Genomic DNA, 138795 nt, shown 5'->3' on the forward strand with positions numbered 1-138795 from the left:
AAGTACACTCTATGATGTTCTCACGACAAAATTGCCTAAGAACACATTTCTTTGAATATGTCCCTGTTGTTATGCAACACGACTCTATTTACAATGCAACACAAGGCCAGTGCTTTAGAAATGTTTTGTCTGTACCTTGAGAAATGAATTTGTTCTACATTTGTAGCACACTGCCTGTGAGATAATAGTGGTGATTGTGTAATTCAAAAATGACTACCCGTAGATGGTACAAAGGAATGAGTTGGATAGACGAGTTAGAATCTAAACCTCTCTGAGAACATCTTGTTTTGTAAATTTGACTTTGTAACAATATGAATATTTTTATGATTATACACCAAAATAAAAAAGTAATTTCCAAAGTTTATTGAAAAAAACAAAATAAAACAAATGAACTTCGCTGTGTATTGACTTTGTAGTATGGTAACATATGGTTTCACAGTATTTCAAGTGACTTTAAAACATGGTACCTTGCCTACCCTCAGTAGGATAAACCCTAAAAACAAAAAGAATGGCAAAAAAAAAAATACTTTAAACTCCTTTCAGGGATCTTGTCTGTGGTGGTAGAGTTGATGTGGTCATTCCTAGACAATTATATCTGTAATGTGAAATGAAGCAAGTGAGTAATTACATTGAGAACCAGAATGTTCAGTGTTGCTGAGAGGAGATGCGAATGTAAGATCTATGAGGTTAAATAAACACTCTGTTGCTCCGAACTTGATTTGGCAATATCAAGCTACACTCATGATGTAATTTCTTTCTGTCTTAAAAACATTTCCTTATTTTTGTCTAGGCTACAGGACTAGAGACAATGAATAATCCTTCAGCAATGAAGACTCTCACTGTCCATATTGTGCTAAAAAAAAAAAAAAAACCCACAAACAAAACACACAATCTAGAGATCCTTGAAAAAATGGCTGATTTCAGAATTGAGGTAGAAATTGTAGAAGATAAGCTTGAAATATGTTATCCTACCAGAAAGCAGGCAAGCCAGCAAGCACTATGGGATCATGTCACAAAGACTCAGGAGCCTGTAGTCTATATAACAAGCCTGTAGTCTCATTACAATTAGTTGTAATAAGAATAATTAGACTAGGTGTGGTGGCTCATGCCTGTAATCCCAACAATTTGGGAGCCCAAGGCAGGAGGATCACTTGAGTCTGGGGGTTCAAGACCAGCCTAGGCAATGTAGTGAGACCCCAATTCTACAAAAATAAAAAAAAAATTAGCCCAGGATGGTGGCATGCAGCTGTGGTCCCAGCTACTTGAAAGGCTGAGGCAGGAAGCTCACTTGAGCCTGACAGGTCAAGGCTGCAGTGAGCCATGATTGGGCCACGGTACTCTATGCTGGGCAGCAGAGTAAGACCCTGTCTCAAAAACAAACAAACAAACAAACAAACAAACATCACTGCATTGGAATCCCATTAGTTGTCTAATGATACTAAAACACACACACACATCAGTCATATTTAGAAAATATCAGGGGACCAATTCACTATTTTTGGAAGTATAAACAAAGAGAAAGGGTATAACATGTATCCTGATTTTTCTGTATAAAATATACTGCATATCAGGGGTTGGAGAACCAGAGCTTGAGAGTCAAATTGGGCCTGCTGCTCTGTTTTTGTGAATAAAGTTTTATTGGAACACAGTGGGTTTGTCTGTGGCCTCTCTCACACTATGGCAGTAGAGCTAAGTAGTTGCCAAAAAGACCATATGGCCCAGAAAGCCAAACATATTTATCATTGGGCCCTAATGTAGGTTGAACCCTGCCTTAGGGTATCTATATATTTGACGAGGGGAGCTATCCTTTTTTAAAAAATAATTTTTATTTTTAATTTTTGTGGGCACATAGTAGGCATATATATTTATCGGGTACATGAGATATTTTGATATAAAGGGAGCTATCTTTTAATAGCTGTATTGAAGATAATAAATAAAAAAGGAGTGATAGAATATCACCAGCTTGCAACTATTAATACAAATAGGGGAACAAATTAATAATTATAAATGGTTGCTAATATTATTGAAGAGAGACAACCAGATACTAAAGGCTTTCTGATAGAATTGCATGATACCACCTGCATTAGTCCGTTTTCATGCTGCTGATAAAGACATACCTGAAACTGGCAATTTATAAAAGAAAGAGGTTTAATTGAGCTTACAGTTCCACATCGCTGGGGAAGCCTCACAATCATGGTGGAAGGCAAGGAGGAGCAAATCATGTCTTACATGGATGGCAGTAGGCAAAGAGAAGCCTTGTGCAGGGAAACTCCCCCTTATAAAACCATCAAATCTCATGAGACTTATTCACTATCATGAGAACAGCATGGGAAAGACCTGCCCCCATGATTCAATGACCTACCACCAGATCCTTCCCACAGCACATGGGAATTCAAGAAGAGATTTGGGTGGGGACACAGCCAAACCATATCACCACTTATGAAATATTCTTGCAAAAACAAAAACAAAAAAAAATCAAATCTAAATCAGGTCAGACTTTTATATCTAACTACCAATCTACAGGAAATCCAGGGGACAGAAGAATCTCTTGACTAGCAACACAGGCAATCAGCAAAGTCTCGGATGGTGGGAAACTATGGGACAAACAACCGGGTTTCTTCCACAAATATATTGTAAGGAAAAGAGAATGCAGTGGTGGGATGGGGAGGAGCTTATGGATTAAGACAGAAAGAAAGCAACATTGTGGGCAATTGCAATTTATGGCTGTTTCTTATTTTCTGATTACAACACAAATACTCTGATAAAACATTTGTAAGTGGGGAAATTAAACACATTCTAGATATTTGATAACATCACAGAATTATTGTTAAATTTTAGATGTGATAGTTGTATTATGGCTGTGTTTAAAAGAGTTCTTGTCTTTTACAGATGCATACTGGAATATTTATGAACAATAAAATATCTGGTATTTGCTTCCAAATAATTTGACATAATTGGAAGGAAGTGGGTGGGTATGTCAATGAAGCAGATAAGTTGATAATATTGAAGTTGGCTAATAGTTACATGTAGGGTTGTCATACTATTTTCTCCACTTTTATATATGTATTAGTTTTCTGTGGGTGTTGTAAGAAATAACCACAAACTTGGTGACTTAAAACAAGGTTAAATTTATCTTACAGTTCTGTAGATCAGAAGTCCAACATGAGTCTCATGGTGCTAAAATCATGGTGTCAGTAGGTGTCTTCGTCTGTTCTGTGCTGCTGTAACAATACCTGAGGCTGGGTAATGTATAATGAACAGAAACTTATTTCCAATAGTTTTAGAGATGGTAAAGTCCGAGATCAAGGGGCTGGCATCTGGTGAGGGTCTTCTTGCTGTGTCATCCCATAGCAGAAGTTAGAAGAGCAAGGAAGGGTAAGAGAGAGCAAGAGATCAAACTCAAAGACTCAAGCCCTTTTATAATCAACATTAATCCATTCATGAGGGTGAAGCCCTCATTACCTAAATGCTTAAGGCCTACGTCTTAACACTGTTGCACTGGGGATTAAGTTTCCAACACATGCCTTTTGGGGACATAGTCTAGCGATAGCGGTGGGCAGGGCTGCATTCCTTTCTGGAAGCTCTGGGGAGAATGTTTCCCTGCCTTTTCCAGCTTTTAGAGGCTGCATATTCCTAAACTTGTGACCCTTTCTTTCACCTTCAAAGCCTCAAGGGCAGGTTGAGTCCTTCTTATGCTGCCATCTCTTTGGGTTCTCACCAGCCATGAAATATCCTCTGCTTTAAAAACCTCCTGTGGTTACACTGGGCTCACTGGTTAGTCCAGGATAATCTCCCCATCTCAAGGTCAGATGATTAGCAACCTTAATTTCCCTTTGCCATGTAATCTAACATATTCACAAAGTCTAGGAATTAGGGTGTAGATATCTGTGGCGGATGGAATTATTCTGCCTGCTACATTATATGTTAGGCATTTTCCACAATAGAATGTAGAAAACAATATACAAAAGTTACCTGAGGAAAAGCACACCCTTCATTTTTTTCTTTAGACTGTGTTTATTAATTGTCTGCACAACCAATTAAGTTTAGAGCAAAAGTTGAACATGGTCCATGGTAATAAGGATATTAACTTTGCCCTATTTATGACACCAAGAGGAAAATGCAGATGTTGTAATCTCATCACTATGTAGATTGCATCTAAAGCATTGAATAGAAAGAGGAACCATTATAGGATGATGCTACAGATAAAATTTAGTTTGCCTAATTTATTATCTTGTTTTCAAAGCAAAACTGTAACGTGGTGGTGAATTATATAAAAAGAAGCTAATTGGTAGGAAAAAGTCAATTAAAAATAGCACTTTACCATTATAAAACATTTGTACTCATTCTCATTCAGCTTCACAACAACCCTTCTGTTGGGCAGGATATGTGTACTTTTTTCCTTTTGTAGGTGAAGAAGTTAATTGAGACTCTGGAAGTAAGGATTTGTTTTAACTTTTCTCCGTTAACTGGCAAGATGAGGAGCGGGACCCAGCTCTTTTGATTCCACTGCACCAAATTGCCTTGGTAACCACCAGAGAAACGCTGGGATGTGTTCCGAATACTCTGTTTATTAAGAAAAAGATGGGTGTAACTCCATATTAAATTTTCCATAAACACTAGATACACCAGGTATAAAATTTAAGGTATCCGTTTAATGGTCACTGACATTGGGAATTCTCCCCAGCAGCCCTTCCTGCTCAGCTCTCACATCAACCTATGAACTCTGACTGTGAACTCCCAGTGCAGCTTTTTTATTTCCCAATTAATAGAAATAGCATCACTAAATCCCATAAGTTTCCTTTTCCGTGTACAATAGAAGATGGCGTTTCCCAGCGATGCCTGCAATTAAGCTGAGGCCATGTGACTGGTTCTAACCAATAGGTTGCAAGGAGAGAGTCAGGCGTGGCTTCTGGATTGAAACATGGAAGAGCAAGTGTGAATTCTCCTTACTTTTTTTTTTCCGCCCTTAGTGGTGATTTCTGAGGTCACTTGTTGACATGGTAGAGCCCCAGGTTGGAAGTGGCTTAGGTCTTAGTGAACCACTGAGGTACTATTTAACGCCAGTATCAGAGATGTTAACACCATAATTAAGAGTTAACCAATTATGAAACAGCGTGTGTTTCCGCTACAAAATCTGAGACTCTCGTAGCGGGCAGGGGTGTGTATTCAAGTTAATATTTCTTTGTTCTACAGTCTGACATCAATATATCTTATTTTCTTATTAAGGATTCTTATTGCCATTAAAGAAAAAAATTGCTTGGCAAAGATGAAAATAAATAGAGACTAAGCAATATTTGTAGCTTGTGAGAATTATAAAGACAGGACAAAATAATAATATAACTGGATGAGAAAGATAAGAGTGCGTGTTAGAGATTTGCGCTGTCATGGGCAGTTATGCCTCTTTAGGCGAGCAAATTGTGCTTGTTGCAGTGAGATTGGTGAGATGTAGGCCCGTTCTGACTGTGGATGGCAGCATGGCTTTCCACCCCAGCCAGACACAAAGGGCACAAGGTGGGGCAGGTGACCTACAGCCCTTGGACTGTGTCACTCTAGGGAACCTCTGCTCAGTCAGCCGTTCAGTTTACAAACCTTAGATTAAGACCTTTGAAAACAAGTTGAATGGTAAGGAAGTTTTCTCCCAGCAACAATGCAATAAACTGAAATTAAAATAGATAATCTAACATCTTATGTTTGTGTACTGTTAATGATTTACAAAGCATTTTTTCTTTTTGTGCCTCAGGATTACTCTGAGAGGTGGTGGGCAGAGCGATTAAACCCCCATTTCCTGGGAGGGTGCGTAGGATTCGCCTTCATGTCCCTTCCTGGCTTTACTTAGCACTCCACACTCTTTTCCTTGTTTGTTCATTTACACATAACGCTTTGGCAAATTGTTCTCCACGCAGAGTGTGTTAAGCTCAGTTCGTAACTCATGAACTCCTGTAGATTCCCCAGCTGCCCTTGCAATTAGTTTGGGACCAACTCCTACTGGCCGTTGACTTAAGATAGAAGGCAATTAAAAGCCACTGTGCCCTGTCCAACCTTTTCCCCGCTGAGCTGACCTTGGAGGCTGTGTATTCCAGTTGACAGTGTAGCCCACGGCCTCCATCGGCCTTAGGAATCAGAAATTAGCCTTTCCTGTGTGAAGACACTGACATTTCAGGGTTTATTCTGTGGTTTCATCATAACACATCCTATCCTGATTAATAAAATTACTTACTCTCCACACCTTCTAAGTGTATCATTAAGAGATGTTTCTAAGAATCCTTAGAAATTGGGGCTCTGAAATTGGAATGCGGAAACACTCCAGAACACAATCAGTATCATTTCCACTTTTAACTTTACATGAATTTTCCCATAGGCAGAATTTTATTTATTTTTTTATCAAAATCATACATTTACATAGTGTAAAATGTTACTAGTGCTATCAGGCTTATGAGTACTGACAGCAGCAGCTCTCTGCCCCAGCCCTTCTCTCCCAGGTCTGATTCCTTTCTGCGGTTTCCCCCGGCATTTATGTCTATATTTGTAAATAATACACTTATCCTGCTGTGTCATGTTCTATTGTTTCAGATGTTTTCTATTGACTTTCCACTACTGCAGATGAGGATTCAGCCACCTTTTCCCCCTCACCACCACTGCGCCTCCCCCATCTTCTCATTATATCACAATTTTTGGCTAAATCTGAATTTACTATTTATTATTTATAACCATGTAAATATTGCTGACTGCTAGGACAAGTAGTGTGCTTTGATTACATATATTTTTTTTTCTGTGAAAGTTCCTCTTTATTTTTTATTTGCTTAGCTTGTGTATCAGTAATGCTTCCCCCTTCATTCAAGCACCGTCAGTTCTAGTTTCCACATGGCTGAAGGTCATGGATCATTTTCTGATTGGAGCCTGTGCTCATGGCACTTGCTCTTCCTCCCACAGTTGGATCTGGCTGGGTTGCTCCCCAGCTGCCATCCCAGATCTCATTTCCTGGAGTCCATGTCTACCTTCTTTTGGTTTATACTCTTTTGTGAATGGAGCACACCCTTTTGGAGTTTCCAGAGAAAAGGTGCATGACAGGTGAAACTTTTGATATCTTGCTAATGTGAAAATGTTTGCTGATATTGCTGTGAATAGCTTGACAGTTTGGATTTGGAAATGGAGTAGAAAATAATTTCCTTCCCAGTCCATCTCTGGAAGCACACACTGGGAGTGGTTGCCCTTGAGGAGGAAAACAGCTTAGGGATGGAGCGAGACTTACTTCACTATATAACTTTTTGTACTATTCAACTTTTAGAAACCATTTGTAGACACTGCTTTACGAAACTTAAATAGACATTAGTAAACAGAAATCATGAGCAATATGGAGAATATACTGCCCCCAGTTTACCATGTGCTGCATTGTATTTAATATTTAGTCCTATGAGCAATGCATTTATTGCCATGCAAGAATTTTAGCATTGAAAGGGTTTTCTATAGACCAGAAATGGTGCAAGCCCAAACATGATCATAATTGCATGTTATAATGGAAATTCATAACCTTGTTATCTCAGAGCTTTTAGAAAATTTGTGAAGATTTGGACATTTTAGGGAAAAGGAGCACATGTAAACCAAATTTTGGGCATCAAAGATGGAAGTAGATTGGTCTCCAACAGTTGTCCTGTATCCTGAAATTCTTACTGCCATTACCATTATCATTACCATTACCATTACCATTACCATTACTCTTCCTAACAATGCCACCCCAAACCATTTCCACAGAAACCAGGTTGCTTTAAGTGGGCTTTCTTGGACTTTCCCATTTGACTAAATAGCAACTCTGCAGAAAGGTAGGCATCTCCATGGGCAATGCAAAACAAGAAAGCTGACATTTGGCTAAGGGCTTACCTGCAACAGTTACATCATGTTACACAAAATTCAGAGTTAAATGAGCATATGAGAGGGACATGGTTCAACCTGTATCTTCTGTGAAATGCTCTTCTTGCTGTTACATAATATTTTACATGTTTATGGGGTACCTGTGATATTGTGCTGCATGCACAGACTGTGTAATGATCAAGTCAGGGTATTTGGCATATCTGTCACCTTAAGCATTTATCATTTCTATGCGTTGGAAACATTTCAAGGCCTCTCTTCCAGCTACTTTGAAATATACAGTACACTGTTGCTAATTATAGCCTTCCTACTCTCCTGTTGAACATTAGAACTTATTCCTTCTATGTAACTGTATGTTTTTATCTGCTAACCAACCTCTCTTCATCCCCCTCCCACCCATACAACCTTTCCTAGCCTCTGGTGTCTATCATTCCACTGTCTACCTCCATGAGATCAACTTTCTTATCTCCCACATATGATTGAGAACAGCTAATATTTGTCTTTCTGTGCCTGGCTTATTTCACTTAACATGATGACTTTTGGTTCCCTCCATGTTACTGCAAATGACAGTTTCATTCTCTTTTATGGCCACACAGTATTTCACTGTATATATATATATATATATATATATATATATATATACACACACACTATGTTTTTAATGTGATATGTTTCTTATTATAAAAAGCTCTCAGGCTTGTCCTTAGGCATTAGAACATTTAGAAACATCTATCTATCTATCTTATCTATCATCTATCTACCTTATCTATCTATCTATCTATCTATCTATCTATCTATCTATCTATCTTCCATCTCTATCTGTCATCTATCTGCCTATCCATCTATCTATCTATCTATCTATCTATCTATCTATCTATCTATCTATCCATTTACCTTATCTATCTATCTATCTATCTATCTATCTATCTATCATCTATCCGTCTACCTAATATATCATCTATCTATGTATCTATCTATCTAATCTATCATCTATATATCTATCTATTATCTATCTATCTATCTATCTATCTATCTATCTATCTATCTATCTATCATCTATCTATCTGTCTATCCTACTCCCTGCCATGGTTGGCCCAAGAGCATTTTAAATTATATAGATAATCTTTGCTAATCCTTCCTGCTTTTCCCGATAATTGTAGGGGAAAATGGCCAAGGAGGGGCCTTCAGTGGATACATACATAAAATAATTTAAAATGTTGACAAAAGGTAAATTCCCATGATCTAGAGACAGAGTGGTTCTTAATCTAGAGAGTGGTTCTCAACTCAGGCTGAACACTGTAATGACCCAAGGACCTTGAAAAATACCGATGCTTGGGTCTTTCCTGAGAGATTTTGATTTAATTGGTCTGGTTACATCCTGAGCATCAGGAGTTTTAAAAGCTCTCCAGGTGATTCTAATGCGGCCAGGCCTGAGAAGCACTGCTCTAGGGAGGATACTGACCTCTAGAGATGGAAGTGAAAGAGGTCATTGTTTATCTCTGACGGATCATAGACACTCTTGTCTTCGTATGTTTATTTATTCAGCAATACAGATTTTCCATCAGTTTTTTTTCCATTTAATAGACTTTATTTTTTAAAGCAGTTTTAGTTCACAGCAAAAGTGAGAAGGTACAGAGATTTCCCATATACCCCTCTCCCTATCCATGTATAGCCTCCCCTACTATCGATGGTCCCCAATAGAGTGGTGGTGCATTTGTTACAATCAGTGAACCTACACTGACACGTCGCTATCACCCAGAGTCCATAGTTTACATTAGGGTTCACTCTTGGTGCTTTGTAAATTCTGTGGGTTTGGACAAATGTATAATGATATGCATACACCTTATCACATCATGCAGAATAGTTTCACTGCCTTAAAAATCTTCTGTGCTCTGCCCATTTATCCTTCTCTCTCTTCTGGCCCCTGGTAACAACTGATTTTTTTAATAGTCTCCATAGTTTGCCTTTTCCAGAATGTCATATGGTTGAAATCATACTGTATGCAGCCTCTTCAGATTGGCTTTTTTCACTTAGAAATGTGCATTTAAGTTTCCTTCCCATATTTTTGTAGCTTGTTATCTCATTTCTTGTCTTTTCAGTGCTGAATAATATTTTCTTGTTTTGAGGTATCACAGTTTATCCATTCACCTATTGCTTCTAAGTCTTGACAATTACGAATAAAGCTGCTATAAACATCTATGTGCAGCTGTTGTGCGGATCTAACTTTTCAGTTCCTTTGGAAAGACACCAAGGAGTGTGATTGCTGGATCATACGGTAAAAGTGTGTTTAGTTTTGTGCAAAACTGCCAAACTGTCTTCCAAAGTAGCTGCACCATTTTGCATTCCCACCAGCAGTGAGTAAAAGTTCCCGTTGCTCCACTTTCCCACCAGCATTTGGTGTTGTCAGTGTTCTGGATTTTGACCTTTCTAATAAGTGTGTAGTATTATTAACTATTTATTTATTATTTGTTGGATTTTTTAAACTTTTATTTTATTCAGGGGTACATGTGCAGGTTTGTTATAGAGGTGAATTGCTTGTTGTAAGGAGTTGCTGTAAAGATTATTTTGGCTGGGCGTGGTGGCTCACGCCTGTAATCCCAGCATGTTGGGAGGCTGAGGCGGGTGGATCACGAGGTCAGGGGTTCGAGACCAGCCTGACCAACATGGTGAAACCCCATCTCTACTAAAAATACAAAAAAAAAAAAAAATAGCTGGGCGTGGTGGCGGGCGCCTGTAATCCCAGCTACTCAGGAGGCTGTGGCAGGAGAATTGCCAGTGAGCCGAGATCACGCCACTGCACTCCAGCCTGGGCGACAGAGCGAGACTCCATCTCAATAAAAAAAAAAAAAAAAAAGATTATTTCACCGCCTAGGTAATAAGCATGGTACCTGATAGGTAGTTTTTTGATTGTTACCCTCCTCCCACCCTCCACCCTCAAGTAAGGCCCATTGTCTGTTGTTCCCTCCTTTGTGTCCGTGTGTACTCAGTGTTCAGCTCACACTTGTAAGTGAGAACATGTGGTATTTGGTTTTCTGTTCCTGTGTTAGTTTGCTGAGAATAATGACCTCCAGCTCCATCCACGTCACTGCAAAGGACATGATCCCCTTCTTCTTAAGGCTGCAAAGTATTCCATGGTGTATATTATATGTACCACATTTTATTTATTCAGTCTACCATTCATGGGCATTTACACTGATTTGATTCCATGTCTTTGCTATTGTGAATAGTGCTTCAATGATCGTATGTGTGCATGTGTCTTTATGGTAGAATGATTTACATTCCTTTGGGTAGATAGCCAGTAATGGCATTGCTGGGCCAAATGGTAATTCTGTTTTAAGTTCTTTCGGGGGTCACCACATTGCTTTCCACAATGGCTGAGCTAATTTACATTCCCACCAGCAGTGTTTAATCATTGTTGGATTTAATTCCTACTTAAAAAGAATACATGCTAAATGCTCTCCAGACTTAAGTAGTGTTGTGTTTTTGGTATTATTTGTCTTTCGTCTACGTTTTCACATTAAAAAATGAAGTATACATGAAGCTTGAAACAACCGCACAGTTTAATGAATCACTGTAAGGCGAATGCAGGAAACCATAACCTGGTCAACCAGCACTTAGAAGCTCCTTTCATGCCTCGCCTGAAAAATAACTCCTGATTCTTTTGATAATCCATTTCTTGCCTTTAGAGTTCTGCCTATGCATGTATTCCTAAACAATCCAGTTGTTTCCTTGTATTTAAAAATTGTTTAGCTTTGTAGCTATAGTTTACTCATTACTGTAGGATGTTCCATTGCGTGAATATAACATAATTGACCCTCTCTATTGTTGATGGACATTTTTGTTGTTTGCATCTATTGGCTATTACGAATGATGTGTTTTGAACAGTCTCAGTGATGTCCCCTGTGCCCAAATGCACTAATTTCCTTGGAGCATATGTTCCTAGTGTGGCATTGCTGGATGATGCATATTTTCGACTTTAATACAAAATATAAATGGATTTCCAGATTGATTATACTAACTTAGCCCCACAAACAGTATATGAGAGGTCTCGTTGCTTTAAATATTCCATAGCACTGGTATTCCCAGTTCCGTAGTGTTTACCAGTATGGTGCGTGGGTAACAGTGTTTCCTTGAAGTTTTAATTTGAGTTTCCTCAATTAATAAAGAGACTCAGAATATGCAGCAAATGCTTCTGTTGCACTGTGTTACATCGCCTTGGCTCACCATCTGTTTCTTGGGTTTTATTTGCTGTTCCTTTTCTTACTCCTTGAGGTGTGTTCTCGGCCCATTCATTTCAGCCCTTCTTCCTTTCTATCTGTGTATTCAGGGCTGTGTGTTTCTTCCTACACACAGCTTTAACTGCAGCCTACAAGTTTTGACATGTAGCATTTCCATACACTTTCAGTTAGGTAATGTTTATTATCTAACTGATGATAATTTCTCAGGCACGTGCATTAGATCACATTTGTTTATTCATGATATTCATTTTTGCTGTCTTTTGGTCTGCCTGTTCTATCAATTACTGACAGAAAAATGTTAAAATTGTCCCATAAGTATTGTGGATTTTGCTTCATATAGTTTGAAGCCAAGTTATTGGATATATAGTAATTAAAAAGAGTTATATCACCTTGGTCATCCGAGCGTTGCATCATTGTGAGTGACCCATTTTAACTCAAGTAATGTTTTGTGCCTTCCACTCTTGTTGATTTTAATATATCAGCTTTATCTTTCTTGCTTGTTGCATGCTGTCTTTTTCCCATCCTTCAATGTTCAACCTTAGTATATCCCTATATTTTACATGTATCTTTTGTAAATAGCTTACAGCGAGATTTTTGTCTAATCCAACAGTTTTTATGCCTTTTAGCTGGAGTATTTAATTTATTTACATTTAATATAATTATTGACATATTTGGATTTTCCATTATTTTGAGCTTTGTATTTGTATTACCTGTTCTGTTTCCTTTTTTTCTCCCATCTTGATTTATTTTGGGTTTAATTATTTTTTTCCCTCTAATAGTTTGGAAATTGTGAACTCTGATTCTATTGCTTTAGTGGTCACTCTGAAACCACACAGCCATACTTCTTTGATAAGAATCTAGAATTAATCAATGCCTTTATCCTCTTCTTGGATAATACAAAGAGTTTAAACATGTTAATTATAATTATTCTCCTCCTGACACGAGTTAATATTGTCATATATTATAACTCTCTCATTTTAACACCATTAATTGTTATTATTATTCTTTTATAGGTAATGTTTACTTATCTTTGCCCATCTCAGACCTTCCATCTGGAATTGTTTTCCTTCTGCGGAAAGTACCTCCTTGAAAATTAATATAGAATTGGGAGTTAGCAGTTGTTTTCTTTTAGGACATTGAAGATTTCATTCCAACCACCCTTTGGCTTCCATTGTTGCTGCTGAGAAACCAGCTACTGGTCTAACTATCATTTCTTTGCTTTAAGATTTTTTTTCCTTGTCTGGTATTCTGCATTTTCACTATAGATATGGATTTATTTTTATTTACTCTTTGTGGGAATCATTGGACTTCTTGAATTGCTGATACTTCCAAGGCTGTCTTTTATAATTTGAACTTAGGGAGCGTGGGCGTCTTGGAATCTGTATCTGAAGTCTTGCGAGTCTGTTTTGTCATTTGTTATTCTTCTCCACAGTGCCTTGTGACCTTGTGTGGTTGACTTCCTTTGACTGGGCGCTGATCATTGCTCTTAAAATTATTTGTGGGATTCCCTGAGGCCTAGGATGAAAGTGCCTGCCTTCAGCTCTGAGGTCCACTCCCTAGACATGTAGGTGCACTACCTTTTGGTACGCTTCAGCTTCACAGCTTGAGGTTTCTTGGAATGCTCCAGTGTGGTGGATCTGGGCTTCAAATCTGCCAAGCACCTGCCCACTTTTGGACATATTTTCTCCTTTCTTGTTTTTTTATATTGCACTAAGCACCAAAGGCAGCATTCTTCACAGCTGTTTGTGGGTGAGAGGAAAGAAGCAGGCTCACCCCAGCCCTTATTGTGGAGCTGTGTATGGTTGCAATGAATGTGCTAGGAGCCTAAAAGACTCACAAACTTTGGTGGGTCCTGAGTTTTAATTTCTGTCCCTCCCAACTCTGTGAATCTATCAAAACACAGCTTAATCTTGCAATCTGGACTGGCTGAAGGTAAAGGGGATCAAGCATTTCATTGACTTCTCTGGGGTCTTGCTTTCCTTTAGGTCTAGGCTTGGTCATTCATCACTATGTTGTCAACTCTTCATGCGTATAAGAAAATGTAAAAAACATTTAGACAGCATTTTAAATTATTTCCAGAAGATTATTGATCTCAACAATTTAGCCCAGTATTGTTCAAGAGTATGTTCTGTGGGGATGGAAATGTTCTGTATTTGAGCTTTCCAATATGGTAGCCACTGCCTTCTGTGGCTATTGAGCACCAAAAATGTAGATAGCACACCTGATGAATTAAATTTTTTATTTTACTTGATTTAAAATTTACATAGCCACATGTGATTGTGGCTACCATATTGGACAGTGCAGCTCTAGTCCATAAACAGTTACCAGAAACAAGAATGCTTTTATTCTTTAGATTTCCTTTGGTTGAGCAGATAACTGTCTGCAATGCATCTAGCCCAGCTCCCAGAATCTTGGTGAAACATAGAGGTATTTTTGGGTTTACTTAAATTTCCTATTCATATAGTAAGGCTGTATACTTTATATAAAACATAAAATTTTTGTTTTATTAAAAAATTATTAATTAGTTAATTTATTTAGAGACATGGTCTTGCTCTGTCATCCAGGCTGGAGTGCAGTGGCATGGTCATAGCTCACTGTACCCTTGAACTTCTGGGATCAAATGATCCTCCCACCTCAGCCTCCCAAAGCACTGGGGGAAAAACGTCGTTTTAAGTATCACCATAATGAGTAGGTAGAATGCCGTTTCTTAAGATGAGTCACTTAAGCATAGGAGAGATACATACTTTATGGATCTTTTTGGTCACAAACTTTAATACAATAAACTACAGTTTGCTTGTCATTCCAAGGCCAACCTCAACAACGTAAGCCCTGTACTTAGTCTTAGAGAAATATTTATCTAGATGAATAAAAAAAGCAAAGCAACAAAAACATGAATGGAGTAATTTTCCACCTGGCTGGCTGCTTCCACACCTCTCACCCGCTGCAGGCAGCAGTAGGTGTGTGGAGGAGGGCGACGACATGTCCCGCAGCAAGAGTGTCTACCCCTAATAGTCTCACAAAACTCTGTTGCTTCTTGCTGGGAGATGAAAACAGCTTGAGGACAGGGTTTTTGTCTCATGTGTTTGTTCCACTCTGCAGAACCAAGCTTCGAACTGTACTTCATGCACTACGATGGCACAGAAAAGATTTTCTGGGTGAAACCATTTTGGTGCCATTGTCTTGTAATTATTAGGAAATCAAAAACAGCACAGAATTATTATTTCCTCCAGTATTCTGGAGGATCCTACACTTTGCATCACAGCAGCTGGCTTTGTCTTGGCTACAGCCTCCTCCCTTCTTGTTTCTCTGGTAACAAATGCTCACCTCTGTTGACAGGGTGATCCAGGGCTGGCCAATCAGAGTGCCTCACTCCCGGCTCCCTGACCCTGGAATTGTTCATGGATGGCAGCAAGCCCAGATCAGAGTCCTTCTTTGAGGCTGTTCTTACCAGAATCTCAGGAGGCCCTACATGCGTCTCTCGGGGAGCCACAAGAGTGGGGGCCAGCTGCTTTACCCTGTAGTCCTTGCCATTTGGAGAAGGCCTCTCAGTAGGAGAAGAGAAGGACACCAAGCAGGGAGGCGAGAGGTGTGGGTGATGGCAGAGGGGGTCCCACTGGTGTCTGGTCCCCAGTTCCCGTCGCTGAGGCCCCCGGAACTGGCCAGGTTCTCTAGTTCTTCCAGCTCTTTGAACTCTGCTAGTATCCTTTCAACAAGTTAATTTTCTGTTATAAATGATCCTTAATTGGGTTTCTGCCACTTGCAACAAATATCTTTTATCCTAAATTGTTAAAATGAAAAGTGTGTGTGTTGGGGGCACATTTTCAGGGGAAAGAAAATTCCCACCAGCTTTGGAATCAGCTGAGGTGGGTAAGTATATTCTTCCCCATGTTCTTCCAGCACTATTCTTTTGTCCCTCTGTTTCTTCAATAGTTTTTAGTGGACATTATCCTACAATTCAAATACCAAATGCATTTCTCATCCAAGATGAGCTGTGTCACCAATGAACAAGAAGAGCACCAGCATTGTGATTTTTTTTTTAAACAGAACTTTCAGGGTACAGAAAATAACACCACCCTGTCCAAATTTAGGGCCACACTGTCATCGAGGGATAATCAGTGTTTTTGGTTTTTTTTTTTTTTTTTTTTTTGAGACGGTGTCTCGCTCTGTTGCCCAGGCTAGAGTGCAGTGGCACGATCTTGGCTCACTGCAACGCACTCTGCCTCCCAAGTTCAAGCAATTCCCCTGCCTCAGCCTCCTGAGTAGCTGAGACTACAGGCATGGGCCACCACAACTGGCTAATGTTTGTATTTTTAGTAGAGACGGGGTTTCGCCATGTTGGCCAGGCTGGTCTCGAACTCCTGGCTTCGTGATCCACCCACCTCTGCCTCCCAAAGTGCTGCAATTACAGGCATGAGCCACCACACCTGGCCTAGTTGTTGTTTTCATTTGCCCAAGACATACTGTTCTGTTCCTCCCCTCAGTCCCTCTGTCTGCAAGTGAAACATTGTCTTTTTAACCTAAATACAAGAAACATGATTAGAACTCAATATATTGACATGTTCACCAAAAGTTCATGGCAGCACATTTCATACTAGCCCCAAATGGGAAACAATCCAAATGATATAATGGATATATTGTCATTTGTTCAGTGGGATACCACACGGCAAAGAAAAGGAATGAACCAGCATCACATACACCAACGTGGGTGAATCCCACAAACGTGGTTCAGAGTGGAAACCAAACAGAGAGAATAAAATGTGTTTACATAAAGTCCCCAAACAGGCAAAACTAATCAATGGTATTGGAAGTCTTGACTATGGTCATTGTCCCTAACCTGTGAGAGGAAGTGAGTTGGAGGAACTTGCAGGGACGAGGTGGGGAGGAGGGCTTCTGGGCTGCTGACCACGTTCCATGATGTGATCTGGGCAGTTACCCACGTGTGATTGCTTAGTAAGAATATATCAGTTTGTGTGCTTACAACTTGTGAACTTTTCTGCATGTGACTTATGAATAAAAAAGTCTGAAATAAAACCAATACTCTGGAGGGAAAAATACCATAAGGAATGAGGAGTGCCTGGGAAAAGCTCCCTGTGAACTACTCAGACATTCGCTAAGGAGAAAGCAAATGCAAGTTGGATGGGATAGTGGCTAAACGGAACTCATAGGGGAGAAATTATTGGCATTGAGAGGATGAGTTCTTTCTCTGGACTCCCTTGGAGCTTTGATATTGGCCTGTCATTAGAATTTGGGTGGCAAGCCTGCCTTATGATAAAGACTGAAGTTCTTCAAAGGATCTCCATATAACTCAGCCTTTTGCTAAACTTCTAAAAAATGAACAATTAATCAGTTCATCAACTCTCAGAGATCGTAAAAGCCAAAATGATTTAGATAAAGCAGGAAAATCAGAGCAGAGGAGACAGTTATGGCATATGAGAAACCTGTTCACTACTCAAGTTGGCCCTGACATCAGGCCAGGAATACAGAGCAAGGTTCGCCATTGTTCTGCCCACCAAATGCTCTTTTCTAGTCCTAATGCAAACTGATGGTCTCTACTTAGACCTGAGGCACAAAGAAAACATTTCAGGGCTGGGCAGTGGCTCATGCCTGTAATCTAGAACTTTGGGAGGCTGAGATGGGTGGATTGCTTGAGCCCAGGAGTTCGAGACCAGCAATGGGTCACATGGAAAAATCCCATCTCTACAAAAAAATACAAAAATTAGCCAGGCGGGTTGGCACGCATCTGTAGTCTCAGCTGCTTGGAGGGCTGAGGTGGGAGGGTCACTTGAGCCCAGGAGGTCGAGGCTGCAGTGAGCTGTGATTGTGCTACTGTACTCCGGCCTGGGTAACAGAGCAAGACCCAGTCTCAAACAAACAAACAGAATATTTCAGAAGGGTCTTCTACTCCCTATGCAAACTGCTAAGCCAGCAAGTCCCACAGGGGTACAGATGGAAGGGGCCTCTGCTAATCCCTGAGGGAAATGTCAGCTGGGGTTTTTATTACAAAGTTAGCATATACTGGGGAGCTTAGAAACAAGAGAAACGTGTTTCTCACAGTTCTGGAGGATGGAAGTCCGAGATCAGGATGCTGGCATGGTCAGGTTCTGATGAGGGATTTCTTCCAGGTTGCAGACTATCACCTTCTTGCTGTAGCTTCTCATGGTGGAAGGGGCAAGGCAGCTTTCTGGGGGTCCCCTTTATATGGCGCTAATCCCATGCATGAGGGTTTGACCCTCATATCCTAGTTACCTCCCATAGGCCCCACCTCCTAATACCATCAACTTGGGGACTAGGTTTTAGCATCTGAATTACCGGGGAGAGCACACAAACATTCAGACCTCAACAGGAGGCGAGCCTCTTGGCCCCCCTGCTAGCATCCATCTGCAGCTGGGCACCCTGTCTGGTTCTCCAACGTCACTTGTACAAAATAGCGCACTCCTTCCCTCCAGCAGCTGCTCCTCTTCTTCCTCAGACCCCCCGCCTCAAATCAGGGAATCCTCAAGATTCATGGAATTGACCACTGGGTTGCATTGTCAGCTCCTATCTCCCTGTCCTCCACCCAATTAGTCACCAGACTCACCCCTCGCCTCATCTCAGGAATAGTGGTTCTCATCCTCAGCCCATGCTCAAGCCCCTGGAGAGCTTTGGAGTCACAGACACCAGAGACTCTGTTCTGGGGGGTGTAGCATGGGCCTTCATACCTTAGACGTCCTCCAGGTGATTCTGATGTGCAGCCCAGGCTGAGAACCTCCACTCTGCAATCAGCCTCTTTCTCTGCACTGCTGGGCTGATGGTCCTCATTTCCTCCCTCATTCTCTCTCCTCCACACTACAGTTTCCTAACTGATCTGCATATGTCCAGTCTCCCTATTCTTGTTCGCTTGTCCTGACCTGTTGATATCCTAATTTAAACTCTAACCCTGATGTTCAAAACTTTCCAAAGGTCAGTTTCTGCCCACCTTCTCAACCTCCCCTTGCTCTGCCCACCCCATGCACCCACACCTGTAGGTACACAGGTCTGATCCCCTTTCATCAACCTGCTGCACCTTCCTGTTGAAGCTCTCCTCTGTCGACACCCAGTCGGATCTCCACACCTCTGGGAAAGCTTCCTGGATCATTCAATTATGTAACAAATCTCTTCCTTCTCCACTTCCTTACAGCATGTGTTAAAATTTTTTTTTTTTTAGTATTTAAAAAATAGAGGCAGGGTGTCACTATGTTGCCTTGGCTGGTCTCAAACTCCTGGGGTCAAGTGATCCTCCTGCCTCCCAAAGTGCTGGGATTACAAGCATGAGCCATCACACCTGGCCAAACACAGCACATTGCTAATGTCCAGGAAATACAGTCTGCCCTGCGTTCCGTATATTTATGGATTTGGGCCCCATCCACTGCATATGATAAACGACCTTGCCTCCTCTGAATCTAGAATGGCAATGAAATTCCACTCATGGGAGAATTGAGAAGTAGCTGCTCAAATAATTCTTTATTCTGTAGTTCAGATGAAGAACCTTTTTTTTTTTTTTTTTTAATGGAGTCTCCCTCCGTTACCCCGGCTGGAGTGCACCGCCGCCATCTAGGCTCACTGCAACCTCCGCCTCCTGGGTTCAAACAATTCTCCTACTTCAGCCTCCCATGTAGCTGGGATTACAGGTGCATGCCACCACGCAGGGATAATTTTTGTATTTTTAGAAGAGATGGAAGTCTTTCTTTATTGTGGATGTCCTGTGACTTTGAAATAAATGAAATAGTCTATTCTGAACCTGAATTCTAGAGGCAATGGGATTTGAATCAGTGTTGGAACATTCTTTCCATACCCTTTTCCCCTTTTGTTACTCCACTCTAAAGACTACCAGGTAAAAATATTCCATTTCACCAGCTCCTTTGCAGCTAAAGGGCTCTTCACACAATTCTGGCTGATGAGATATAGGCAGAAGTCCCTGGGGGAGGATTCTCCTGTGCTTTTCCTCTTCTGTCTTCCTGAAATGTAGATGTAATAGCTGGAGGAGCAGCAGTCATCTTTTCGCCTTTAGAATCACATGACGATGATGATGATGAAGCTGAAGACAGTAAACACCTTATGAGCAGCTTTGTTGGCTTTGGACTTTTACCCTTAAACTCGATGTTATGTGAGAAAATTAACCTTGTTACTTGTTGAAGCTATCCTTTGTCAAGTTTTCTGTTTTTGCAAAAAAAAAAAGAAAGAAAAAAAAGAAAAGAAAAAAGCCTTATATCTTTATATCTCCATACTCTCTCACACACTTGGGAGAGTGTTCTTAAACTAGTCTGCTTTAAGTTCATGCATTAGAAACAAAGGTGCACTCTTAACAGCAATAAGATAATTAACAAGTCTTTTATTTCCTGCAGCTCATTTTCCTTTTACCTCTTATAAATCTCTTGCACTCATTAAAAGAACCTGCTGAGAACTTATTATCAGCTGAGCTCTGGACATAGCATAGTGAGCTGGCCACACAGCATCACTGGCAGTGGTATGCTGATAAATGCTTGAGGGTAAGGAGACCTGGTTTGAGCATTTGTCAATTTCTGTGATGTAAACACTCCCACCATGGTTGAGCCTCCAACAGAGACCTCGCTGAAGGGAGATTTAGGAAGAGATGTTCTCAATTGGTTCTTGGGAGTCCTGGGAGCCGGCTGCACTACCCTCTGAAGACAGTGCCCCAAGAGAGCAGACCAGGGCCCTTGCTAAAATCATTTTCTTAAGGGTAAGCCTTAGAGTATAGCTTATCTATTGTATGTTGCCTTTGGCTCTTAACCATTCTCCTTGGGATCTTGATTACACTATTAATTTGCTTAGCAAACACTTCCCTCAGAGTATAACAAAATATACTGTGAGATAAAAGTCTTCTGATGGCTACATGCATCTCCAGGGCAAATAGCTAGGAAGGTGAGCAGGTTTGGTCATAGGTCAGTGACTTTTCTTTCCTTTGAATTCCCCAAAAGTCTTGGCAAGAGCTCCATAGCTTTCCCATTTTCTTTTTTTGTGTGTGTGTAATGCAGGTTATGAGACATACCATCCTCACTCTAATTTATATTTTGGGGGGAATTTAATAGATCCATTTTCTTTTTCATAGAGTTATGTTTGATCATCAATCCAGGATCATCAATCCTGGGCTGATCTGGTGTGTTCAGAATTAAGATGAATTATTTCTACCATTAATCAGCTATTAATAATATAACATTTCCTTTTGCTGAAGTTTGTATAAAGAATTCTCTTACCAGGGAGCATCTGAGCCATAAGAAGCCTGCCACTCAGTGTTGCCAAAGGCAGACTTTTAGTGATGCTAACTAGGGTGCCTCCCCTCTGTGGGTCTTCACCTTCCCCAATCCCACCCACCTGCTTGATATCTTAGAACTTGCCTATCCTCATGGGTTGACCTGGTGAGAGCCTGATTATGCTCACATAAAGTCACAACTTCACTAATTAGGCCCCAATAACTAGAGATTTGTTATACCTCAATGTGTTTAGCTCACGCTTTTTGTTATACTCTGAGGGAAGTGTTTGCTAAGCAAATTAATAGTGTAATCAAGATCCCAGGGAGAATGCTTAAGAGCCAAAGGCAACATACAATAGAATATAACATACAATAGAATATAATTGATCATTTAGATAAATAGCATAGGATCTTTCCTGAGAAACATCTTTTTAGGCAAATAATCTCAGATATTTGATAGACCTAGAAATCATAAAGACCTTCTTTGGTTTGAGTTTTGATATAGGTTGGATTTGTGTCCCTGCCCAAATATCATGTCAAATTGTAATCTCCAGTGTCGGAGGGGAGCCTGGTGGGAGGTGATTGGATCATGGGAGCAGAGTTCCCCCTTGCTGTTCTCATTGATAGTGAGTGTGTTCTCACAAAATCTGGCTGTTTAAAAGTATGTAGCACCTCCCCATTTGCTCTCTTCCTCCTGCCATGTAAGATGTGCCTGCTTACCCTTTGACTTCTGCCATGGTTGCAAGTTTCCTGAGGCCTCCTAAGCCATGCTTCCTGTACAGCCTGTGGAACTGTGAGCCAATCAAACCTCTTTTCTTTATAAATTACCCAGTTTCAAGTATTTCTTTATAGTATTGTGAGAACAGACTAATACAAATGTGCTCCCCCAAAGTTTATGTGTTAGAAACTTAACCCCCAACTGCAAAGTGTTGGGAGATGGAGCCTAATAAGAGGTGATTAGGTCCTGAGGGATCTGCCCTCATGAGTGGATTAATGTTGTTATCATGAGAGTGGTTAGTTATTGTGAAAGTGGGTTGTTATAAAAGCAAGTTTGGCCCCCTTCCCCCTCTTGCTCTCTTGCTCTCACCCTCTCTTGCCCTTCTGTGTCCCACCATGGGATGACACAGCACAAAGGCCCATACCAGATGATATTGCCATGTTTTTGGACTTCCCAGCCTCCAGAACCATAAGCCAAATACATTATTTTCCAGGAATTATTATCTTTATTCGACATTTTTTGTTTCAATTTTCTTTTTTTTCTTTTTTATTATACTTTAAGTTCTGAGATACATGTGCAGAACATGCAGGTTTGTTACATAGGTATACATGTGCCATGGTGGTTTGCCGCACCCATCAACCCGTCATCTCCATTAGGTATTTCTCCTAATGCTATCCCTCCCCTTGCCCTCCATCACCCGACAGGCCCCAGTGTGTGATGTTCCCTCCCTGTGCCCGTATGTTCTCATTGTTCAACTCCCACTTATGAGTGAGAACATGTGGTGTTTGGTTTTCTGTTCCTGTGTTAGTTTGCTGAGAATGATGGTTTCCAGCTTCATCCATGTCCCTGCAAAGGACATGAACTCATTCTTTCTTATAGCTGCATAGTATTCCATGGTGAATATGTGACACATTTTCTTTATCCAGTCTATCCTTGCTTGGCATTTGGATTGGTTCTAAGTCTTTGCTATTGTGAGTAGTGCTGCAATAAACATATGTGTGCATGTGTCTTTATAGTAGAATGATTTATAATCCTTTGGGTATATACCCAGTAATGGGATTGCTGGGTCAAATGGTATTTCTGGTTCTAGATCCTTGAGGAATCGCCACACTGTCTTCCACAATGGTTGAACTAATTTACACTCCCACCAACAGTGTAAAATTGTTCCTATTTCTCCACATCCTCTCTAGCATCTTTTGTTCCTGACTTTTTAATTATTGCCATTCTAACTGGGTGCTGAACCTACCACAGCGCAGCAAAGCCACTGTAGCCAGACTGCCTCTCTAGATTCCTCGTCTCTGGGCACGGCATCTCTGAAAGAAAGGCAGCAGTCCCTACCTGGGGAAGGGGCAGCTGTGGGCGTAGCTTCAGCAGATTTAAATGTTCCTGCCTGCTGGCTCTGAAGAGAGCAGCAGATCTCCCAGCACAGAGCTCGAGTTCTGCCAAGGGACAGACTGCCTCCTCAAGTGGGTCTCAGAGCCTTGTGCCTCCTGACACCTCCCAGCAGTCGTCGACAGACACATACAGGACAGCTCTGGCTGGCATCTGGCGAGTGCCCCTCTGGGACAAAGCTTCCAGAGGAAGGAGCAGGCAGCAATCTTTGCTGTTCTGCAACCTCCTCTGGTGATACCCAGGCAAACAGGGTCTGGGGTGGACCTCCAGCAAACTCCAGCAGACCTGCAGAAGAGGGGCCTGACTGTTAGACGGAAACAGAAAGCAATAGGATCAACATCAGCATAAAGGGTGCCCAGGCAAAAACCCCATCAGAAGGTCACCAACATCAAAGACCAAAGGTAGATAAACTTCTGTTCATCAAAAATTACCCTGTCTCAGGTATTCTGTTAGAGCAGCAGAAAATCAATTCTAACAAAGCTAGACTTCTTTTCGGATTATTCTATAATCCGGATTGGTGTGACTTCACCCGAAATTGTGTGAATGAGAACTATGAGTATACTTCAAAGGATTTTTCAGATGCAGAATTATATTTTATAAAGATTTTATTAGTTTTTAAGTCTTAAACAAGATATATAATCTTTTCAGATGATTCCAACTTAAATATGGGTGACTTGCTAATCAATTCACTTCTGTTGTTTAGTTTTCTTAAATTTAAAAATAGCATTTATCTGCCCACATAAAGACTTGACCATATGTGTTCATAGCAGTTTTTATTTACAGTTATCCAAATCGGAAACAATTTAAATGTCCATCCACAGAAAAATAAAGTTTTATTATGTTCACCCAATGAAATGCTGCTTACCAATGCAAAATGAACAAACTAATGATACAAGCAACGTGGATAAATCTCAAAAATATTATGCTAACCAAAAGAAGCCAGATATAAAAGTATCCATGCTATATAATTTCATTAATAAGAATCCTAGAAAAGTTTAATCTTACCCTACAGTGGAGTGGGAAGAGGACAGGGTCCCAAGCAGATGCCCAGGAAGCAAAAAAAAAAAAAAAAAAAAGGCTCTATTAAACTAGACACATTTTGATGTGCAGTTCCAGACCTTGGTGCCTACCCTGATATCACATGAAATGCTGAAATGCTGTGCATGTGCATGGAGGTATGAGCAGTGATATTCTAAAGCATTATTTTTAATGATAAAAACAGGTTTTAAATGTCCATCAGTAGGGGAAGACTAAATACCCCAGATATTGTACATCTGTGTTGTGGAGCCCTCTGCAGTATTTACAAAGAATTAGATGGAATGCCCTTGGGAGAAAAAAAATGTAAGTTGTAATAAAGCTCTATATTTTATAAATTTATCTAAATGTGGAGGGAATGGTCTGAAGAGAATCATACCATGTGATTATTTTAAGTGACCCTGTAAGGAAGGGACAACGATTTGGGGCAGGAGTCGGGGGGTCAAATGTCTTCTTTTGTTAAGACACAGCTATTATGAATACTGCTGTGATGAAAATACAAATGCATGATGTCTTTTTGGTATAACGGTTTATTTTCCCATTGGGTACAGATGGACATAAAGATGGCAACGTTTGATACTGAGGACTGTAACCACCTGATGGGATCTTCCTGCCTGCTGCATAAAGAAATGTTAGCAGCAGTGAATCTGTATGGTTCTGCAGCCACTTCAGTTCTTGACTCCTCAGAAGAAAGAATTTGACTGAGGGGCATAAGGCAGAGGGAGAGACCAAGGCAAGTTTTTTAGAGCAGGAATGAAAGCTCATTAAACAGTTTTAGAGCAGGAATGAAAGGAAGTCAAGTACACTTGGAAGACAGGCAAACAGGTCACTTGAGAGGTCAAGTGCACTGTTTGACTTTTGACTTGGGGTTTTATACCTTGGCATGCTTCCAGGGTGTTGTGTCCCTTCTCCCCTAGTTCTTCACTTGGGGTGTGCTGTCCACATGAGCAGTGGTCTCCCAGCCCTTGGGAGGGGCTGTATTTGCAGTGTGTTTACTGAAGTCGTACACATGTTCACTTGAGGCATTTTTCCCTTTGCCAGTTGAATGTTCGTAGAGGAAGGTCATATAGCAATTAAGCTCTGCCATTTTTCCTCTTATTGTGCATGCTTGAGCCCACTTGCCCAACTCCTGAGATCTTACTGGGGAGCTGCTGATCACCAGTTTCAGGTGTTTCTGTTGGGAGACTGCCTTTCCCTGGTGCCAGTTGTGACTAATTATTATATTATTTTAGAGAGACAGTTTAACAACCACCTAACCATCACCTGATGGTCACCTGACATTCTTGGTTGTGGGGGCCCTCTCCTGCCCTGCTCATGTGTGACTAACTACCTACCATAAAACATCCCCCCCTTAAGAGTCCAAGATCCCAATTCTTTGGGGGAAAGATGGTTAGTCTTCTATAACTGCTTCCTGCTGACAGAGGACTGGTGGTGGTTGTTCTGTAGGTCTTGGCCTCTTGCTAGCTGTCCTCCTGCATGCTGAATCACTTATGTGTGGGGGCCACAGGAGTGGGGTTGGTGGGTCTAGGTGGTGTCATGGGTGTCAGACTTGCAAAAAATCTGAAAAGATATCTCAAAAGGCCAAGCTACAATAGTGATGTTATTTGCAGGAGTAATTGAGGAAGTTGCATAGTTTCTAACCTCTGGAATAATGGCTGGTAATCGTTTCTGTCTGTACCTTAGCAGGTCTCAGGCTCCTTTCCTCCCCACAGCCTAATGGCCTGCTATTAGCTTTACAAAAGTGATTGAGTTCTGGGCAAGGCTTCTTATCATTTAAATGATAGCCTAAATGTCTTTCAAAGTTAGCTCAGCCCAGTAGCCCAGGAATAATTAAGGGAAAGGCAAGATGGGTGGTGGGTTAGCTCAGCTCACTGTTATAATTGCTCTCCTGATATAATTTTTGCAAAGGCAGTTTCAGGACTATTTAGGGGGGATGGAGGGGAGCAAGGGCTCAAAAGCAATCAGCTGCTATGCTCACTACCTGGGTGATAGGATTTGTGCCCCAAATGTCAGCATCACACAATATACCCATATAACAAACCTGCACATGTACCCCCTGCACCTAAAATAAAAGTTGAAATTTTTTTTTTTTGAAAAGGACAGTCTTTGTCATAAACTTCCTGGGGCTCAAATCCAAGCTTTGCCTTCTACTGTGTGACTTCGTGCAAGTTATTTCATTTATTTGGGCCTTAAATTCCTCATCTCTAACATAAGGATAAAATAACATTACCTATGTGTTATAAAACCATTGAGCAAAGTAAAAAAAAAAATAATCAGAAAGTGCTTCTAGGAGGCTTGCATAGACTAAAAACTCCACAAATGTTAGCTATTATATTGTGAGTGGTGAGCAAAAACGACTTCAGTTTTATGTAAAGTGTCTGAATTTTATACCGTGAGACTGTATTTTCAATGTATTATAAGTGTAATTAATAATAATAATTTTAAAAATAAATAGATAAAGTAACAGAAGTAGAAATGCAGATGACTCTGTCAAGAAGTTTAAAGAAAAGAAGGGGAAGAAAGGCAGCTCAGGGAAAAGAAGTGAAACATCTCCATTTAAACATAATGTGCTTCACACGTGTTCACAAGTCTGCACTGTGGGTTTAAGTTCTAAGCTCAATACCAGCTAGTTGAGTAACATCAACCCTTAAAACTCACTGCTTTACTGATAATGCAAATGACCTGGAGAGACATAAAATAGGAGCAGAAGTTTACCTTAAAAATCACAAATTGATGTCCATGTCTTAAGAGAAATTTATCAACATAACTAGAAAGCAGTTGAAGCCAAGAACTAAAGTGCCCTGTGAAAAAAATAAAGCATGATTTGCACAGTTCCCAGGTTCAGAATACATGGGCAAGCTAGATGGCAAGACCAGGGAAAACTCTGGTGGACACTAAATTAATTGCTGGCTGGCCACGCTTCTATGACACCAAGAGATATATCTAAGCCCCTACCACACATCCACCTGCAGTGCCAACAGAGGATGCTGGGTGGCAGGTGGGGTTCGTAGCTAATGCTGAAATTTGCATCACTTTAAGACACCAGTGTCATCATAGCCCAGTGTCATCATAAGTGCACATTTAGAATTGAGGTGTATTCACTCCTGCATTCTAACGTAGAAAAGGTCCACTTCCCATCTGGTGTCTGTGGCCAGATGGAGGTGTAGGGTCTTAGGAAAGCAATATGTCTTGAAATATTCATAATGAAATAATGTCAATTGAAATAAACCACATCAACAAAACCTAGTAGCTGACCCTACTCTTTGGTTTTCAGTCTTTAAAAATTCAGAAGGGAAATGCATCTAAGCAATTCCAATGCACCCAGTTTCCCCATTTACTAGTTGAGTAATGTAAAGGAAACAACTTGACTTTTCTAAGCTTATCTATTAATACAAAACAATGCAATGAGCGTTGCCAGGCCCTAAATATTGGGAGCACTTGCCTTGGGCCAGAAGCTCAGCATGGGGTCATGGCTTACACATGGTGAGTCCTGGCTACTCCACAGGGTGGCTGACTTCCTTCCTTGTCTCTTCCATCTACACAACCTGTGAGGAGGAAGTCACTTGACCAAATGAAAAATCTAAAACTAGGAAGCCTAAAAGTGTGGTTCAAATCTCACAGTTTACTATGTTTATCACGTTTACTCTGGCAGAGCTCATCAGCTTGAAAACCTCGTTTCTTTACCAGGGAATCCACTCTGGGGAAGCAACAGTCCAAGATGTTACTGGAAAGGAGTCCCAATCCAGATCCCAAGAGAAGGTTCTTGGATCTCGTGCAAGAAGGAATTCAGGGCGAGTCCATGCAGTAAAGTGAAAGGGGCTGCTGGTTGCCCATGTTTATGGTTATTTCTTGATGATATGCCAAACAAGGGGTGCATTATTCATGCCTCCCCATTTTAGACCATATAGGATAACTTTTTGACGTTGCCATGACATTTGTAAACTGTCATGGTGCTGATGGGAGTGTAGCAGTGAGGACGACCAGAGGTCTCTTCCGTTGCCATCTTGGTTTTGGTGGGTTTGGCCAGCTTCTTTACTGCAACCTCTTTTATCAGCAAGGTTGTTATGACCTATATCTTCTGCTGACCTCCTATGTCATCCTGTGACTAAGAATGGCTTAACCTCCGGGGAATGCAGCCCAGTAGGTCTCATCCTTATTTTACCCAGCTTCTATTCAAGATGGAGGTGCTCTGCTTCAAACTCCTCTGACAAAACCATCAGAAACCAGAGAGAAGGCAGACGCCTCAAGGTGACGCTGGCCAAGACCCAGACAGGCATCATGTGTCCCAGTGGAGACTGGCTCGTGATGACACCTGAGCCACAGACGATCCCTCTCACACCTAGATGCTATCTAAGGCCGATGGCAACCGGATGCCACCCTGAGCATGAGGTAGGAGGCAATTAACCCCTGGTTGGCTGAATTGACCCAGAGAACGGAGTTGACCTTCAGTTATCAATGTTGAACATTCTTCTAAGAAGACGTGAGGAGAGCTTGAGATAGAAATTAAATTCAGACATACTCAGCATGTAAAAATAAGGGATGTTCCATCTGTTGCCCACCCGAGGATAATGGATTGACACTTCAGGGACTTTAGCAATATGCCAGGCACTGTGCTAAGTAACTGACACTGATTAGACCGTTTAATAATTACAACTGAATGGGTGGTTAATGATTGTTATTTCATTGTTTTAGATGAGAAGCTCAGAAAAGTCAAGTAGCTTCGTTAAGATTGCACAACTAGTAAATGAGGGAATCGGGAGTGCTGGGATTTTTAAGGTGCATTTCCCTTCTGAATGGCTGAAAACTGCAAAGTAGAGTCAGTTAGACATCCAGCTATCAGCTTTATGCATTGGGTCCTATGGTAGAGAGAATGTATCTCAGGTCTGAGCCTGAACTTTCACCCTCATGCTCCTTCATAGCCCCATGTCTCCAGAGTCTGGGCTTCAGACATTGCCCTGGGTCAGGATTCCCAGGAAACAGACTCTGAGATGGAGATGTGCATGCAGGTGGTGACTGGGAATGGCTCTGAGGAACAGCCCCTGTGTGGGAGGGAGGGAGCAGGATGCCGCAGGAGAAATTAAAGTGCAATAGGGATGCAACTGAGGCCTCAGCTGATCTCACGGAGAGCTTTGAAGCTTGGGTGGCATTTCAGAGATGCCTTGAATTAAAGTTTTGGGACTGGGTCTTTGTATCCTAGCATCACTGGATGCAGTCACTGGATGCAGGCTACCCCTGGCGTCTGAGGAATGCGCACCCTGAACTGAGGGCAGGAGTTGGCCAACATACCACAGAACCACTGCAGTCCACCTGCAGCATTCCGCCACGTTCCAGAAGCTCGCTTGATGTGGGCAGAGCTCGTCTGGGACTTGGTTGGTCTCTTCCTGGATAAACCTACAATGGAAAGGTTATTGAGACAAACTGATGTCTCTGTGCTGAAGTGATCTTGGGACAATGACAGATACTCATGACCTCCCGCATCTACTACCCAGTCTTGATTCTCCTCACCCCCAGCTAGCACTGCTAGACTTAGACTTTGATGGTCCAGGGTGGGGGCTGCCCAGACTCTCATCCCTCGGGGTCTCCTTCCTCTGCTCACCATACCTTCCTTGGTTCACGACTGAGGTGCCCTCCATTTGTTATCAATATTCAGTCAGCAAGGACTAATAAACACCTCCGTGGATCATGTGGGTGCTGAAGGTGTTCTTCCTTCCTTCCATGTGCAACGGCAGGCTCTTTTTTTTTTTTTTTTGAGACGGGTCTCACTCTGTCGCCAGGCTGGAGTGCAGTGGTGCGATCTCTCGGCTCACTGGAACTTCCACCTCCCGGATTCAAGCGATTCTCCTGTCTCAGTCTCCCGAGTAGCTGGGACTTTAGGTGCGCCCCACCATGCCCAGCTGATTTTTGTATTTTTAGTAGAGGCAGAGTTTCACCATGTTGGCCAAGATGGTCTCGATCTCTCGACCTTGTGATCTGCCCACCTCAGTCTCCCAAAGTGCTGAGATTACAGGCGTGAGCCACTGCACCCCACCAGAAGCCTCTTTTTTAATGATTAGGGCCAATTAATCCTTTCAGATGGTGACACCTTTTCTTGCTGCTGGTTGTATGGCAAAAGAAGCCTGAAGTGTCAGGGAGGCAGTCCCAGCTTAATGTGTAATGAGACTCTCGCTGTGTCCCTTAGTGGGAAAAGTCCCCCTCTGGGGAGCTGCAACGATGGGAAGCACAGTTCTCTAAGTGAGCCACTGGGAGCAATCATAAGTAGGGCAGCACTCCTTCCAGCCACTGAATCCCATACTCATGGTAGACCTTCTGGGGACACAATACCATGCCTTTGTTATTGATTTCAAGAGAATATTGCATCTTGGAGTGTAGTGCCCCATCCTTGCAGGAGATTATCTCCAAGCTGTATCCTCAAAGGGTAGCTTCTTTGAGCTATCAGGACAGAAGCTCCAGGGCAGTGCGGGATGTGATAGGACTGGTGAACCCATGCTCACTTGCACGCTGTCAAACTTCTTTTGCTGTGAAGCGGGTCCCTGGGTCCAAAGGCAAGTCGTGCAGGATTCACGTGGGTGGACCAGACGTTTTGTAAACCCTCGGATAGTGATGGTGCCTGAAGTTCTGTGGAAAGGAAAGCCAAACTCCCACCAGGATATGAGTTAATTCCTGTCAAGCAGAATCATTCCCTTCCAGACTGGCTGGTTGGTCTCTGAGTGATTGTGCCATACTGGGGGCTCAGGGTTGTTCTCTGTGGCTTGCAGGTTGGGTATTTAGTAGCTAGATCAGCCTTGGTGAGTTGGAGACCATGCTGTTGGGTCCATGCATAGCCTCCTTCCCTGTCACCACAGCTGCTTCGTTCATGGGTTCATTGGGCCACTACTGGAGTGAGCAGTGAGTGAGGAGGGCTGAACCTCGGCTGGCTGAGTCATTCTCCCTCCTTGTTGTTTGATGTCTCTTCCACGGTGAATGCTGTCTTGGGGAAACTAACATAGAACATGACCATCTTTATGTTTAATGCTCATCCTGACAGGACCATTCACAGGCCTCCTTGTCCCAAACTTTGAATTTTTCTTCTTGTAAGTCACTCAACAACCAGCCAAGCCATTCACCACTGCCAGTGAATCTATATGTGTTTTAACCTCGGGCCACTTTTGTTTCCGCTCCAAGTAGATGACATTGGGAAGAAGTCCCTCATTACGTCTTTCAGGGGCACCCTGAATTATCAGGGGCTGTAGTGCAGGAATAGTCCATTTTCAGCTAGTACCATGTAGCAAGTTTACCCATCTGCCATCTGTGAACCAAGCATTTCCCTCCCTGCTCAGCAGGTAAAAAGGGACAAGCCCCTTTCCCTGCCACCGTGTGGTCACAGGAGTTAACTGAAGGGAAAGCACTGGTTAGAAGTGGTGGATGACAGGCAGGGCTGGGTGTGGGAGAGTGTCTCGGACACCTGCCACTGCAACTTACAAGTGCCTTCTGGCCCTACTGGTGCTCCATCATGAGAATTATTTGCAGATTGCTTGTCTGACCTTATGAGTTAGGGGGTCCTGACCTGAACCCAGGTCATGGTGGGCTGGCTGCATGGTCCTTGTTGCCATGGTTAGGTAGCAGGACAAAGCTTTTTTCAAATAGTGCATATTTTTCTGCTGCTAATGATGTGAGCTTGCTCTAGACCTAAGGGTCTGTGCTGTGATTCTCCTGTTGAGACTTGTCTTAACTGCCACCTGGTGTCTTTTCCCACTAGGGCCTGCCGGGCTGTATGGGCCCAACAGCAGGGACACTTGCACCTCAGCCTGGACCTGCTGCCCTGCTCTTCCTTCTCTGGGTCTCATGCAAAACTGGCATCTTTCATGTCGCAGGATAAGTGTGTTTCAGCAATGTTCCCAAGGGTGGGAAATGCTGCCTCCAGAATCCAGAGAAGTCTGCTGGGCCTTGTGCTTCCTTCTTAAAGGTGGGAGGTGTAAGGTGCAATAATTTTATGTTTTACTTTAGAGGGAATGTCCCAGCAAGCCCCAGACCACTGGATCCTTACAAACATACTGATCTATGGGGTTCCTGATCTTCATAGGGTTTCTCTCTTATCTTTCTTCCCACCTCCTGGCAACATACTTGTTGCATTTTGTTCATTCAGCCTTAATGTGTCCACATAGTGGACCAACATGATGCACTGTGGAATGTCCACAAGGTCCCGGTCTTTTCAGCCTGTATCCTGACAGAGAGCTGGAGAATTAACATCGCCCTGGGAAGAGCTGTGAATGAGTACTGCTATCCATCCCACGTGAGCGCGAGCTGCTCCTACTCCTCTCTGCTGATAAAGAGGAGAAACCGCATTCATCGGTTGCTTGGCTGTGTGCCTTGTCTATGGTCACTGGCTCTAGAAAAAGTTCTACATGGGCTCAGCAGCTGTGCTTGGGACTACACTTAGGTGAGTTTGCAGTACTTCACTTTCACCTTCTAAGATGTCTGTGGCTTGGAAGCAGCCTGATTAGTGAATGAAAAAGGGATATGATGGAATCCATTGGCCTTGCTTCCCTTGCATCTACTGTTTCCCTTGGGATACAATATTGTTTTTGATTTACTGTCTTGGCCTGAAGGCAAACATAAGTTTTTGCTTGGCTTACCCCACTGTGATAGCTCTTACTCTGCAGAACAAGGAATCTATACATGGTGTATTTGTTTACTAGGGCTGACATAATAAGTATCACACACTGGGTGGCTTAAACATAAGAAATGTATTGTCTCAGTCCTGGAGGCCAGAAGCCTGAGGGCTGGCTCCTCTGAGGTCACAAGAGGAGATCTACTCCAGGCTCTCCCACAGCTTCTGCTGGTTGCTGCAGCTGCTGGTGAGCTTTGGCTTATAGAAGCATCACTGGGGTCTGTGCCTTCTTCTTCACGTGGTATCCTTCTTGTGTGTGTGTGTCTGTGTGTAAATTTCTGTTTTATAAGGACACCAGGCACATGGGTTAGGGCTCACCCTAGTGACCTTATCTTAACTCATTACATCTGCAATGACCCTTTTTTCAAATAAGTTCACATTCTGAGGTACTGAACATCAGGACTCCGATATATAATTTTGTTTGGGGGAAGACTCAATTCAGCCCATAACTTGTGGGTTCTACCAACTGTCAAGTGTGCCCACCCCAATTACACATGGTGGATGGGGAAGCACCCACTGGGTGAGTCTACGGGCCTGATGGGCCTGGGCCAGGACTCTTCCTTCCTTCCTTCCTTCCTTTTTTCTCCCTTTCCTTTCCTTTTCTTTCTTTCGTTCTTTCTTTCTTTTCTTTCTTTCTCATCTCCCTTCCCTTCTCTTCCTTTCTTTCTTTTCTTTTCTTTCTTTTGATATGAAGTCTCACTCTGTCACCCAGGCTGGAATGCAGTGGCGTCATCTCAGCTAACTGCAAACTCCACCTCCCTGGCTCAGGTGATCCTCCTGCCTCAGCCTTGCAAGTAGCTGGGACTACAGGTGCATGCCACCATGCCCAGCTAATTTTTTGTATTTTTAGTAGAGATGGGGTTTCACCATGTTGCTCAGGCTGGTCTTGGACTCCTGGGCTCAAGTAATCCTCCTGCCTCAAGCTCCCAAAGTGATGGGATTGTGGGTATGAGCCACCATGACCAGCCCAGTTAATAATTTCTTATGCTATAAAGGCCTCTTTCTAAATGTAAATACATGCTTTTGTTTTCATCTGAGCCATAGCATTCCAACTTAGTTTTAGTCCAAGTTATGGAGGTCCACGTATTTATTTTCTTAATAATCATCTCTAGCACTCCTTCATTCCTTCATCCATTTATTTTCCATTGAGTGCTTATCCATGACAGGTAGTGTCCTAGATTCTGAGGATACGTTGTAAACAAATAAGAAAATAGATCCTTGCTCTTGTATAGTACACAGAGTGTTATGGCTAATTTTAGCTTGGATTATGGAAGTATAAATACAATTTCATTTTATGCAAGAAGAAAATATGGCTGGAAGATGATCATTCACGGGCTTTATAATTAGCATAATTTACAGTCTTCTTCCAACTTTAGGGTGAGAATTCACCGGATTACTGAGTTACCCAACCTCACTGAATCAAATGAAATGTGGGTGTGTGTGGGGGGGTGGCTGGGGAGGGAACCAACCCGGGGATGTTATTAAAGTAAAATTTTATAGGAAGTCTTTCTCATTCAGTATATCACCCTGCAGTGCCACCTGGCGGTTACAATGAAGGAAACCATTTCAATCCACACTGATAATTGTAGGAACCTGGAAACTGTGGGGGCTCCCATGCACTCATTTCCCAAGAGGGTGTCAGGAGGGTCGTGCACTAGAGCCCGCAGTGAGTACCTGTCTCAGTGCTTAGTTGCACCACTGCGGAGGAGGCATCATCCAGCCTGAAAGTGCCCTCCCTCATGACTCGTCCCTCCCCTAATACAAACACCGCACAGGTGGGGTCCAACCATAAGTCCCCACCCCTTACCACAGCTTAGACTCATTTGTTTGTGTGATTTATTTTATTTTCATTTTGTTACTAGCCACTCTAAAAACGAGAATTTTTTTTTCTTTTTTTAAAAAAATTTATTTTAGGTTTGGGGGTACATGTGAAGGTTTTTTACGTAGATAAACACGTGTCATGGGGGCTTGTTGTACCTATTTTTACATCACCCAGATATTAAGCCCAGTACCCAATAGTTATCTTTTCTGCTCCTCTCTCTCCTCCCACCCTCTCCGCTCAAGCAGACCCCACTGTCTGCTGTTTCCTTCTTTGTGTTCGTAAGTTCTTATCATTTAGCTCCCGCTTGTAAGTGAGAAAATGCAGTATTTGGTTTTCTGTTCCTGCATTAGTTTGCTAAGGATGATAGCCTCCAGCTCCATCTGTGTTCCAGCGAAACACATGATCTTGTTCTTCTTTATGGTTGCATAATATTCTATGGTGTATATGTACCACATTTTCTTTATCCAGTCTGTCACTGATGGGCATTTAGGTTGATTCTATGTCTTTGCTATGGTGAACAGTGCTGCAATGAACATTTATGTGCATGCGTCTTTATGGCAGAATTATTTATATTCCTCTGGGTATTTACCCATTAATGGGATTGCTTGGTCAAATGCTAGTTCTGCTTTTAGCTTTTTGAGGAATCACCACACTGCTTTTCACAATGGTTGAACTAATTTACACTCCCACTAACAGTGTATAAGAATTCCCTTTTCTCTGCAACCTAGCCATTATCTGTTATTTTTTTGACTTTTTAGTAATAGCCATTCTGACTTGTGTGAGATGGTATCTCACTGTGGTTTTGATTTGTATTTCTCTCATGATCAGTGATATTGAGCTTTTTTTCATATGCTTCTTGGACGCATGTATGTCTTCTGTTGAGAAGTGTCTGTTTATGTCTTATGCCCACTTTTTAATAGGATTGTTTTTCTCTTGTAAATTTAAGTTCCTTACAGATGCTGGATATTAGACCTTTGTCAGATGCATAGTTTGCAAATAGTTTTTCCCATTTTGCAGGCTGTATGTTTACTCTGTTGATAGTTTCTTTTGCTGTGCAGAAGGTCTTAAGTTTAATTAGATACCATTTGTCAATTTTTGCATTTGTTGTGATTGCTTTTGGTGTCTTTGTCATGAAATCTGCCTGTTCCTAGGTCCAAGATGGTATTGCCTAGGTTGTCTTCCAAGGTTCTTATAGTTTTGGGTTTTACATTTAAGTCTTCAATCCATCTTGAGCTGATTTGTGTATATGGTGTAAGGAAGGGGTCCAGCTTCAATCTTCTGCATATGGCTAGCCAGTTGTCCCAGCACCACTTATTGAGTAGGGAGTCTTTTCCGCATTGCTTGCTTTTGTCAACTTTGTCAAAGATCAGATGGTCGTAGATGTGCAGCCTTATTTCTGGGCTCTCTATTCTGTTCCATTGGTCTATATGCCTGTTTTTGTACCAGTACCATGCTATTTTGGACACTGTAGCCTTGTAGTATAGTTTGAAATCAGGTAACATAATTCCTCCAGATTTGTTCTTTTTGCTTAGATTGCCTTGACTATTTGGGCTCTTTTTTGGTTCCATATAAGTTTTAAAATATTTTTTTCTAGTTCTGTGAAGAATGTCATTGGTACTTTTATAGGAATAACATTGAATCTGTAAATTGCTTTGGGTGGTATAGCCATTTTAATGATATTGATTCATCTAATCCATGAGCATGCAGTGTTTTTCCATTTGTTTGTGTCTGTTCTGATTTCTTTGAGCAGTAATTCTTTTATAATTCTCATTGTAGAGATCTTTCACATCCCTGGTTAGCTGTATTCCTGGGTATTTTTTTTTTGTGTGTGTCACAATTGAGAGTGGGATTGCCTTTCTGATTTGGCTCTCAGTTTGGTTGTTCCTGGTGTATAGGAATGCTAGTGATTTTTGTACATTGATTTTATATCTTGCAACTTTGCTGAAGTTGTTTATCAGCTGAAGAAGCTTTGGGGCTGAAACTATAGGGTTTTCTATGTATAAAACCATGTCATCTACAAAAAGAGATAAGTTTGACTTCCTCTCTTCCTATTTGGATACCCTTTCTTTCTTTCTCTTGACTGATTGCTCTGGTTAGGACTTCCAATACTATGCTGAATGGAAGTGGTGAGAGAGGGTATTCTTGTCTTGTGCTGATTTTCAAGGGGAATGCTTCCAGCTTTTGCCCATTCGGTATAATGTTGGCTGTGGGTTTGTCATAGATGGTTCTTATTATTTTGAGGTATATTCCTTCAATACCTCGTTTATTGAGAGTTTTTAACACAAATGGATGTTGAATTTTATCAAAAGCCTTTTCTGCATTTGTTGAGATAATCATATGGTTTTTGTCTTTAGTTCTATTTATGTGATGAATCACATTTATTGATTTTCATATGTTGAACCAGGCTTGCATCCTGGGGATGAAGCCTACTTGTTTGTGGTGGATTAACTTTTTGATGTGCTGCTGGATTCGGTTTGCAAGTACTTTGTTGAAGATTTTTGCATGGATGTTTATCAAGGGTATTGGCCTGAAGTTTTCTTTTTTTGTTGTGTCTGTGCCAGATTTTGGTATCAATATGATGCTGGCCTCATAGAATGAGTTGGGGAGAAATCTTCTTCCTCAATTTTTTGGAATAGTTTCTGTAGGAGTGGTACCAGCTCTTCTTTGTACATCTGGTAGAATTGGGCTCTGAATTCATCACATCCTGGGCTTTTTTTGATTAGCAGGCTATTTATTACTGATTCAGTTTTGCAGCTCCTTATTGGTCTGTTCCCGGAATCCATTTCTTCCTGGCCCAATCTTGGGAGGGTGTATGTGTCCAGGAATTTATCCATCTCTTCTAGGTTTTCTAGTTTGTGTGCATAGAGGTCAAATGAAAATTTCTGTATTTCTTTCTTTCCTTCTTTTTGTGTTGAAAGAAGCTCTTGCTATGTTGCCCAGGCTGGTCTTGCACTCCTGGGCTCAAGCAATCCTCCTGCCTCAGCCTCCCGTGTAGCTGGGGCTACAGGTGTGTGCTTTTTATTGCACTTTTCTTCCACCTGACTGTAAGCTCCATGAGGGCAGAAGCCATGTCTGTTTCACATCCTCAAGGCACCAAAACCAGTATCTGATACATGATATGTGCTCTCTGTGTGTTGAAAGAGTGAATGGGTGTAGGGGGTGCCTGTGTTGTAAATCATGTTCTGGAGGTGACCTCATTTCCTTGGAGGCTTCCTCTGGATCAGGTCAGGCATATGATGAATCCCTAGGCTCTCTTTGCCAGCGTGGTGGCAGGTTCTCTTCCAGGTCTTGTTCAGGCTGATAATTGATCAGCAGTAATTGATATGAGGAGAGACAGAAGAAACAGACAGGAACTAGAATCCATAGATTCCTGTGCATGCAATATACACCAATACGACTTAACACTGCTGCACATCACACCACTCTCACTAAGGGTCACTGGTCCCTAAAATATTTTCCTACAGGTATTACATGTAGACCACATAAAACAATCTATTTGGCTTGGTGTTCATGTGTTCTTCCCGCCATGCCATAGGGCCTGCTCTGTGCTCCAGCCACTGAGGTTAGTGAGGCTGATAGGGAGTCATTTCCACTGGCAACACCCTGGGCCAAGCGTTATTCTCATAGTCACGAAGCAATCCTTGGCAATTCGACATGTGGAAACATCTTCATGATTTAGCTTTTGATTAAACTTTTTTTGTCTTAGACTTTTTAAAAATAACCTTTTTCCTTTAGAATAGTTTTATACATACAGAAACATTGTGAATATAGTATAGATCAGCAGTCCCCAACCTTTTTGACACCAGGAATCATTTTCATGGAAGACAATTTTTCCACAGACCTGAGGTGAGGGAGACGGTTTCAGGATAAAACTGTTCCACCTCAGATCATCAGGCACTAGATTCTTATAAGAAGCACACAACCTAGATGCCTCTCACGCACAGTTCACAATAGGGTTCACACTTCTATGAGAGTCTGATGCCACCACTGATCTGACAGGAGGCTGAGCTCAGGCAGTAATGTGAGCAATGTGGAGTGGCTATAAATACAGATGAAGCTTTGCTTATTCACCAGCCACTCACCTCCTGCTGTGAAGAGCAGTTCCTAACGGGCCACAGACCAGGACCAGTTTATGGCCCAGGGGTTGGGGACCCCTGGAATAGAAGGTTCCCATATACTCCATACCCAATTTCCCCCATAATTAACATCTTACATAAGTATGGTACGTGAAAAACATCAGACAAATCTCAATTGAGAAACATTCAACAGGAAACTTGACCAGTACTGCTCATAACTGTCCTAGTGGCCAGAAACAAAAAGGCCAGAGAAGTTACAGCCAAGTAGAGCATAAGAAGACATGATGACTAGTCTAATGTGGTGTCCTGGATGGAATTCAAGAGAGGAAAAGGGCATTAGGGAAAAACTGAGCGAATAAATCTGAATAAAGTATGGACTTTGGTTAATATTCATGTGTCAATATTGGTTCTCATCAATTGTGACATGTTTACCATACTAAGGTAAGATGTTAATAACAGGGGAACTGTGAGTGGGGGTACATGGGAATTCTCTGTATGATCATATTACTTTTTTTGTGAATCTAAAACTACTCTAAAATAATTTTATTTAACAACAACAAAAAATCAGATACTTCAAAACAAAACAAACAAAACCAACCACAGCCACCCAAAGAGAACACAGCCTTATGTCACGTGGCTGGTGGATTGAACTGCAGGTGGAAGTAACTTAACCTGTAGAACGAGACATTTTAAACCATATCTTTCATTGAAAGAAAAGTTTTCCAAATGGGAGATTAAATTAGTGAAGCATCTTATAAACTTTATCATAAATATTTGAATTAAAAGATGACACAGTAGAGTGAGAAGAATACAGGGAGACTCTGAAGTCAATGTTAAAGACAAAACTCGTGGCCTCCCAATAGCAATAGCATGACTCTTGGCAATATCGTGAGATCTTTATAGCTTCCGTTTAGTCCCGGTAAAGTGAGTATAATAATACCCACCTCTTATCATTGTAAGGCTGATTGAATGAGACTGTAGGTACAGCCCCCTACAAAGTACCTGGCACAGGAAAGCAATCGTTCCACCCAGGCAATTCTGAAATCTGTAAAACAGAAAACCAAGAAGGGGTGCTGGAACTCGGCACCAGTGCAAGTTCAGGCGGAAGTCCTGCTTTTTCTGGGAAGCCTCCTTTCTGCTCTTAAAGCTGTTCAACTGATTGGATCAAGCCCACTCAGACTATCTGGATAATCTCTTTTACTTCAAATCAAATTAATGTTAATCACATCTACAGAATGCCTTCCCAGAAACACCCTTATTAGTGTTTGATTGAATAATTGGGGACTAGAGCCTGGCCATGATGACACCAAACCTGGCCATCTGTCCCTTCCTTCCTTCCTTCCTTCCTTCCTTCCTTCCTTCCTTCCTTCCTTCCTTCCACCCACCCATCCATTCATTTTTCCATTTATCCTTTCTTCTTTCCATCCATCCTTCCATTCCACCCATCCACCCATCCATCCATCTACCTGCCTATTTATCATGAACACTGTTCTCCTGTACTATAACTGAATGAAAGGTCATACCCATTAAAAAAATTCTGAGTTATATGGGTCAAGGTGAGCACACTTACTTTGTAAATTGCCAGGTAGTAAATATTTTCAGCTTTGTGGTCCCTTTGTCTCCGTCACAACTCCTCAGTACAGTTGTTGAGTACAAAAGCAGCCACAGACAATATGTGAGTGAGTAGGCATGACTCTGTCTGATGGAACTTTACACAAAATGGATGCCAGGTGGGACTTTGCCCATGGGCTGTGGCTAGCTGACTTCTGATATAGATCAGTTGTAAAGATATGTTTTTAGAAAGCACTGACTGAGTGGAAAGGGAAGCTAGTGAAAGAAGCTTGCCTATGGTAGGTCTACAAAAAAGAGACAAAGGGAAGAGCACTTTATTAGGGCTCAGAGCAAGGCAGGAGTGTGAGACCATGACAAGTGCTGTACTCAATGCACCCTCAGTCATGCTGTCACCAATCGTCGGGTTTTCCTCCTTCCAGGCACATGACCTTCTCTGCCCCGTTGAAGTAAGCTGTTGCCATGTGATTTGATTTGGACACTGAAATATGAGCAGAAATATTATGGGGGAAACTTTAAGAGCAGCCCATGTTTGTCACATTTCTGTCCCTACAGCAGCAGTTTTAGGATGAAGCTTCTACCAACCTGAGTGTCTGAGTAAGATGAGCAGAATTCCCTCACCCACCAATGCTATGTGAGTAAAAAATAAACTTTGGTTGTATTAAGCCCCCAGTATTTTGGGATTGTTACCAAACAGAAGCTGGCCTATCCTGTCTGATATACCTAACGACACCAACAATATTTAACTAAAATTTCATCCCTTGTATCTTTTGTATGCTACCTTATCTGTATGCTACCTCTGTCTTTTGTATGCTACCTTATTTGTCTTCATAACACTTTCTACCACCTTACATATATTTATCTATTCATTTACTTGTCTGTTTTCTCTGCTAGAATACAAGCTTCCCCAAAGCAGGGACTTCTGATAATTGCTCTTAAAGCTTGGAATGATTTACTATGTGACATAATCAACATCACCAAAAGCATCAACAACACAAATAAGCATATGTGTAGTCCTCACAAAGCTATGTGAGGTAGATAGTATTATTAACCTTGTTTTTCCTTATAGGTGAATTATTCTCATTTTACCTATAAAAATGCATTAGTTATCTATTGCTATGTAACAAATTGCCGCAAAAGCAGCTTAAAACATCACACGTTTATTAGGTGTGAGTCAGGTGTCTGGGCACAACTTGTTGGTCCTTTGTTCAGGGTTTCTTGCGAGACTTCAATCAAGGCACTGGTGAGGGCTAGGGCCTCATCTGAAGGCTCCACTGGGGAAGGATAGGACTTTGAAGCTCACATGGCTATTGGCAAGCCTTTATTTCTTGCAGGCTGTTGGACTGAGGGCTGAAGTTTCTAGCTGGCTGTTCAGGAGAGTCTGCCCTCAGTCTTGATTGCTTGCCATGTGGGTGTCTCCAACATGACTATGTGCACCATCCAAGTGCACCTGCTGAGAAGGGAATAGAGAGATTCTGCTAGCAAGATGGAAGCTGCAATCCCATGGAATCACAGAAGTGACTTTTGCTGCAATCTGTGAGTTAGAGAAGCAAGTCAGAAGTCCCAGCCCCACTCAAAGGGAGGAAATTACACAGAGTATGATTACTGGAGGCAGGGATTACTGAGACCATCTGAGAGTTTGCCTTCAAGAAGGAACTTGGAATTCAGAGAGGTCACAGAGTGGGTCAGTGGTACAGATCGTGTCACCCTGACCTCACTGAGACCTGACAGAACTATAAAGGTTATGGGTCAAAAGGTAGAATGTATTCCCTAAAGCAAGGCACAAGTATTAATTTTGTTCCAATTAGGGCCAGAATCAGGATCTTGAGTACAAAGTTCACACATCTTCTTTGTAAAAAAATATGAAATCAGAAATGAATCTTTAAGAAATTAGCTGTTGATTACATGAAATTATTAAACAAATTGCTTGGATCTAAAAAACCTTTGGGCCTGGCATGGTGGCTCATGCCTGTAATCCCAGGACTTTGAGAGGCTGAGGCAGGTGGATCATTTGAGGTCAGGAGTTCAAGACAAGCCTGGCTAACATGGTGAAGCCACATCTCACTTGAGCCTGGGAGGCAAAGGTTGTGGTGAGACAAGATTGCGCCACTGCACTCCAGTCTGGGCAACAGAGTAAGACCCTGTCTCAAAAAATAAAATAAAATAAAATAAAATAAAATAAAATAAAATAAAATAAAATAAAATAAAATAAAATGCCTTTTGTTTCTTCAAGTAATACAATAAAATTCTTATCTCTGTATTAATAATAGAATTAAGTGGAAATATTTTCACTTATTCCTCTTTATATGAGTACTTTTATTTGGTGCAACAATGTACCCAGCTAAAAGAATACATTTCTCATTTTCCTTTGCAGGAGGTGTAGACATTTGACTAAATTCTAGCTACTGTGTTATGTGGGCTTCTTGGAAGATTCCTTATAGCTCGGTGATATGGTTTGGCTGTGTCCCCACCCAAATCTCATCTTGAATTCCTACGTGTTGTGGGAGGGACCCTGTGGGAGGTAATTGAATCATGGGGGAGGTCTTTCCTGTGCTGTTCTTGTGATAGTGAATAAGTCTCATGAGATCTGATGGTTTTTAAATGAGGAGTTCCCCTGCACAAGCTCTCTGTTTTTGCCTGCTGCCATCCATGTAAGATGTGACTTGCTCTTCCTTGCCTTCCGCCATGACTGTGAGGCTTCCCCAGCCACATGAAAGTGTAAGTCCAACAAATCTCTTTCTTTTGTAAATTGCCCAGTCTTGTGTATGTCTTTTATCAGCAGCATGAACATGGACTAATACACTGGGTGATCAGTTGGTCATCACATTCTTTGTAGATTTCCTTCTTCTTGCTGCAGCCACCAGCTGGGCAGGGAGAGGATATTGAGAACAAATTTCATGCTGAGGATGGCAGAGGAGAAAGATGAAAGGAGTCTAGGCCTGTACATCTCAACTTCTTTGTGCAGGAGAGTAACGCCTTACATGCATTAATCTGTTATTTGAGGTTTCCTTTATATGCGTTTGGATTGTCTGTGGCTGCAACGAATCCTGATACAATACAAAGTATTTACACCCTAGAGAGCTGTGCTAAAGAACCTATTTGCCATCTCATCGTGCTGGCAAATGACACACAACGTTCAGTAAAACTCAAGCGGATGCTATTCTGTTCTCTGCTAAATGTGCCTGATTTATCCATTGTGATGTCCTGCCATTCCAGATAGAGATCAGGATTCCCTTGCCCCATGGCTCTGCTACAGAGTCTGCCTTGCCCATCTGGCATGTAAAACCCTGAAATGTAAAACTCTGCTGTTTGTAGGAGTGCCAAGATGTTTAAACATATTTTAGATATTTTTTGGAAAGTTGTAAAACGTGGCTAATGTAGGAAATGGTAGCAGTTCATAAACACTACTTATTGTTCATCACTTCAGATGTCACTAGGCTTATGTAAATGAAACCGAGATATTTTTCTTTTTTCTGTGTGAAGTCAAGCCCATTTTTTCTTCTAACATTATAGACATCCCAGAGTGGTTATCAGCATTTGAAAGCAGCAGGGCCTCTTTCTTCTTCTTGGATTTGGTTAAAACAAAAGGGCTACGGACAGTCTTGAAATGTGAACCAAAACCCCATGTTTTTAAACACCTCAGCAAATCCGAATGAAGACAAGTTTCCTCCTTCAGGGACAAAGCAGGGTTCAGTCTATAAAACCTGACTTTGAAGCAGATGACAACTTTTCCCACAGGTGGTGCACAAGTACTTCTAGGAAACACAAACACCTAATTTTGATCTTATTTATTAGGATTTTATTTTAATGTGGATCTGGAAAAAAAACTAGCACATCATGCTCATAATTATACGGATCTTACTGCTTAGGAGGAGGCCTAATTAATTGTGTGCAATTAACAGCCGTTAATTGTGTTTTAGAGATCAAGTTAAAGAATAATCCTTGGTAAATCTTGGCTGCGGGTGACTGATGGAAGTTTCAGAGGCTGGACTGGAAGATGAAACTGGGGCAAGATGTTACACAGCATGGCCTCAGGAACCTGAGCTCCAGCAACCTGCGGGTCCCAATGGAGGCGAAGTCAAGGAGCGTCTCAGAGAGTGGTTGATGTGTGAAGTCTCTGTCTGCCCATCTGAATAACAAGAGATGGGGCTTGTGATTTTCCTCCACGGTATGTTGTCTGGTTCCTAATCCCCTCTCATTACTGTCAGTTTTAACTGTGTGTGGGTCTATGTGTGTTCACCTCTCATGGGCAGGGTGGCAGAACTCGCTAGGGTAGGAGGAGAGACCACGAAGTCAGACCTTGATTCCTGTGTGGACTTTGAAAGAGTTTTCTCCATGATTTAGCCTGTGGATTTCAGCATTTTGAAAAATTAACCAGAAATTCAGAAATTAGATGGAGACCTCTAGTGGAGGCCTGGGAGAAGAAAGATTGGAAGATTGGAGTCTACAAAGGCTGGGATAGTGGCATGTGGATGGGCTGCTTGGAGTGCGCAGAAGACACGCAGGCCTCTGTCTCATGTCGGGGTCCACCAGGGCCTCTGGGTGCCGCATCCGGTGGTGTTAGCTGGCCTCTCTCCTCAGTCACCAGTGCTCAGGCAGTGGCTGTGGATGGAGGAGCCAAGATGGCAGGGCAGGGTGGAGGCGGTGCATGCCCCTCACCAAGGCTGATGTAGCTGCTGCCTCCACTGTGTCTGTCCTACGCTTCTAGCCCTGGGGGACCAGCAAACACTTGATAGCAGGTTGATTACATCTGGCCCCTTCAATTGCAGCTGGAGGTGATTTTCCCTTACTGGAATTGACACCTGCTGCTAATACAGATTTGCCTTTTCTGCCTGTTCTCCTGCCAGCACCCCTACCTGAGGGCCTCCAGGAGGAATGACATCTCAAACAGAAACCTGCATAACATCAGCCCAAACCAAGGACCCATTTTATCATCAAAGAGGTGTGCCATGAATGCATGACTGTGGGATCCACTGCTTTGACCACATATGGATGACTTGGAAGCTGCCAGCCTACATGAACAATGGAAAGGCCATTGATGGCTCAGCAAAGTTGCCAGCTGAGGGCCAATGCTCCCCAGGGTTGGCCTCGAGGGTGGCCACAGTGCTGTAACAACAGCCAGTGTGGTGCTGAACCTGCAGCCTACCTATGATGCTTTGACACCAATTGTCAGGACACACGGGTCTGGAAACCAAATCTTGGAAGTAGGATTGGTTGCTTTCCGTGTAACTCCTAGTGACCCACTAGTAGAATTTTGCTTCCTATCCCTGAGAACTTATATTCCACAGGACTAGAGATCCTGGTTCCTGGGATGAAGCAGGGCAGCTTCTGCTGAGGTTCACAGTAAAGGTTCTGTTGAACCCAAATATGACTATCACTGGGTCCCTTTGGGCCCACTAGTGGACGAGCAGGCAAAGAAAGAAGTTACTCCACCATCAGGGGACAGATAATTCCAGCTCTCAATGGGGCTATGGTTGCTACCAGGGGACTGAAACACAGCTGAGACTGAGGAGATTGTCGGTGGCTTCTTCTGGTGCTTCCAAGTCTGGGGATAATGATGACTGGGCAGCCATCAGAGCCTGATAAACACAAGGCAACCAAGAGCTCAGACCCTGAGCGGTGAAAAGGCCAGCCAGTGCTCAGGCAGGTCACCCAGACCATCATAAGCGCTGATAGAAATCTAGGACGTGCGGTGGAGGAGGGAGATGACACGTCCCAACCATGGTCCCTGGTTAGCTGCAGGTGGCGTGTCCACCACGCCTTCTCTTTGGAGTCATTTGGAGATGGTGGCTGGCCACGATCTTGCAGGCTTAGTGACAGAACAATCTGAGAAGAACGAGGGGGGGAGCTGCTGCAGACCCATGTGGTGCTCTGCCTCATGCCCTCTCAGCCTAACCTCTAATTTCAGCAGAGATGGGGTGTGTTTCTGTTCCGTGGTTAAGTCGCTGCATGCTCACAGAGGCTTACTTCAAGCACGGGCTGCAAGGTTTTACTTTCTTCATCAGGATTCCTCTCATGCCACGAATGGGGAAAGTTCACAGTTGTTGGAGCTGATATTCCTAGAGAAAAATGCTGGTAAGTAAAGGCTCATACCTCCTGTTTTTCTTGGGGGGACTGTTCTAGAGCCTTCTGTGCCCTTCTCAGTATGTCTAAGCAGAATGGAGCGCCCATTGTTCACAGCAGTTTCCTTGGCAATATTGTTGCTTTTTCCTCCCCAGTCTCACTGTTACAGGTTGAATTGTGTCCCCAAAAAGATATGTTCACGTCCCAACCCTTGGTATCTGGGAATATGACCTTATTTGCAAATAGGGTCTCTGCAGATGTAATCAACTTAAGCTGAGGTTAGGCTGGATTAGGGTGGGCCCTTAATCCAGTATGACTGGTGTCCTTATAAAAAGACAATGTGAAGATATGTTGGGAAAAGACTGTGTGATGGTCAGACAGAGACAGGGATTGGAGTGATGCAGCTTCAAGCCAAGGAGCGCCAAGGTTGACAACAAATACCTGAGCCAGGAAGAGGCCAGGAAGGATTCCCTCCTACATTTTTCAGAGGGAGCCTGGCCTTCCCACATCTTGATCTTGGACTCCCAACCTCCAGAAATGTGAGAGAACAAGTTTCTGTTGTTTGAGCTGCCCAGTGGTGGTCATGGCAGCCTCAGGAGATGACGCACTCGCTCTTTCTGCTTCCTCTCTCGTGCTCCCGGGGTGACCTCTCCAATAAACTGCCTGGTCACAATCCATTTTTCCAGAGTTTTCTTTATTAGAAACCCAAGCTAGGATAACCTCTACGCTGTGCAAAGAGGGAGACACTGCTGTCTAAATGAGACTTTAGTTTTTGAATGAACTCTTTTTTTGGTGATACAGTTAATCATAATTCCATTTACCATTTTCTGACCGCCTATTATGTGCCTGGCACTTTACAAACATATCAAGTCTAATCTAGTATCATCCCATGTGGTAGCTGCTATTATCCTATTTTATAGAAGGGAAACTGAGTCTGATGGAGGTTGGGAGACTTGCACTATTTGTGACCCCAAATCTACATTCTTTCTAAATACCTAGGACCCAATCTTTGCCCAATAATTTACTTTCTCTGTAGGTTCCAACTTTTCTTTATGTATCCACCTGGATTAGTTGATATCTAGGTTTGGCTGCTGTGACAAAGACCAAAATATGAGTGACTTAAACAAGATGGACGTGTATTTCTCTTTACAGAAAGCTACATATGGGGCAGTCCTGCTCCTCAGGGCCCACAGAAGCTCAGATTCCTCCTGTCTACTTGCTCTGCCAAGTGTTGTTTTTGGTGGCTTAACGCCACTTCCACTCTCCAGCCAGTAGAAAGGTGAGAAAAGCGAAAGAGAAGAACAGAATTCTCTTCACTGCAGGATCTCCTTACATCCCACTGATCAGAATTTCCACCATGACCATGCCTAGATTCAAGGGGTGAGGTGAGGGGAGGAGCTGGGAAATGCAGTCTGCATTCTGTGCCCAGCTAAAATGTAGGGATGCGGTTGCCATAGAATCGGGGAAAGTGGATATGGGGGCATGGCAGCTGGTGCTCACGGGGCACTCTTTGCCTTTGACAGTGGATCAGGCATTATGCAGAGCACGAAGAGGAGCACATTGTAGTCTCTGACTTCAGAAGAAGCAGACAGCAAAGGTGGTTTCCTTCCTGGTGGAGATTGCCGATTGGACTACAGAATGGCGAGAATACTGTGAAAGGAGGAGCATAGAAATCCAAGTGTGATCAGTCAGCAGGTCTTGGCCAGGAGCATACACAGAATAAACAAATAAATAAGTAAAGAGAGGAAGGGGAAGTAATGTTAAGACTGTTCAAGACTTGGAATACAGCTCTCCTAAAAAGCAGTCCTTTGAAGTCTTGGGATACTACAGAAAGATCCCAACAACCACTGAGCCTGGTTTCGATTTTTGGAGGAAACACACCAGGTGAATAAAGCAGTGTGACGTGAGAGAAAAGAGGGCGGCAAAGGTGAATGGGATCCCAGCCTTTCAAGGACTTGGGCAGAGCAACTGGAGGAGGTGTGAGTCCAGCCAACAGTGTGGATCAGTTTCCTAGGCTGCCATAACAAAGCACCATAACCTGGTGGCTTAGAACAATGGAAAGGCATTTGCTCACGGTTCCAGAAGCTGTAGGTTAGAAACTAAGTGTGGCAGGGTCATGGCCCCTCTGAAACCTAGGAGGGAAGGATGCTTCCCTGCTTCTTCCTGCTTCTGCTATCCCCTGATGTTCCTGGGTTAGTGGCAGCATAATTCTGGCCTCTGCCTCTGTCTTAACGTGGTGTTTTTTCCTGTGTCTCTTCATATTGCCTTTTGTCTCTGTGCCTCTACCTCTGAGTCCAAATTGCCCCTTTTTATAAGGACAATCACATTGTCCTTAGTCACATTGGATTGGATTAGGGCCCACTATACAGACCTTGTTTTAACTTGATTCTTCTATCAAGACCCTGAGAATCTCCAAATAAGGCCACATTCTGAGGAACTGTGGGTTTGGACTTCAACATGTCTTTTTTGGGGGCCACAACTCAACCCATACCAGCTTGCTTGATGGATATTCATAGCTGATGTCAAAGTAAATTTAATTCTCATCCTCAGAAGCAAGAAAGATTCCACGACTAAGGCCAACAATAACATCCAGGGAGTTCGTTTCTTGAGCAACGACCAGCTCTTTGCATAGCACGAATTGCCAAAAAAGGCCAGCGTAGTCATTTCTCGGCCATGCACACCTGTGATGTGGCAAGCCATGTTGACGTGCCAAAAATGAGAATTCTCCAGTAAAAATAAAATAGAGTAAATTAGATAATAATGTTCCGAAGGCAATTTATACTTTTCTGTGCTTTGGGATTCATTTTCAAAACATGTTTCATTTGTCTTTGAAAATCGAAGTTCACGTTCAAGGCCCCTTTGAGTTTGCTTTTTGTCCAACTATTCGGGCATGCAATAGTCACTAATGGGAACTCCTGGCTTAGAGCCAAGAAACCAACAAAAGGCCCCAAAATGAATGCTTTAAAAGACTGTGCATGTTTTAAAGGCCTCTCGCCTATCAGCAAGCACCACTGTTTCTCCATGGACAAACCAGAGTGTCCTGACAAGGTCTCCTGTCCCCTGGCAGACAGCTGACACCCGAGGCCCATCAGGCTGGGAGCTTGCTTGTCTGGAATGTCTTTGAATGCATGGGCTATCCTTTCCCACTCCCCCATAGCCTCCCCTATCAGCCAAAGTAATTTGAAGATGTGGTGGTGTTATAAGATAATCTAGGATAATCTCCCAATTCTTGCACACTTCTCTGTTGAGAGGTCGGTTTATCGCTTCTTGCACACTTCTCTGTTGAGAGGTCGGTTTATCGCAGTTTGTTTTTAGGTCTATTAAGAGGTCTAAGTCCCCTCTCCCTGAATCTGAACCCTGTGAGTGCGTGGCTGATAGAGCACCTTGGGTGTGGCTGTGGTATAAGTCCTGAGGATGCATGTCCTTCCATATTCCCTTCTCTTTGAGTGTGGGAGAGTCTGGGAATGCTGCGCTATTACTCTTGTGATTTAGAGCAAAAGGGATATGATTTGAGTGGGCCTAGTCTAATCACATGGACTTTTTAAAAGCAGAGTTTTTCCTCCGGCTAGCAGCAAACAAGGAAGTCTGAGATTTGAAGCAGGAGGAGAATAGGGTGCATTGTTGCTGCCTTTGAAAATGGAGGGGCCACATGCCAACCAGTGCAAGTAGCTTTTAGAAGCTGAGAAGAGCCCCTAAGTGAATTCAGCTCACAAACTGAATGAGCTTGGAAGTGGAATCGTTCTCAGAGCTTCCAGAAAAGGACTCATCTGTCTAACACCTTGATGTTGGCCTTATGAGACCCTACCTAAGAAGAGAACCCAGTCAAACCTTCCCAGGCTTTTATGGAACTGAGAGATAATAAATAGGTATAGTTTTAAGGCATGAAATTTGTAATAGTTTGTTATTTGCCAATGGAAAACTAATAGAGTGACACTGTGCCCAATTCTAGGTTCGGGCTGCAAAAGACTTGTAGCTTTTATTTGTTTCTTGGGGCATTTGCTCCCGGAATCCAGCAGCCATGCTGTGAGGAAGCCCAAGCAGCCCCACAGAGAGGTCCATGTCAAAGAGAGTAAGACCCTCAGCCCAGCCAGAACCAAGCTCCTAGTCAATGGCCAGGACTGACTTTCCAGCTTTGTGAATGAGCCACCCTGAAAGTGAATCCTATAGCCCCAGCTGATCTGTTCCAGCTGACCCATGTGAAGCAGGACAGGACATTACCACTGAGCCCTGCCCAGATTGCAAAATAAATGGTTGTTCTTATTTGAAATCACTAATTTTTGGGGTGGTTTAAATAGAGGGCAAATTTTCTGCTGCTCATCCTCATACCAAAATTGCTAATTATGTCTCTAGTAATATGGTTGATGTCCAGGATAACTTAAATGAGACCATTAAGTGACAATGTGACATTCCTATCCAAGGGGAAAAACAGCTCTTGCAACCGTAAGTACACATTGTTCTAACCTGCTTTCTTCATAGGATTTTGTGAATCAAGGACTGCAATGGACAGAGAATGTTTTGCAAATTCTTAGATATAGGGGGATTTATCAACTTTGTACCCAAATATACCACCCTTATGAAAATGACAATAAGCATTGCTGTTGAAGGTGTGATGAAATAAGCTATCTCTGACACAAAACGTGGGATTGTAAATTGGCATAGTTCTGGAAACTAATTTAACTCTATCAATAATTTTAAAGTGAGAAATGTTTTGACATATAATTCTAATTAAAAGAGTTAAAGAATATAGTTAAGATATAATTCCAAGCCGGGAGTGGTGGCTCATACCTGTAATCCCAGCATTTTGGGAGGCTGAAGCAGGTGGATTGCTTGAGCTCAGGAGTCTAAGACCAGCCTGGGTGACATGGTGAAACCCTGTCTCTACTAAAAATACAAAAATTAGCTGGGTGTGGTGGCACGTGCCTGTAGTCGCAGCTACTTGGGAGGGTGAGGTGGGAGGATCACTTGAGCCTGGGAGGTCAAGGCTGCAGTGAACCATGATCACACCACTGCACTCTAGCCTAGGTGACAGAGTGAGACCCTGTCTCAAAATAATAATAATAAAATTAAAAAAATTAAAAAGTTAAAATGCAGTATTTGAAAAAAGAAAAAAAGATATAGTACCAAAGACAAAATAAAAGAAAACAATAACCCTCTATGCATACATAAATTCATCTCAGTATTATTTGCAATATTGAAAAATGGCAAACGACATAATGCTTAACCACATGGGTATTCTTATGATGTATTTAAAATGATTTTATGTTTTGTATCATAAATGTAGCATATTATTATGAAGCCATTAAAGCAATGTTCATGAATGGTTTTTAATGGATATGTAACAATGTTTATAATGTAGTGTTAAATTAAAAAGGATATAAAATTATATATACAAATTATATTCTACTATATAATACATGAAAGTACACATAGGTGTCCAAGTAAAATGCTTCTAATAGCGAAAGTGGTGCAACTTAGTGTTTAATAATAGTTCTTTAAATAATTGGCAGTACATCCATAAAACATAATATTGTTTAGTGACTTAAAATTATTTCATAATAATACAGAAACTTATGGAAAAACATTTAGGCTACTTGGTTAAGTGGTCATATTAGCCTCCCAGGGCTGCCTGGGAAGAGCTCCACAATTAGAAAGCTTAAAACAACAGAAATGCACTCTGCCACAGTACTGGGGGTCAGAAGTCTTGATTTCAGAAGTCTGATATTGAAGTATTGGCAGAGCCATGTTCCCTTTGACGGCTCTAGGGATGAATCTTCCTTGCCTCTTCCTGGTTTTTGGTGGTGGCTGGCAATTCCTGGCCTTCCCTGGCCATCGTTCTAATCTCTGCCTTTTTTGTTACACAGCCTTCTCCCTATGTGTCTTCACAATGTCTGCCTTCCGTGAGTGCCTCTGTGACCAAATTTCTCTCTTCTTATAAGGATATCAGTCATATCGAATTCGGGCCCACCATCCTCCAGTGTGATCTCACCTTCCTTTAATGAATTACATCTGCAATGACCCTGTTTCCAAATCAAGTCACATGCTGAGGTTCTGGGTAGACAAGAATTTTGGGTGAATACTATTCAACCTAGTGGATGAAGTGAAAAAATAGATTTTCAATATGTAAAATTACTTTTACTACTTCAATACAAAGTTAAAAATGATGGCTGTGTGCAGTGGCTCACGCCTGTAATCCCAGCACTGTGGGATGCCAAGGCAGGTAGATCACGAGGTCAGGAGTTCGAGACCAGCCTGGCCAATATGGTGAAACCCCATCTCTACTGAAAATACAAAAATTAGCTAGGCATTGTGGCACGTACCTGTAGTCCCAGCTGCTCGGCAGGCTGAGGCAGGAGAATCGCTTGAACCCGGGAGGCGGAGGTTGTAGTGAGCCGAGATCATGCCACTGCACTCCAGCCTGGGTGACAGAGCAAGACTCTGTCTCAAAAAAAAAAAAAAAATACACACACACACACACACACACACACACACACACACTCATTACTCATTATAATATCATACAGAATAGTTTTGTTGCCCTAAAAAATCCTCTGCGCTTCACCTATTTATCTCTCTCTCCTCTAGCTCCTGATAACCACTGATTTTTTTAAACTGACTCCATGGTAGCAATTGCATTTTTCAGAACTAATTCTAAGGGATTCATTAGGTGTATCCTTTTTGATTCAGTGATGCTGGTATTCGCCACCAATTGTAATGGTAGAAATTGAAAGCAACTGAATTTCGTCTGTGGGAAGCTACTTGTAAGTGATGTTATCAAATTGATGGGATTACACTTAGTCACTAAACATAATGTATTTACTGATAGGAAGCAAAGGTTTCTCATACATTAAGTCAATAACATCTGGTTGTCAAACAGCAGGTAAAATATAATCTTTTTTTTTTTGAGATATAGTCTTGCTCTGTCACCCAGGCTGGAGTGCAGCGGCATGATCTTAACTCACTGTAACCTCTGCCTTCTGGGTTCAAGCGATTCTCCTGCTTCAGCCTCCCAAGTAGCTGAGATTCCAGGTGTGTGCCACCACACCTGGATAATTTTTGTATTTTTAGTAGAGATGGGGTTTCAGTATGTTGGCCAGGCTGGTCTCGAACTCCTGGCCTCAAGCAGTGATCCACTTACCTTGGCCTCCCAAAGTGCTGAGATTACAGATATGAGCCACTGTACCTGGCCAAAGGATAATCATTTTTAAAAAACAAATATATGCTATGCTGGTAACAGTGCTTGTGTCTGTACGATGGTCTTATGAGTAATCTGTCTTAAAATTTTCCTCCTTTTTGCTTTCTTTTCCTAATTTTTCTATAATGACTGTGTATCACTTTTATAATAAAGAAAATCATAAAAGTTAGTCATTAAAAATTCATAACGCTTAACTATGGGTGCTACTGAAATTACAAATAGTTGTTATTTTCTTCTTTATGTTGAGTCTAATAGAAAACTGCTATTTGTATAGATTACAAAAAGTTAAATATTGGCCCTTTAATTTAACTTACTTTTAAAAATATTTTCTAAATATTCTACAGGAATCATATGCCTAAATTCCTCATATACCTAAATTTTTGAAATTCCTCAAAAGCCTTTTGTTAAAGGATTTTAAAAAAGATAACATCATGGTTCTCATACAAATCTAAATAAATTCCTGCCAAGGATTTAAGTCATGAATGAAGGAATGGGCAAGATGTTACAAGAGATTCAATGGAGAACTCAAAGAACACGCATATATATGCCATCATGGACGCTGAAAAATTTACAAATAGAAGCAAAATTGGTCAATATCTGCAGGGCAAAAATCGATGACTTCTCCCCCAAAGTTCACTTGCATTTCCAGGTATACAAACTATCTGCTTGCTCTCATCTTCCTACAGCTTAGAGTTGTAAATCCCTTAAGAGCAGCTCAGGCCCTATTAAATCAGATCACTCCACAATCTTCGCCCATTTCAACTTCTTTTTACAATTTTCCTGATGTTCCTTTTTACACCTGAAGATAAAAGGCAAACTCTTGACTGTGTGCTTGGGCCTGGCCCCTCTGTGGGCTCGTCTAAGACCACCCCTCACTCTCACTTCCTTGCATTCAGTATGTACCAGCCTCTTTTAACTTCCTAAGGGGTCCCAGGCCCCCTGGCACCCACCCTGCTGCCTCGATACCCATCATTCTCTCTGCCCCAAGAGGTGGTCCTCCCCACGCCCCCTCATCCTACCCACTTAATGCCTAAAATCTGCCCCTCACCTGAGTACAAACCCCCTTTCCTCAGGGATTCCCAGGGCCTCTCTCCCTCCATCAACAGTTCCTTCAGGGCCTTGACTGCAATTTAAATTACAACATGAATATGTTTTATGCAAATCTAAACTTTGTGATTTTAAAATAGCATAGGCTAAAAATGTTAGTAAAGTCTCTCTTTATGCTTAAACTTTGAAATAATGCAAATCTCCCAAATTACCAAACAAAACAAAACAAAACAAAACACACACCTCAAAGCAAAAGTCTCTCCCAGGACTGTACATTTTTAAAGCTGCATTTCAAAACCTGCACGTTGTGAACATGTACCCTAGAACTTAAAGTATAATTTAAAAAAAAAAGCTGCATTTCCAAAGAGTGGTAAATAGGGCTTCCTCTCTTGCCCCAGTGTGGCCTCTCTGTAACTGGTCAATAGAAACAGTCCCGGCCCGGGGTCACCGGGTTGGGGACCCTGTACTTGCTATGGAACTTCCGAGAGTGGCTATTACTAAGGCATATGCATTGTTGTTGTAGCACTCATTGTTATCATAACTTAACATCTTCCAGAAGCTCTAACAATATTCTCCAGTAGTGGTGCTGAGGCTGAGGCTGAGGCCGGGCATCTTGGTGAGGGGAGTCAGATGGGATCAGTGCTTTGCTGGCCAGCCCTCACAACTCCTGGTGCCGACTGACGCATGATGACAGAGGCCAAGAGATTACAAAGCACACAGGGCACAAATGCACTACCCTGACCTCAGATTTCTATTCCTATGGCACATTGTTCTGGAGTTATTTGAATTATGACTTATGCTAGGCCTGCAGAGACATGGCCCATGGATAAGATGCTACAACCCTGTGTATATTTGTGAGATTATTCGGCTAATATGTTGTCTCCCTGATCTGTCTGCTTTGTTCACCATTTTTCTTACCAGCTCCTAGTAGAAGGGAAAAAAATATTTCCTCTTGTTCGTGTGAAAAAAAAAAAAACCCCTCACCACTCAATGTGCTTTTTCCTGTTCTCTCATTCAACACCGTAACAACTAGCACAGACTTCTGGGTGGGGTTGGGGTTCTCCAACACAAATTGGCAGGGGTGGGGTTCTCCCCACCACCGAGCAAGCACTCAGCTCTGCACTGGACAGTGGCTGGGTGTCCTGCAATTCCATTCTGACATTTTCTACTTGGAGACAGCTCAGATCCCACAGGGCGAGGGCTCTGTTACACAAGACAGACCCCCTGTACTTTCCCACCGATCTGCATGTCCAGGCCTCCAGAACTTCTGACCGACCGGCTTCAAGCTGGAGTTCCCACAATCCCTTCTTTTGGTTTAATCCATTTGCTAGAATGACTCTCAGGAAAACACTTGTTTATGTTTACCGGCTTATGATAAAGGATATTGCAACTCACACCATGAAGATGCGCAGGGCGAGGGATGTGGGAAGGGGGGCGGAGCTTCCATGCCTTCCCTGGGTGTGTGGCCCCCCAGGAACCTCCATGTGTTCCGGAGACGTCATTGGATATGTATCGTTGCAGCGTGGACAGGTGTGTTGAAATGAGACTGGGCAAAAAGGGTTTGGTCTAAACCCAGCAGGGCCTGTCTGTTCACATTCTTTTGGCCTCTCTCTGCAGCATTCCTTCCTCCAAGGGATGCGGCAGGACCCTTTCTGGAATGAGGGCCTTATGACCCACAAACAGGCTAGAGTTCGGCTATGGGAAGGTGAAAGGAGAGTGGGAGTAGGTCAGAGAGAGAGATTCTGTTTACTCAAGAGAGTACGCAGAAGGGTGATGGGAGTTATGAGCCAGGAACCATGGGTGGAAACCTATTGTGTGTATATATCTATGTCATCGATATCTATTTCTATCTATATATCACACTTCTACTCTCTTACATTCAGCAGCTGATGCATTAGTCTGTTTTCATGCTGCTGATAAGGACATACCCAAGGCTGGGAAGAAACAGAGGTTTAATGGACTCACAGTTCCAGGGGGCTGGGGAGGCCTCATAATCATGACAGAAGGCAAAGGCACCTCTTTCATGGCAGTAGCAAGAAAGAATGAGAGAAGTGAAAGCGGAAACCCTTTTTAAAACCATCAGATCTTGTGAGACTTATTCACTACCATGAGAACAGTATGGGGGAAACCGCCCAACAGCCGCTTGATTCAATTAGCTCCCTCTGGGTCCTTCCCACAATACGCAGGAATTAACGGAGCTACAGTTCAAGATGAGATTTAGGTGGGGACACAGAGCCAAACCATATCAGCTGGCAACTGTGAATTAAAGTGACAAAACATAGAGTCACAGGAGAAAAGGCATACACATTTTACTTGATAATATTTTAATTTTTATGTGCGTGGAGGCCTTCAAAGAAAGTGGAGACCCAAACAAGTGGTTCGATTTGGGAGCTTAGATACCATTTTAGCAAAGGGCAATACACTGCGGAGAGGTGACAAAGGAAAAGGGGTTTGGGCTTCTAGGGGTGGACACTGGGCGAGTAGACACACAGGTGAAAGTTGTGAAAGATTGGGTCATTTTGCAAGGTTTAATCCATGCAGACTCATCTCGGTGCTGTCTCCTTCTCTGGTGATAGAGGTCGTTCTTATCTCCCTCATAGGAGGGATGAGGGTACATCTTCACAAGGGAAATTTATGCCCTCCTCTCTGGCAGATACGAGGAGGGCAGAAGCTTTTTTTTTGTTTTGAGACAGGATCTCACTCTTCTCACCTAGGCTGGAGTGCAATGGTGCAATGTTGGCTCACTGCAACCTCCATCTCCCGGGTTCAAGCAATTCTCCTGCCTCAGCCTCCTGAGTAGCTGTGATTACAGGAGCCCGCCACCACGCCCAGCTAATTTTTGTATTTTTTGTGGAGACTGCCGCCACGCCTGGCTAATTTTTGTATTTTTGGTAGAGACGGGGTTTTGCCATATTGGTCAGGCTGATCTTGAACTCCTGACCTCAAGTGATCCGCCCACTTCGACCTCCCAAAGTGCTGGGATTACAGTCATGAGCCATTGAGTCCCGCCCTCTTTTTCTTTTTTTCTTCTGCTTTTTTTTTTTTGCAGTTGAAAGATTTAATAGAGTGAAATAGAGTGAAAATAGAGCTCCCATACAAAAGGAGGAGACCCAAAGGGGGTTGCCGTTGCTGGCTCGAATGCCTGGGTTTATATCCCAATCATTGTCCCTCTCACTGTTCTCTCAGGCAACAGATGATTGGTTATTTCTTTATCTCCGTTTTTGCCTAATTAGCATTTTAGTGAGCTCTCCTTACTATCTGGTTGGGTGTGAGCTAAGTTGCAAGCCCCTTGTTTAAAGGTGGAAGTGGTCACCTTCCCAGCTAGGCTTAGGGATTCTTAGTCAGCCTAGGAAATCCAGCTAGTCCTGTCTGTCAGTCCTCTCTCTCAACAGGAAAACCCAAGTGCTGTTGGGGAGGTTGGCGATGACTGCTCTAACTGCTTCCTGCTGGCCTGGGGTGTAGTAGGGGTTGTGCAGTTGAGATTTCCTCAGGAGGGGTGCCTTCGATGTCGTTAACATTGGAGCATGGGCTGTCAGGGTGGTCCAGGGGTCCGCGGTAGATCTTAGTCATGGACTGCATCTGGGGCTCCATTTGAAGAATGATTTGTAGTTTTACAGCTTTAATTCTGGAAGAGACAAACTTAACAAGGAGGTTAAAGATACAGGGATTCAAATGTATGGCCTGGGGATACTTCTTTGGCACACTTTACAGGCCCCAACTATCTGCTTGAGAGTTTTGAAAAGTCCTGGTCCAGTAAATAACAATTTGGCCATCTGATGGGTGCTATCAATGCATAAGTGAAAGTTTTGGTGAGTGGTTTTAAGTAATTTCCATTGGTTAGCTGCAGGCAAAGGTATTTTTCCTTGTTCGGTGGCTTGCCATCCTGAGGGGAGAAAACTATGTCCTCGTGAGATTCCCCATTCTATTTCTTCTTCTGAATACTGGGGCTTGGTTTCCCAGAGGGGATTACCCCATACTAGGGGTCCTTCTATAAGCATTTCTAATGGAGGGTCCTGCCTTGCAGCTCTTTTGGCTTCAATATCTGCTTGGCGGTTCCTTTCTATTTCCCTTTCCTTTCCTTTCTGATGACCCCGGCAGTGTAAGACTGCCACCTCTTTAGGTTTCTGTACGGCCAATAATAATTCCCTAATGGCTTCCTGATGTTTGATAGGTGTTCCCTCAGAAGTTAGGAATTCCCTTTCTCTCCATATTACTGCATGGGCATGGAGGACTAGGTAAGCATACTTAGAGTCTGTATATATATTTACCCTTTTTCCTTCTCCTAATTCTAGTGCCCGAGTGAGTTTTGCCAGCTGAGCACTAGTTCCTGGAGTGAGGGGATTACTTTCAAGTATTCCATTATCACTGACTACTGCATACCCCACTTTTTGAAGTCCTTTTTCTACAAAGGATCTTCCATCAGTATACAAGTTAGGGTTGGGATCAGTCAAGGGAACCTCTAAATGGTCCCCTCGAGTGGCATAGGTTTGAGCAATTACTTGTTGACAGTTATGTTCTATCTTTTCTTCATTGTGTGGAAGAAATGTGTCCAGGTTAAGAGCTGCACAAGTGCACAGTCGCAGCATTGGCCCTTCAAGTAATAGAGCCTGATATTTAAGTAAATGGTTGTCTGACAGCCACAAGTCTCCTTTAGCAGTGAGTATGCCATTCACATCATGAGATGTCCACACAGTAAGATTTCTTCCCTGTATTATTTTAACTGCTTCAGATACTAAGACTGCTACTGCCACCACTACCCGTAAACAATGAGGCTGACCCTTTGCCACTACATCAATTTCCTTACTCAGGTATGCCACGGGTTGCAAACTCGTCCCTCAGACCAGCGCAAGGACTCTTAGAGCTATTCATGTTTTTTTTTTTCTTTGTTTGTTTGTTTTTTGTGACATATGAGGAAAAGTCTTGCCCCGTTAGCAAGCTTAGCACTGGGGCTTGCATTAGGGCCTTCTTTAGGGCATGGAAAGCTGCTTCTGCTTCAGGTGTCCATCTTACTAAATGGGTATTGGCTTTCTGAGTTTCCTTAATTAGCGTATATAACGGTCTGGCTATTTTGCCGTACCTGGGAATCCATATTCGGCAGAAACCTGTTATGCCAAGGAACCCTCTTAGTTGCTTTAGGGTTTTGGGATAAGGATAAGCCAGTATAGGCTGGATACGTTCCTCACTGAGGGCCCTGGTGACTTTGGATAATTTTAGCCCTAAGCATTTAACCTGCTGTGAGCAGAGCTGAGCCTTTGGTTTGGAAACCTTGTAGCCACAGGTAGTGAGGAAATTTAAGAGCGCTTGGGTGGCTTGATGGCACAAGGTTTCTGAACGGGCAGCTAAAAGTAAATCATCCATGCACTGAAGGACAGGAGTGTCCAGGTATGAGAACTGGCTCAAGTCTTGGGCTAATGCCTGGCCAAATAGATGGGGACTATCCCTGAACCCTTGGGGTAAAACAGTCCAGGTGAGTTGAGATGTTGGGTTTGAAGGATCTTCAAATGCAAACAAGAATTGAGAGTCAGGATGTACAGGGATGCAGAAAAAGGCATCCTTAAGATCCAGGACTGTAAACCACTCTGCTTCCTCTGGTATTTGGGAAAGCAGAGTATAAGGGCTAGGTATAGCTGGGTATAGAGGAAAAACAGCCTCATTGATAATCCTGAGATCTTGCACTAACCTCCACTGTCTTTTGGGTTTCTGTACTCCTAAAATTGGAGTATTGCAGGGGCTACTGTATGGTTTTACTAGGCCTTGGGCTTTTAGGTCCTTAACAATCTTTTGGAGTCTTTGTTGGGCCTCGGGTCTGAGGGGGTACTGCCTTTGATAGGGAAAGGAGGTGGAATCCTTTAGTTTAACTTGGACAAAATGGGCATTCTTTGCTTGTCCATATTGTCCTTCTGTTGCCCAGACTTCAGGACTAATTCCTTCCTCAAACAGGAGACGACAAATGGGTGTTCCTTCTCCTATGTTCAGGTGTATAATGGCCCCTGCTTTTACTAGAATCTCTCTCTCTAACAAGGGAGTGAGGCTTTCAGGCATAATTAGGAAAGCATGTGAAAAGGGTAAAGCTCCCCAGTCACAACTTAGTGGCTGGAAGAAGTATCTAGTGACTGGCTGTCCTAGGACCCCTCGGATAGTGACAGATCTGGAGGACAGTTGTCCGGGACAGGAGAGTAAGACTGAGAAGGCCGCACCGGCGTCCAGGAGACAGTTAACCTCTTGGCTCTCAATGGTCAAGCATACCTGGGGCTCTGTGAGGGTGATGGCATGGGCTGGCGCTTGCCCTGGGCACCCTCAGCCCTGCTGCTGGATCATCTGGTTAGTGTCTTCTGACTCAGAGGACCTTCATCCCCTGGGGCAGTGGGCCTTCCAGTGATTCCCTTGACATAAGGGGCATGGACAAGAGGGCGGCTTACTTCTACTTGGACAATCTTTTTTAAAGTGTCCTTGTAGACCGCACTGGAAGTAAGCCCTATTAGGCATTCGATTTGCCCAGCTTTTCCCTTTTACAGAGCCTCCAAAGTCCACTTGCCTGAGGGCCATGACTAAAGTGATGGCCTTTTTTTTATCCTGTTTGTCCTGTTCTGCCTGCTCCTCCTGATCTCTATTATAAAAAAGCGAGGTTGCCAAGTTCAATAGGGTTTCTAAGTTTTGCTCCAGGCCTAAGACAGACTTTTGAAGTTTTTTCCTAATGTCTGCAGCTGACTGAGTGATAAACTTATCCTTTAAGATTAGTTGGCCTTCACTAGAGTCAGGTGACAGGGAGGTATGCTTCCTCAATGCCTCCCTTAGTCTCTCCAGAAAGGCAGTAGGATTTTCTTCCTTTCCCTATGCTATAGTGTACATCATTGAATAATTCACAGCCTTCTTCCTAGTTTTCCTTAGTCCTTCTAGCACACACGTGAGCAAATGTCTGCGGCACCAATCTCCATGTTCTGATTCTGTGTGCCAGTGAGGGTCTACACTGGGGACTGCCTGCTGCCCTGTGGGGAATCATTCTCTTTCTTCTGTTGTCATCCTGTCATTGACCTGACTGAGATACCAGAGATCGCCAAACTCTCAGGCTGCAGTAATGGTGGCACTTTTTCATTTGGGGTTAGTGTCTGATTTAGCAGTAACATTATATCTCTCCATGTCAGATCAAAGGATTGTCCTAACCCTTGTAAAACATCAATATAGCCATCAGGGTTATCTGAGAATTTACCTAGGTCTATTTTAATTTGCTTTAAGTCTGAGAGAGAAAAAGTTACATGCACTCTGGCTGGGCTGAATTCTCCTCCTCCCGCTGCTTGGAGGGGGCATAATCGGGGAATATTGGCACTCTTTGGTTCATTGTTTACCCCTTTGTCTATCTCCTTTTGGACCATTTGGGCTGAAGAGGGGGTTCTTATTAGTTGGGGAAGGAGTCAGGGGGATGTTGGGGTAGGGAGGTAGATTCTGAGGGCTTCCTGTAGGGCATAAGTCATACTTTTTGCATAACTGCGAGTTGTCTCTTAATGAAAAGAAAGTTTGTACATATGGCACTTCACTCCATTTGCCTTCTTTTCTACAAAAGAGGTCTAGCTGTAAGATGGTGTTATAATTTATACTTCCCTCAGGAGGCCAGCTTTCTTCCCCTTGAAGAGAATATCACGGCCAGGCGGTACTGCAGAAGAATATAAGTCATTTCTTTCTTAGCGTCTGAGGGTCAAATTGGTCCTAATTCTCCAGAATACATCTTAGGGGCAATTTTGCCTTGGGGGGAACGTTTCCCATCTGAAAAAGGAACATAGGGATGCCAGCATCCCTAGTCATTTTCTGATGAGCATTAGTCCTAGAGTGTCCTCTGTGGTCCTAATGCTTATTCCTTTCCAGGGTGCGTAACCACCCATGGACCTCTGCTTATCGGATTAGTTACACTCACCGATGTAGCAGTCCTGCACCTGTTTTCCCGCCTTTCTTGACCACAAAGAAAGGGGTCCGGGCTGCTGGATTCTAGTGGTCCTTTACCAGCGTGCCCAACATTGCCTTTGCGCTCAGGAGTGAGTCCTAGAGCTGGGCTGGGTTCCTGAGTATTTCATAACAACCCAGCTGCCCCATCAAGATGCATTCCCATAAACAACAGTTTTTATGCAAATTCGTTTCAGAGAGGGTGTAGCGAACCTTTTGAGTCAGGATTGAGATAGTCTTTTGATTCTGTAAGTACTTTAAGGCTTGGCTGAGTGCAAACAGCTCGCACATTTGAGGAGACCAATTATTAGGCAATTTTTCTAACTCTGCTTCCACAAGAGTCTCCGTATCAATTACTGAATACCCATTGTGTTTTTTACCTCAATCACCTGGGAGGAACCATCTATCATCCTGTCCTGAAGGAAGATCCTCCTAGGTCTGGTCGGACCTTTGTATGGTAATTAAGATGTAAATCCCCTGTTAGAAAATCTGCTGGGTTAAGGGAATTATCAGCGGTTGGAGTTACATTACTTTTTTCTAACATAATGGCCCCATACTTTAAGATTTTTGAGTTAGTAAGCTACCTCTTTGCTTTTTTGACTTAGACTAATTCTGAACTGGTGAGGTGTGCTCACAGCGAAGTTTCCTCTAAAAGTTACTTTTCTACTTTTAGCAAAGCAGTTGCCGCTACCAACTGAATGCATTTGGCTCATCCGTGGGTTACTGGGTTAAGGATTTTAGACAGGAAGGCTATGGGTTGTCAGTGGCCTCAGTGCTTTCGGGCTACGCCCTTATTTACACTGACAACAAAGTGGCATTGGAGTGTTATAGGTTCATAGAGAAGATCTTCAATTATCAATTATGGGTTTCAAATTTACCCTGGCTTTTAAAGGAATAGGGCACACTTTTTTTTTTTTAACTATTTCTTTTTCTTTCTTTTACTCTTTGACTTCCTTGGAATCCGTGAGGCCAAGAACCTGCCTCTCTGTCTCTCTCTCTCTCTTCATCTCTCTCTCTCTCTCTCCATCTCTCTCTCTCCGTGTCTCTCTCTTAGCCATTACAAACTTGGGGCCCTGGCAAGGGTGGTGGGGAATGGGTCCTGCATAACTGCTCATGTCAAGAGCTGTATACCTAAATTAGGAGGGACGCCAGGGATAAGACTCCCTGGGCTATAGCCTAGGTGCCTGAGGACGCAGCGTAGGGCTTCCTTAGATCCCTTTGGAGATACAACCTGCTAGAGGAAATGAAAGTCTGAACCATTAGTACCTAGGAGGCAGGGATCAGAGGAAGTAGATTCAGAGGTAAGGAGAATTTTGGGGCTATACTTTCAAGAAAGTCGTGTTCGGGACCCAGGAGGTATGGGTCAGAAGGAAAGGTAAGGGCGCATGCGTGGGCGACTGTTGAGTAGAGACTTCTGGCTGAGCCATGATCTCAATCAGCTACTGCTGGGAGGTTGGGACGACAGCTTTCTGCCTCTAGTTGGCCCTTGGTTTCCCCAAGAAAATTGAAAGTGGAAGCTGGCTCCAGGCAGACCAATGTCCCCAACAACCCCAGAAGGGTTGGGGGTTGTTAGAAAGCCCTTCCCCAGATAGCCTCACACCTGAGTCTTAAGTCAGGCGGCCACGCTAATCGTTTTTAACTGGCCGACAGGTGTCCGGTATTTTCCTCCACCTCTAAGGAAGGCTAGGACAGTATAGCAAGCGAAAGTGGTCCAATATTACTCACTGCTTTGGATGTCCCTTCGTGGTTGCCAAAATGTTACGGGGGGTGGGGGGTCCTTGCTCCCAGAGCTCCCAAGATGGTGGTGAGCCACTTCCAAGATGGCGGCAAGCCTCGTGTTCTCTGACCTGGGGTTCTTGGCCTCACGAATTCCAAGGAATGGAATCTTGGGCCATGCGGTGAGTGTTATAGCTCTATTAGAAGCTGTGGGTCATGGGAGAGAACCATGGAAGCCAGTGACTAGTGTTTAGCTCGATTAGGATGAACCCAGGCACTTAGCCATGCAGGAACAATGGCGAGCCTTTAGCCTGATTGGAAGTGGCAATGGGCGCCTCACTGGATCAGGAGCACAGCAGATACTCTGCCGGATCTGGAGGAATGGAAGTCAGCGGCGGGTCTGCGATGGTGGCAAACAGCAGTGGTGGACGGTGAGTGAAAGCTCAGCTCGAGCCGTAACAAACACGGACCAGAAGAGTGCAGTTGCAAGATTTAATAGAGTGAAATAGAGTGAAAACAGAGCTCCCATACAAAGGGAGGGGTCCCAAAGGGGGTTGCTCCCATCCCTCTTTTTCTATCTCTACTTTTTCTCAATTATCTTCAGCTCAAAATAATTTATATGCCAAAATGGCTTATTTTGGGGTGGCATATCCTAATCCCTTTCAGCATAGAGGTTTATTTTTTTGAATCAATAACTGAGGAATAATTATTCTTACTAAAACCCAATAATTCAACTCAGAAGGGTCTTCCAAAGAAGGTGGTCTCCCAGCATGCTCTGGGTTCTGTTTGCTTGCTGATGGAACACAGTTAACAGTTAACACAGCTCACGGGACTCCTGATGCTTGCGTGCTGTGAATAATAAGACACTTTCGGAATGGGGGCTCAGCACACTGTCAGGGCTCTCAGAGTTTGCCATTGTTATCATTATTATTATTAGCTATCATTGTTTTTATTGCCTACTATTACAATTTCTAACATGCCTCTATTCGCCCTTCAAGTGAGTAAAACATTCCTCAGGACTTGCCTGGCAAAAGCACCTTGGAGAAATTCAGGCTGCTGGTGAGGGTCTAGGGCTGACCCCAGCATGCCCTAAGGAAGGTCAGCCCAAGGGCAGGCACTTGGCTTGGTTAGTTGCTTTCTCCTGCCTAGGCTAAGTGTTAAGTGCTCTCTGAATAGCCACTGCATAAAATTAGTGGATAACACAACTAACCTGGTGAATTAGTCTGTTTTCACGCTGCTGAAGTCATACCCGAGACCGGGAAGAAAGAGTTTTAATGAACTCACAGCTCCATGTGGCTGGGGAGGCCTCACAATCATGGCCGAAGGTGAAAGGCACTTCTTACATGGCAGCAGCAAGAGCGAATCAGAGAGCCAAGCAAAAGGGATTTCCCCTTATAAAACCATCAGAACTCATGAGACTTATTCACTACCAGAGAACAGTATGGGGAAACTGCCGCCATGATTCAGTTATCTCCCACCAAGTCCCTCCCACAACAGGTGGGAATTATGGGAGGACAATTCAAGATGAGATTTGGGTGGGGTCACAGCCAAACCATATCACCTGGCCACATGGCCTGGGGGGTTCCAGGAACCTGGAAGTGGACTTAACTGTAATACCAAAGAAGAAGCTCCTCTGCCAACACTGACTTAGCAGAACTGTTTAATGAATTAATTACTTAGGAATGACGGGAGTTACCTCCAAGTTAATAAGGATGATGAAAATTCATTATTTACACAAGGAAACCCACAGAACCAGGCAAGAGACCACCTAAAATTTTGTTCACCTAAAATTCTAGAGTTCTTTGAGCAAACCAAATGAGTGGTTGTATCATTTTAAATTAACAGGAATAGATAGGAAGTCTAGGTCATTAACATAATTTGTGCTCTCAGTTCATTTTTCAAGTGGGCTTCCTATTGCATTTTTCTTCTGATTCAGTTGAGCTAGGGTGACAACTCCTAAATGTGTGATATTTTCAGCTAAGTGCTAGTGTCCAAGGACAAGGCAACTCTGGAAAGAAAATGGTTTAAGTGAGCAGTAGCCAGAGAAACAGAGTGCACATGAAAAACTCTGGCAAAAAAAAAAACAACCGATTCCTGTTAAAAATGGCTTTTAACACTGAAGCACTGAAGGATTAAATGTTCATAATTTAGAATTGATGATTATACCAGATTTTCAGATATGGCCATTTTCTGTGGAGGGAGAAACACTACTCTCTGTCAGTTTTGACTGCTACAACAGAATACTAGAAGCAGGGTGGGTTAAATAGCAGACATTCATTTCTCACAGTTCCAGAAGCTAGAAGTCCAAGGTTAAGGTGCCAGCAGAGTCAGCGTCTTGGTGAGGGCTCTCTTCCTGGCTTGCAGGTGGCTTCCTTTTTGCTGTGTCTTCACATGACTTTTCCTTGAAGTGTGCAAGTGAAGAGAAAACAAGATCTTTTTTTTTTTTTTTTTTTTTTTTTTTGAGACAGCGTCTCTCTCTGTCACCCAGGCTGGAGTGCAGTGGCGCAATCTCGGCTCACTGCAACCTCCACCTCCTGGGTTCAAACAATTCTCCTGCCTCAGCCACTGGAGTAGCTGGGACTACAGGCACGTGCCATCACATCCGGCTAATTTTTGTGTTATTAGTAGAGACAGGGTTTCACCATATTGGCCAGGCTGGTCTGGAACTCCTGACCTCATGATCTGCCCACTTTGGCCTCTCAAGAGAACGAGATCTTATAAGGACCTGAGTCCCATCACGAGGGCTCCATTTTGAGGACCTTATGACCTTTCAAAGGCTTCATCTCTAAATACCATGACATTGGGAGTGAGGGCTTCAACATAGCAATTTCGGGGGAACACAATTCCGTTTATAGAAGCTAGAAAATAATGTGCTAGTTGTGGAAAGGAATGATTTTCACACTATAATTTTTTTATTTTAATGGAGTGGTTGTGGTCAACTGAAGTTCCACCAGAAAACAGCCAGTGAGGTTAGAAGTAAGCCTCAGCACTCACTGAATTGTGACGTGCAGCTGAAGTCATCCTGAGAAAGTTGCATTGGATGACAAAAAGGATACAAATGAGACAAGTGTCTGGTTATTGTATAACACACACAAAAATTAACTTTTCTGCTATCTTCTTAGGTTCAGCACCAGGCGCCTGTGGAAGAAACATAAAAGACAAATTAACGGGAGAAAAAAAATGTTTATGCCTTATGCATATGGGAGCCAACAAAGGAAGTAGCTGGCTCATTAATAGAGTTAAAGAGTTAAAAGGCTTATATATCTAACGTTGTAGGGGAGGAGAAGGGGGGAGAAAGGCTTCCTATAGAAAGAACAAATAGGTTTCTTTTGGAAAGACAAATAGGTTTTTTTTTTTTTTTTTGAAACAGAATCTCGCCATGTCACCCAGGCTGGAGTGCAGTGGCACGATCTCCACTCACTGCAACCTCCGCCTCCTGGGCTCAAGTGATTCTCCTGCCTCAGCCTCCCGAGTAGCTGGAATTACAGGTCCACATCACCACGCCCGGCTAATTATTGTATTTTTAGTAGAGACAGAATTTCGCCATGTTGGCCAGGCTGGTCTCGTACTCCTGACCTCAGGTGATCTGCCCGCCTTGGCCTCCCAAAGTGCTGGGATTACAGGCATGAGCCACCGTGCCCAGCCGGTCTCAATCAATTTAGAAAGCTTATTTTGCCAAGGTTAAGGACGCACCTATGACACAGCCTCAGGAGGCCCTGAAAACATGTGCCCAAAGTGGTCAGGGCACAGCCTGGTTTTATACATTTTGTGGAGGCATGAGACATCAATCAATAAGTGTAATGTGTACATTGGTTTGGTCTGGAAAGGTGGGACAATTCCAAGTGGGGGCTTCCAAGTTGTAGGTAGACAAGAGACACAAGGTTGATCAGCCTCTCACTGAATACACAATTTACATGTGAGAGAGGGGTAGAGGAATAGGCAGTTATGCCTTGTCTGACTCAATGAATCTGTATTTTTACTAAGCAATACGGCAGAGAAAGCAATCAGATACACATTTGTCTCAGGTAAGCAGAGAGATGACTTTGAGTTCTGGCCTTTGCTCCGCACCTGTGAAGATCAGCTACAATTTACATTGCCAGGGTGAAATTCAACGGAACTGTTTTTAAGGTAAAGATCTTGAGGCCCACAAGGGAATTTTTCTCATGGGCAAATTGTGAAGGAGGTATGCAGCTTTTTCATCTTTATAGCTATCTTATTTAGGAATAAAATGGGAGGCAGGTCTGCCTGATACAGTTCCCAGCTTGACTTTCTCCCTTTGGCTTAGTGATTTTGGGGTCCCGTGATTTATTTTCCTTTCACACCTTCAACTGGAAGGAAGAGCATTCTTCGCCTCCCCTGGCCCCATTTACTTGCTTCTTGGTCTTTAAATATGTTAGCTATATCTTCCATTGGTGCCTATTACATGCAGAAATCCTTGATTCTGAGTTCCCTGACAAGATTATCAAAAAGGACCATTAAAAAAGCAGACCTTTCACTGGGTGTGGTGGCTCCCACCTGTAATCCCGGCACTTTGGAAGGCTGAGGCTGGAGGACTGCTTGAGCCTAGGAGTTCAAGGTTGCAGTGACCTATGATCGTGCCACTGCACTCCAGCCTGGGTAACAGAGCAAGACACTGTCTCCAGAAAAAAAAAAAAAAAAGCAGTTCAGTATGGTGCTGAACATCAGGTTCTTGGGACACAGTCTTCCAGAACTGTCACAGTGCTCTGCAAAGCCACGTTCCTGTGTTCATCTCCTAGCACTTGAGGGTGGGGGGTTGGAGCTCTGCCCTATCCACCAGTCCTCCAGCAAATGCCATGGAAGCCACACTTACTCCTAATGGCTGTCTCATCCAGAGGACGCACCCTCGGGACTTTTTTCTTTCTTAAGAGGATTTGTTCTTGTGGATGTCAAGGTGCCTGGCTGGGAGAAGGAGCCAGTTCCACCAGCCGCTGGGCCTTTGCTGGAGGCAAGGTCAGTCAGCCAGGCAGCATGTTTTGGGCAGGAAGGATCTGTCAGCCTCCAGCTGGTGGAAGAGGACCAGGGCGGGAGCTGAGCAGTGCCTTGACTCCGAAGGACTTGGAAGAGGAGGGAGAGGGAGTGGAGGCCGGAGTGGAGAGGATAGACTGGCCCTGAGGCCTCTGCGTTCCCAGCCCGGGGCCTGGACTTCCTGTGTTTGGCTGCTGTTTGGAGCTTGGTGATGATTAATGAGGAAATACGCACTCTGAAGAGCTTATACCTCCCTGGACTGTGAGGCCACATCTGCATTTATAACACAGTCTGTGATGTGACAGAGCCATTTCTTGAGGAACTTTGGTTCTGGTGAGGCAGCATCAGGACTCTCTAGAGGCCAGACAAGAGTGTGTTTCTACATTTGTATGGAGAGAGGACAAGAGCCACGAAGAGGCCTTTAGGAAATGAAGCACCCTTGCTGAAGCCCTCCAAAGGGTTTACCTGTCATCTGGGGTAAGACAACTCCAGTTTGTGGCTCCCCTGTGACAGGTGTTTGTCAAGTGAGTTTCTCCATAGGGCCCCTCAAGCCCCGCACAGGCCGTTATCTGGGTTTCCCAGGAAAGTTCTGGACATTTGCACACATGATCTTCGCTTTCCAACTTCCACAGAGTTAAAAACTACAAGCGTGGGCTTCTCTGAGAAGTTCAGAATTTCTGGATGGTTTCTACTCAGTGAGTGTCGCTTTCACAGTGAACTGTTCTTGGGATGGGTTGAAAGCTGAGACTTGGCTGAAATTTGATGGGCTGGGGGGGGTGGGGTCAGGATTCAATTAATAGAAAGTTTTTAAAAAAACTTTTACCGACTTCGAGGGTACAAATGCAGTTTTGTTACATGGAGATATTGTGCAGTGGGGAAGTCTGGGCTTTTGGAAAGGACTGACTCATGACGTCTGCCATTCATTGGACAAGCTTGTAAATGCCTTTTCCACCCTCTAATGAGAAGCCTTAGGGAAAGTAGAATTCTCCCAAAGTCTCTGGAGGTTCTGAGAAGGCCGACCCTGAATGCAAGATGCTCAGAGCTGGAGTCTTCCGAGTGCAGGAGAAATGCCAGCACCTTTTTATTGAGCCGTGGCGGTGTCCAGGTTGCTCCTTAGTCCCTTGCGTGGTTTTTGTTACAGCTATTTCTTTCTTCTTTTTTTCTTTACTTTTAAAAAATTTCAATAGTTTTTGGGGTACTGGTGGTTTTTGGTTACATGAATAAGTTCTTAAATGGTGATTTCTGAGACGTTAGTGCACCTGTCACCCGAGCAGTGTACACTGTGCCTAATATGTAGTCTTTTATCCCTCACCCCGTTCCTCCCTGAGTCCCCAAAGTCCATTGTGTCATTCTTGTGCCTTTGCATCCTCATAGCTTAGCTCCCACTTATAAGTGAGAACATATGATGTTTGGTTTTCCATTCCTGAGTTACTTCACTTAGAATAATGGCCTCCAGCTCCATCCAAGGTGCTGCAAAATATGTTATTTTATTCCTTTTTTTTTATGACTAAGTAGTAGTCCATGGTGTATATATACCGCATTTTCTTTATCTACTCATTGGCTGCTGGGCATTTAGGTTGGTTTCATATTGTTGCAATTGCAATTGTGCTGCTATAAACATGCATGTGCAAGCGTCTTTTTCATGTAACGACTTCTTTTCCTTTGGGTAGATACCCAGTAATGGGATTGCTGGATCAGATGGTAGTTTTACTTTTAGTTCTTTAAGGAACCTCCTACTGTTTTTCATAGTGGTTGTATAATTTACATTCCCAGCAGTGTAAAAGTATTCCCTTTCACCACATCCACACCAACATTTATGGCTTTGTCTTTTATGATAATTCTTGCAGGAGTAAGGCAGCATCTCATTGTGGTTTTAACTTGCACTTCCCTGATTAGTGATGTTGAGTATTTTTCATATGTTTGTTGGCTGTTTGTATATCTTCTTTTGAGAATTGTCTATTCATGTTCTTTGCCCACTTTTTGATAGACTTATTCTTTTTTTTTTCTTGCTGATTTGTTTTAGTTCCTTGTAGATTCTGGATACTAGTCCTTTGTTGGAGGCATAGTTTGCAAATATTTCCCCCCACTCTGTGGGTTGTGTGTTTACTCTGCTGATTACTTCTTTTGCTGTGCAGAAGCTTTTTAGTTTAACTAGGTCCTATTTATTTAGTTTTTGCATTTGCTTTTGAGGTCTTAGTCATTAATTCTTTGCCTAAGCTAATGTCCAGGCATTTTTTCTGATGCCATTTTCTAGAATTCTTAGAGTTTTGGATCATAGATTTAAGTCTTTCATCTATCTTGAGTTAGTTTTTGTATAAGGTGAGAGATGGGGATCCAGTTTCATTCTTCTATGTGTGGCTTGCCAATTACCCCAGGATCATTTATTTAATAGGGTGTCCTCTCCTCAATTTATTTTTTTTGTATGCTCGGTTGAAGATCAGTTGGCTGTAAGTATTTGGCTTTATTTCTGAGTTCTCTATTTTGTTCCATTAGTCTATGTGCCTATTTTTATACCAGTACCAAGCTGTTTTGGTAAGTATAGCCTTGTAGTATAATTTGAAGTCAGGTAATGTGAAGCCTCCAGATTTATACTCTACAGTTGTTGGGAAGAATGTTCTGTAAATATCTGTAAGTTCCATTTGTTCTAGGGTATAGTTTATGTCCATTGTTTCTTTGTTGACTTTCTGCCTTGATGATCTGTCTAGTGTTATCACTGGGGTATTGAAGTCCCCCACTATTATTGTGTTGCTGTCTGTCTAATATTGTAGGTCTAGTAGTAATTGTTTTTAAAATCTGGGTGCTCCATTGTTAGGTGCATATAAATTTAGGATTGTAATATCTTCTTGTTGGATTAATTCTTTTATCACTATATAATGCCCTTCTTTGTCTTTTTTTTTTTAACTGTTGTTGCTTTAAAGTCTGTTTTGTCTGAAATAAGAATAGCTACTTTTGCTTGCTTTTGGTTTCCATTTGTGTGAAATATCTTTCTCCAACCTTTCACCTTGAGTTTATGTGAGTGCTTAGGTGTTAGCTGAATCTCTTGAAGACAGTAGATATTTGGTTGGTGTTTTTTTGTTTTTTTTTAGTCCATTCTGCCATTTTTAATCTTTTAAGTGGAACATTTAGGCCATTTACATTAGGTCAATATTAAGATGTGAGGTACTGTTGTATTCATCATGTTAGTTGTTACCTAGATACTTCTATTTTTAATTGTGTTATTGTTTTATAGACCCTGTGAGATTTATGCTTTAAGCAGGTTCTATTTGGGTGCATATCAAACTTCTGTTTCAAGATTTAGAACTCCTTTTAGCATTTCTTGTAGTGCTGGTTTGGTAGTGGCAAATGCCTTTAGCATTTTTTGTCTGAAAAAGACTTTATCTCTCATTTATGAAGCTTAGTTTTGCTGGGTATAAGATTCTTGACTGACAATCATTTTGTTTAAAGAGGCTAAAGATAGGACTTCAATCCCTTCTGGCTTATAAGGCTTCTGCTGAGGAATCTGTATGGCTATTTCCCACCAACCTTGAGCAGGCACTTGCCCCCTGTTGTTTGTTTTTGAGCTTCTTGCCGTTGCCCCAAACATGACATTTTCTGCCACTTTTGAAGATTCCATTATCAAGCCATTTCCAATAATCCAAAAATAAGGGGCTGAGTGCGATCTCAAAAGCACCAATTTTCTTTCTGAGAGGACTAGCTTGGTGAGTCCTGGCTGATCTTCTGAGTGTGTTTGCCTCTCGTCAGGACAGGGAGGAATTGGTGGGTGGCTAAATCCTGTCTATTTAATACAGTTTAATAAGACTAAAGACTTTAAGAATAAAAGATTTTTCAACTAAGTGTAGGTAATTCAAGTCTGCTATAATGAAATGAAAGACAAGTTAAATCTCAAGTCCTGTTCAGACTACCCCATAGGGATATTCATGAACAATACCCGGCATATGTCTTTAATTAAAGCAGCTTGTCTGATTTCAGTTAAACTTGAAATCAGCTTTATGACAGTGTTCCAACTGCATACACCCTTCAAATGCTATCCCCTCTCAAATCCATATCTGTAGCAGCCTCACTGCTTGGTTCCTGGAGCTCTGAGGGTGTTTTTGCACTGCCTGCCCTGTGATTCTGCTAGACTCCTCTTTCATACAGAGATGAAATGTGGATGACATGTGAGGGTGTTGGCAGAATGGAGTGTTGAGTAAGTTAAGCAATCTATTCTTAGTCTGTTGCCTGACTCTACCTGCTTGTCGGGGACTAGAAGTCTTTCCTAACAGACCTTAATCTATTGCTGTGTCGTTTTCTGTAACACTGGGTTCACACTTGGCAGTGACTGCTTTTGGTAAAATATGTAATTTTTTATAACTGGACGACTCAATTTCTCCTTCATCCTCTGCTAGAGCCTGACATTCCAGATGACTACTTGTGGAGTTGTGTTAATCGAACCTTAAAAATTATTAAATGATGACCTGGTGCGGTGGCTCATGCCTGTAATCCCAGCACTTTGGGAGGCTGAGGCGGGCGGATCACAAGGTCAGGAGATCGAGACCATCCTGGCTAACACGGTGAAACCCTGTCTCTACTGAAAATACAAAAAAATTAGCCGAGCATGGTGGCAGGTGCCTGTAGTCCCAGCTACTCAGGAGGCTGAGGCAGGAGAATGGCATGAACCTGGGAGGTGGAGCTTGCAGTGAGCCAAGATCGCACCATTGCACTCCAGACTGGGTGACAGAGCGAGACTCCATCTCAAAAAAAAAAAAAAAAATTAGTAAATGATTTATTTGACACTTCATAATTCTGGATTTTGGATCAATCTGGGAAGGCTGTGATTTCATTTTGGTTTGTGCACAGCTGTTGTACAACTTGCTACTGAGGCATATGTGTAGGGATTTGCTGAGTCTATTGTAGATTATTGCAAGGGGCTGGGTCCCACAGTGAAATGGTGCTGCAGCACAGGTATTTCAAACCTTATATTAAATTACGGGCTGGGAGTGGTGGCTCATGCCTGTAATCTCAGCACTTTGGGAGGCCAAAGCAGGCGGATCACCTGAGGTCAGGAGTTTGAGACCAGCCTGGCCAACATGGTGAAACTCCATCTCTACTAAAAATACAAAAAAAATTAGCCAGGCGTACTTCCAGCTACTTGGGAGGCTGAGGCAGGAGAGTTGCTTGAACCTGGGAGGCGGAGGTTGCAGTGAGCCGAGATCGTGCCATTGCACTCCAGCCTGGGCAACAGAGCGGGACTCGGTCTCAAACAAACAAACAAACAAACAAACAAACAAACGAAAGAATTACAGACACAAGTAGTTATAGTTTAGTGCACACGTTGAATTTTGCTTTCTAAAGACCTCAGAGAAACAAAGGGGTGGAAACCCCACATTCTTTCTCGAGGCTGTGAATACCCAGTAATGCACTTAAATGCTAAATGCAGGTCATGGGCCTGAGAATCTTTGCTGTCTTTCACGCTGACACTGTGGGTTTCATTCAGTAACTTGGATGAGATGTCCGCAGATCAAGGTGTGGTAGTTGTTTTCCCATCACAGTTTCAATTCTTGTATTTTTGCTTCTGGGTTGGCTGTGGGGTCTGCCTTCTAGGGCCTGTCAGAAAAGAAAGGAGACTGGAGCCCTGGATGTGCGTTGTCAGCACATTATAAAGTCTCTCCTCAAAGTCCCTGATGGGACCTGTCACCTCATATTCTGGAGGGACGGGTGGACGAGACTCGCAGGGCTGTGGAATGTGTGTAGATGCCAAAGCTGAAATGAGAACCGTCCGGGTCACTGGACTCCACTCATTGGTGCTGTGGAGGAATGTTTGCAATAAAGAGACCCTTTCCTGAGGCTAAGGAGTGTTGTTTTGCGGGTGGTTCATGACATGTTCAGCACATAGGTGATCTAACCCTGAATCTTCCAGGAGGATACATCAGTACTGGGGAGTGTCTTGGATAAGCCTCTCCTAGGGGAGAGAAAAAAGCAAAAAGGAAAAAATGCAAGGGTGGAGGGTGACCAAGAGGGCATCAAAGAACAAAGGGGGTTGGAAGGAAGGAACAAGAGGTATACATGGCAGAATCCTTATGTGCTGTCAATGGTCTGGCCAGGCTTTACCCCATCTATCCTGGCCTCCCTGAACTCTGACCTCACTCCTTCCACCCACCCCTGTCTGCCACAGAGCCTTCTCTGCAGTTCATCAAGCACAGCAGGCACAGTCCCCCCGAGAGCCTTAGTACCTGCTCTTTCCTCTGCTGGGAAAGTTCTTCCTGCAGGTGTCCAATGCGGCGGCTGTTGTCTCACCTCATTCGCTGTGCATGGTGCACCTTCCCGGGGGCTTTTCTCTGACTACCCTGTTTGAAGTGGTAGCTGGTCCCCCTCCTTGCCCTGTTTCTCCCCACACCTATTGCCACCTTCTAATAGGCCATATCATCTATTTATTCATTCGGTTGCCTTTCCTTTTGAGAATGTGAGCTCATGAGGGCAGGAGTTTTTTCTCAGTGATTAGTGATTGAAACGAATGTAATAAGCCCATGATCTGCATTTGGTCAGGCATTCAGAGGTGAGGCTACACCATCTGCATCCCTTCATGATGCAGGTGGGCTGGCGGGTGGTGTAAGACGATTTCAACCAGTGATTCTCAAATTTGACCAGGCACCAGAATCACCTGGAGGGCTTCTTTAAATCCAAAATTCTGGGCCCACACCAGGGGTTTCTGTTTCAGGAGGTCTGAGGTGGACTCAGAAATGTGCATTCTTTTTTTTTTTTTTTTTTTAAGAGTCTCGCTCTGTCACCCAGGTTGGAGTGCAATGACGTGATCTCTGCTCACTGCAACCTGCGCCTCCCGGGTTCAAGCGATTCTCCTGCCTCAGCCTCCTGAGTACCTGGGATTACAGGTGCATACCACCACACCTGGCTAATTTTTGTATTTTCCATAGAGATGGGGTTTCGCCATGTTGGCCAGGCTGATCTCGAACTCCTGACCTCAAACGATCCACCTGCCTTGGCCTCCCAAAGTGTTGGAATTACAGGCGTGAGCCACCGCGCCCAGACTGTGCTTTCTAACACTTCCCAGATGAGGCTGCCCCTGTCCACACTGAGATGCGCTGATCCAATGTGTCCACGGGCACACACCAGCTGCGGGGGGTGGAGGTGGCGGTGGGCACAGAAGACTTCTGAACGGTAGATGCTTGTCAGTGATGGGTTGTTGCCTGCTTGCTTTATTTTCCCGGGGCCAGGAAGAACATATGGAGGTGCAGGGCTGAGGGAAAGCTGTCCTGACTGTGCTGGTCGTCCTGGCACGTAGGGATCGCCTGAGCTTGGTGGGCTGTTCACCAACGTCCACTTGGAGTGTAGGGGGAAGACAAGGGCCACAGGAGGCCGCTGGAACACACAACTGCCAGAAGGGTCTTTCTCAGCCTCTTCCCACTGCATCCCTTCCCATGGTGACCTCTTCTGTGGGGCCCATTTCCTCCTGCATTGACTCGACTCCCAGAACGGTCCTTCAGGTGCAGGGGATCTCCCCCATCCTCACCAGGGCCATCACTGTCCTGGGAGTCTGCATTAGGTTCCTTCCCACAAGTTGTTGCACCTGCTGAAATGTCCCTTCCCCTCCCTCGTTTCTCACCTCTTCAATTTCTATCTGGGCTTCGAGGAAGACCTGACTCAGAAATCACCTCCTCCCTGAAGCCTCCTAACCCTTGCCATTTTCAGGGCGAGAATCTCAGTTTCCATTTACTGACAGGGTAAGGGTTCTGTTGTGTGTGACACTTCCTCTTCCTCACCACCCCAGCGCTCTCCAACGGTGTCAGCTGGAGTGAACTCCTGTGTGTGCAAGGCCTGGGTCTCCTGGTCAGACTACTTTCTATGGGAAAGGCATAGTGTATAGTCTATATACTATACATAGGGGTGCTGGGAGGAACTGGGGTTTTCACAGCCAGCTTTGGTTTTCATTAGGTTTGTTTAGTTTCCATTGCTTCAGGGGTGTTAGTTTTGTGTTCCCAACTAGATTATAAACTCCTCTTGCATTCCTGATGGCAGTGACTTGAAGGCATTTATTTGAAGAATAATAGACATACAGAAAGGGGCGCATGTCATAAAGGTACAGCTGGACGACTTTTCACAAAGTGAGCACATTTGTATGATCGATGTTGAGACCAAGAGCATTCAGTGGACAACTCCTTTCCAGTTACTCCACCCCACTCCCAGTGACCATCATTCTGACTTCTAACTGTGTAGACATGTTTTGCTTGTTTTGTACTTTACAAACATATCTACTCTATTTTAGGTGGCTAGACAATGTGTTTTACAATGCTGGCCATGACAGTGTTTGAAAGAATAAAATGGAATCAAATAGAATGGGCAGTATCAGAGTGTGTTGCCTGCCTAAGAAATGTTTTGTGACATTTTGGCTTTGGGTCTATTTACACATTAAATCTAAGAGCACCAGAATGTGGTGTCAAAATGTGTTTGGGGATGAAGATATTCTAAAGTCCTGTAGTAAGCAATGCAAAACGTTCTGGAGGTGTTTATTAAACATTTGTTTGTAGAATGGAGAGGAAGACAAGGTCCCTGCTTGTGTAGAGCTTAGGGACTGACTGTAGGGTTAACAAACCACCCTTAATGTACATCTTAGGCATATGGCACTGTATGGGCCTATTTCAGCCGTGGTTACAAAAAACTCTTCTAAAGGTTTGGTGGGCAGTGGATGAACTCTGGGTCTAGTGTTTCTGAGATACTTTTTCCTGAAAAAGCTGAGGCAGGCTGGGTGTGGTGGCTCACGCCTGTAATCCCAGCACTATGGGAGGCTGAGGCAGGCAGATCATGAGGTCAGGAGATTGAGACCATCCTGGCTAACATGGCGAAACCCTATCTCTACTAAAAAATACAAAAAATTAGCAGGGTGTGGTGGCACGCAACTGTAGTCCCAGCTACTCGGGAGGCTGAGGCAGGAGAATTGCTTGGACCCAGGAGGCAGAGGTTACAGTGAGCCGAGATTGTGACACTGCCCTCCAGCTTGGGTGACAGAGCAAGACTCCGTCTCAAAAAAAAAAAAAAAAAAGCTGAGGCATACGTGCTGTCTTGAGGGTATGGAGGATCTGGGTTGAGGCCTGGAGGTGGCTATTTCAGGAGAGGAGAGTATATATGGGCTAATTCTAGAGCTCCTGAGGGTCCATCCCAAAATTTGTAATGAATGCAAATTTGTAATGAATACCAAAGCGTTCAAATGCTTCATGTTGGAAAGTCTTATGGGTGGAGTCATTTTCATTTGTAGATATGGCTCTGAATATCCATTATCAACCTGTGTGTGCACCCATAAGTCTCTTCCCAGACCTCTCCTTGCCACCATTCCTACTGTATAATGGGTTATATAGAACTCAGCCACCATGTTTATTCACTCAGTACATATTCACTGAGTAGTTGTTATGGATCACTTCTTTGTAGGCACTGGGATGTAAGATTGAGCAAAACCAGGCATTGTTCTTGTTGACATAGAACTTAGAGCCCAGTAGGGAAAACAGGCATTAATTGTGAGCAAAAGTAAATACAAAACAACTACTGTGACAATTGTAACCCCCGAACAATCAGGCCAGGGGTTAGAGACTGCATTGCAGGCCGGTCACTGCACATGTGAGAGCCCTGAGGCCAGAAAGAGTTGATGAGGTTGATAAATTAAAGGAGGTCTGGTGATCGGAGGGTGAAGTTTGGGAAAAATTGTAGCTGGAGAGAGAGTTGATGTGGGACTAAGTCAGGTCTTTTTTTTTTTTAGACGGAGTCTCACTCTGTCGTCAGGCTGGAGTTCAGTGACGTGATCTCGGCTCACTGCAACCTCCGCCTCACATGTTAAAGCGATTCTCCTGCTTCAGCCTCCCGAGTAGCTGGGACTACAAATGCATGCCACCACGCCCAGCTAATTTTTTGTATTTTGAGTAGAGACGGGGTTTCACTATGTTGGCCAGGATGGTCTCGATCTCTTGACCTCATGATCCGCCCACCTCGGCCTACCAAAGTGCTGGGATTACAGGCATGAGCCACCTTACCTGGCTGTCAAGTCTTAAAATATGATAATGTTAAGGATTATCTGTTTTTATCCTAAATGATGGAAATCTTTCAAACAAAGTCTGGGCAATCCTTAGCAAAAAGAGCAAAGCTGGAAGCATCACATTACCCAACTTCAGCCTATACAACAAGGCTACAGTAATCAAAACAGCATGACACTGGTACAAAAACAGACACATAGACCAATGGAACAGAATAGAGAACCCTAAAATAAACCCATACACCTACAACCATCTGACCTTTGACAAAATCAACAAAAGTAAACAATGGGGAAAGAACTGCCTATTCAATAAATGGTGCTGGGATAACCAGCTAGCCAAATGCAGAAGAATAAAACTAGGCCCTTACCTCTCACCATTCAAAAATTAACTCAAGATGGACTAAAGATTTAAATGTAAAACTTCAAACTATGAAAATCCTAGAAGAAAACCTAGGAATTATCCTTCTTGACATTGGCTTTGGCGAAAAATTTATGGCTAAGTCTCCAAAAGCAATTGCAACAAAACCAAAAATTGACAAGTGGTATCCAATTAAGCTAAAGAGCTTCCATGCAGCAAGAGAAATTGCCAACAGAGTAAATGGATAGCCTACAGAATGGGAGAAAATATTCACATATTCACAAACTATGCATCTGACAAAGGTCTAATATCCAGAATCTGCAAGGAACTTAAATCAACAAGCACAAATCAAATAATCCAATTAAAAAATGGGCAAAGGACATGAACAGATACTTCTCAAAAGAAGATGTACAAGATGATGGCATGAATAGGAGAAAGGGAATCTTTCCTTTCCTTTTCTTTTTTTGAGACAGAGTCTTGCTCTGTCGCCCAGGCTGGAGTTTAGTGGTGTAGTCATAGCTTGCGGCAGACTCAACTTCCTGGCCTTAAGCAATCCTCCTGTCTTGGCCTCCCAAATATCTAGGACCACAGGCACATGCTAACACACACGGCTATTTTTAATTTTTTTGTAGAGATGGGATATTGTTATGTTTTCCAGGATGGTCTTGAACTCCTGGCCTCAAGTGATCCTCCTGCCTTGACCTCCCAAAGTGCTAAGATTACAGGTGTGAGCCACTGCATCCAGCTGAAAGGGAATCTTTTCAATGGTGGGTGGCAACCAGTTGTTTACTCGGAGATGCCTGGTAGGACAGGAGAGAAAGCAAGAGGGCAGGGCTCGAGATGTGGATTTGAGAACTGGAGAGAGTTGGCATAAATAAGAATCTTCCAAGTGGATAAACTCCTATAAAGAAATCGTGTAGCCAGCAGAGGCCAGGATGTTGTGTTGGGTGACTGTGGACAAAAAGAGTCAAACTTCGTAAAGTGTTTGAAGAGATTTATCCTGAGTCAAATATGAGTGGCCAATGGTGCGTGACAAAGCCCTCAGGAGATCCTGAGGACAGTGCCCAAGGTGATCAGGATTACAACTTAGTTTTATACATTTTAGGGAGACATGAGACATCAATCAAATACATGTAAGATGTACATCCAGGTCATAGGTAGATTCAAAGATTTTCTAATTGGCAATTGGTTTAAAGAGTTAAATAAACGCCTAAGGACCTGGAAACAATAGTGGGGAATGTCTGGGTTAAGATAAGGGGTTGTGGCGACCAGGGTTCCGATTATGCAGAGGAAGTCTCCAGGTTGCAGGCACAGAGAGAATAGATCATAAATGTTCTTATCAGAGTTGATCCTCTCCTGGATCAGGAAAAAGTAAGGAAAAGGAAGAGGATTCTCTTCAGAAGGTAATTTACCCCATGAGTCAGCTTTGCAGGCCTATTTCAAGATACGGCAAATAAAACATATTGGGGGTTAAATATTTTGATTTCCTTCTTTACCTGTCATGTGATGCTATGCCAGAGTCAGGTTGGAAAGCAGCCCCCACTATATAGTGTTCAATGAAACCCCTCTGATGAGGGTTTGTAGGGTGGACTCCCCAGTCCCTTAGATAAGAATTTGGGCAAGAGAAGAAAAAGATCAGCCATTGGTCCTTAGTGACAACCATAGCTAGTGGCCACAGGGAGGTTCTCGGGCGGGAGGAGACATTGATCTTTCCCAGTGCTCTGCCCCCCATCTGGCTGTTTGCTCTATAAAGCAAAAGGGAGAGCAAAGAGGAAAGGGAGGTTTTAAGTGAGGCAGGTGACTGTGGGATTCAGGGTCTTCTTTACAGTTTTCTCCTATTCTGTACAGGGGAAGGTTACTGCTGATAAGACACAGCTGAGAGAGGGACGAGCTCCCGGGACCTAAAGTGACCAGAAATACAGCTCCTGAGTCTTGAGGCACAGCTGCGGCGTGGTTTACTTAGGGTTTGTTCTAGCAAGGACATTAACTGTCCTCCAGTGTTTATTCTGAAGAAATGTTTGGTTGGCCTTCCTCATCTCACTGCCTGACCTTGCAGTATAGAAAAATACTGATCATCTTGGCTCTTAAACAGGTGGAACTAAATGCCTAGCTCAACACAGGTAACACAGTCAGGGAAAGTTGGTGTTTAGGGTTGGATGCCTCCTGTTTCATCTGAAAGTCAAATCAAGGTCAAGAAGTTTCCATTTGGTGTAGCTCCCTCCTCCCTCCTTTTCATCTCCCAGCTGCAGAATAGGGTTATTTGGCCTGCACAGATTGTATGATTCCGTAGTGACACGTGTGGCCTCCGGGGTACATAAAGACTGGCCTTGGAGTGAAATAATCTCAGCACTTCGCACAAGGCACTGGAAGGAACTGGGGTTTCAGAGGGATGCTTGTTCTGTTGGCATTGTGTGGCCCGGACTTCTCACAGGGTGAGGCTGGGGCTCACCCACCCCATCATCCCCACACTCACCCTGCTGGGCTCTGTCCACTTGACTGCCATTGACCCGAGGTGGGAGTGCAGGAGGAGTGTGGTTATTACATCACGGACCCTCGGGGCGCAGACTCGGCTGTTTTCTCTTCTTCTTAACAAGCAATTCAGAGTTCATGGAAAGGGCATTGCGGCTTCCCTGGGGGAACTGTTTTCAAATTCCATTTCTCACGCTTAAAACAAAAATCAAAGTTCAAAGAGATCTTGGATCAGAGAGATTTGCCTTGAGGTCAGGGAGAATACCTAATCTGAGTTGTGTTTTAGAGTCATACTTTCTTTCTGTTTTTTTTAATGATGTCCAGGGACAAAACAAAGAGTAGTAATCATGTTTATCCAAATGCTGGCTTAGCCTTAGTGAACTCTCACCTTCTTCAGTTCTGCCTCTCCCGGGACCTAAAGCCAGTGGGCCCCTCCTCCACCCTGGCATCCTCGCCTCCTGGTCCTGCTTATGGAGGGGACTGTTCCTGGTGGCGGCTTACTCCTTCCCTTTCACGTGTTGTTCTTGCAGGGGCAGTTTAGCCCCCACAATGTGCCTGGGTACACAGGTGAAGTGCTAATGTGCTACTGTGTGTCCAACGGTGTGATTCCTCCCCAGAAACCTTTAGGGCTATAATGAGATTCTTTTAGAACCTGCCTTGCCATTTTTTTAGACAGAGTCTTGCTCTGTTGCCCAGGCTCTAGTGCGGTGGCGTGATCTCGGCTCACTGCAACCTCTGCCTCCTGGGTTCAAGTGATTCTCTGCCTCAGCCTCTCGAGTAGCTGGGCTTACAGGGATCCACAACCACGCCTGGCTAATTTTTGTATTTTCAGTAGAGATGGGGTTTCACCATGTTAGCCAGGCTGGTCTTGAACTCTTGACTTCAGGTGATCCGCCCTCTTCGGCCTCCCAAAGTGCTGGGATTACAGGTGTGAACCACTGCACCTGGCCTACCTTGCCATTTGACTTTACAAGGCAGAAGGAAAGGGAGGAGCTGCAGTTTTTGGGGCTACCCAGTGTATATGTTGGCAGACCACCTGGTTCACCCACAGGGATCCCACAACACCAGAAGGTAGTAGGACATGTTGCAGTGTCACTGATGGGGTGGGCACAAACTAGGAGAAGCCACGGTATGTGGTCTGCCAGGGTGTCTTCTTGCTATAAACTCTGAATGACATCAGAAGGGAAAAGAGTACGAAATTCAGAGTGAAAGGCCTGAGTTTGGGTCCCAGCCCCACTGCTGTGAATGCAAATCCTGGGATGTTGCCAGCTGGCAGAGTTGGTTTTTTATGGAGGCTCTGAGGGAAGGTCTTCCATGCCTCTTCCTTAGCTTCTGATGTTGCTCCAATCCTTGCCATTCCTTGGCTTGTAGATGCATCACTCCAGTCTCTGCATCCGTCCTCACATGATGTTCTTCTCTGCAGGCCTCTGTGTCTCAAATCTCACTCTGCATTTCTCTTATAGGGACACCTGTGAGTGGATTTAGGGCCCATTCTAAACCCAGGTTGATTTCATCTTGAGATCCTTACCTAATTACATCTGCAAAGACCCTATTTTCAAAGGTTCCATTCTGAGGATCCGGTGGACATGTGTTTTGAGGAATACTATTCAACCCAATACAGCTGTAGAGTTAGGGGGTAGAGTGGAAAGGAGGGCATGGCAGTGGCTTCCACCGGAAGCACCTGATCTGCCAGGGAGAGCTGGTGTTCGGATTCAAAAGACACAGTCTGAGTCACTGGATGGACAACCTGGGGGTTACCACTGGTAAATACAGAAAGGTTACAGCACACAGTTGATTTATGGAGATCCATTCATTTAACAACTTGAAAAATTGGCTACCTTCCAGGTTCTGGGTCTGGTAATGAAGTCATAGAAGGCCCCCAAAATGCAAGAGTCCTGAAGGGCTCCCAGGCTCGCTTCAACTGCACCGTCTCCCAGGGCTGGAAGCTCATCATGTGGGCTCTCAGTGACATGGTGGTGCTAAGCGTCAGGCCCATGGAGCCCATCATCACCAATGACCGCTTCACCTCTCAGAGGTACGACCAGGGCGGGAACTTCACCTCGGAGATGATCATCCACAATGTGGAGCCCAGTGATTCGGGGAACATCAGATGCAGCCTCCAGAACAGTCGCCTGCATGGATCTGCTTACCTTACCGTCCAAGGTGTGTATGCAGGTGGCTTCTGAAGTCCATCAGGTTAAATGTCAGAGGGCAGGAAGGACCTTCTAAAGTTCATGCCGCGTATGATGGCAGACGTGGTCTACCTTCAGTTGGTGTTGACCTACAATTATTCTGAACTGATGAATGTTTTGCGATTTATTTGTCGCCTCCTTCCTCCCTCATGCTCTCCCTACCTCCTCACTTCTTCTTCCCTTCTCCCCCTCTCTTCCTTCCTGTGTGCTCTAGCCTTCAGTTGGCAATAGGCTTAGAATTATTCTGGATGGACTAATGTTTATTGTTTCGTTGATTTATCCCCCTTCTTCCTCACTTCCTCCCATCTTTCCCTTTTTCCTGCTTCATTCTCTTTCTCCTTCCATCTTTGCTTTCCTTTTTTCTGGTTAAGACTGATAGAGACAGATTTTATCACTTCCCCTTTGAATCCATTTTAGTATTTAACAGCCTTTCTGGAAACGTATCCTGGAATTCTTCTAGGGCCAGTTGCAGTCATTTTTCTTTGATTTAGAGACAGTTGTCAATCACTGCCCTTTCTCTAGTTTTTCCATATACATGACTATATTTCTCTGCTTGCATCATTTATCAACTCTGAAGCATGCTTTAACTCTTTCCTCTTTCCAGCAGAATCCCCCCAACTTATTTCTCTACCCTGCCTCCAACTACAGTGGGATAGTCATTATAGTCAAAGTTGTGTGTTCACCAAATATATCAAGTCATTGAGAGAAAAGAAAAGAATAAACAAAATTTATAATAATAGCTTATTTTTCATTTTAGAGGTAATTTGGAGGTGCTGAAGATAATGTTACACAGTAAAAAAGTAAAAGGATGCTTTACAAAGATTTGGAATAGTCTTACCAAAATTTAATCACTTTGCATTCTTTAAAAGTGTATTTATACTCTATTTAAAGATATAGAGTGCCTGATTTCCATGGCAGCATTTCTTATAAGAGAATATATTATATCTTATAAATTATTTCTTATCTCTATATATTTACTTGTCTGGAAGAAATTCCCAAAGATTTTGTTCATATTTATGTTGCTATTAAATCAGATTTGATAGCCTTTGGTGGAGACATGTCTACCTATTTCTATTTGTGTTTTAAAAAATGTTTTTTATTTTAGAAATTTAGCTAAATTGGTGTGTCTTACTTTTGTGTGTTTTTAATTTTGTGTAGTTTAATTAGGGGCACAATTCTATTTTCTAAATAAGTGATTTTATAAGGCTATTTAGGACTGTTGGCCTATGTTGCATAACCAGATTCTTATTATGATAATTTGTGATATAAGAGAAAGAACAGAGGAAAAAAGAATCAAAGATATAAATTCTGGTTTTGGCTTCATCAGTTATCTATCAGAGAGACCCCTGAGATGGCTCAATTTCTTCATCTTTAACCTGGAGATGAATCTTCCCGGCCCACCTCATGGGTTTGTTGTGTGGATCAGGTGAAAAAATGGCTAAAGATGGTTTGATGACTCCAAAGTCCTGTCTGATTCAATTCCCTGCACATTAAGTTGGGAGCCAGAGTGGTCTAGTGGTCAGGAGTGCAGACTTGGGGCTTGGCTGCCTGGGTCCATGTTACTGCTTTATGACAATGTGTGACCTGGGACACAATTACTTAATGACTTTGAGTCCTAGTGTCCTCATCATAGGGCTGCCGTGGTGTCAAATGAGTAGGTCTATGTAAAGCCTTTACCACACCTGGCTCATAGCAATCACTGTATGGCCATTTGCTATTATTTATTGTGCTCCCAATAAAAGCATGCCATTGTGTTGGTTATTTAAGAGTGACTCAAAGAGGAATAGAATAAGACACAGTTTCTTTCTTTAGAACCTCACAAGAAGAGTGGATAATGCAAGTTGCACAAATAATAGGGATGCCAGCCACCCAGATGCTGGCAAGTGAGATGGAAGGGAGGCAAGCTCAGGTTCCAGTCGGGAGGGGAGCTGACAGAGTCAATAAAGCCTTCATGGATGATTTCATGGAGAAGGTGCCATTGGAGATGTGCCTTCCAGGTCTGTAGATGGTAGACAGAATGGGAAAGCAAGAGAGGAGGAGGGCATCCCTGGAGCAGGGAAACACAGGATCACAGGCATGGCTTATTACTGCTGTACTTATGACACATCACATTCAGAAACCATGTGGTTTTGTAGCATCTTTTCCCAAAGTCACAAGTCTACAAATTTGTCTGAATCCCGCTGACTTTTTATATATTGGTAATTATGGTAGTTTTTGGTTTTAATACAGATGAAAGAGCAAGCATCTAGAGAAGGCAAAGACTTCTCCAAGATATTGCGAGAGGAACCCATAGAGCTTGGCCTGAACTTCATCCCTTTATCCTCATCTCATTGCTCTGAATGGCACTTAGTTCCTAGAGGAGCAAATGTTCTCTGAGCAACAGGGTCTCCCTCAAGGGAGAAAGAATCTTGAAAAAAGAGGAAACAACCATGAATTATTCTATGATTTTTTCACCTCCTTATATGTCAACAAAATAGAGATGACATAACTCCAAATTGAGTCATCTGAAATCCATGTGAATATTCTAGTATCACTTTTGTATAAAGGGTTTGTCATGCTACTGGCTAACCTTTGTGAAAGCCAGTGGGGGAAAGTGGAATCCCAAGTGTATACAGAAAAAGGAAATCCTTCAGATCGCTGAGTTGGTCCACTTGCTGCCTTATCCACCAATCAATCACACACCAAACTCTAGACCTCTTATGTTTTGAGGGCTGCAAGGACTTGAGTTCAAGAGCTTCTGTTATTAACTGAGACAATATCATTCCTCCCAGTTCTGTCATCTTAAACCGTCTCTCTGTCAAACAAAACAAACACAAAACCCTTTAGACTCAAGGGACAAACCCTTTCTCCACTCCTTGTTGCATTTACAGTAGCCCTTGAATTAGCAAAAGTGCCTTTCTTATTCCAAGGGAATATTCAGGAAGGAATAATTGGGAAGCTAACATTTCAGAGCAAAAAGATCTTTCAGAGCCGACCCAGTTCACTGTAGTCTAGGGACTCCTTGATGTACCCTGAGATCCTTTCAGGGTGGTCTATGAAGTCATGATTGTTTTCATAATAATATGAAGATTCCTATTATTGTTGCCTTTTTCACCCTTCTTCTCACAAGTGCACAGGAGAGCTTTCCACTATACATTGGGAAGGTCTGCATGCCTCAGAATTTTCCAGATGACTGAAGTGTAACAAAATCATGCAAGGATAAAAGGTCCATTCAAAGTGCCAGATAGTGCAATGGGTTTCAACATAACAGAAAATGAAAGTTCCTTGATAGAGTTTCAGATTCCACTGTGTAACAAACATTTAAGAAACCTCAGCCGGGAATGGTGGCTCATGCCTGTAATCCCAGCATTTTGGGAGGCCCAGGCGGGCAGCTCACTTGAGCCCAGGAGTTTGAGACCAGCCTGGGCAGCATGGTGAAATTCCATCTCTTAAAAAAAGTGCTGGGCGCGGTGGCTTATGCCTGTAATCCCAGCTACTCGGGAGGCTGAGGCAGGAGAATAGCTTGAACTTGGGAGGCGGAGGTTGCCGTGAGCCAACATGGCACCATTGCACTCCAGCCTGGGCAACAAGAGTGAAAGTCTGTCTCAAAAAAAAAAAAAAAAAAAAAAAAGAGAAAAGTAAGTTTTGGTACAGTATTCAAGAATATCCACAATTATCTGAAAAAGCTATTAAATACTCCTCACTGTTCCAACTACATATCTGTATGAAGTCAGGTTTTCTTTACATCCTTCAAACAAAGCAGTATATTGCAACAGACTGAATGAAGAGACAGCTATGAGAATCCAGCCAGACATTACAGAGATTTATATAAGTATAAAACAATGTCACTCATCTTATTAATTTTTTTAGTTTAAAAATGTGATTCGTTTCCATGAAAATATGTTAATCAAAATTAACATGTAATAAATTATTATTTTAAAATATATGTTTAAAATAATTGTTTAACTTTAATTTCAAATATGATAAATATTGGTAGATAAAACCCACACAAATGAAAGGTCTTTGGAGTCCTCAATGCTTTTGAAGAGTGTAAAAGGTACTGAGACCAAAGTGTTTGAGAAGTGCTGATCTGGTCAAACTATCTCATTCAGTAAGTACAACAAAGAGAGCCAAAAAAATTCAGTGACTTGCCCAAAGTGATGACAATTTTCTGGCAGAACCAAGATTGGGAACAAATTTTTTCATTTCTTAGTTCAGTATTCTTTCCATTATGTTGTGTAGTCCAGAGTTTCAGCATGTTTTTCTTGGACATATATGTATACACATTTCACTAAGGCTGTGTCTTTACTGGGGCCAATCCTCAGGTTGTTTTAGTCACACTTGTGAAAACAAGTACTATTTTCATATGGGTTGTTTGCAGTATGAATGCTGACCTATGCGAGAGTGTTCTTAATAAAAAAATAACTTATCTAAGTTATTCTGGCACATGATTTGGGTTAGTTATTTCTGTAAATATTAGATTGGAATTCGATTTAATTTGTAATGAGAAACCTATGTTAAGGCAATACCCTAGGAAGTTATGTTTAAGACCATATGACCCTAGAAATAAATAAAAATGTATCTGATTGACCAAAACTCCAGGGGAGACTTGCGTCTGACCCTGGGCTGTGTCCTCGTCACAGTGAGAAGAAGGTGAAGCTCGTTTCTCTTTTTCCCTTTGCTCCCTCGACAGCCCAAGATAATTCTGTAGCTCACTTCAGGGATTGTATAACCCCCCTATGGCATGCACTTTTCTTTCCCACATAATTATTTCCCCCTGGTTTCTGACTTTTATGAAGCATTTTCTATGTAACTTTGCTTTCTTGTGAGCAACCTCACCTTCTTCAGAGACTCTGGCAGGTGTACAAAAAAGACCCAGATAAAATCTGAGTTAAGATTTCCTAGTAGAGACACAGCCTCTTTGGGCTTGGGAAAATAGGTCTCACAAAATGTAATTTGAAGCAAAACTTAAAAAAAAAAAGAAAAAAAAAAAGAAAACTTAGAAGCGAGAGGCATGGTCATGTCTTCAATGTGTTTCTCTCTTTTCTTCTTTAGTTATGGGAGAGCTGTTCATTCCCAGTGTTAATCTTGTAGTCGCTGAGAATGAACCTTGTGAAGTTACTTGTCTACCCTCACACTGGACCCGGCTCCCGGATATTTCCTGGGAGCTCGGTCTCCTGGTCAGCCATTCAAGCTATTATTTTGTTCCGGAGCCCAGCGACCTTCAAAGTGCAGTGAGCATCCTGGCTCTGACCCCACAGAGCAATGGGACTTTGACTTGCGTGGCTACCTGGAAGAGCCTGAAGGCCCGCAAGTCTGCAACTGTAAATCTCACTGTGATTCGGTGTCCCCAAGGTAAGTGAAGACATTCTGCTTTATATGAAATGAATGATTATTTCATGCTTCAATATTACGTAGAATGCTCCTTCATCCACGATGCCTGGAAAAATCATATGGCGACCTTGATTTTGGGTGGGGATGATAAGGCCAATCACATCTGCTGTCAGCTTAATAATCTTATACCCTCGTCTGCTTTTTAAATTCCATCTTAAAGTTTTTTTTCTCCTATTACATTTGAAAACCATTTAGAATCTTGCCAATTATTTATCATCAAAGAGCATCAAGTTTGGAGACAAATGCTTGAATTAAACATTTGTGTTTCTAGCTTTTACCTACCACTGTTTCAGTTTGATCCCACCCCCTGAGCCAGTATGAAGCAGGTCTTCATACTGGAGGAGGGTGTTCAGGTCTCCCTGGATTTCTTCCAATCTTAGTGGAATTATAATGCTTCATTTTCTTCCCCACCAAATCTACAATGTGTTTGAAAGTGTCAAGTCTATATGTATATAGTTTAACTTGACTAAATGACAGAACTTTAAAGTTTAGATCCCCCTAAAGAATCTCCTGTGGGGTTTTTGGTGTACCAGACACTCTAACCACATTCCTTGAAGGGGCCCATAGCGCCTGTGAGCTTTGAGTCAGCCTGGACAGGGTGGGCCCGGGATGCTGGAGATTGACTTTAACTTAACATTTTACAAAAAAGGAAGTGAGGCCCGGAGAAAGTCTGTGCTTTCATCCGGGTCACACAGCCAAAGTGGCAGAGCTGGGCCTAGAAGCTGAGAAGAGCTTTTCTTTTCGTGTCTAAAGCTTTTCCCACCATGAAAACACCTTTACCTGAGATCTTCCAAAGTTCAGAACAAAGCCATAGCCAAAGCCAAATAATGATGGTAACGATAATAAACAGCACCCTATAGCTCTTACCAAGTTATCAGGCACTATTCTGAGCACTTCTCAGGTATTCACAGAATTAACCGGCCCTACAGCCGTATGAGTGTTGCTGTTATTCCTATTGTAAAGGCAAGGTGACCGGGACAGTGCTGTTGGGATTGTGCACACGTCTGTAGAGTGAGTAAATGACAGGGCAACCTGTACTCACCTGTAGAGTGAGTAAATGACAGGCAGTCTGTCTCCAGAAACTGCTCACCTGGCAACTCTGCCCACCGTGTGAGCAGCCACTTGGAGGGTATAAGAGGTCCCATGGCTGCCGTAACGGAGGACCACAGGCTTGGTGGCTTAAACAACAGAAATGGATTTTCTCACAGTCCTGGAGGTTGGAAGTGTCATCAGGGCTGGTTCCTCCTGAGGGCTGGGAGGGAGCCTCTGTTCCTTACCTCTCCCCTTGTTCCTTGTGGTTGCTGGCCATCTTCCTTAGCTTGTAGAAACATCACCCTCCTCTCTGCCTTCATCTTTACTTGGTGTTGTCCCATTTTTTATGGTCTTTTCTGAGATAAACACTTTTGAACGGTACAGGTTATTTTTGCAAGATGCCTCTCAATTTGGGTCAGTTTGGATCAATTTGGATCAATTTGGATTTGTCTAAAATTTTTCATCATACTTTGACTTAGGTTACATATTTTTGGCAAGATATAGGTAATGTAATGTGGTCACAGGATGACAATTTTCATTGGCGTAAGTTTGACCGTTTGGTGAAGGTGGCATACCCTGAATTTATCCAACATAAAAGTACCTTTTTTGACTTTATAATTAATATGTAGCCAATAGATATTGTGGGAATATCCTGTTTACCCACAACCTTTCACCTAATACAATTTTTTAAAAAAACTTTTATTTTAGGTTCAGGGTTACACATACTGGTTTGTTGTATAGGCAAACTCATGTCACAGGGGATTGTTGTACAAATTATTTTATGACCTATGTACTAAGCCTAGTACCCATTAGTTATTTTTCCTGCTTCTCTCCCTCCTCCCACCCTCCACCCTCAGATAGACCCCAGTGTGTGTTGTTCCCCTCTATGTATCCTTGTGTTCTCATCATTCAGCTCCCACTTATAAGTGAGAACATGCGGTATTTGGTTTTCTGTTCCTACATTAGTTTGCTAAGGATAATGACCTCCAGCTCCATCCACGTCCTTGCAAAGGAGATGATTTTGTTCTTTTTTTACCTACTAACTTTTACATTCATTGATAAATCATTGCCTGAATCAATTACTTCTATGGTGATTGTAAAGAGTGATTTCCTGCTTCCATTATTCTTTCCATATCTCTTAATTGGCTTTCTTTTGTTAAACAAAAGACTTCCCTCCCCTTTCTTCCTTTTCTTTTTTTTTCCTCACAGTTTTAGTAGGGACTCAATTTTGTCCAATACATTCTAATCTATTCCTGTCATTTTTCGTTTTGACACCCAGATTGCTCCAGACTTGGTCAGTTGGTGTCCCTCCAAGCTGGTGCTGGTGTCCTTCCGACATCCCCCTATTAGTTTTTGAGCACCTGGACCAGTAAGGTGTTCCAGTCTCACTTTGCACTTCCCTGTCTCCACCTGGAATCAGTCATTTCTCCAGAGAACCAACCTTAAATATCATAAGTTAGTCTACTTAAATATGATAAAGTATGGTCCAAACTTTGAAAGAGAAGATTTTAAAAAAATCCATTAGCACCAAATGGAATAAAATGGACTGGTTAAAGCATATATCTTAACGAGGTAACGATGCAGCAGGAGCTCTGGCCTGATTGATGGTACCTTAGAGAGATAGATTTTAGAGACTGGCTTGCTTGCAAATGTTTTCTTTTGTAGTGGAAGGGAAAGAGAGCACTTAATTTCCCTTGGTCAGGTTAAATTCACTGAATTCTTCTTAGTCCAGAACTAGTGCCTTAACGATGGTAGCTGGAGGCATGGCTGCTGGAGAGGGAGGCTCAGTGGGTGCTTGCAATGAGTCTAGCTTTATTGGATTCATTTGGAACAGGGTAATTTGTTTCTAAATTATTCATCAAGATCCAGTGCAGCTGGTGGCTGGCTGCATGTTGTGTGTTTTAGGTAAGTTTTATTAGCTGAAGACCTCATTGCAGCCTTGGTTGGCGGAGCTGGTGACCAGACGAGGCTGTAAGGAGAACAGCCAGGTTTCCAGAGAGCCAAGTGTTAATGGGGCTGTGCCCATTCAGGCTTCTTCAGGAATCATATAAACATCCATTTTTCCACCCATTTCCTAAAAGTGCAAAGCATTTGTTTTCATTTCTGAAATGATCCCTGCAAGTCGTTGAAACAGGAATGACGTCAGCTTTGGAAGCTTATCCAGTCAGGGCAAGTCACAGGGTTGTATGAAGTACTTCCTGGTTTATAGTTCAAAAGGTTTCTTTAGAGAAAAACATACTGGGAGGGCTGACATTCATTTCAGATCTGTTTTTTAGAAATTGATTTTCTTAACTACAGAAATGATACAAACCTCGAGCATTGCAGACGTATCCAAAACTGGAGAGTGAGGCCGTCTCACCCTGTCTTGGGAGAAGCACTGTCAGAGCCATCTGCCCCTCGGGGTGGTTTTCTTTGTGCACTTATTTGTGTGTAGGTTGTGAAATGGTTAAAATGAAGTAATGTTTTTAGGACACATGAGCACCTTGTGGAATGTAGTGATTCCTGGTTATAACCTTACTGTTTTGAGAAATGGCAATTTTGGGTGCAGAGAAGAGTAGTAGAAGTGACAGTCCTAGGCCTTTGCCCTGGCACTGATGGTGCAACTTTGGGCAAGTCAGCAAACTTCAGGGCTCAGTTTTCTCACCTGTAAAGTGGGTAGGAGAAGAATAGAGAAGTCCTCTCTCCCGGCTGTGGATCAGAGACAGCAGAGGAGCCTTCTTTATAAATATGCTGAGGCTCAGCCTCCTCCTGGGGGTTTTGTTTCATTGGTTTTTGTGGAGCCTGGGAATTGCAATTGTAAAAAAAGTTCCCAAGTTACTCTAATGGGCAGCCAGGATTGGGGGCTACTGAACTGAAAAAAAAAATCTCTAAGGCCTAGCCTTCCCCTCCAGCCCGATCAAGTGCTATGTCTACACAGACTTGGACATTAGACAGCCTGGGTTCCAATCCCAGCTCACACAATCACTAGCCGTGTGTCTTCTGGGCAAATTACTTACCCTCTCTGAGCCTCAGTTTTAGAACGGTCCTTGCTCCAGAGCACATAGGACTGGAAAGGGAGTGATTGTCATTCACACTATTGATTCGGAGATCTCTTGTGTCGCCTCTAGTGGGCACAGGGATATGCTTTGCACATGATAGTGGTGACATTTGGTATTAATATGTACTTGGCACGTGTTGGTGGTGACATTTTATATTAATCCATTTGGTTTTAAGAAATTCTATACCTTTTTAAAACTCTATGCATTCCTTTGAGAGCATCTGGGAAATGCTATTTTCCTTTTCTTCACAGATGGGAAAAGGACAATCTCCAAGTGGAGGTTAAAGCACATGGTAAAGTCAGTAATGAGGCCCTAACAAGCACACAGTGGTGTGAAGGAGTGCAGGGAGAAAGGCAAGCAGTGTTGACCTTGGAGCTAATCTTCCTTAGTCACTATGTGTGGGTTACTCAGGTATAGTATACTCATCCTCTCCAGCAAACCTGCCATTCACCTGAGCCAGACACACCCACACCCTCCATAGGGTACAAGGCACAGACCAGCACCCCACTGTAGACTTTATGCAAATACATTTATGTCATACCTGGGCCATATTTTCCTCAGAAGGATTATTCTACATTGGAGACAACACATGGCAGGATGGAAAGATATGAGCCAGTGGCCCTGTGGCTTCCTGTTCTGGGCTCCCTGTGCCATTTACTTAGTCACTCTGTCCTGAGCGTCTTGTCTGCATGATGAAAAGATTGGATTATGGATGACATCATTCCAAGAGTCTGTGTTTTCTGTCCACTGTCAGATTTTTGGTTTGTCAATAATATATGGCTATGATCTATTTTTCAGTATACAGTAAATGCACTCTTTTTAAAAAAATTAGCTCCATACTAAACAAAAATATACATGCATGTGTGTATACCTATGTGTATAGATATAAAATATATATTATATATGATAAATTTTAAATGGTTATGAAAATAAGAAAGGTCTATCTTTGTAGCCCCAGCACTAAATCATGCCTCTTGCTGACTCGTACACTACACTTTGAGCTCCAGTGGATTAAAGGGAGACTTCAGCTTAAGTCTCACCCAGGCATAAAACTTGGAACATTTGCCTTCCAATGGAGCATGGTCACAACAAATAGGAAGTGAAAGAATAAGTGATGTGGTTCCTAATACCAGTTCCATTTTTGTCAGAGTTTGGGTCTTTTAACTGAATGCAGGCATCACTTTCTGAACTTTGTGGTTAAATTAAGGGACAAAAGAGTGTTTAAAGTCCCTCTGGCCCTCAGTCTCTCCCTTGACTCAGTCACCATTCCCAGCAAAGTGTCCCTTCCCTTCTGTTAAACATGCATTCTCTGAAAATAAGGCAGGCCCTCTCTGTCCTAGATTAAGGCAGGCTCTCTCTGGGCTAGATTAGAGGAAATGTTATGTCCAGATTCAGGAAGTTTGGCACACTCGTATTTCTGTCTAGTAGGGGAAGGAAAGTACTGATAGAGAGTGTGTGAGTAAGTTAACAAGCATCCTGTCTTATGCCAGTGAGAATTTCAAGCCTGTCTCTTAAATCTTGAGCCAGACCTCATTGGTTAACCCCAGCCAGCTCCCTTATTAAGAAAACTTGTTATATATGCAAACTTCAGTTCGTAAGAGTCCGTTAAACTGGAAATAGGATGACCACTGCCATCTTGAGCCTGTGCACTGTAGCTTACAGCATTCTCAGAACTTTCACACACACCCCTGAACAGCCTGGTGGGACAGGAGTTGTTATTGGTAAGTGAGCCAGAAGCCAAAGTTAATGCAGCAAGAAATGCTGGTCATGAGATTTCACTGGTTCCATCCACAGGAAACCTAAAGTTCTCGCTCAGTCACAAAGCTCCCACACAGTGGTCCAACCTTCAACTCAAGACTGTGAAGATCATGGATCCAACTCTGGACTTCACCATTTTATTATCACATCTGTGGGAGGGGGAGTGTGAGAGCATCCTGTCATGTCGTGGGTAGCTTGGGCAGTGTTTACATTGTGGCTGCGTACAAGGGATTCCCAAAATGTGGGTCACCAACTATCTGCATCAGAATCACTTGGGGTATCATTCGGGATATCCTGACTCTGTGATCCTGGAGGCGGGCTTTGAATCTGCATGTGCAATGATATTCCAGGTGACGCTTGGGATTCTGCTGTCTGTGGAGCAAGGGGATAAATGTGCTCTCTGCATGTGAAGGGTCTGCCTTGTGTTAGTGCTTCAGCTCCGGGGCTGGGAAGGTGTGGAATGGGAAGGGTGTAATCTGTTCCTTCCATCTTCACCATTTTTGGGAGAGCCTTTTACAAGTCTCTATCTATTCCAGCTCATCTCGGATGGTGGGAGATGTGGAGATAGACAGCATTAGGAAAGTAGTTTGACTTCCTTATAATCCTACAGTTCTGCTCTGGGCATCTTACTATGGGGAGAAAGGTGATCCCTAGACCTGGTTCAGCTGCAGCTGACTGCCTGGTGCATAGACTTCTATTCTCCATGCAGAGTCATTTAACATTGACACAGGAATAGCAAACTACTATTGCAAGGTCAATTTTCCAGGAAAATTCTAAGGAAGAACATCTAAGAGCTGTTTTTGAACTCCAGTCTGTGGTTCCAAAGTGGTGGATGGCCATTGATTTCAAAGCAAACCCCATGTTCCTTCATAGGAAGTCTACTGTTTCAGTATTTTCTAAAGACTAGTATCTAACAAAATAGCATGCATTTACATTAAGATACCACCCAAGCACGCAGGGTTGAGTGACAGCCTTTTGTTGAATAACAATTCACAATTAAACAGATCAACTTAAATGTGTGTGGTTTGACTTCAGCGTGGTGCGCTAGGGAGAAGTGAAGGGCTGGATGAAAACTCTCTTGGGAACATCAATGTAGTTCCCATACTGTCCCTTTCTGTGACGATAAAAACGTTCTACATCTGTGGTGACTGAGCACTTGAAATGTGGCTAGTGCAACTGAGGCACTGAATATTTAATGACTCATACTTTTAATTAACTTAAATTTGAATTTGGATGATCATGTGAAGCCACAACAGCTCTGCTTAAGACATGGTGGAAAAGAATCAAAATGGCTTTTTCCTCTCTCCTTCTCTCCCTACCTCCCTCTTGCTTCCTGATTGCTCTGCCTCACCTTACCCTTTTTTCCTCCCACCTCCATGACTACTAGGTAAAATAAGAGTGCAACATACACACTAAGGAAGGTGTCTCCTGAAAAGCTATGGAAAAAGCAATTGCTGTGTGAGGAATTAATTTGAGGATCGGGGAGCTGGATGCGGCTAGGGTGCAAGCCATGCACCTAAGTTCCTTTAGAAGTGACTGTCCCTCAGAATATTCTGGTTTCCTCTGGGCGCTGGACTCTCAATGAGTGGGGACATGGAAGGGAGAACAAAATGTCTTTATTCCAGTCTTGTCCAGCAGTAGTGCTCAAAAAGTATTTCTTGATTAAATAAAGGATGTCAAACGTGACCATCACTATGCCAACCTCAGGGGACTGTCAGCCCAGCCCTGCCTTATCTACTTCTCAGGGATATTAGAGACATTAAACAAGCAACACCTGAACTGGGTTACTAAGAAGTTGTTTACTGGCAGAAATAAGTATTGTGATGGAAGGTACTGTAGAGTATTGAATAATTAAACACATTGAAAGAAACTTGGCCTATGACGCCTAGCCATAGCAGGCTGAATAGTTATAATATTACTAGAAAACATAATGCAACTTATAATGGGGCAGAATCTGTGATTCTAGGCAGTGCAAGTATCACTAAAATATATTTTTTTCTTCTTTAGACACTGGAGGTGGTATTAATATTCCAGGTGTATTATCAAGTTTACCGAGTTTAGGTTTTTCATTGCCTACTTGGGGCAAAGTTGGACTTGGACTAGCAGGCACCATGCTTCTGACGCCGACGTGTACTCTTACAATACGCTGCTGCTGCTGCCGCCGTCGTTGTTGTGGCTGCAACTGCTGCTGCCGTTGTTGTTTCTGCTGTAGAAGAAAAAGAGGTAATTTTTTTGTTCATTTACATTTGTACATACTTCTGAACTTTTGGTACAAGCAGTTGAAGTTAATGAACTCATCAGCTCTTTCAAAAGATAGATTAACTACAATATCACTTTACCTCTATTAGAAACTGTGGTTGCACACTGTTGGTGGGATGTAAATTGTTACAGCCTTTATGGAAACAGTATGGAGGTTCCCCCAAAAATTAAAATAGAGCTATCCTATAATCCAGCAATCCCATTCCTGGGTCTATATCCAAAAGAAATGACATCTTCATATTGAAGAGATATCTGCATTTCCACGTTCATTACATCACTCTTCACAATAGCAAAGATATGGAATCAACCTATGTACATCAATAGATGAATGGATAAAGAAAATGTGGTATATAGACACAATGGAACACTAGACAGCCTTCAAAAAGAAGAAAATCTTGTCCTTTGCTACACCCTGGAGAGACCTAAAGGATATTATGCTAAGTGAAATAAGCCAGACACAGAAAGGCAAATATTGTATGATCTCTATTATAGGTGGAATCTAAAAAAGCCAAGCTCATGGAAACAGGAGGTAGAATGGTGGGTGTTACCAGGGAGTGGGAATGGGGGTTGGGGAGATGTTGGTCGAAGGGTACAAAGTTTCAATTAGACAGGAAAGATAAATTCTGTAGATCTACTGTACAGCATGATGACTGTAATTAATTATCATGTATTGTGTACTTGAAAATTGCTAAGAGAACAGGTCTTAGATATTCTCACCACAAAATAGCGATGAATATGTGAGATGATGGTTATATGAATTAGCTTGATTTAATCATTTCACAATATGTACATAGCTCAAAATATCACAGCGTACACTGTAAATACACATAATTTTTATTTGTCTGTGTGTTTTAATAAAGCTCAGACAATAACAATAAAATAAAAACCACAATGAAAGACACATTGGCTTTAAGAGTCCTTGAAAGAAACGGTGGCAAATTCTTGGAGAAGAAAAGGACTTTCTTAAGGAAGGAAGCTGTTTCTTTGGGGCCTGATGCAACCCCTTAGGAAGACCAAGATCTTCATGCTCTTGAAAAAGTGATTGAAGCAGTGCCTTTCTCACCAAAGACACTGATTATTGGATTTTTGTGCTTATTTGTAAGGATATATAGCTATTATAATGTCATTTAGATGCTATGGTTTTTTAGAATCATATCTACATATCTGAACATATTAAATGGTTGTTTCCTATTCTGAAGAATTTTAAATCTCCCTTTGTAGGTGAATGTTAATAGAGTGGTAGAAAGAAAAAATAAGATCTTCTGTTAATAAAAAATAGTATCAATACAATTAATAAAAATAATTACGTGTTTCTTTAGAATGAAATTCTCTGAGATACTCCCACATCGTATGAAAGCAGTAGCCTTGCTTGCGGTTGGGATCAATGGTGAGGTGGGCACATAAACACTAGGTGGGCTTGTCGTAGCATTAGGCAGTTTGTGGCTTCAGAAGCCTACGGATGCTTTATCATGAGAATGCTCCAGGACTTTCCATGTGCTGAATGTGTGTTTGTCCTTACCTTTCTTCCTTTTGTTAAAAACTTCATGTACTCCTGTTTGAACATTTTGTACAGTTAAATTATTTTTCTAAAGATCGGAGTTTTGATGTTAGCTTGCATGTCAGTTGAACTACATTTTAAGTTTTATTAACACTAACTGCCACTCAATGAACACTTAGTGTGTGTGTGCCAGGCACTGTGCTAACTCTTTTACATGGAGTATCTCACTAAAATGCATGGACTAGCCTTAACTAAACTAAAGGTCTAGTCTTAGTTCCTCGATGAATTTGGTTTGTGATTGGGCAATTCACTCTGTAGTATAACTTAAAAAAATTTCAGACACGTGAATATTTTCTTATATTCTCTTCCTTACATGAAGGGCAGTACACTATAGATATTCTTTTGCATTTTACTTTTTTTCCCTTACAGTATATCCTGGAAATCAATCCATGTCAGTTCATTGAGATTTCCTTCCTTTCTTATTACAGCTATATGGTTATCCATTGTGTAGATGTACCATGGTTTATTCAACCATTCTCCAATATATAAGCATTTAGGTCATTTCTGGTATTTTGCAATTACAAGCAATGTTGCAATGAATAATGTTGTGTATGTTCATATTTATGGAGGTGTAGCTTTTGGGTAAATTCTCAGAAGTAGGATTGCTAGGTCAAAAGCTACGTGTGTATGTAGTTTTGTCACGGATTGCCAAATTTCCCTCCAGCAAGGTTGTACAATTTGCATGCTTACCAGCAACACATGAGAGTTCCCGTTTCCCCACAGCCTGGCCAACAGGGTGTCATCATACTGTTTAGTTTATGCCAACCTGGAAAGTAAGTAAATAAGAAATGGTATCTCAGCATAGTTTTGATTCTATCTTATTATAAGTGAGGTTGAACTACTGTTCCATCTTTTTGTATGATTGAGAACAATTTTTATATGTTTTTATAACTTGTCATTCTATATCTTTTGCTCATTATTTTCTCTCTCAGATTTTTGGGCTTTTTACTCCTTCTAATTTTAAGAATTCTTTTGATGTTAGGACCGATGGCCCCCTTTATCTGCGTTTTGAGTCATAGGAAGTATTTCCTTATATGGAAGTTTTTTTCTGGTGCTTATATCTTATATGGTTTCATTTATTTGTCTTTCTAGGTTTTATTCATTCTTCTGTGTGATATGTTGTATGCATCTAATTTTATCTTCTTCCAAATAACTAAGCAGTTGTCCCGGCAGCATTGACTGAAATCTCTGTCTTTGGCCTGGTGGTTTGAGATGCCACCTTTATCAAACACTGATTTCCATATGCACTTAGGTCTCTTTCTGGGCTCTCTATTCTGTTCCATTGGTCCGTTTGCCTATTCATGCACTTACACTGTACTGTTTTAATTATAGAAGTTTTATAGTATGTTTTAATGTCTCCTTGGGTGAGTCTGCCTTGTAGCTTTCCGTTTTAGTGTTCTTCTGGCTAGTTTTGCATGTTTATTGTTAAAACTTGTTTATTTTAAAAAATTGTGGCAAAATCTACATAAAATTTTCCATTTTAACCATTTTTGAGTGTACAGTTCAGTAGCATTAAATACATTTACACTTTTATGCAACCATCACTACCATCCATCTACAGATCTAGGTTCATCTTGCAAAATAAACACTGTACCTATCAAACAATAACTCCCTATTCCCGCTTCCCCCCAGTCCCTGGCAACCACGATTCTACTTTCTATCAATTTGACTACTCTAAGTATCTTATATAAGTGGAATCATGCAGTATTTGTCTTTTTAAAAATGGCATACAGAGTGATATTTTGATATGTGTGTACAATGTATAATGATCAAATCAGGGTAATTAGCTTATCCATCATCTCAAACATTTATCATTTCTTTGTGTGGTGAACATTTAAAAATCTTCTCTTCCAGACTTTTGAAAACACAGCACCTTATAGTTAACCATATTCACTTTACAGTGCTGCAGAACACTGAAACTTTTCCTCTTATCTAGCCGTAACTTTGTGTTCATTAACCAAGCTGTCCCTAGCTTCCCCCGACTACCTCCCCTTCCCAGCCTCTGATCCCCACAATTATAATCTCTGCTTCAATGTGCTCAATTTTTTTTTTAGCTCCTAGCATATGAGTGAGAACATGTGGTATTTATCTTTCTGTGCCTGACTTATTTCACTTAACACAATGCCCTCCAGGCTCATCCATGTGCTGTGGATTTCATTCTGTTTTACGGTGGAATAGTATTCCATTGCGTACACGTGCCACATTTTCTTTATCCACTCATCTATTAATAGATATTTAGATTGATTTCATATCTTAGCTATTGTGAATAGTGCTGCAATAAATGTGGGGGTGCAGATATCTCTTTGACATACTGATTTCAATTCTTTGAGATACCCAGATTGCCTGATTGTATGATAGCTCTATTTTTAGTTTTTTTGAAAAACCTTCATACTGTTTTCCATAATGACTGTACTAATTTACATTCCCACCAATAGAGTATGAGAGTTTCCATTTCTGTTCATTCTCACCAGCATTTTTATTTTTTGTCTTTTTGATAATAGCCATTCTAAGTAGGGTGAGATGATATCTCATTGTGGTTTTGATTTGCATTTCCCTGAGAATTAGTGATGTTGAATGTTTTTTCATACATTTGTTGACCATTTACATGTCTAAGAAGACATCTAAATTGAGAAATGTCTGTTCAGACCATTAACTCATTTTAACATTGCATTGTTTTTTTGCTGTCGAGATGTTTGAGTTCCTTATATAGTCTGGATATTAATCCCCTGTTGGATGAATAGTTTGCAAATATTTCCTCCCATTCTGTAGGTTATAATTTTGCTGTTGATTGTTTCTTTTGCTGTGCAGAAGCTTTTCAGTTTAATATAGTCCCATTTGTCTATTTTTATTTTTGTTGCCTGTGATTTTGAAGACTTAGCCATAAAATCTTTGTCTAGGCCAATGTCCTGAAGGATTTATCCTATGTTTTCTTCTAGTAGTTTTATGGTTTGGTGTCTTATATTTAATTCTTTAAGTTTGAGTTTATTTTGTGTCCACTTTGAGTTTATTTTGTATATGGTAAGAGATAGGGGCCTAATTTCATTCTTTTGTATATGGATATCCAGTTTTCTCAGCACCGTGTATTGAAGAGGCAGCCTTTCCCCAGTGTATGTTCTTGGCACCTTTGCCAAAAATCAGTTAGCTGTAAATACGTGGATTTATTTCTGGGTTCTCAGTATTGTTCCATCTGTGATATACCTTTATTCTCTGGGAAGCAGAAATTGAAAGGCAGTAAACTCCTGTTGGACCTAAATTAGAAGGGAAATTGTTTTTACCTGGGAATTATTCCATATGCCCCAGATGGGTTACTCAAATGGAAGACACTGGATTTTAAAGGAAAACCACTAAATGACTTAGATTTTAATAGAGATGTGACTACAGATTGTTCAGTACCTTCAGAACATTATTTCTAACATGAGCTATGTGGAGTAGTTGGAGAAATTCTGGTTATTTGTACATCCTGGTTCCCTTCAGCTTTTGTCTGTTCTATACTCATCTCATAAGAAGATTAACCGATGGTTGTTGGCCCACACAGGATATGCAGAAGGTGATTTTTAGTTTCTTCATCTACAGAATGGGAATAAATACTATCCTATAGATTGGTAGTAATAATTAAATAAGTATATTAAAAGTTTCTGTGATCCATCCTAGATTTAATCTTTTCTTTAACTTTGAGATGAAAAGCCTTTATAAGAGTGAACTGTCACCCCACCCCTGCCCACCCCATTCACAGTAAGTCCAGATAAGGCTACAAACAGGTCTGCCACAGCCTACTTACAATGCCCACCTTGCCCCACCAGGTGTGATTCATAGTGGAAATTATGCTATACCTTTACATAAGTGTGAAAGATGAGTAAAGGTCTGGATTTCTCTATGATGATTATTTCAATGCTTAAAAAACATTAAACATCAAAAATTTTCAGAAAGTATTTTCTGGTTCTCTGCTGCTATCCAGAGATTTCTCAGTAAGCCGACGGATTAACTGACCACATAGGAATGGCTGAGCTTCTGCTCAGCCTGGCCTGGGGGCTTTGGGATGGCAGCATTCTAGAGGGTCCCCAGGCTCCTTTCTTTTTTTTTTTTTCCTTTAACTTATAAGATTATTTATTTAGCTATCAGAAATACAACATTGTTCCCTTTTCTTTTTTTTAAATTATACTTTAAGTTTTAGGGTACATGTGCACAATGTGCAGGTTTGTTACATATATATATACATGTGCCATGTTGGTGTGCTGCACCCATTAACTCGTCATTTAATGTTAGGTATATCTCCTAATGCTATCTCTCCCCCCTCCCCCAACCCCACAAAACCCTAGAAGAAAACCTAGGCAATACCATTCAGGACATAGGCATGGGCAAGGACTTTATGTCTAAAACACCAAAAACAATGGCAGCACCATTTATTAAATAGGGAATCCTTTCCCCATTGCTTGTTTTTGTCAGGTTTGTCAAAGATCAGATAGTTGTAGATATGCGGTGTTATTTCTGAGGGCTCTGTTCTGTTCCATTGACCTATATCTCTGTTTTGGTACCAGTACCATGCTGTTTTGGTTACTGTAGCCTTGTAGTATAGTTTGAAGTCAGGTAGTGTGATGCCTCCACCTTTGTTCTTTTGGCTTAGGATTGATTTGGCGATGTGGGCTCTTTTTTGGTTCCATATGAACTTTAAAGTAGTTTTTTCCAATTCAGTGAAGAAAGTCATTGGTAGCTTGATGGGGATGGCATTGAATCTGTAAATTACCTTGGGCAGTATGGCCATTTTCATGATATTGATTCTTCCTACCCATGAGCATGGAATGTTCTTCCATTTGTTTGTATCCTCTTTTATTTCCTTGAGCAGTGGTTTGTAGTTCTCCTTGAAGAGGTCCTTCACATCCCTTGTAAGCTGGATTCCTAGGTATTTTATTCTCTTTGAAGCAATTGTGAATGGGAGTTCACTCATGATTTGGCTCTCTGTTTGTCTGTTGTTGGTGTATAAGAATGCTTGGAAAACTGGCTAGCCATATATAGAAAGCTGAAACTGGATCCCTTCCTTACACCTTACACAAAAATCAATTCAAGATGGATTAAAGACTTAAACGTTAGACCTAAAACCATAAAAACCCTAGAAGAAAACCTAGGCATTACCATTCAGAACATAGGCATGGGCAAGGACTTCATGTCTAAAACACCAAAAGCAATGGCAACAAAAGCCAAAATTGACAAATGGGATCTAATTAAACTAAAGAGCTTCTGCACAGCAAAAGAAACTACCATCAGAGTGAACAGGCAACCTACAAAATGGGAGAAAATTTTTGCAACCTGCTCATCTGACAAAGGGCTAATATCCAGAATCTACAATGAACTCAAACAAATTTACAAGAAAAAAACAAACAACCCTATCAAAAAGTGGGCAAAGGACATGAACAGACACTTCTCAAAAGAAGACATTTATGCAGCCAAAAAACACATGAAAAAATGCTCACCATCACTGGCCATCAGAGAAATGCAAATCAAAACCACAATGAGATACCATCTCACACCAGTTAGAATGGCAATCATTAAAAAGTCAGGAAACAACAGGTGCTGGAGAGGATGTGGAGAAATAGGAACACTTTTACACTGTTGGTGGGACTGTAAACTAGTTCAACCATTGTGGAAGTCGGTGTGGCGATTCCTCAGGGATCTAGAACTAGAAATACCATTTGACCCAGCCATCCCATTACTGGGTATATACCCAAAGGACTATAAATCATGCTGCTATAAAGACACATGCACACGTATGTTTATTGTGGCATTATTCACAATAGCAAAGACTTGGAACCAACCCACATGTCCAACAACGATAGACTGGATTAAGAAAATGTGGCACATATTCACCATGGAATACTATGCAGCCATAAAAAATGGTGAGTTCATGTCCTTTGTAGGGACATGGATGAAATTGGAAATCATCATTCTCAGTAAACTATCGCAAGAACAAAAAACCAAACACTGTGTATTCTCACTCATAGGTGGGAACTGAACAATGAGAACACATGGATACAGAAAGGGGAACATCATACTCTGGGGACTGTTGTGGGGTAGGGGGAAGGGGGAGGGATAGCACTGGGAGATATACCTATTGCTAGATGGTGAGTTAGTGGGTGTAGCGCACCAGCATGTCACATGTATACATATGTAACTAACCTGCACATTGTGCACATGTACCCGAAAACTTAAAGTATTAAAAAAAAAATGCAATGGCAACAAAAGCCAAAATTGACAAATGGGATCTAATTAAGATCCTTTCTTACAAACTGTGCTTACGCTGGTGGCGTTGGAGGCATTCCCCTGTTGCTGGAGGGCATTCATCTCTTACCTGATAGTCTCTTTTCTGCAATCCAGATAGAATTGTTTTAGTTTGGGATGTAAATTGGCAGGTGTTATTAGAATTGAAAATACCTGAGAACGTTATCTAAAAACTAAGGAAAATGAGTATTTAAAAAATCTTAATCAAGCTTGATATATAGAAGGCCTGGACAGTAAAGCTCGGTTGTAAAGATCACAGGCTTTTGGGACAAAAGGTTGGGGACTTGATCTGTGGCTTTTTACTCCCCACCTTCAAATCCTAGATTCCTTTTAATCAGTCTATGGATCCACTGACTAAAAACATTAGCAATTTAATGACAGTGTTTTTTTTTTTTTTTTTTTGGTGGGGTGGGGGCACAACTGTATCAATTGATACCATTGGTACATATTGATTGAAAATGTATCTTTGAATTAAAGAAATATGGTAATATTAATATAATAGTGTCTAGTCTGTTAAAAATATAATAACAGTAACACCTACTTTTGAGTTATTATAACAGTTAAATGAGCTAGTACTTTGCACAGAGCCCGTTTGGTGCTGGCACATGGTAAAAATTGAATGAAAAGCAGCAGTGATTGATAACACAGAACATCTCTTCTTGGTATTATGGAGTCTGTATAGTCTCACTCATCAAATTCAATAGTCACAAAGTAATAAGTAAATACCCCTGGGTGACTGAAATATAGTAAGTACTATACAGTCTGTATTTCAGGTACCTAGGAATTATTTATTTTTCTAATAGTTAACAGTGAATTCTACTTTCCTATGCTGGGAAGTCATTTGATAATTTGGTATGGGAAAACTTAATAATGCTCCTTGGGTCACAAATACTAATGTTGGGTCTGTTAAAATAAGGGAGTGTATAAAAATTAATGAGACTCGATTTTTAGAATAAGTATCCCGATTTTTCCAATGTAATTTTGTTCTTTTTTGCAGGATTTCGTATTCAATTTCAAAAGTAAGTTTGAAACCACATCTATTTTCTGAAAACAAAACAAAAAAAATTGAACAACAACAATAATAACAACAATACGTACACACAACTGCGGGATTTTTGGATTTATGTTATCCAGAATTAAGTACCAGAGGTAGACAATGCTGAAAAACACGTATGCCGATCACAAACTCATAGGGCAACATGAACTGTGGGATGAAACAGATGGGTTGCCACTGCCTACCTTTGACTTGCTCTGGTTCCCTTAGGGAAATGGAGATTTTCTTAGTGTCTGGCATTTGCAGCTCTTTCCACAAGAGGACACTGTGCACCATGACTATCATCCCGCCTGCTGTGGGCGGAGGCCAGGGCCACCGGCAGAGGTCCTGCTGGAATTTCTGGGATAGTGGAGAGCAGTGAGCCAAGCCGGATGCCTGCAAGTCACGTGAAACTGTCCAGGCAGACAAATTAGGCAGTGTTCGGTGCTCATTCAGCCGTGGGGAGCGGACAGGACGGAAAAATTCCTTTCATTCCCAGGCTGCCCAGAAGTAGCTGCAAGCACTTTTAAGGTAACTGTGTCAAGGACTTACAATAAGTAGCCAGTAACCCTTTTAAATGTCTGCAATGTTAACATAGCCATATGTGCACCAAGGGGAGGGTTTTTTAGACAGACGTTGTTTGTTGTGGGTAATATAACAACACATGTAGTTATCAGTATTTTATTAGAATATTTACATTTTTAAGTGCTGAGATTCTAAAATACCTTTTGGCTACATTCTGTGAATGAATATGGACAATCACCATGTGGCAAAGGTTATCCCTTCTCCCTCTGACCCCTGGCAATTGTGAAGTTTGGAGAGAGGACACCACCAAGCAGCAGTCTGAAAATATTTCTCCTTTGAGGCCTGACTTAGGGCAAGGGAAGAGGAAGAAAAATAGACCCTGATAATTATTCTGGCATTTCTCTTGATTGCTACTACCAGCGGAATGGAAGCCTGGACTCTCGGTTCACCATTGTTGACTGTGCCAACATCTTCCATTTCTGTTCTCTGGGGTCTTAGGTGATTTGAAAGCACAGTAAAGTGATCAATAGCTACTCAGGATAATGGGTAGAGGATAACAACAACTATAGAATATGACACTGGGAGCATGAGAAAAGCTAGTATATCTTGAGTGCCTGATGTACATGCCAGGTACTCACTGTTGCATGCTTTGTAGAATTTTTTGTCTGAATGTGAACTGGACGGGCCCACCTCAGGGCTTGGGCACCTTTGTCTCCGTGCAGCCCTTGAACTTAGGTGAGACTGCATTAAGCTCCAGAGGGATAATGGGGGTTGCCCACTGAATAATCCAACCCCACTTGCTTTCCCCTTTCACGATGTCCATGGTGCTCACTCCAGCTGCTTGAGGACTTCTTTTGCATTAAAATAATTAAAATTATATGTATATAGTTGTATGTTTATTATGGAAAAAAATCAATGCATGTTTATTTTTAGAAAAAATAAATATAAAGATAGGCACAAGAAATAGTTTAAAAAAATCACCCACACTTCTATAGTTCCAAAGTAATTATTGTTAACTAACTATGTATGTACCTATGTACTCAAATGTTCATGTATATACCCATAGATATGCACACAAAGCATTTTGTGAAATTTGGATTATAGTAACCATTAATTCATAGCTTGCTCTTTTCACTTTGCACATTCTGAAGATTATTTCTGTTAACAAATACTTGCCCACAGCATTTTTGTAGTATTTGTTTGCTAGTTTTAGATAGATACTTTTAAGTACAGAAAAGTGCACACGTTACAGGTGTGTAGCTTGATCAGGTTTCACAAAAAGCACAAATGCCTGGGCTTGATGGCAGAAATTCACAGCTAGAACATCCTCAGCATCCCCAAAGCCCCCTAGACCCCGGTCAAATTGCTGCCTACCCCTCCTCCCCAAAGGTGACATTCTTCTGACATCTTTCCCACATCCCCAGAGATTAGGTGCATGCATCAATGGCGTCATTTTGTGTATACTCATTTATGTCTGCCTTCTTGAGCCTCTCACTGTGAGACTGATCCATACCGTGGCACGTGAGTGTCAGTGGCTCATTATTATGTAATATTACATTCTGGGCACATATGCAATTTATTTTTACCTTTTGCTTTAAATGGGTGTTTGAATAGTTTTCAGGTTGGGACCATTACAAACACTACTGCTCTGGCCAGGCGTGGTGGCTCACTCCTGTAGTCCCAGCGCTTTGGGAGGCCAAAGCAGTGGATCCCTTGAGCCCAGGAGTTTGAGACCAGCATGGACAACATGGAAAAACCCCATCTCCACAAAAAGTACAAAATTAGCTGGGCATGTTGGTGCTTTCCTGTAGTCCCAGATACTCAGGAGGCTGACTTGGGAGGATCCTTTGAGCCCAGGAGGCAGAAGTTACAGTGAGCCGAGATCACACCACTGCACTCCAACCTGGGTGACAGAGTGAGACCTTGTCACCAAGAAACAACAACAACAACGTCAAAAAACAACTACTCTGAGTACTATTGTAGGAGTCTTTTGGTGAACATAAGTACTCATTTCTGTTTGGTTCTGTGGGGAAATACAGCTGATTCTCTTTATCTGCAGGTTCCACATCCTCTGATTCAACCAACAATGGATCAAAAATATTTGAAAAAATATACAACAGTAAAAAGTAATACAAAATAAAGAAGCAGTACAGTATAACAACTATTTGCATAGCATTTACATTGTATTAGGTATTATAAATAATCTGGGCATAATTTAAAATATATGGGAGGATGTGTGTATGTTATATGCATATGCAAATCCTACACCATTTTATATCAGAGACTTGAGCATTTGCAAATTTTGGTATCTGCAGGGGTCCTGGAATCAATCTCTAACAAATACCAAGGGAGACTGTATCTAGTCCTAAAAGCTGGGCCAGAAGGTAGCGTATCTTCAGCTTTAGACAGTGCCACATTTTTCCAAAGAAGGTGTACAGGCTTACACTCCCGCTAGCAGTGTGTGAGAGCTCTCATATGTAATAATTTTGACAGATGCCATGGAATTCCATTTTAGAGAACCATCATCATTTATTTTACTAGTCCTCCCTGATTGGGCACTCGGTTGTTTGCAGTTTGCTTTTATAAATAGCTCATGAATCAACATTCTTTCAAGTACATATTTATACATATCCTTGATTGTTTCCCTAGCATACATCCTTAGAGGTCAAGTGTGACTATTTAAAATTCTTTGGCGTTCCATTGCCAGACTTCCTTCCAGCCTCCAAACCCTAGGAGGCTGCACCAACTTTTGCTTTATTTCAGGAGTTGGCACATTTTTTCCATAAAAGGCCCTGTAGTAAATAGTTTTAGTTTTGCCAGCCATATGGTCTCTGTCATGAGGACTCAACTCTGCTGTTATAACATGAGTATGGCTACATGTTTAGGTAGCCATAGACAATATGTGAGCTGATAGATGTAACCGTGTTCCAATGAAACTTTATTTACAAAAACAAGGAGTGGGTCAGATTTGGCCTGTGGGTCATAGCTTGCTGACTCTTGTTTTATTTGGTGAATGGTTTCTGAGAGTTGAGTAACAACTGGGGAGTAGAGTCCATGGACCAGGATAAACTTTCATCTCTCCCCATAATGGGAATGTGTGAGTAGGCAGGCGTGCATACCTGCAACGCAGCGGCAAAGCTATGGACTTCCTGTGTTAAGTTCAATGTGTAAGCATACTCTTGAGAGTAACCACGTGAACTACGTAGGTATCCATTGCCAATTAACATTTGGCAATGTTAATGCCAACAATTAACATGAACATAAAATGGTCTAATTGTAGGAAATCTGAAAAAGAGAAGACAAACAAAGAAACTGAGACAGAAAGTGGAAATGAAAACTCCGGCTACAATTCAGATGAACAAAAGACCACAGGTGAGTAGACAAGAGGGGTGGTGAAAAGACCTGGGAAAGAGAGAGCTGGAAGAAGGGCTGGCTTGCTAGATACCAGCTGCACAGGGAGGCTAACTTGGCAATGGTGGTTATTATTTTTTGGATAAATTTTAGAAGAAGAAATTCTAGAACTTGGAATACTCTAGGAGTAGGTTAACAGTAAAAATCCACCTATTTGTCTAATGCTTAAAATAAAGTGAGGAAGAACCCTGAGAGCTTTAAAAAACTTTGTTTTTTTCCATCACACACTGGGGCCTGCCATAGGGTGGGGGGAAGGGGGAAGGATAGCATTAGGAGATATACCTAATGTAAATGACAAGTTAACGGGTGCAGCACACCAACAAGGCACATGTATACATATGTAACAAACATGCACGTTGTGCACATGTACCCTAGAACTTAAAGTATAATAAAAAAAATTGTTTTTTCCCCATGCTTTCTTTTTTGTTTAAAGCCCTCTACATTAAAACATGTGGGGAGGTATTTTAATACATTGGGGGTAACTTCCTCCCAATTTCAAGTAGAGTCAAGTAAGAGATCTCTTCCCCTTGAATGTAACAGGGAGTTGGGAATGCTGGAAAACTAGACCTACTTTTGGAGAGTCTTGCTGTAGTATCTCATTTTCTTGCTATGAGACAATACAGAGTGATAATGCAGTGAGGGCATCTCTAAGACAACATCACCAGGAAGCAGCAGCAGTTGAGTATTGAAGGCCGATGAGAGGGGAAGGCTGAACCCACTCCTCCTCTGCAGGATGAACAGGACACCTGCCCTCACAGGCTGCTGGGAACACCAAATTCCATGGGAAGGTTTTCAGCCAATCAGTCCTTGCTGAGGGGCCTAAACACCTGCGTTTTCCACAAAAATTGGAGCTCTATTTTCAGCAGCCCCATTTTTTTTGATTTTACCATGGCTGCCTCCCATGTGTATTCCAGATTGCATCTTTCAGATTGAAAAAAATTCCAGAGAGCATGGACTGTTTCCTTTGATAATCTGACCACAGCTTCTTGCAGGTTCCTGTGAGTGAATATTTATTCATTAGTATTTTGAGCAATTGACTATCTTGACAAAAATCATGGCCCAAATCAAACATCTCTATCTCTTTTATCTCCATTTGTCTGGCATTTATTTTCCTTGATCAGCTGTTGAAGCTTTGGATCATTTAGTGTCTGGGTGAAACTAATGTGTCGAGAAAGAAATGGATTTTGAGTTAGTTTTCCATATTTTTATTTCTTTAAAGAAATAACATTCTAAAGAGATGGGATCTCAAGGGAATTTAAAAAAAGTGTTCATGGTTAAGGATTATGCCAGCGGTACTACATAAAAGCAAATGTGTTTCTTTATAAATCAGAATTGTTAGAGCACACAGCTTGGTTTTTGCCACTTAATGACTCTAAAATTGTTCTTCTGTTGCAGACACCGCTTCTCTCCCTCCCAAATCCTGTGAATCCAGTGATCCTGAACAAAGAAACAGTAGCTGTGGCCCTCCTCACCAGGTAGTTTAGACCATTTTCCCCCTTTTTGGACTTTTTTGGCTATTTAAAAATTCTTACCTTGTTGTGGGTGATTATAAAATGGTGCGCGTTGTGTATTCATGATGGTGGCATGTTGCCTTTCCTCCCCTCCATATCAGCTGGTCAGCATGGAGAGATGGGGCTGAGACGTGGACTGTTTCTTGCCCTCAGTAGCAGTTGCTCTAAGATCAAGGCTGGTTCTGGGTAACAGCTCTGGGTTCACATTTTGGGAGGATGCGACTTGATTTGGGACGTATCCGCCTGAGTTGGCATAAGAGTGAGCAGCATATATAATGTGCCATTTGTTCTCTTTGAGCCATATTCTCCCAGGACTCAAGTCCATTCTGCTCTCCTGGTTACCCGCTCCCACGTGCTCATCTGTACTTGGACCCTTGGGGCCTTTGGACTCATGGAAGGATGCACTGGGTTTGAGGATCAGGACAGAGAAAATGTAGTTTGCTCTGCATGCAAGTTCTATGCTGATAAGCTTGAGGGCTGAAAAAATCCTGTCGGGGTTAGAATTTTAGAGGAGAGAGGAGGAGTCCTTGATGATTAAGGATTATGGCCAGAACGGCTAAGAGGCTGGAGTTGCCATTAACGTAGATAAGGAATGTTATGGGTGGAGCAGTTTAGGGGGAAAGATTAGACATCTAATTGGAGCTTGTAGATTCTGAAGGTCTCTGTTAGATGTCCACATGGAGATGCTGAAGGTGTAGTTAAATTCACCAGTCTGCAGTTCCAGGGAGAGGTACTAGCTGTAGATACTGGTTGGTTGGTTGGCAATGTTTCGATGGGAGCTGTCTTTTCACAGGATGGTTCACTTAAGTAAACGGTCAACTGGCAGCACTGAGAACATAGTATGTTAATTTGCTGATATAGAGTCAGCATTGGTTATCATACATGAATGAATGAGAGTTCATTTTCTATCCCGAATCATAAATTAGGTAGAATATATATAACCAACACCCTTTTCTGACCTGTACAAATGCAACTTCAGACAAGAAGTATTTCAATGCGATTCTGTGATTGTGTCCCCAATAAGTGTAGATGTTATCTTCTTTTAGCTTTTGGAAAAGGTAAACTTGCAGGCTGGGTTTTGGATAGCACACTGGGCCAGATGGGTTGGGTTTGTTCTGCTAGGAGCTGCTTTACCTGAGGCGACGGTGCCCAGCAGGTGCCTGTGTGGCCCCTGATCATTCTTTCTTGGCACAGGTATTTACCTGAGTTTCCAGGGAGCTCTGGGCAATAATATTCCTCCCTGCAATTGGGATTCAGCTCAGTAACCTACATCTTGCCAGTGATGTGTGTTTTTCAGGCCTGTAGGGGGGAAGGGAGTGCTGATTGATGCTCAGTCATGTATTGGGAAAACCTAAGTGATACTATTAATATTAGTGTCAACACAGGTAGCCAGACAACAAGACATATGAGGGGCCTGGGGCATAAAGGCAACTGTGCCTGAGTAACAAATCGTTAGCTCCTAGTACAAGTTCCAGTGACTTTCCTCAGGCCGGGTGTCAGGAAAATGGAGAGGTAATGTTTTTTCCATCAGGGCCGCTCTCTTTGGCACATACATCTTTTGATGCATTTAATTTGGAGCTGGAAGGGACGATGATGCAACAGGTTTCCTTTAGAAGGACCAGTCTCTGAGTGAAAGGTGGCAGTGGAAGGGAGTGATTGTTGGGCTGTGGGGTGGCTGGCTGAGGGGCTCGCTCCCACCCCAGCTCCAAGCACGGACAGCCAATAGCACATTTAAGCCAACCATGATTTCCACAGCCCTTCCGTGGTTATCTTTGTCTATCAAGTGTGTTTCTATCAGACAAGCCAAAGTGTTCAGGTCTGGCGTTGTGGGGAGGGTATAAGCTGGGAGGAGATTCAGAATAGGGTCATGCCACATAATTCTCTTCAAAATACATCTAGTATGAATGAGGAGGAAGGGGAATGTGAGGTGCATTTGGATACCTGAGTGGAGAATGACGTTTTGGAGCTCGGAGTGGATGCTTCTTGATGTTTGTAGTGTTCTTTTTGAATATACACAGGGAGAGAAACTTAAGAGTTTTCTGCTACTGAAACATGTACCCAGCTAAATAATCAATCGGTGGAAAAAGAACAGTGACCCTCGAGGTGCTGAGCCCTGGGGACTGGTAACGTAGTCTCGTGTTTCTTATTTCCTGAAGGGTTTGTCGTCTTCTAGGGGAGCCGGGCACCTCATCAGAGAGCACCAAGGCCCTTAAGAAACAAATCAGGACTCTAGGAAGTTGAATTATCTTTGTCTGGGCTAGAAACTAATGAGGGTTATTAAATAACTGGATCTTTCTACTCATCATGGGGGGACTTTAGGACAAAGTCCTAAAGAAGAGGTCTATCTTTGATTATGACCAAAGAAGGACTTTGCCGTCATGGGCCCAGGCACGGCCTCCACGTTGCCCATTTGGAGAGCCTGGATGCAGGATGTACCATGGGCCGTGTTTCCTGGGAAGCACTTAGAGGAGGAATGAGCAAAATGGGCCACAGTGGAAAGGCTGGGCCTGGGGACACAGCCGTTCCCTTCCATTTCCTTGGTCCAGAGAAGACATAGACCTTGTTGTGGTCAACTGGCCACTTGAGAGCTGCCAGAATAGTGAAGCTACAGCTTGTAGAAGCAGTCAGGGTGACGCTGGTACAGAGGTTCCTTTTAAGAACTTCCCCAGACCAGGCCCCGTAGCCCTGCAGCCCTGCCAGGCCTATGTCACCAGGTTCGTGCTGTGTGGGGTGATGAGGACCTCTGAATTCCGAATGCCTTGGTCCAAGGTGTGAAAACAATGCAGTCGTGCCTTCTTTTCTCAAAACTTTCTCCATTCTGCAATAAGCCTTAGTTCCTTATAGAGCCCAGGAGAGACAGCTGAGAGCTATTCAGAGTCCCGTCTCAGTTTTCCTTTCATCCTCCTCTCCGCATGCCTCAGTATGACTCCAATTTGTCAGAGCCTCCTGAGCTGCTGCCGCATGTTTTGCGCACACAGGCCTCCCAGGCCCAGAGCTGGGGCCCAGCAGGGCTCCTGCCCGAGAAGCTGGCTTGTTAGAGTTCAGGGTTGTTGACTACAGATTGCACTATTTTGCAGAAACCCCGCATGAAGCTCAGGTCCTGAAAAGCCTGTAGATTAGACTGAAAGATCCCAAGCTGTGAGCCAGCCTGAAGCAAACACTTTTCCGATCGTGGTTGCTGAAGAGCTAGTTGGGTCAGAAAAATGGCCTATCCATGGAGATGCGGCAGGCACAACAGCAACTAAAGCTCCTGCTTTGTCTTAATAGATCGCAGAACAGGATAGTTTTGGTTTTGTGAACAGGACGGCAACTGCTGACCACATACACTCGCTCTCTGCTCATGCTGCATCCTCCTCTGCTGAAACTGGTGATCTGTTAACACTCGGCAATTTCAGGAGGACTTAACTAATGGATGACTGTTGACTACACACAGGCTAGTCCAGCATTTCTAGGTCCTCAATAAACAGTTACTCATTAAAGTGGAGAATACCTTCCATGCCCAGCATTATGCTGTCACAAGCAAGGTACTATAAGGTGTGTGCATGTGCAGATAGACAAAGCTCCTTTGCTTTTTTTTTTTTTTTTTTGAGATGGAGTTTTGCTCTGTCACCCAAGCTAGAGTGCAGTGGTGTGATCTTGGCTCACCGCAACCTCTGCCTCCCAGGTTCAAGCGATTCTCCTGCCCCAGCCTCCTGAGTAGCTGGGATTATAGGCGTCTGCCACCATGCCCAGCTAATTTTTGTATTTTTAGTAGAGACAGCATTTCACCATGTTGGCCAGGCTGGGCTCGAACTCCTGACCTCAGGTGACCTGCCCACCTCAGCCTCCCAAAGTGCTGGTATTACAGGCGTGAGACAGCTTGCCCGGCCTTTAAAAATTTTTTTTGAGACATGGTCTTGCTTTGTTGCCCAGGCTGGATTGCAGTGGCACGATCATAGCTCACTGTAACCTCGTACTCCTGGGCTCAAGGGATCCTCCTGCCTCAGCCTTCCGGAGAGCTAGGACTACGGGCACTTGCTGCCATGCCTAGCTAATTTTAAACATTTTTTTTTGTAGGAATGGGGGTCTCACTATTTGCCCAGGCTGTTCTTAAACTCTTGGCCTGAAGCGATTCTCCCACATGGGCCTCCCAAAGCATTGGGATTATAAGCATGAGCCACTGCACCTGACCCCTACTTCCTTTGCTGTTAATCCCAATCAGTTATGACAAAAATATGATTAGATCACTATAGATGAATATACAACCTAAAAATAACATCACGTTTTGGGTCATTTAGAAAAGTTAAATAATTTCATATCAAACTGCCTTTCCACGCCTTTGTGATCAGCGGCACTTTGTTTTCTTCAGGGGCCCATTGCTTAAATATGCCCCCAGGACGGGGAAATTTGATGTGCCAGGGTTGGCCCACAGGTCACTGATGAGGCCCTTGGGAAGTTCAGATTTATGGTCTTCACCTCTAGACATCAGGACTCAGAGGGCTGAGGAGGTGTTTAAGCAGCTCTGCTTTTTAGGAGAACTCAATGTGGCTAGGCTTAAGGGTTATTGGTTACCTTATAGCAAGAGGGGAATCAGGAGTTTTGGAAAGGGAAGAGTGGCAGGTCCCCAAGCACCAATCTGCCTCCTCCATAACTTCACCCTGCACGATGGGTACTCAGCAATTCTGCTTTGCCCAGCATCCTGAGGCCTTCATAATGGCCTGTGCTTGCCCACCTGGAGTGGGTTCTACTGGGGTTGGTAGTGCCATGCTCTTTCTCCCTCTGCCGGGAGTCAGCTGTATTTCCGCAAGTAGAGGAGTGTCTGGACACTGAATCCGGAGTCTGGGAAGGCACCCAGCTCAGGGCGGTGTATGGCGTTAGGAGGAGCAGCAGGTTTCCAGGTTACTTGTGCCCCCATCTTCAATGTCACAACTCTCAATCTCTCTTCCCTGAGTTGTACACATCTGTGTCTACATCTCAAGGCTGCCGTGGGTCTCTGAATACGTCATCTTTGTCATGAATCACCCAGCTCAATTTTAATAACATCCAACAGTTAGTAAAACAGGAAACTAGAACTTTAATATTTTAGGAAATGGCAGAATTTGCTGCTGCACCAGCCTCCCATAACTCCTGCCCCTTTGGCATCCTTTCAGTTAAGGTCCAGCATGCCAAAGGCACACACTGCCACGGAGATGAGCAAGACAAGATGCAGTGGTGAAACCTTTTTTTCAAACCGTTAGTTATCCCCTGATGCTTTCAGTGCTGGGAATCCTTTGAAAATTTCAGAAAAGTGGGGGCATGTCTCAGGAGCAGTGTCATGGGGGACAGGCTGGGGCTGGAGTTTTGACCACCAAAGGCCAGACACTGTGGCCAGGAGCTACAGGCACAATGGCTGACTTAGGCCAGGTCCTCAGGGGGACGCTGGGTTGTAGACAATGGGAAGAGGCACCAGTTCCTAGACCTCTTGGTCCCCAGGCTGCCTGGAGCTCCCCCTTTTGCTCATCTCCACCTCTAAGCACCCTCTCCTGCCAATTTCTTCCCTGAACATGAGACTTCCTGCTCAAGAGATGGGGCAGTCCTTGTTCTTGCCACCACCTGGCAGAAATGGTGGATGTATTTCCGGAATTCTCTATTCCGGTTTTCCTAAAGAATGCTTGCTGAACACGGAGGTGCACCCAGCGCCTATAAATACCGCTGCCTTGGTACCCTGCTGGCGTAGCAGCAGCTCTCAGTACAGCCCTGTGCCAGGAACACACTGGGTTCTTGTTAAAATGCACACTCTTGGGCCTCCGCCAGGCTTGCTGGATCAGAATGTCTGGGAGATAGGGCCAAAGAATCAGTATTTTTATCATTCTCCAGGTGATCTGCTTTGAGGAATTTTTTTTTTTTTGTCCCAGTGTGAAAACTCCACAGACATGTATAGCATTGTTTCTAAGGGAGGGTGCTCTCTGATTTCTAGAAGTCTTCCTACAACTGTGCATTTAGAATTACTTGTACCTCGTGTCCCTGCTCCACCGGCCTTGCTGCAAAGCACAGAGAAGAGTTTGAGATGCTCACGGTGGTGCCATGATGAATGCCAAGTGAAAGGTCTTGACACCAAAGACTCCACTGTCCACCTGGCATCCTACCAGGGACACTCTTAATTAACCCTTCCATATTTTAGATGGGTCCTAAAGCACATTGCATTCAACGTAAATGAAAAAATAGAAACCTAGACTGTAGAGATCTCAATCATGGATTAAATTGTAAGAAGGGTCAGAAGGAAAAAAGAGATTCATTTTCAAAACTGTCATATACAATATGACAATTTTCTTCTCTGATTATTTCTCTGATGACTGAATCTACAGTTAGAATATGTAGTACTGACATGGTTTTCTAGACAAGAGTTTCCCTGTTGGTGAAACAGAATGAATTTGGGTGCAACTGCAGCTGAAACACATTAGGGTAAAAGTAATAAGTAAAATTAGAAATTCCTACTAAAATAACCAATTACTGGGAAAGGCATGCTTTTTTATTTCAATATGAAGCCAGGGGATTTGCAAATGTTTTTTATTTTGGCGAATATTTAAAACAAAGAATCCTCCTTTTCCTCTCTTTGTCCTGTGCCTTAACTCACTGTCAGTGCATTTTCCTGGCTGTTTTAGGAAATTCTCTGTCTCTGTCATTTTCAGAAGATGGGCATATAAACAACTTGAGACCTGGATCAAGCCTTCCCCACAAATCACCCCCTCATTGAGACAAACAGAAATACATACTTGATAAATTTAGAAAACAGCGATGTTTGCACAACCCAGCAGTGAAAACAAAAGCAAACGACAGTAGGAATCTCTAGCATATTAGCAGCAGAAGGCACATGTCTTAAAGCACTGCTGACATAGTTCCATCCGCTGTCCAGTTTTCCCTGTGTTATTGGGAGTCAACAAATTAAGAGCGTGAGCCAGAGTAATTCTATCCTCAAGACTTGCTAGCATTCCATCACATTGTGAATAATTTATCATGCCCAGTTACATTATTTAAGATGTTAAGTGCAGCTATTGTGCCCTGGAACCTGAGCTGCCATTCTCAGGACTGGCAGGAAAAAAGTGTTGCACACATTTTAATAAGGCAATATTATGAGACAGGCATTGGCCACTCTGGAGGATTAAATGGTTTGTTTGGGATTACATTTCTGAATGAGAACAGGGAAGACTATGTTTCTCCCTGATAGGGAAAAGAGACAGGTGGGTGATCTATCTGGAGTCAGTTCTTCAATTTTGTCCCCCTGTTCTAGAAACAATGCACGCTCTTTAAGAAGTTTAGAAATATTTTATATTTTCATAAAAAATCTAGCCAGTAAAGCAAGAACTTCCTTAGGAAAATTGAAACACAAAACAAAACAATGAGTCGTGGTAATTTGCCTTAGTCAAAACAAATACTGATTCTTGGAATTGGATTGCCCTTTAGGGCCTGAACTTGGAAAACTTCTATATTGTGTGTTACCAGAAATAATGCAAGAAAGGAAGAGCTTATTTTAACATTTTTGTTCCTCTCCGTACCTTAATTTTATCTTAACAGATGAGTGAAGCTCTCTTTTCAAGTTTGCATTTTACAGTGATCTCAACCCATTAAATTGACTTTTTTCCTCCTCTGTTGCCAGCGGGCTGATCAACGTCCACCCAGGCCAGCAAGTCATCCACAGGCTTCTTTTAATCTGGCCAGTCCTGAGAAGGTCAGTAATACAACTGTAGTATAGCAAAGCCTTCCCCAAGCTCCACTGAGCACTTGGCTGACAATTCAAAACACGGCGATGGCATCCTTCCTTTCCATCCTAAGACTGGCCTGCAGCTTTGCCAACATTACCTGAAGAGGAGATGTCGGAGTCATCAGAACTGATACTTGACAGTGAGAGAAGGAATCGATTTTCCCAGAGTTCAAAGTAGAATGTGACTTTTAAGAGGTTTCATGGTTTTTGTGAATTCCATGAAGTTACTAAGTAAAAGCTGCAAATTCATCATAATTTTTCTCAACATTCAACACTCCTACTTGTTAATCCAACAAATGGTAGATAAAAGTCTGTATTCTACCATGCCTTTCAAAAGTTTTTATTATCTGAAAGCATATGAAGATGATATTTATGTATATTTAATATGTAGGGGTATTATTACATATTATCAGTGAAATACGAGTATAAAAATTAGGGTCAACCAGAAATCTGCAATTGACTGTCAAAACTGAGCTCAGTTAAAGTAAGATTCAATTCTAACATGGATGTGCACGTTCCTAAATATCTTATGATTGAATATTTACATGAAGGCATTCATTTTTATCTGCCCCTTTATCAGACCTATTTGCATCTCCTCAAATGAATTAGATGTGGCCTATGCTTTGCAGAGGATGGACCTCACCTACTCCGCACACCGTGAAAAAACTGGAAATGGGCATTGTAGTCTTTAATTAATAAAAACACCAAAAATGTGTATTGCCTTTCTTAACTCTTCACTATTCAGTTGGTCATTTAAAGAATCATAGTATTCGGGAATCAAGCCTTTTCCGAGAAGGAAAACAAGAGCCTTCTGCAAAAATCCATCACATCTTCACAATTATCTTTGCTGACTGTACATTCACTTCATTTAAAGTTAACATGAATGTTGTTATGAAGAATAAATTGCTGCCTTTCCCCAGTATTTTTCTTTTTCCATGTAGATACAGTCAGTGAATTTAACTGCCCATTCCACCCCTTCATATTTAACCTAGGGGCAAGACTGTGATTTGACCGTACTCTGAACTGGTTGGTGCAGATTTCTATGCTGGTTATAATTAGCAACTGCTTTGAGTCCCTCAAGCTCAACCATGCTATTGCTAAAGCAGAATTTGACTTTTAAAATATGTCAGGATTTTAGTGAATTCCTTACGGATACTTAGTAATAGATGCAAATTTGTCATGGTGTTTCTAATCACTCACTCCTGCTTGCTAATCCAACAAATGGTAGAGAAGTCTTACACTACCATGATGTATAAAATACTTTTATAATCTTAAATCACATTCAGCCCTACCCTGGACCGTCCTATAAACCAGCAACTAACTGAAGGGGTGTATTAATCTGTTCTCACACTGCTAACAAAAACACACCTCAGACTGAATAATTTTATAAAGAAAAAGAGGTTTAATGGACTCATAGTTTCATATGGCTGAGGAGGTCTCACAATTATTGTGAAAGGCGGAGGAGGAGCAAAGGTACATCTTACATGGAGGCAGGCAAGAGGGAACTGCCCTTTACAAAACCATCAGCTCTCATGAGACTTATTCACTATCATGAGAACAGCCCAGGAAAAACCCACCCCTATAATTCAATTACCTCCCACCATGTCCCTCCCACAACGTGTGGGGATTATGGAAGCTACAATTCACGATGAGATTTGGGCGGGGACACAGCCAAACCATATCAAAGGGTATTTCCTGGTACCATTTGGAGCCAGGCATGTGTTTTGATTGGCTGATGCTCATACTGTATCCATTCTGATTGGTCAGTGCCCATACAATATCTATTCTAATTGGGCAGTGTTCATGCCTTACTGGTTGTCATCTATTTTGAATATCATCTCTGCTTAGAGGATCCTGAAAAAAAAAAAAAAGGTAATCTCTCCTAGGACCATGTCCCTAACGTGAGAAAATTGGCTGGCTAGATTTTAGGGAGTAGAACTGAAATGCAAAATTTCAAAAACCCATAAATATTGCTATATCATATTCCCAAGAGTCTTTTCGAGGGAAACAATTGCCAATTCAACTGGATAAAAATGAGACTCATTTATTATACTAATTTTTTTATTCCCTGCCAATGTGGTTCTGTCTTTCCACTACCGTCCTTGAATGGCTACAAGGAGAAGAGAAAGACAAGAAGGTTCTTGAATCTCTTTAGGCAGAGCTAAATGGGTGAATGCCATACTCTTCACTTAATAGTTTACTCTCCTTAAACAACCACAGAATTCAGATCCTAAGATAAGGCAAATGCCATGTTATTTATGCCTTTTGTAACTTTTACAGCACCTGATATACTGTAAATGTTCAGTAAATATTGAAATCAAACAGGTCAATATTAAGAAAGCCTATATATTAAATACAAGAAATATTTATCATTTGCTTGCTATAAGAATAATATTTTGTGGCAATTTTGAGAGTCAAGGGGGTTGCATATAAAATATAATTGAAATTTAAGTTTTGAAATCTGGAGGACAATGGTAAATAATTTCCATAGAAGTTTCTCCAACTTACTACACGTTTGTTGAGTCACACTCAAAATATTTTTTTCATTTATCAGATTATGGGATTTTTTTTTTGTGGTGTCACTTATAAATAGGCTCTTCTTACAGAATCTTACTCCAGGAGTAAGGTTTCTCAGAGGGATCCTCTGGCCAGTTTTTATTTCACATTAGGTAGATGCATTACTTGAATAGAACTATCTAGAGCTATACTGTCCAATACTGTAGCCACATGGGGCTATTTAAATTTAAGTTATTTAAACTAAATAAAATATAAGATTCATTTTATCGGTTGCACTGGTCACATTGCAAGGGTTCAATAGCTACGTGTGACCAGTGGCTACTCTACTGGACAATGCGCATGGTAGGTTTCCATTATTGCAGCAAGTTCTGTAGGAGTGCTCATCTAGAGATAGCTACTTGGAAATGACCTTGATGTGTCATATCATCTTCATATGCTTTATCCTTTTACACAAACACACAATCTGTGTTTTCTTCAGCATTATGTCTGTGCACTCAGCCAGTTTCTATTTAGGAATCCTGCAACACCCAAGGCAGCTCTCAACCGAAAATGGTGTTTTGCTGATGTGGTAAATTCCTATCTCACTTCCACAGTGCAGAGAGCTGTGGCAGGCTCAAGGGGGTGGAATGAGAGGAGTCAATCAAAGCAAAACTTCATGGTCAAGGTTATTTCTCGGGAAGATGCAGCTCTCTGCTAATGAATGGCCGATGAGGGCTGCAAATTTATTTAAACAAATACCCCTCAAAATTTTATGCCATAAAACCCTAACCAGGGAAACCATACCTGTCCATCCCTCCCAGTGGTCTTTTACTTTGGTTTGTCTGTCAGATTCCAAGCAGGACCCATGCAATCAAGGCTCTTCCATATTACTCAGGGTAAGGACCTAAGTGGTAATGCCAATACCTCGAAGATAACTGGAGAGCTTGAGAGCTTCCTCTGCTCTGTGTGGCCCTGACCTTGGAAAACTGTTAGGGACACTAAAGTTGGTTGCACGTTCCTAAGAGTTTAATGACATAAAAGGTCAATAGATGAGGCCGGATGCAGTGGCTCATGCCTGTAATCCCGGCACTTTGGGAAGCTGAGGCAAGCGGATCGCTTGAAGCTGGGAGGTGGACACCAGCCTGGGCAACATGGTGAAACCCATCTCTACTAAAAATACAAAAAGTAGCCAACTATGCCTGTAGTCCCAGCTACTCGGGAGGCTGAGGCACAAGAAGTTTTTGAACCTGGGATGTGGAGGTTGCAGTGAGCCGAGATCGCACTATTGCACTCCAGCCTGGGTGACAGAGTGAGACTCCATCTCAAAAAAATAAAAAAAAAGGTCAATAGATGCTTCAGAGCAAACAAGAGATGCCATGCCAGTACCTGAACCCCCCCTGTTAAAGTGCTTGTTGATGTCTTTGGGAAGAACACCATCCTGTGTGAAGATGAAGGATGGTCTGCTCCGTGGGACACATGAAAACTTGAAGAGTTCAGAGATGGGAGAATCAGGTGGAGAGCAGGACAGGAAGCAAGGGTTCAGGGGAAGGTAGTATGAGGTGAAGGTCTTGACAGGCAGGTGGTCCAGCAGGCCGGGAGCCATGCCTGTGGGCCTGAGGAACTGTTACCATCCACTGGACCAAGGGAGCAGGGAGAGGATGATGGGCCGGTGTGGAGAGGGCCTCTGACTGCTGCTGTGGCCACACCATGGAAATATGGCAGAGAGGGAGTCAGAGTGACAGGGTTCTGGCCATCCACTCTCTCTTTTCAGTCTCTTGCTTGTGCCTCCCCCTGATCACGCCCAACCAGAGCCAGAGGTCCTGGAGACCATCAGTGTAGTCCGTATGGGTCAGTCCCCTGGGAGGACTGTGCTGGATACAGAAGGTGGGAAATGGATGTGGAGGGCAGGCAGAGCATTTAGCAAGGAGAAATTGCTGAATGGAGAATATAAAGGGGATGGGAGGAGAATGAATGATCCATGTAAAGTCAGAAGGAAGGGCCTTTTGCCTGGTAGTGTGCTCCACTGCTTACCTTCCTTAGGGATGAAGCCATTTACTGAGAAAGGTGTAGGGGCTAAGAGCTCAGCTCACTGAAAGTTTGCTGAAAGTCCTTGATACGTTGCAGATGGGTAGGAGAAAAGGCATACAAATTTATTTAATGTGTGTACAAGGGAGCCTTCAGAATGAAGACCCAAAGATGCAGGGGAAATTGTCTGTTTCTATGCTTAGGCTTAACAAAGTATGGACTGCCATGTAAAAATATGATTGGACAAAAAGGGTAAGATCTAATGCTGATAAACTGAGTGGGGAAATCCAGAATGACCTGTCTGCCTAGATTCTTCTTGGCCTCTCTGAGTATCATTCCTTCCTGCTGGGTGTGGGCAGGACTCACTCTGGAATGGGAGTCTTTTTTTTTTTTTTTATTATTATACTTTAAGTTCTAGGGTACATGTGCACAACGTGCAGGTTTGTTACATATGTATACATGTGCCATGTTGGTGTGCTGCACTCATTAACTCATCATTTACATTAGGTATATCTCCTAATGCTATCCCTCCCCACTTCCCCCACCCCATGACAGTCCCCGGTGTGTGATGTTCCCCTTCCTGTGTCCAAGTGTTCTCATTGTTCAGTTCCCACCTATGAGTGAGAACATGCGGTGTTTGGTTTTTTGTCCCTGTGATAGTTTTCTGAGAATGATGGTTTCCAGCTTCATCCATGTCCCTACAAAGGACATGAACTCGTCCTTTTTTATGGCTGCATAGTGTTCCATGGTGTATATGTGCCACATTTTCTTAATCCAGTCTATCATTGATGGAAATTAGGGTTGGTTCCAAGTCTTTGCTGTTGTGAATAGTGCCGCAATAAACATACATGTGCATGTGTCTTTATAGCAGCATGATTTATAATCTTTTGGGTATATACCCAGTAATAGGATGGCTGGGTCAAATGGTATTTCTAGTTCTAGATCCTTGAGGAATGGCCACATTGTCTTCCACAATGGTTGAACCAGTTTACAGTCCCACCAAGAGTGTAAAAGTGTGGAATGGGAGCCTTATGACCTGCAGTCAAGCAAGATAGGTCCCATAATTTCTTCATGGCCAGTTTTTACATAGAATATGTTTAAGTTTTATGGCTGGCTTTAGAGAAAAGGAGTTCTGGTTTCTATGGCCTGCCTTGGGAAAGAGGGATTGTCGTTTTAGCTCGCCTTGGGAAAGAATGAGACTGAGAGACAAGAGGGCAGGAGAAGGTCAAATAAAAACTTTTGCTTCTGAGGCCTTCACTTTAGGGTATTGTTTTCTGAGGCCCAACAGAGCATCATTGGGAGGAAAGGAATTCGGCTGCATTGAACTTGGGTAGCTCCCATCTTTGTTGCCCACTTCCATCTCAGGAGAACAAGGGGATTGGATGATGGGCCCTTGAAGTCCTTTCTGGCACTTATCTTCATAGAGATGTTCACACACACACACACACACACACACACACACACACACGCACACACACTCATCCTCACCTGACATGACCCAGCTGTTAGGACTGAGGCTGCGCTGTCTGAATGCGTGCAAGCATCCCTTGTCCCTGCCGCATTGGGAGGGAACTGTATTTTTGCGGATGGTAAATATTTAATTCTCACCTAGCACAGTGTGTAAATCATGCCACATGTGGTGATAGCCTCAGGGAAAACCCACTCTCCAACATTTATGAAGCAGATGCTCTGACCTCAAGCCCAGACCTCTACAAAATGCAGAGTGTGGGGCAGCAGGCTGGGTCCTCGGCTGAAAGCAACCCGATAATTGTCATTCTTCTTTTCTTGGGGGAGCCATGTCATTTATAAAAATACAATGGGATTCTGAACCTCAGGACTGGGGGGAGGATTTGTGAGAATTATTGCCCCATCAATGTCTTCAGACTGAGACGTTCGTGCTCTGCCTTCTAAGAATACTGGGTTGACGCAGTGGGAAATTGATAAGGTTCCAGGAAACTCTATGGAGAAATGTAGTACAGAATGTATTGATTCTGTTTCTCTTCAGAAACCTTAAGAATGTATGCACAGGGAAGTCAGTTTTGGAACAGGAATGTTTACCCAAGGCCTGTACCAACATTGTACCTTGGAAGTAAATAACTTATCTTTGATTTTACAAGCTCATGGGTGGAAGGCACTTGCCTTGAGTCTCAAATGAGACTTTGGGCTTTTGAGTTAATGCTGGAATGAGTTTAGACTTTGGGGGACTACTGAAAAGGGATGACTGTGTTTTGCAATGTAAGGACATAGCTTTGGGGGGCCAGAGGTATAATAATATGATCTGGATGTTTGTCTTCCTGACACTCATGTTGAAATGTAATCCCCAGTATCGGAGGTGGGTTTAGTGGGAGGTGTTTGGGCCATGGGGGTGGATCCCTCATGAATGGCTTGGTGCCTTCCTTGTGGTAATTCTTGAGTGAGTTCTTGCTCTGAGTTTATGTGAGATCTGGTCTAAAAGTGTGTGGCACCTCCTCCCCCCTCTCTCTTGCTCTCTTTTTCACCATGTGGTGGACTGGCTCCCCCTTCACCTTCTGCCATTATTGTAAGCTTCCTCAGGCCTCACCAGAAGCTGAAAAGATGCTGGTGTCATGCTTGTACAGCCTGCAGAAGCGTGAGTCAAAATAGGCCTCTTTTCTTGATAAACCTGAGGCTTTTCTGTATAAGACTCAGGTATTTCTGCGTAGCAATGCAAGAATGGACTAACACAGCTGTCACCATGGCAGGAGCAGGTGATGGAAGAATATGCCCGCCTTCTTGGCTCCTCACAGTTGCATGGCATGTGTGCCTGTGTATTTGTGTGCATATGTGTGTATATGTGCATGTTTGGGAGTGTTCTGCTTATGTTTGTGTGTGGATATGGTGTGTCTGTGTATGTATGCTGTCGTGTATGTGTGTATGCATGCATGTATATATATGCTGTGTGCTGTGTCTGTTTATATGTCTGTGGTATGATGTGCATTGTGTAAATTTGCATGTGTGTGTGTATAAATATATGGGATGTGTGGCTGAGTGTGTCTATGTATGTGTGTGTATATGATACATAGCATATATATGTGTGTATGTACATATATGTATGGTGTGTGTGTCTATATGATTTGTCTATGCATGTGTATGTGTGTTTGTATGTCTCTGTGTGCGTGCATATATGGTCTGTATATGTGTGTTTGTGGGGATTTGTGTGTTTGCTTGTGTGTGTGTGTCTTTGTGTGAAAAGCAAGGAAGGGAGAGAGACATTTGTTTTGTGTCTGCCACAGGGGTCAGCAAACTATAGTCCACAAGCCAAGTCCAGCCTGCTGCTTATTTTTATATGGTCTGCAAACTAACAATAATTTTTACATTTTCAAGTGGTTGACAAAAAATCAAAAGAAGAATTATATTTCATGACGTGAAAATTATATAAAGTCCAAATTTCAGTGTCTCACAAGTAAAGTGTATGGGAATGTGACTAGTGCTCATTCACACATAGTCTGTGGCTTCTGTCATGCGACAATGGCAGAGTTGAGTGGTTGTGACAGCGACTGTGTGGCCTATGAAGCCTAAAAATGGACTACCTGGCCCTTTGCAGAAAATGTGTGCCAGCCCCTGGTCTTCCTTACATGGGAACTTTTCATGGTTTATCTCGTTTAATCCCCCTTTAATCCTGTGGTGCTTTTTTGTCTTCACTGTACCAATGCTTGAGGTAAGGGCAGGAGCCTGGAGTCACATAGCTTCTGGTCTGAGTCTTTCAGACTCCACGATGGGCACACTGTCTACTCTCCCTGCCGGGTGACACCTCCCTCTCAACCTCCATCACTCTTAGGATAAAATCTAGGCCAGATGCGGTGGCTCACATCTGTCATCCCAGCACTTTGGGAGGACAAGGCGGGCGGATCACCTGAGATCAGGAGTTCGAGACCAGCCTGGACAACATAGTGAAACCCTGTCTCTACTAAAAATACAAAAATTAGCCTGGCATGGTGGTGGACGCCTGTAATCCCAGCTACTCGGGAGGCTGAGGCAGGAGAATCGCTGAGCCTGGGAGGCAGAGGTTGCAGTGAGCTGAGACTATGCCATTGCGCTCCAGCCTAGGCAACAAGAATGCAACTCTGTCTCAAAAAAAAAAAAAAAAAAAAAAATCTGAAATCCTACCATGGCTTAGGAGGCCTGGCCAGGTCTAGCCCCAACCCAACCCTGGCTGTGCACCTTTCTCTCCCCAGAAATCACACTCTTGTCCCTCTAGGGCAGAAAGTCCCTCAGGCGTCCATGCCCTGTCTGTCTCAGGGCCTTGGCGCTTCTGCTTGGGCATCCCCCTGCAGCCATTTCCCAGATGCAGAGTCAGCAGCTTATTCCTTCCCCAGCATGTCCTGTGATTGCATGAGGGCTAATTCCTATAATAGATCGCTCAACACATATCATCTGTGTCATAATGCTTTCCTGATGGGACTCTAACGGATACACCCTCCCTGTGCCCTACCAACCCCCAGACTGGATTAGTGCCTCTGTTACTATGTCACCTTAGACTTCTACTTCAACTGTGCTGATCACTAATGGCATAACTGTTTGCATAATTATTTATTGGATGCTTATTTTCCCTTTAAATTCCATGAAGGTGGGTAGGCTCCATGCCAGCCTTGTCCCTACCATGGCTACTTAAATCAGAGCATGCATTTTCTATGCAGAATACTTACAGAATGAATGATTTATTCTAAAAGCAGAGAGGGGACATGAACATTGATTTTGCTTTTAAGTGGTGGTTCACATTGTTTGCAGAATCTCTCAGCTGTCTAGAACCATTGACAAGTGCACTTGAGTGGCCACTTTCCACTCGCTGGCTCACCTGGCGCCCCAGCTTCTCAAAACAGGGGGACACAGGCATCCCCATGTGGCTGAAAGACACACATTTAGGGTAATTATCATTATGTATTTTGTTTGTTTGTTTGTTTGTTTGTTTTTTTAATTGGCCAGAAGGTCATTGTAGAGTTGGAATTTCCCTTTGTGGAGTCCCAGAAGCATGATGCAGAGGAATGAGCCTGGAAAGAAGAGATTGAGCCTAGTTTCAACTTGCTGTGTGGCCTTGGGCATGTCACCTCACTCATCTGAGCAACATGCTTATTGGTAAAAGACCTGGTTCTTCTCCCAGTGTGCCTATGGGTCCTTGAGTTTCTTAATTATTGATGGGTGCTTGTGAACTTTTAGTTGGAGGGAGGATTCCTGGATGTCCTACAATACATAAGAAAAGCCTGCAAAACTTTCAAATATCCCCAGAGACATTGATGTAATTGATAAGCCTGCTTATCTGAGATAATTTGTCACTATAAATATTTCACCATATACAAAAATATAAAATATGTTGTTCATACATGTAAGGTACTCTGAATTTTCCATGAATATAATACCTCGAATATCAGGGAAGGTTAAATAGGAAAGGACGGCATTCCATGAATGCTACACCTCGAATATCAAGGGAAGGAATATCAAGGGAAGGTTAGCTTTGTTAGGAGCTTCATCAAGAATTGCTTGCAATTTTAGAAAACTTATCACCAATAGCACTGCCACTTGTAGTCTTGGGTTGATAATAGAACACACATATACCCATTTAACTTATAACTGTTGCATTTCTTGTGATTCCAAGTATAGATTTGACAACTTCATGTGTCTACTGGTGTAGACCTATCGAACGCTGCATTTGCTAGATCATAAACAACTTTCCTTTTATGTCTGCTTTATATAACATAGTGAATCACGTTGGAGTTTTTTGTCTAGAAGTTTAGGTATATAGGTAGGTTCCCTAATCAATTAATTTCAGAATCATAAAATAAGCATTGCAAAAAATTGCTATTCAAAATGAGGCTGCATTGGAAAGCACTGGAGTCTTTAGACGATCTGAATGTGAATATCCTTTTAGCTTTAAAACATGTCTGCCTTTTCTCCATTCCACAATGCCACATTTGATTTCTAAAGGAGGTTTGGCAAAGGGAAAAGAGAGAAAACCCAAAATTAGCATGTTCAGGTATCGATATCTTCTTCTTCCATCTGTTCTTCCTCTTAACTGAATATTTGCATATTTATTGAAAACTTTTAGAGCAATGGAGGAGCACCAGTGACATCAAAGCTTCTTGGGAATTGTGTTGTGCTTGACATTGTCTTGTTTGCAAAATAGATTTTTCCAGTTGCAGAATTTAGCATTTACATGCAACAAAACTTGCCATTTAACATGATATAAGGGTTCTGTGTCTGCCTAGGATGTAGAAAACTGGAAAGAATGTCATTCAGACTTTAAGGAGAAAAAGCCAGATTAACTACCAAATCATGGCTTTTCCTGAACCCATCAGAGAGCCAGAGAGCAATCAAGTAGCTGGCCATCAAGGAAGGAGAGTCTCTCCCCCAAGAAAAGGCAGTGCACAAGCACCCTGGGGGTACCAGCCACAGGGGTTCACACTCACTCACAGACTCTTCTGTAGACTTCCACCAGTGACCCCTCAGAAAGATTGCAGAGGGGAGCTGGAGAGAGCGTCTTTGGTAGTGCAGGTCTATAGGGCATGATTGGCACCACTGAAGGGGTAGGGGGCCTGGGTGGCAGGGAGAAGGGGAAGAAGCAGAAAACCCCACCCTTCTGCCTGGTGCTTCCCTCATTGCAAAAGCCTTTAGCTGTTGACAGAGGAGGCAGTGGAATTTGTAGCCTCCAAGGCATAGAAACAGACCCATTGCTGCTAAGGGAAGGCTAGAAGACAAAGCTTCTACTCTGGGACAGAAAAGGCCTTGGGCTAGTGTATTAGTCTGTTTTGTACGGCTATAAGGGAATACCTGGGGCTGGGTAATTTATAAAGAAAAGAGGTTTATTTGGCTCATGATTCTGCAGCTGTGCAAAAAACATGATGCTGGCATCTGCTTGGTTTCTGGTGAGGCCTCAGGGAGCTGCTACTCAGAGCGGAGAGTGGAGGGGGAACAGAAAGTCATATGGGGAGAGAGGGAGTAAGAGAGGGGAGGGAGGTCTCAGACTCTTTAACAATCAGATCTCATGCGAACCCACTCATTACCATGAGGATGGCACCAAGACATTCATGAGGGATCTGCCCCCATGGCCCAAACACCTCCCACTAGGCCCACCTCCAACACAGGGAATCAAATTTCAACATGAGATTTGGAGGGGACTAAAATTCCAGACAATATCAGCCAGAATACTATTCCATCACCATTAGGATCTCCTATCCCTAGGGGAGGGTAGGAAGGCTCACAACAGCCAGAAAGCAGAGCTTGGCTTTCATGGGAAGGAGGGTCGGGGACACTTAGAAAGCTGCTGGAGGGTGCCAGGATATTCCACCCTAAAATACATCTCTTTAGCATATGGATTATTTTGAGCTAAAGGCCACTGACAACCAGCAGATGCAGAAAAAGCTCTAAAAATAGGGCAAAGTTTTCTTTATGTAAAAGAAATTTGCATTTAGAAAGGAAATTTCCATTTGGAAATGTGTCTCCATCTCCCATACCAGGAAGAGGAGAACTCTTAACTTTTATCAATGGAGAAGATGCAGACTCAAATTTGCATAGCAAATCTAACAAAATAACCTTTGTTTACTTTCTCTGGTCCAATTCCCATAACTTGCCACCTTCCCTTCCCACTCCCCATATTCCCCTTACCCACATTCCTTTGTATAACATGGTATATAAGCCTCAATCATCTGGCACCTCCCTGAGATGGATTTTTTTCTTTGTGAACTCCCAAGCATTTTTCATAATTAAAATGGTTTTTTTCCTCTTGCTAATCTGTCTTTTATCAGTCTGATTCCCTGACCCCAGCCATTGAACCTAGGAGAGTAGAGGGCAAAACATTTTCCTTCATTATGCTATATTCTTAAGCCCCAAACACACAAGGACTATCTAAGACTGATGCAAGCCTAGGACAACAGAGATCTGCTTGCAACCTGCCACCAGCCTTGCAAATACTGAGTGACAAACAGCAGCATCTACTGATGGTGAAGGATGGAACTTGAAGAAACATCCTCTGTGAGGCTGGCACATAGGATTGTGCAAAAGCTGAGTTAGTGGAGTAAGATCAGTGAGAAAAACCTCTGAGCACTAAAGCCCCCATCCTAAGCTAAAGCATTGTTAATGGGTTGCAAAAGCTTTGGCACAGGGATGGTAATTGTATAAGTTTACTAGGGCTGCTGTAACAAAGTGCCACAGGCTGCAGTAGCTGAAAACACAGAGATCTATTTTCTCATAGTTCTAGAGGCTAGAAGTCTGAGATCAAGGTGTCAGCAGGGTTGGTTCCTTTGAGGCCTCTCTCCTTGGCTTGCAGATGGTCATCTTCTCCCTGTGGCTTCACACAGCTTTTTTGTGGTGTCCATGCATCCCTGTTCTCTTTAATAAAGACATCAGTCAGATTGGATTAAGCCTTAATTATGATTTCAATTAAACTTAATTACCTCTTTAAAGACCCTATCTCCAAATACAATCACATTTGGCTTCAACATAGAAATTTTTGGGGAGGGGACAGAATTCAGTCCATAATAGTAACCATAGCTAAAACAAAAACCTAAAGCAGTTCAATCCTAACTAGATTTACTCAATGCCACTTCTTGTCTTAAAAAAAAATCACCTATCACTGTAGGTATTTTCCCTATTGCTGCATAGTCGTCATGGCTGCCATTTTTAATGGCTGCTGATGGTTTCTTTGAGTGCTTTCTTGTTCTTCACTTATGCCTTTCTCTATCATTGCACATTTTAGGTTAGTTCCATTTTTTTCCCGTAAAGAAAAATCCTCATGCACATCTTTTCCCATAGTTTGGAATAGTCTCTCAAGATAGGTTCTGAAAAGAGAAATGACTGCATCAAAGGGCATGACTCCTGTCATGGGCTGAATTGTGTCCCTCCAACATTCATATATTGAAGCTCTGGGTCCCAGTGAGATGGTATTGGAGATGGGGCCTTTGGGAGGTAATTAGGGTTAAGCGAGTTCAGAAGGGTGGGGCCTTAAGCCAATGGAACTGGTGACTTCATAAGAGGAGGTGGAGACACCCAAAAGCTCTCTGTCTCCAGCTGCCATATGAGTACACAGCAAGAAGGTGGCTGTCTGTAAGCCAAGAAAAGAGCCCTCACCAGGAATGGGATTTGCTGGCATTTTGCTCTTAAAATTCTAATTTCCAAAACTGTGAAAAAAAAACTTCTTTGTTTAAGCCACCCAGTCTGCAGTATTCTGTGTGAGTCCAAGCAAATGAATGTAACCCCTTTTATATGCATTACTTTTCAAAAAATGTATCAACCTGCCCTTGCCTACATTAACAGCCATCTGCCTTTTTTTCTGAGTGTTTGTATAAACTTCTTAGTACTTATCCCTTCTAAATTAAGTTTTCTGTCATCTGTAAATGACAATTCACATGCACTCCCTCATGTAAATAATTTACAAAGCTATATGTCAGATTCTAGCACTAATATCCAATAATTCAAAATCATATATTTTGTATCTTTAAGCCCATCAATAACAAAGTAGTCCTTCTAATTCTGATATTTCTCTTTTTCTCTCTATTTCTTGGATAATCTTGTTCATGTACCAGGAAACACACACATAATAAAAATCATCTCCCTCCAAAAAACTCAAACAAACCCCAAACCCCAAATAAAAAACTCTAAGGCCATACAAATTCATTCCTAACCCCTATAAGTATTTTAACATAAACATTTTTCTAAAGCATATTTATATGTATCTTAATACACAAAAAGCGTTAGTTAAATCCTTGTTGCTGTTAAGTAATTTGTGTTAGTTTAGAAAAGGGAGAGGAAAACTTAAATGAAACATTTTTCTTTCATGTGAGTCAGCAAATACTGTGAGTGAAAATTATACAGAAATTAAAAATGAATAGCCAAGGAGAGATTTACCATAGTTGGATGATTTGACTTCTAAGATAAACCCTGACTCACGCTAGAAAATGGCCTCTCTGGGACTCCAGAAGTATCATGTCAATGGAAGGCCAAATTTTGTTCAGAACATTTATTTTATTATCTTTGATAGAAGCTACTTCAAAGTCAGGCAACAAACATTTATTAATCTTCCAAGGTTTCTTAGGACATAAAGAATAAAGTGCTATCCTCATAGAATTTTCAAGTTATTGGTTTTGTCAAATTGTTGTTTTAAGGTTGAATGATGATTGCAATTTTCCCTGTGGACTTGCATTTGAGTTCTCACATGAGCTAATACTCTCTGAAAGAGAAAAATTTCTTTGCTTCTCAGGTCTGTTTACTTTATATTTCTTCTCTATTTAGTTTATTTTTCTTGCAGCCAATGTACAGGTCAGGACTTTTTGAGGTATTAGTGAAATTTTCAGATGATCCAAAATTGTCACTGTCTTAGTTTGTTTCATGCTGCTATAACAGAATACCTGAGAATAGATACTTTAGAAAGAACAGAAATTTATTTAGCTTATAGTTTTGAGCGCTGCAAAGTCCAAGAGCATAGTGCTGGCATCTGGTGAGGGCCTTTGTGCTGTGTCATCTCCTGGTGAAGGTGGAAGGAAAAGAGAGAAGGAGACAAAACAAGAGAGCATCCTTGTGAGAGACAGAGAGAGAGAGGAGAGGAGGGGAGGGGAGGGAAGGGAAAGGAAGGGAAGAGAAGGGAAGGGAAGACAGCTGAACTCATCCTTTTGTCAGGAACCTGCTCATGTGATAATACACTCCTGTGATATAATGGCATGAATCCACCTATGACAACAGAGCCCTCATGACCTAATCATCTTTTAAAGGTCTCACCTGTCAATGCTATTGCATTGGAGATTAAATTTCCAGTATATGAACTTTTCAAACCTATAGCAGTTACTTGGAATTAAAATTGGCTCTTAAATTCAGTTTCCTTATCATTCAATTTCCTGACAAAACATGTGACCCAGTAGTAGCAAAATTGATGGAGAGGAGGATTTTAGTTTGAGTCTCCTCTCCCACCAAATAAGGCGATTCCAGAAAGCAAGAGTTAGAGAGTAGGGAGATTGACAGAGGGTTTGTCATACAAGGGTACCCTCATATGTTATCAGTATAATACATAAAGCCAATAGGGGTTGCTTCTGTAGTTGATGAGGGTTCAAGCCCAGTGGAGCCCCTGCAAGGAGTATGGGATGCCTCCCAGAAAGGTCTGCTTGAAGGACAGGAGGGTGCAACATTTATTCATCTGTTCCCATTCCCATTGGTTGGGGATATTAACCTCCTCCTCCCTTGCTCCCAACTACTGAGAAGACTCCAGAGCAGGCAAAAGTGAAAGACCCAAGGTGGCCATCTGAGGTGAGATGCTGCAAAATGCAAGATGGGTGATATGGTTTGGCTGTACCCCCCTCCAAATCTCATCTTGGACTGTATCTCCTATAATTCCCACGTGTCATGGGAAGGACCTGGTGGGTGGTAATTGAATCATGCGGGAGGGTCTCTCCCATGCTGTTCTCGTGATAGTGAATAAGTCTCATGAGATCTGATGGTTTTATAAATGGGAATTCCCCCTGCACAAGCTCTCTTGCCTGCTACCTTTGTCTTCTGCCATGATTATGTAGAACTGAGTCAATTAACCAAGAGTTGACTTTTTAAGTCTTTCTGTTTTATTGGTAAACTGCTGAGAAATTGTACTACACTTGCAACTACTCTTTGATTATGATAATTATAAGGAAACAAATTAATAAATCTGGGGGTATTAATGGACATTCTTCTGTTGTTCTTGATATGCAATTGGTTCTTCTTGTACAGATCTGTAGGAATAGCTAGACTTAAAATTAGTGCATGTGACATGCTTTAAACATATTTGTTTTTTCAGGGCAATTGTGGGCAAGTGCAATAGCAGCCTGCAAGAATGCAACATTTATGTATATTCTCTGGAAAATGCACAACCCTAACCTTCCAAGACAAAGACAAATTGTAGTAAGAGCATTGACTATGGTCGGCCATGTTTAAGGATAACTCCAGAATACTCTTGACTTTTTATTCCATCATTAAGATAAAAATAAGTAATAACATGTGTCCGAGTGTGACACTACATAAAATCAAGCTGTGATTTATGCCTTCTTAAAAGTTTAAAATACTGAACGGATTACTGAGGTTAGAAATGAAATAATGTAGAGTCAACCAGGTGAACATTTAAATGAATGTTTTAAAAAGCAGGCTATTAACATCATTACCAAGTAGCAAGGTAGTGAGTATTGTTATGAGATTTCATGTTTCCTTTGGGGAGGGTGGGCTGGGAGATTTTGCCATCGTTTTCACATAGTAGTAAGCTTTTTTTTGGAATAAATGGATTTCAAGGACTGCTTAAATTTAGGATGAGATAATGATAGGGGATTGGAGATGAGTAGACTGGGATTCCAAAGATGACTTGAAGATGATGAAACTGTGGTCAGCAGTGCACTTAGTACATTTTGCAGAGAAGAACACATACTTTAGGCATTTCCAGAAAAGAATACGTACTTTAGGCAATCTAGCAAAAGTTGTTGCTCTTAATAACGCTGAATTAATGGATAAAGAGAGATGTAGATGTGTAAAATGAAGAAGCCCAGTGAAGGTTGAAGAAATACATGGAGGTGGTGGATTTTGCCCTTCACTATGGGAGGGAAAGATGTTGGAGAGATCCGAGGGGAAAGAAGTAATAGGAAGAGGAAGAGGAGGTCAGGGTATAGCCCAAGAGAAGTCAGGCAGCAGACACATGATCTAGTGCGAAACAGGCTTTAATGATGAGCAGGGATGAACCAGAATAAAGAACATGGAAAATATTATTAAGGACCTACCCTAGGGGAAGGTCTTTGGTAATTCGTGGGTGATGTGTTACTGAGAATCTCCTGAGGAAATGAGTAGTTTTGAATGGCCAGATTCTCCTCAGAGCACTTTTACCATACATCATCTTCCACTGTGTAACTGAAGTCCAAGTTTCACTTCCCATTTTTTGGTTGTTAAGTCCACTCATTAATGATTTGAGCAGAGTCTGCATGGAAACAGGTCTCCAGACAAGAGTCTCTTCAGTACTGCCAAGTGCATAGCTAGGGATTTCTCCTAGAAAGACTGCCTGTCTCTGGCACACCTCTCATTGAAGCGTTTAAGGGGTGCACAGGGCACAGTAATCCTTGCAAGACTTCTCCTTCCCCAGCCTCTCTACCGGTCTGAGGATATCATTAGGGCTACTTATCCACTTTCTCCTAAAAGACCATGAGAAATAATCTCATCACTCTGTACTTCTCAGCGTCTACCAGAATGTCAAGCCTTTGAGAAGACACTTTCCCCATACCCTGACTTGTGCCCTCAGGAGGTTCTTCACATTCCTTAAGAGGACTCAATCTTCCAGCCCTTCCTTACCAAGCAGATACTTCCACTGTGTCCTCTGGAATCAGCACTATCATCAGCAAAACCCCGTGTACGTCCAGTCTTTTCTCAGAAAGTTCTCTTCTTTGAGATCTGCTCTCCCCTGAGGACCCTGCTTTCTCCTGTAGTCCTCTTGAATGGTGGCTATTTCCTCTCCCATTCTGCATGGAGTATAGAGTTGGGAAGTATGGGAGTTATCCTTTCTGATTTGCATGATCTCTTCTTGATCATTTTCTTCCCCCTTTCCTAAAAAATTCTGGTCCTTTGAGGTAACTGCCATTACCATATGAGTTAGTCTGGGTTCTCCAGAGAAACAGAACCAATAGGCTATCTATCTAACTATCTATCTATCTATCTATCTATCTATCTATCTATCTATCTATCTATCTACTATCTCTATATTATCTATCTATCTATTATCTATCTATCTATCTATCTATCTATCTATCTATCTATCTATCTATCTATCATCTATCTATATCTTCTACCAAGTGATTTACTGTAATAAATTAGCTCATGCTATTATGGAGGATGAGTTCAAGATTTGTGGTCAGCAAGTTGCAGACTCAGGAGAGTAAATGGTATAGTTCCTGCTGCCCATCTTGGAAGGCCTGGGAACCAGGAGAGCCAATAGTGTAAGTTCCAGGCAAAGTCCAAGGGCATGACAACCAGGATAACTGATGATATAATTTTTAGTCTGAGTTCAAGTTCAAGGGAAGGAGAAGATCAATGTCCCAGCTCAAAGACAGTCAGGCAGAGAAAGAATTCCTTCTTACTCAGCCTTTGATTCTATTCATACCTTCAATGGATTGGATGAGGCCTACTCACACTAGGGAGGGTTATCTACTTGACTCAGTCTACTAATTCAGTTGTTAATCTCATCCAGAAACACCCTCACACCGACACCTAAAATATCATCCTTTATTGTTTGGATAAGTGGAGTATT

General features: G+C 42.5%; 1 protein-coding gene and 2 long non-coding RNA genes across 4 annotated transcripts, besides 3 other annotated features; 1 reads left to right on the forward strand and 2 right to left on the reverse strand.

Moving 5' to 3' along the window:
- Positions 25745-26556: an enhancer, noted in NCBI's record as "OCT4-NANOG-H3K27ac-H3K4me1 hESC enhancer chr21:41079003-41079814 (GRCh37/hg19 assembly coordinates)". NCBI's record gives its function as "activates a minimal SCP1, AML or CMV promoter by ChIP-STARR-seq in naive H9 embryonic stem cells {active_cell/tissue: H9 hESC(naive)}" and the evidence as "EXISTENCE:reporter gene assay evidence [ECO:0000049][PMID:30033119]".
- On the reverse strand, positions 29782-40701 carry LOC107985499 (uncharacterized). The gene is made up of 3 exons (XR_001755056.2): positions 40588-40701; positions 39962-40062; positions 29782-29863 (listed from the first exon to the last, which is right to left on the reverse strand). It is a non-coding gene; the product is annotated as an uncharacterized LOC107985499 (long non-coding RNA).
- Positions 30440-120750, forward strand: IGSF5 (immunoglobulin superfamily member 5). 2 transcript variants are annotated; one of them, XM_047440699.1, is made up of 10 exons: positions 30440-32888; positions 44507-44754; positions 45434-46661; positions 84204-84521; positions 89585-89884; positions 97759-97974; positions 106836-106857; positions 110677-110768; positions 112203-112282; positions 119931-120750. In XM_047440699.1, exons 3-10 carry the CDS (start codon positions 46292-46294, stop codon positions 120024-120026), a joined length of 1494 nt encoding a protein of 497 aa, XP_047296655.1. In that variant the 5' UTR covers positions 30440-32888; positions 44507-44754; positions 45434-46291; the 3' UTR covers positions 120027-120750. The 2 variants fall into 2 exon arrangements, with proteins under 2 accessions (XP_047296655.1, NP_001073913.1); NM_001080444.2 differs by lacking the exons at positions 30440-32888; positions 44507-44754; positions 45434-46661 and adding exons at positions 63852-64195; positions 64885-64967.
- Positions 97290-98489: an enhancer, noted in NCBI's record as "CDK7 strongly-dependent group 2 enhancer chr21:41150548-41151747 (GRCh37/hg19 assembly coordinates)". NCBI's record gives its function as "activates an origin of replication core promoter dependent on BRD2, BRD4, P300/CBP, MED14 and CDK7 cofactors, with strong dependence on CDK7, by STARR-seq in HCT116 cells {active_cell/tissue: HCT116}" and the evidence as "EXISTENCE:reporter gene assay evidence [ECO:0000049][PMID:35650434]".
- On the reverse strand, positions 97873-107158 carry LOC107985500 (uncharacterized). Its single transcript, XR_001755057.1, has 3 exons — positions 107078-107158; positions 100259-100334; positions 97873-97957 (listed from the first exon to the last, which is right to left on the reverse strand). It is a non-coding gene; the product is annotated as an uncharacterized LOC107985500 (long non-coding RNA).
- Positions 130860-131081: a silencer, noted in NCBI's record as "fragment chr21:41184118-41184339 (GRCh37/hg19 assembly coordinates)". NCBI's record gives its function as "represses an EF-1alpha promoter that drives an FKBP-Casp9 reporter gene in an ReSE screen in phorbol 12-myristate 13-acetate-treated (for megakaryocytic differentiation) K562 erythroleukemia cells {active_cell/tissue: K562(+PMA)}" and the evidence as "EXISTENCE:reporter gene assay evidence [ECO:0000049][PMID:32094911]".

This window comes from Homo sapiens, chromosome 21, assembly GCF_000001405.40.
Source record: "Homo sapiens chromosome 21, GRCh38.p14 Primary Assembly".
Lineage (NCBI taxonomy): Eukaryota > Metazoa > Chordata > Mammalia > Primates > Hominidae > Homo > Homo sapiens.

What these genes read in the sequence shown, in the direction of transcription:
- IGSF5 (XM_047440699.1), top strand. Translation starts at nt 46,292, where the DNA reads ATGACACGTCCCAACCATGGTCCCTGGTTAGCTGCAGGTGGCGTGTCC. An exon ending in ATTCCTAGAGAAAAATGCTG is followed by an intron (nt 46,662 to 84,203) that starts GTAAGTAAAGGC and finishes GCTACCTTCCAG; the next exon opens with GTTCTGGGTCTGGTAATGAA. An exon ending in GCTGTGGCCCTCCTCACCAG is followed by an intron (nt 112,283 to 119,930) that starts GTAGTTTAGACC and finishes CTCTGTTGCCAG; the next exon opens with CGGGCTGATCAACGTCCACC.